At 36.6% G+C, this 144,179-nt stretch overlaps 7 protein-coding genes across 12 annotated transcripts; 4 read left to right on the top strand and 3 right to left on the bottom strand.

Moving 5' to 3' along the window:
- Window positions 1-1,324: 1,324 nt before the first annotated feature.
- Window positions 1,325-4,288, top strand: LOC105223211 (uncharacterized). Of its 3 annotated transcripts, XM_049446931.1 has the most exons (3): window positions 1,326-1,604; window positions 1,703-2,537; window positions 2,647-4,288. In XM_049446931.1, exon 3 carries the CDS (start codon window positions 3,146-3,148, stop codon window positions 4,148-4,150), a length of 1,005 nt encoding a protein of 334 aa, XP_049302888.1. In that variant the 5' UTR covers window positions 1,326-1,604; window positions 1,703-2,537; window positions 2,647-3,145; the 3' UTR covers window positions 4,151-4,288. The 3 variants fall into 3 exon arrangements, with proteins under 3 accessions (XP_049302889.1, XP_049302888.1, XP_049302887.1); XM_049446932.1 differs by lacking the exon at window positions 1,703-2,537 and having other exon boundaries at window positions 1,325-1,604; window positions 3,082-4,288; XM_049446930.1 differs by having other exon boundaries at window positions 1,687-4,288.
- Window positions 4,289-4,328: 40 nt separating this feature from the next.
- On the bottom strand, window positions 4,329-13,839 carry LOC105223209 (uncharacterized). The gene is made up of 14 exons (XM_011200856.4): window positions 13,445-13,839; window positions 13,200-13,372; window positions 12,715-13,143; window positions 11,770-12,659; window positions 10,903-11,718; window positions 10,290-10,837; window positions 10,061-10,235; window positions 8,580-9,293; window positions 8,353-8,493; window positions 5,916-8,291; window positions 5,633-5,780; window positions 5,369-5,571; window positions 5,081-5,309; window positions 4,329-5,022 (listed from the first exon to the last, which is right to left on the bottom strand). Exons 2-14 carry the CDS (start codon window positions 13,360-13,362, stop codon window positions 4,853-4,855), a joined length of 7,002 nt encoding a protein of 2,333 aa, XP_011199158.2. The 5' UTR covers window positions 13,363-13,372; window positions 13,445-13,839; the 3' UTR covers window positions 4,329-4,852.
- Window positions 13,840-16,630: 2,791 nt separating this feature from the next.
- Window positions 16,631-17,828, top strand: LOC105223208 (dynein light chain Tctex-type protein 2B). Its single transcript, XM_011200855.3, has 2 exons — window positions 16,631-16,993; window positions 17,063-17,828. Exons 1-2 carry the CDS (start codon window positions 16,789-16,791, stop codon window positions 17,320-17,322), a joined length of 465 nt encoding a protein of 154 aa, XP_011199157.1. The 5' UTR covers window positions 16,631-16,788; the 3' UTR covers window positions 17,323-17,828.
- Window positions 17,829-18,014: 186 nt separating this feature from the next.
- LOC105223207 (uncharacterized) lies at window positions 18,015-19,212 on the top strand. The gene is made up of 3 exons (XM_011200854.4): window positions 18,015-18,146; window positions 18,211-18,549; window positions 18,615-19,212. The coding sequence occupies exons 1-3, from the start codon at window positions 18,101-18,103 to the stop codon at window positions 19,193-19,195; spliced, it is 966 nt and encodes a 321-aa protein (XP_011199156.2). The 5' UTR covers window positions 18,015-18,100; the 3' UTR covers window positions 19,196-19,212.
- Window positions 18,956-27,696, bottom strand: LOC105223229 (uncharacterized). Of its 3 annotated transcripts, none has more exons than XR_007421605.1 (5): window positions 26,638-27,696; window positions 21,159-22,412; window positions 19,908-20,043; window positions 19,469-19,702; window positions 18,956-19,046 (listed from the first exon to the last, which is right to left on the bottom strand). XR_007421605.1 is itself a non-coding variant. In XM_049447832.1 (4 exons), the coding sequence occupies exons 1-4, from the start codon at window positions 27,109-27,111 to the stop codon at window positions 19,566-19,568; spliced, it is 2,001 nt and encodes a 666-aa protein (XP_049303789.1). In that variant the 5' UTR covers window positions 27,112-27,696; the 3' UTR covers window positions 19,397-19,565. The 3 variants fall into 3 exon arrangements, 1 of the variants encoding a protein (XP_049303789.1); XR_007421604.1 differs by lacking the exon at window positions 18,956-19,046 and adding an exon at window positions 19,233-19,348; XM_049447832.1 differs by lacking the exon at window positions 18,956-19,046 and having other exon boundaries at window positions 19,397-19,702.
- A 7,916-nt stretch (window positions 27,697-35,612) lies between these two features.
- LOC105223206 (zinc finger protein 704) lies at window positions 35,613-124,495 on the bottom strand. 2 transcript variants are annotated; one of them, XM_049448612.1, is made up of 6 exons: window positions 124,294-124,495; window positions 123,912-124,129; window positions 60,645-60,698; window positions 50,822-50,919; window positions 45,013-45,222; window positions 35,613-44,740 (listed from the first exon to the last, which is right to left on the bottom strand). In XM_049448612.1, the coding sequence occupies exons 1-6, from the start codon at window positions 124,478-124,480 to the stop codon at window positions 43,801-43,803; spliced, it is 1,707 nt and encodes a 568-aa protein (XP_049304569.1). In that variant the 5' UTR covers window positions 124,481-124,495; the 3' UTR covers window positions 35,613-43,800. The 2 variants fall into 2 exon arrangements, with proteins under 2 accessions (XP_049304569.1, XP_049304570.1); XM_049448613.1 differs by lacking the exon at window positions 60,645-60,698 and having other exon boundaries at window positions 124,294-124,443.
- On the top strand, window positions 45,466-49,802 carry LOC105223205 (histone-arginine methyltransferase CARMER). The gene is made up of 6 exons (XM_049448615.1): window positions 45,466-46,478; window positions 46,565-46,696; window positions 46,767-46,969; window positions 47,032-47,590; window positions 47,655-48,068; window positions 48,136-49,802. The coding sequence occupies exons 1-6, from the start codon at window positions 46,169-46,171 to the stop codon at window positions 48,222-48,224; spliced, it is 1,707 nt and encodes a 568-aa protein (XP_049304572.1). The 5' UTR covers window positions 45,466-46,168; the 3' UTR covers window positions 48,225-49,802.
- Window positions 124,496-144,179: the final 19,684 nt, after the last annotated feature.

Below are 144,179 nucleotides of genomic sequence, written 5' to 3'. Positions count from 1 at the left end.
TACCACTGAATTCCTTTCATATAAATGTTGAACGAAATTATTAAAAAATTAGTTCAAGTTATATTTTTTTTGCAAGCGTGCATGTTGTTAGGCATAAAATAAACTAATTGTCATAATATTTATTTAGCTATTTTTTAGAGTTTTTATACAACATATAAACATTTTTCCAAGTTGGTAGGAAAAACTGGATTATGGCAACGTTGTATGGAATGCTCGTTCAAGAAAAACAGGGTGATGCTTATTATTCTAAACTAGTCTTAAAACTGTTTTTGTATAATCCTGTGTTAATATTAATTCAAATACAAATTCATTGCCACATTATTGTATCAGGATATTTTTGCGGAAGTTGAATTTAAACCAAAGTTAGGAATATGCATGTTTAAATTTACCGTTCAAAAGCTTATAATTTTCAGTTTAATGGAAGTCATTTAATAATATATGTACATATGTTCTTGTCGCCTATTCTATTTCCTTCAGGATAATTAAAACTGACAACTGAAGCGTTGTCTATAATAAAAGCGATAATAAATCGAATTTTCAAACCAGAAGTTGAAAATACAGGGTTTGTCCGAAAAGTAATAAACTGAATCGGTTTAAAAAATGTATTGAAACAATCATTACAAATCTTTAAAAACTCTCAAAATAGGCTCCTTCTGCTTCGATGTAGCGCAATTAGCAAGCATTGAAGGCGTTACGGAAGGCATTCTCCGGAATAGCTTTGAGAGCCGAGGTGCTTGCTGCTTGGATTCCCTCTGTCGTCTCAAAATGCTTGCCTTTAATCGGCCTTTTCAGGCAAGGAAACGGAAGCGTTGGGATGTAGGCCTTGGTTATGTAGCTGTTCTCCTGAGGACTTCCACGTAATACTTAGCGTTACGGTTTGTCCAGGAGGTCCAAATACATGATGGATCCACCACTTTGATGTCAAAAAAGACAATGAGCACCGTTTTCTCTTTGGATTTGCTCATTCATCAGCGACCTATTCCCGGTCCTCCAAAAAAGCCGGGTGCCACCGAAACACACCACTTCTTGCAAAAGCAACATCTGGGCAAGCCTGCTTGATCATTTGGAGCGTCTCTGTAGCAGATTTACCGAGTTTCACACAGAATTTAGTCCTGTTCCTTTGCTCTACCGAACGCTGCATTTTCGGCTTGTACCACTCACAGAAACACTTCGCTCACTTTCATTTCGAAAATGCCAAAAAAAGGATATAAAATGAGCAGCAAACAGCTTTTAAACCAATATTTAATTGATATGGTTGGCACCACTAATTGGAAACAGTTGCTTCGATCAGCTGTTTGGTATGACACCCATAATTGAACAACAGAAAAACTAACATAAGGGAACAAACATCAATACTCAAACATATAAATTGGATGATAAATTTGGAACTCATGAAGATATTTTATTTATTATCTATAATTTCCTATATAAATTCAAGAGCTAGTCAAAAATATGTTCTTTTAGTATATGGAGGGTAAAAAATTATGGGTCGAATTAATCCATGTTTTACAAAGAACCCTACGTACATATGTACATCAGTTAAGCGAAACATTGCCACATTATTGTATCAGGATATTTGACCGGAAGTTGGACTTTAAGCCAAAGTAAGATGCATGTTTAAATTTACCGTTCCAAATCTTACAATACGAGATGTGTTCAAAAAGTATCGCGAATCGGAACTGACAGTTTTCTTCGATTGCAGGGGCGTGGTGCATCATGAGTTCTTGCCACAGGGAAGAACGGTCAATAAAGAATATTACCTGCAAGTTATGCGCAATTTGCGCGAAGCAATCCGCCAGAAACGCCCGGATTTGTGAAAGAACAAAAATTGGCTTTTGCACCACGATAACGATAACCTGCTCACACATCGCTGCTTGTGAGCGACTTTTTGGCCAAAAACAACACACTAATAATGCTGCAGCCACCGTATTCCCCAGATCTGGCCCCCTGTGACTTTTTCTTGTTCCCTAAACTGAAGAGGCCCATGAAAGGACGACGTTACGCTTCTCTTGACGAGATAAAGACGGCATCGAAGGAGGAGCTGAAGAAGATAAAAAAAAATGATTTTTTGAAGTGCTTCAAAGATTGGAAAAACCGTTGGCACAAGTGTGTAATATCTCATGGGGATTACTTTGAAGGGGACAAAATAGATATTCATGAATAACTAAATAATTTTTGAAAAAACACAAAATTCGCGATACTTTTTGAACACACCTCGTATTTAGTTTGAGGGCAGGCTGAGCCCTATTTTGGAAAATTTTCACGTTTTCTATAGAATTTTATTAGGGTTCGTATATATTAAATATTTTACAATGTTTGTGTAGAGTATCAATCTAACCACTTAATATGAGTCTTTAGTTTGAAGAATACCGTTACATGAAATGTAACCGTTATATGGGATACAGCCGTTCCCCAGGTCAGGTCTATGTGCATCAACCCGTATTTTTAATCCGTCTAAAGACTGTTAATTCGGTAGCGTTATCCCAAATTATGTGAAGAATTCTGCCACTGCAACAAAACCAACAACCGACAGTTTGGTAATTACCTAATTTTAGAACAGAATTTATAGAAATAAGGTGTTATTACTTTGTACATCTTTTCCGATAAATTAAATATCTTATCTCATTCGGTCATTATATTTTCCAGGAATTATGTATATAAAGTGACACATGCTAGATATCCTGGTTGTAAAATATAATTATAGAAAATGCAAATACTTTTCGTGTGAGTTTTAAAATTATTTATCCAACTCTCGTTGGGTAGCGAAGCAAAGGCATTGTATAAGCATCGATATTCCAAATGTTTGGAACTGACATTTTATTACTCACTTTGTTGATATTCCAATTTGCTTAAAAATTTAAAAATATTTAGAATATACATATACATAGGTACGAGCGAGTGAATAATGTGTTGTTTCCTGCGCATGAGCGCTAAAAAATGTATTCCTTGATATGTTGATATGTATGTATATATGTATATGATTTTGTATATTTGTATGTAAATACAAAAAATTATGTAGTCATACTCGTACACTTACATTTACACATTTAAAGTAAAAATTGTGGCACTTGCTTTTCATAGACGCTGTTGTATATATTAAAAGCATATTAGAAACATATCTTCATCGCAAAACGCCAATTTTGCAATGCATAATTATGGAAATACTTTTGTGCGTGGACCTTCGCCTTCATACACTGATGATGCACCGTCGGAGAATGGTATGTCAACCACTCTTCCTTTGGAAGCGGATCTACACATACAGCCCGATGTTGATAGCTGCATAGAAAAGAAGTTTCATTGCTCCTATAATGTTGATAATAGTGGTACTATCAAAAAAGGCCGTAAAACTTTTGCCTTTTGGACAATCTTCTTTATACTGCTGGTACTTACTATAGGCAATCTCATACTCATGCTCACAATATTCGGTGTGATGCATCTAGGTCGAGGTATTCATGGTCTGGAGATAATACCCGAACACGATTTGATTAAGTTTTACGGATACACCGATTTGGATCGTGTATACAGTAAACAAAACGGTCGCATTGAAGGGTTTATTGATGATCCTCTTACAATTACCAGTGATGATGGTGTCTATGTGCGACTCCATAAGAATGGTCAGGCTTATAATCGCTTGACTTTGGATAAATCAGGCATACAGTTTCAAGCGGTTAACAATTTCGAAGTGAGGGATTCAACCAGCGGCGATACTATCTTCACATCCCATCGTCCACACTACAATATTCCAGCTGGTGCCGAAAGCTTATTAGCAAAAACGGTAAGCGCTAGTCGCATAGCAAGTCCCATCGGTAGTTCATTAAATATGGATGCAGATGTTGGCGTTTCGTTTAAAGGATCTGAGGGGATCTCATTAGATGCTGCCAATGTGCTTATACAGTCACTCTCCTACGATATGACCGTTAATTCAACCGAAGGATTAATCATTTTGGAGGCTGGTGACGGGATCTATTTGGATATGGATAAAATACCAATCGTCAGCTCTGAATTCGGACTGCGTACTGGGAGTATTCAATATAAGATATGTGTTTGCATGCCAAAGGGTAACCTTTTTCGAATACCAGTTCCCAGAATACGTAGTGGACCTAAAGTAACATGTGCCCATTTTAATGTAAAACATGATCCGTGTGTTTAAATTTAGTCGTTGCACAAAATTCCGAGTATAATGCATGTTAGGAAATAGTTAAAGTCTTGCATATCGTAATTACTCATATAAACAAGGTAAAAATATCAAACGTTAATATTATCCACAATAAAATCGAGATGAAAAATGGTTGAATTCATTTTTATAGCTAATCAAACAAACAACAAAGTTATATTTTTAGCTTCTGCATTTATTTTTATTTTACAAGCAGGCTTTTCTATAATACAATATAAATGAATATTAGAATTAGAGCAAATGTAAGAACATATTATATAAAAATATATGTTCCCCACTGTACACCGACCTGTGAAATGCCTAACTTTCGACTTTTTGTTACTAAATAGATAGTAAACTATTCCATTAAATATAATCCTCACGCGAACTACAATCTGAGAAAGTAAACATACTACAACCCTGTACGGAAAACTAAAGACCTAAGGTCAAATTTCTCCTACTTTCTTCGCATCGAATTTGTATTACTTTTGCCTAGCAAAATAGTTGTTTCCGATTTTTGTGTGCTTAATAATGAGAAATTTTGAGAAATAGTACAAATTTCTTAACTTCACAAAACTCACCAGTCCGGTAAGATTGTTGTATAAACTAGTGCAAATAGTTTAAAAATTCATAACAAACAATTACAAGCGAATTCGCATTAATTACGACAGAAAATGTACATTTTTATGCGGCGTAAATTTAAACACCTGGTGGCGGAGGCTCCTCATAATGCGATGATTTTGTGTCGGTGCCAGATGAATGAGACTTTTTTGTCGGTGGAGTATCTATCATGCCATCAGGAACCATACTCAAAAGTTCCGCTTCGCTTAACTGAGCTAAACGACTTGAAGGTTTTTCAGTTAACTTGGCTGAAAATATATATTCTGTTTAATAGGTTTACATAGATAAGTAAAATTTAGGCCTTACCGCTTGTGTCAAATGTAACTAACTCAGGATTGTATTCGTCCTCATCAAGCATACTACTATGGCTCTTTCTTACACTTTGAATTAACGTTGAATGCGACGTTGTTGAGAAATGTGTTTGATTGTTATCTGGTTTGCTCTTTATGCTGGCAAGTATTTGAGAGAGATTTGAAGGTATCGATATATTTGCTAAAACTGCCGAAGTCTTAGTAGCCGAAGTGGAAGCAAAACACTAAAAATAAAAACACATTAGACATGTACAGACACTTTTTATAACTAAACTCTATTTACCGATGAATCCACATTGAGTAAACCCGCGATTTCCTTTTCTTGTGCTGCGATTTGCCGATTCAGTTCGTCCATTTTACGTTTCAAGTCGTCCTCATCGGATCTTGGAGGCATTTTAGATGCTATGAGTGCATCATCATCGGAACTTCCACCAGGTGAGTACGGCTCATCATCATCATCTGTGATATTGGATGGCGGTAGAGAAGCTGTGTAAAAAAAATACATTTTTGTTATAAAAAAATATTTTTTAATATTAAATTTTTATACTTTTATGTGATTTGGTAATGATTGGTGCTTTTATTATAGCATCCACGTCGATTTCATCAACTTTCGGCGTTGACGCATGCATTCGACGTTTTCTCTTCGGACTGCCAGGCGGGGTAAACGTGTCCGGGTCGACTCCACGGCGATGTGACTATAAGTAATGAAACATTTTCGTTAACATATGTATATTTTTTTGCAAGCGCGATATAATATCAATTCTATTGAGCGGTTTCACTGAATAGATTGCTTAAAATGTAATGAAAATTATTGAAGTTATAATAATTACTTTTGATGTTGATGACGATGCAGCGATATTTGGTAGTGCCGAGTGCCGTTTTCCAATAATTCTCACTACTACACCCACTAGGATATCGGGCCTGTGAGGATCTTCATAAAAATCCACTTTTTCTGCTGGCAATAATACTGGAGGCATTGGCTTTCCTGCTCCTAATGGATATATATAAAAATCTTTTATTTGAGGCGACACGCTATTTATCACGCCCAAACGATTTCTATTTTCAAGATATTGAAATAGCACAATATAAGCTGCTGTTTCCATCTCAGAACCCGGAATTAGTCGAATAATGACGATTTCCTTGTTGGGGCTTCTTTTAATTTTTGAAATATATTCCCATACAGTCTCAGGTCCTATACGCCCAACGACATCTAATTCATCGGGTAGCAAAGTGCCTAAATTTAGAGAGTTTCCTATAACTGGCTGCAGCACAATCTGGAAAGAGGCGACGTCGACCATATTAATGTTGCCGCTCCAAAGTGCGGTGGAGGATACATTTCCACTTAATGTTGGAGAATCGCCATCAGTATAACGAGTGTAGGGATCTTGTGGTGGTGTTGCTATAGTCACGGTGCTACTTGGCTCTTGATCGTCGTTTGTGTGCGCGTTTGACGTTGACGGTTTGTGTTCAGTTGCAAACTTAATTGCCGATGACGTAGGCAAGGGAGGCGTGGCGGTTTGTCTGATTGCCTCTCTTTTGGGTTTCTCCTTCTCTCTTTCTTTCTCCTTAAATTTTTCTTTTTCGCTTATAAGGTTTGCAGCCTCTTCCACAGTTTTTGTTGATTCTAGTATTTGATCAATTAAACTATAGACTTCTACCGACTTCGGAGTGTTTGCCTTCTTGGAGCTACTCTTGTCTTTACTGCTACTTATAGTATTGCTTTTATTCGAGTTCACCGTTAAAGGTGAATTATTATCGCACTCATCTCTTTGTTGGCGAACATCACGATCTCGTTCCCGCTCTTTTTCTTTTTCTTTGTTTTTGTCTTTTTCTCGTTCACGATCTTCCCTCTCTCGTTTTTCATCTTTGTGATAACTTTTGTGTCGCTTCTCTCTGCTGTGGCTGCGACTGCGAGAATGACTTCGACTACGTTTCCGCGATCTGGACTTATCCCTGTGACGATCTTTATTTTTTCGTAGCTTTTCTCGACTGTGGTCACTATCATGTGACCGCGCACGAGCGTGAGTGTGCTCACGATCACGACCATGATCTCGATTTCGATCCCTTTCACCTTCGCGCTCTCGCTCTCTATCCTTTTCTTTGGAGTGACTTTTTTGCTTTTCTTCATCGAAGTGGCTACCACTTTTGGTTCCTTGGGTCTCATTGCTCTGTTGATGCTCAATAAACGAGTTTGGGTCCAGATCTGCCTTAACAAAATCTGATGGACTGCTACTGCTCACAATTGAGCTGTTTAATACAGACACTACATCTTCAACAGGTATGCTAGCGTCTAAATTAACACAATCCTCCAGTTTTCCCTCAATTACTTCCTCCCCCTTATGGGTTTTCAAAACGTAATTTTTAGCGCAAGAAAGCAAGTCAAGTTCTGATTTCTTTATCATTTCTAACTGATGCTTTGCTTCGTTCTCGCGCCATTGCGCCAATTCCTGGCTAGCTAATTCTTCAGGTGACATTCGGACTAATTGCTTGGGCTGAATTTTATTGGCACAAATCTTAGCGAAAAGTGTTCGATTCTTTCTATCCTTAATGTTGAACATTAATGATCGATATTTTGCTCTGTAACGTGAACCGGTGTCTCGACTGAAGTAATCGTACATTTCAGCCTCAGTTTCATGGACAAATTTCTCTATCTCCTCTATACTTAATTTTGGCAACGTGCCGCTACAGTTCTCATTTTCGGCTCCCGTTTCATTCATTCGGAGCAGCAACTGTTCTTTTAGAGTACGACGCACATTTAAACGAATAGGCTCAGAATTAGTGCTCCCAGATGGAGCATTATCGGACTGCCTCTTAGTGACGGTTTCAGTTAACGGCCGCTGTTTTGGTTTTTCCTTTCGATCTTTTGCTTCTTCTTTTGCATCGCCACGTGTCGCTTTATCGGGTTTAAGAGAAACCTGTTGAGGATATTTTTGTAATTGTTTGGGCGTACCAGGTCTGGGACTATTTGGTGCGGCTTTTACGACTTGCTCAATCAATTGCTTTACCGGCTTTTGCACATGTACATTTAACTCTGCGTCTCTTTGCGGCGCAGATGATTTAACCACGACTGTATTGGTACCATGTGGCGACTGACTTATTTGAATATTATGTGTATGTGTACTTGCAGGTGGATATGTGATATGTTTGCCTACGTTGGTAATAACTATTGGAGATAGTGATTGCGTTTGACGATGCCTCTGTTTTTTCTGAAATTAAAGACGAATCGGTTTTTAGAATCTTTCGCACGTAAGCAGTTGTTAAACTTACTTCAATTTCTTGTGCTTGAATGCTTCCCGGCTGCACTACCTCAAATGTTTGGTTGTCTTGAAGCCATTTCTTCAGATTATGAGTTGTAGGCGCATTGCTTCCAGTTAGGACACGACCACTTTTTCGTTCAATCACATGCACCTGTAATTTTTATTAAAAAAAAAAAAATAATAATGAATATAAATAGCATTAAGTACGCTAAGTGTATAAAAATGTCTATGAATTACCCTTTCGATTTTCGGCTTCCTGTCTGCCATGGAGAGGATATCCTCAAATAGACCTTTCGCCTTCTTCTTTTTCAGAGCAGCATCTTCATTTATGTTGGAAGATACAGTCGGCTCGGGGGATTTGGCTGATGAAACAGCTGCAAACATATTAAGGGCATTCTGAGCATGTTTTCGGATGCAATCATCACTACAGTATATGGAATTCGATCGTGCAACTTTCTTGCAGACAATGCAAAAGGTTTGTGGCTCAGTTGAAATTGCTTCTGCTTGTATAGGCTTTTGAAGATCTTTGAATGCTTGTTGGGCGCTAGTTGAAGACTGTGCTACTGAGGATGATTTCGTGGATTCCGCTTGATGTTTCATCGCCTGCTGTGAAACTGGAAGTCGGCGTTTTGTTTGTGAAGCAGTTGTATTGACCTCCTTTGGTTTTACGTTCAAAGTCGTTGGCTTTTTTTTCATCGCGCTTACATTTGGTTTTGTTACCTTTTTTGATGTTGTTTTTGTTAGCGTTACATCCCCAAGCTGCGATTTCGTGCTGATATAAGTCGTTTGTGTTGTATCCAAAAAGCTTTCTAAAGATGCACCTGTAACGGTCGAATCTAAATTACTGATAGATGCTGCTTTGGTTCCGATTTGCTCATGTTCGGGTTTTTGAATTGTGGCCTCCGAAATAATCTTTCTTGGAATAAGCATATCCGTAATTTTTCTTTGTTTCTGCAAATAGAAAACAATTTGTTCATTATTATTTTATATTTTAATTAAGAAATTGAGTCTATTAAGGAATTTTAAAAAGTTATTTTATATTTCCTGAGAGGTTAAACAGGTATGGCGCAAATGCGATCATAACTTTCTACCATATAATAAATTAAACCCGTAAATTTAGGATTATCGGGTAGGGAATCTTTATATTTTTAATTGTGTGCGGATTCCGGTTTAAAAAATAAAAGGTTTGTCCATATAAACTTGATTTTGATCCGTCACTTCGTATGGTACCTATGGTGATTCGTACTGAAGAAATAATTCGTAGATCGTGCCTTTGCCTTCTGCAATAAATCGCGCGGAATTTCATTAAGATATCCTATTAAATAATAGTTTTCCATACAAAAACTTGATTGTTCAGTTTGTATGAGGGCTATAGTGGTCCGATCTGAACTTTTGGTGTAAAGAATAATTCGTGACAAATTCCGTGAAGATATTTTGTCAAAGAAAAAAAGTTGTCTATACAAAAATTTGAACTTGAATTGCTGCAGTGGTTCGACGGTTCCGGCAAATGTGCAGCTTTTTGGGAAGATCATTTATATACTTTGCATATATATATATTAGAGGGTCTGTTTAGGAAACTTATACGCATAAAATTTTCGTCCCTTTGCTTGTTGTAACGATATAAAAAATTTCCAAAAAAAATTGTGGGAGTATGTTGATTCTTTTCTCTAGCGTTAATTGTATTCCATATATTATATGTATAAAATGGTAATATTAACCTTTTCCTCTTGAAGCTTCACACATTTCGGACAAGTCCAATCAATGCCTTTCTGTTCCATTTCTATTCCCATCGCTTTTGTGATACTGACACACGTACCATGGAACCAGTCTTCGCAGACATCACAGCAAATCATAAACCTGTTATTATGTGGTTGTCGACATATACACCAAAGCCTGCAATATATTCGAAATGAATAAAGTTAATAATTTATATTTCAGAGTATAAACCTGTTGGGATCGTCATCATCCTCTTGAGAAGCCGATGCATCTTCCTCTGCTCCAGATTTATTGGCAACATTTTTAGCCGCAGTACTTTTCTTCGTTGCAACTACAGTTTTTTTGGCTTTGCTGGCATTTGTTCCGCCAGTTGCAGACTCTTTGGAAACTCGTCTTTTGCTTGCAGTCTCGGTTTTCTTTTCAACTGTACCCGAAGGTATCTGTTCAACTGTAGTAAACGACGAATTCGATTGCAATGAACTATCCAGCGAAGATTCATTAAATATTGTACTTGAATTTGCTGAAGTTGCGGGTTGGTTTTGGGCTCTTCGCTTGGCACGGGTTGTCGGTGCTTCAATTGGAGGTAACGTGATAACTCGCCCATTTCCACGTACAATTTTAATTGGTTCCTTACGAATCGTTGGTGTCGGCATTGGCTTGGCGGTTGCAACATTGGTTACGAAAACAGGCATGTCACCGTCCGTACCACTTGTTCCAATCGAAGATGATGGTACGTTTGATATGGCCATTTCAATAATGCTTCTCGCTTGATTCGGTTCCTTTGGTATAAATCCAAATACTTTTTATTGATCAACTAATCAAAAAAAAAACAAGATATAATTACCTGCAAACTTGCTGATACTTGTGTAGCCGTTAGCTGGTGTGGTCCCGTAGTTGTGGGAACGATATTATCTGTTTCAGCAGAGTCAGCACATGCAAGTTCATCGTTATGTTCTTCGCTAAATACTTGCTTTTCAACTGCTTCTTGCAGAGTTTCATCATCTTCAATGAGATCTACAACTTGCTGAAGTAAATCATCTGGTATTTCAACGCCATCAGACGATTCTAAAAGTGGCGCGTTAGAGATGTCAATATCGCCTACATTACCCTCTGAAGTTGTACCGAAATTACGTAGATTGTTGTCTATTTGGAGGTTTGTGGCAGTTGATTCCAATGATTGCTCGGCATTCTCTAACATTTTTACAAGTTTTGGTATATTTTCATTTGATTTCGAGGTCACTTCCATCAAGGAATCCTTTTGCATTTCGTCTTTTACAATAGAATCGATGAGATCAAAATGCTCAGACGCTAATTCAGAAGAACTTGTTTCATTTTCGGTACATTGCGTTGAAGATTCATTGGTTGGCGTATGATTCTGTTGAACAAGTGGCAGTGATTCCATGATAATTCTACTTTTTGCCAGTTCTGAAGAGCTTTGATGAGTTTGAATTGAAATTTGTATGGGCAGTTTATTCTTGGCAGCAGTTTCAATTCCCAACGGCATAAAACCTTTTGAAGACGACGGTATATTCTTTGGCCTTATTCCAGGACTCTTATTGCTGTTAGTTGGAGTAACAGGTGTCGTTCTAGAAGATTTGGTCTCTGTTTGAGATAACAATTCACCTAATTCTGTAAATCCACCTTTTGGACTGGCCATAACCTAAACAAAATGTTGTAGTATTCTTTGTTTGATAAATATCGTTTATGTTACCTTATTTATGACGATTTCCTTTACAGACTGTGGAGATCCTTGCAAATGTGTACGAGTCATTGGAGTTTTTTGTATACCATGTTGTATCTCTATTGTAGGGCCTCTGCGTATAGTACTCTGTATGGTTTGCGGGCGACTCGACACATTTACAACTTTTTCCTTTTCATCTATTTGTACTGCAGCAGATCTCTTTGGAATAGGTGGTAAAGCAGCAACAGCATCTGAAAGAAGTTTCTGCACTGCTATTGGGGCACAACCACCTGGTTTGGTAATTAACCCAGTTTTATTTGGGCGGTTAAAAACATTATTTGTAATCGGTCGTGGATTTTTATTACGCTGATCATCTTCGTCGTCTTGCGGTGCAATAATACGCTTAACACATACTTTTCCAGCAGACAGTCTTTTTGCTTTCGTGACAAGATCTTTCTTCTTGCGGCCTTTTCTGTTGTTAACGTTAAAGTCCAAATCACTATCACGATCATTATCGGTATCTCCAGATTCCTCACTAAGTACATCAAAGTCAGATTCCGCTGTGGAACTATGCATGTCGACTTCGCCCTCAACAAATTCATCTCTTTCAGTTTGTTTATTTGACTTCGCAGGCTTAGTAAATATTTTCATTTGTTGATCTTTATTGGAGTGTGTGGATTGATCCAAATGATCGTGCAACCCTTCCATGACTTTCTTTTTCAATTGTATTTGCTTCATGGTCACAGCGGTGTGTGGAATGATTCTACGTCCTGCAAGCTTTTCTGCTTTGTACTTTTCAGCAAGTTTGGCTTTCATTTGTGCAGGCGAAGTAAATGGAGTGTAACAGTGATCGTTCTTAATGACAAACATTTGGAATTCATAATCAGCCGTTTTCTTAAACGTTGACACCCCTGCTAGTTCTAAAAAGATTAATTTATAAAAATGTTTTTAAATAAATAAATCGTTATTCCTTACTTAAAGCTTCTTTCACTACTTCTTTGGCAGATACCGCCGGATAAAACTCTTCCACTGTCAGACCAATAATATCAGGACGTTCCTTTTGTTTTTTGTTTTTAATATTTTGTATTTTTGTAGTGTTGCGTTTTTTCCTCCTCATTTTCTGTTTCTTTTTGCGGTTTTCCAATTTACCATTATCTGCAGAATTTTCACCATCGGTATCACTTTTTTCATCTTCGGCGGTAGGAACTTCATCACTTTCAGAATATTCTGCACCCTCAACACATGACCCATTATTGCTACTTCTACTTGATTCATCGTCGGATAATCCTTCAGCATGTCTACGTAAAAGTTCATCTGCTTTCTCGGCCTCTTCTTCTTCATCTAACATACTGGGTGTGGGAGAACTTAATCTGATAACACTTATTGATGATAAAGTCTTCTCCTCTAAAATAAATTAAAATTATTTGAAATGTCATAAACTTTTGCAGGTTAATACCCACCAATCAGATTTTCTATGCCACGTTTGTCAAAGTTGACTCCATTTTTTCCATATACCACTACCAAATTCGAATCAGGAGAACCTGATATCGCAACTTCATTTTCTGATCCTATACCGCCCTTGAAGGCTTTGGTACAACTTTCAATAAATACTGAACTAGACATCGGAATGGATCTTCATCGCGCCGAAAAAGAGGGAAAATTAATTAAATAAAATAGAGAATTTAATTTGTTTAACATTACAAACCGTTGATTTGTATCCAAAGTTTTTTAGGTGTTGGTATTCATGTTTTTGCTATAATCGCCGGTTCTAATGTAGAAAAGCACAAGTGTTAAATGAAATAAACAAAAAACGCGAAAGCTCGGAACAAGATGAACATAGAGGATGTCGAACTAAAGCAAATGGCAAAATAAGAGAAGTGAAAAATCGCTTCAAGATAATTTTAAATGTTTATATTTTATTTATTTCACGCAAACTTTTCATAAATTCGATGTTTAAATGAAAACCAAGTTTATTGTTTATATTTATGAAACAATTTTTAAGCAAGAAAATGCTGTATTTTATTATATTTGTAAATTTTTCTTTTGTAACACCCAATCGTACAACCCACAAACGCGCAATTTTCAACGGAAGTGTCAGAAAAGCAGTTACTTAAAGAAAACCGTGGATAAGAGAAATTGAAAATCACGACTGGTGCTACCAGCTCGCTTGTTTGATATACATAAATATTCAAATAAGTACTTAACGGGGCATCTCAACATTCAAAAATTTATTTCATACCAACTGTATTGCTGTACGTGTTTATTAGCGCGAGTATTAAGACGGTCGGATTAAATTATAAAAATTAAGTACGAAATAATAAGTTAATATATTTTCAAAATAATTAAATATATTTTACCAATAATATAATATTTAGTTTAATATTGTTAATTGCAGAAAAATTATACAAAATGGCGTTTATTATCTTTAAGGTCATATTAAATTTATTAATTTAATTGGTATACAAAAATTATGCTACAATTATTATATTGTTATCAAAAATATAAGTCAAATTATGGTTTTGTTATCAAATTTGCTTATTATTTACTAAAATAGATTGCAAATAAAATGTATTTAAAAAAAAAAAAAAAAAAAAATTATTATATGTACTCTGAAAATACAATTTTTTTTTTTTAATAAATACGTTTGTAGAAAAAAATTATTTCGACTATTTTATTTTCAACATAAATTTTTTCATCCATAGAACGGCAATGGCAATAGTTCGTTAAACATAAACTTTAGTCTGTCAAGATGCGGAGTAATAATTTTCAATATCAAATAATTTATATCTTATATATGTATGTATATGTTTCTAATACTTTTTGGTATATCTACATATCTGTTGGTCGGTTTGGTTTTAAAGAAAAATAATAGTAAATCTCTTGCGATAAACACTAACCATAATAAAAAAGACAAATTTTGCTACGGAGTCAACAAATTGTATTAGGTCTACAACTATGCTTCCGCCATTTTTTTTTTTGTAAATTTAAGGCTTTATTGTATAAAAACGGTCCAAAAGTGTTTTCCATTATTTCCTCAAAAAGCAATGCTTAGTTAACACACGAAATGCTTTATGATCCATTTTTTTGTAAACTAACACAAGTTCCTTTATAAAAATTCTATATTTTTTTAATACCTAATAGAAATTAATCAAACTACAATCTATAGTAGTAGAGTAATAGTATTATCTATATATGTATGCGTCAGCCTCAGTAAAGCGTGGACGGGTCCTCAGCCGCACTTTTCTTGGAATTAAAAAAGAAAATCAAAATTTTCCGCAAATGTCGAGGATTCAGCTCAAAAAGTGATATTTTCATTTTCAGTTTGCGATGCAACAGATCTCTACAAATATTTTGTTGGGTTAAGGTTGACACAAATGAGACATCTATTGGAAAACGCTGGAAGCAAAATTGTAGACCAACAAGTATTCAAAACGAAGCGAAAAGTCTGATAACTGAAAAAAACATTAAATAAAACAAACACCTATCGATTGTTTAATTTTGACGAGTTTCTAAATTTTCTAAAATTAATTCGAGATAGTTGTTTAATTAGAATAAGCTGGGATCACGTTATTTGCCTCAAATTACGTTGTGTAGAACTTTTGTTAATAGACCCCATACACGACACACAAGTGTGTCCGATCTGTTTGAATTCGTTTCGCCCATACACGACACAAATCCATTTTGCGTTCGTTCTTCACACAGTTAACATGTGCGACAGGCAAGAGGAACATTTCTTTGAATTTATTTCTAATGTAGCACTTTTATCTATTTATTTGTATTTCGTTAATAAGTTATTCCAACTTTTGTTTTTCTCAATTTTATTTTTATATTTGTCACTTTTGCCAAATTGCCCATTTATTTTTTATAAGATCAATAAATTCTGATACGAAATCTTTATTTAGAAGCTTTAAACAATCGATTTTTTTTGCTTAAATCTCTTTAAAAATTATCTAACAACAAACAAAGTTATAGATTGGAATTCAAAATATTGTCGAAGCTAGAAGGGAAATAGTGACCGAGCGTCTAACAGATACATACATATATGAGCGCTTGGGCAAAAAGCGAAAACTTTTCTCGGTTTTTCATTTTTACGATTATTCTTAATTGGCGGGCAAAGTTGGAATTGGGGCAAAGTTTATTATCTTTGGCATAAAATTATCTTCTATTTAAACTAAAAAAACTAAGAAAAGTCAAGTTTGAACATATTCTTAAACAAAATAAAGTAAAATTTTTTGGCCAAAAAAAACTTTTTTCAATTTTTAAAAAATTTGTAAAATTTTACATATTTTGTTAGATTTTCTTAGTTTAACTAGAAGATAAATTATTAAAAAACATGAATCTCCTTGAATTTTCTGTTTCTGAAAGAAATTACGACCTGCATCCTGCCCGCCGTCCGAAAAATGCACATGCGAAATGCATCTGGCAATTGCTTTAGAAAGGCAGAATATCAAAGATTTCGTAATCAAAAAACATGTGAACGATGTTTAAATATATATGTAACTATAAAGACTAGAAATTTCGCTTGAATCAATTATTTCTTTCCCTCCCAATAAATCCTCAAAAAAAAATCGATTTTTTGAAGCCTCTTAAGCAGGCTTCCCCTTAACACTTGCAATTGTCCGCGATCTTCACTGTTCGGCGACACGAGAGAAATGAGATTTTGTGCGCTCACAACGCCATACACGACACACATGTTCGTGCACCGATCGTAAAAAATCAAACATTTTCGCGAATATGGATCGATACGCCCACAAGCCCATACACGAGTAAACCGCATGCGTACACATACCGATCGAACGCACTTGTGTGTCGTGTATGGGCTCTATAAGCCCACAAGTTATTATGAAAAATGTAATGTACATATGGCAACCTGCAAAAAAAAAAAAAAAATATTGTTTTCATTGCATTTATTTCCGATTTACTTGTACATCGTTTAGTTTTGTTATTAATAATCGACTGCTAGGCAACTGACTTCAATATACAATTTGGGACTAAAAAATATATTTTAAAGCCAGTTGGTTTAAAAATAAGTAATAAAAAATATACAAAATGGATACCGAAGGCGATTACGATGATAGGCGTATTACAGATGTGGGCGATGCAGCTGACTTGCTAATAGTTGAGGATGCAACTGAAGAAGTAGGCCCAAATTTGCCTGTAACGTCATATCGGATGAAACCCTCTTTAAGAGAGCTTTTTCCAGCATCACATATCAAAAGTATTATTCAGTCCACAATATATGATAAACTTCAAGGTAGCATATGCCATATTTATTTCCATTTTTCTTACACCTTTATAAGAAAAAATATATCTTACTGTTTAGGGAAAGTATATAATCCAGATGACGCTCGTAAGTGGACCCGGGAGATTTCTGATGAAGTCAGTGCAGCAGTAAAAGATATTGTTCAAATGCCCCGTTTTAAGCATGTTGTACAAGTAACATTGGGTCAGCAGCTGGGTGCTGGTTGCCGGTATATAGCGAAGTGCTGTTGGGATGCCGAAGCTGACTCCCATACATCCGATGTATTTACGAATGCCAGCTTATTTTGTGTTTGTACCGTATTTGGTGTATATTTATATTAATTACACATATATAGTATACATAAAACAAGTGTTATATTCAAAACACAAGTCAGCTTATTATCAGACAATGTATAAACAGTATGACTCTTGTAAAAATTTGTGATGTTTTCAAAAAACTGCGCGAATGATGCGTGGTTAACGAAATATTAAATTTCCATACATAGAACATTTTCGGTTTATACAAACTAGGACGCCATACCTTTGCTAAATGAGTCCTCGTCACTTCTTCTTAGTAAAAGGATTTAGGAAATGTTTGAGAGCAAAATTTTGAAAATAAATTGCATAATTTATTGAAAGATGGTGTATCTGCACACGTGTTGCGCTTTTCTCCCAAGTGAGATATACACAATAATTAAGGTTGTTTTAAAAATTGTGTCTTACATGTGTATGTGGGTGGTAATAGTAGCACCTCAAAGTTGTGTACTTTGGATAATGTATTATTGCAAATGTTTTTATATATTTATTACAACATTCAAACGATAAATAAATACAATCAAGAAAATGTTTTTGATGCATACTTTAATTACACATGAATAACGATTGCAGATGTATAATACATGGAATAATTTATGATATTATGTTGCATCAACATTGTATTAGCAACATTTTAACTTTCGTTTCAGTATTTAGTAGGATAGTACTTTGAAACTCTGGCAGCACTCTCAATTTATTGTATCTGTGGGGAACATAATAAAGAACTTAAAATTTTGAAAAGGTTACATCAAAATACCGGTACGCATTTAAAAATTAATTACTGGCGTTAATACTACACATTTATATGAAAGATCCGAACGGTACTGTAAATAGAATTATGGATTTATGTGGTAAATAGAAACTATAATTGTTTGCAAGTGGAAACAAATTGTTAAACATATATTCTGATTGTAGTAATAGCTTCTAACATCAAAGTGAAAGAAAAAAGGGAACGGCAACCAAATTGGACCGAAGCTGAAAAACAAATGCTACTATCTCTTACGCGTATTCACCAAGTTATTTTAGAAAATAAAAGAAGTGATACAATGACAATCAAGAAGAAATCGGAGGCATGGGATGATATAGCAACTAATATGCGGGCTGCAGGATACCAGCGATCTAAAGATAGGTTGAAACAGCAATTAGGTCGTATGCGTGCAGCTGAGGCTAAAAAAGTGAAAGACGCATTAGCAAAGAGTTATGTACAGGAGAGTAAACATCTGGCATTACCTGGATGTTCATCGGAACCAATGGGTAATGCTGGAAGTGTTATTCGATTTAATAAATTAGTAGAAAGAAATATTTTATTTCATTTACAGCTCAAGACGCGACAATAAATGTGCAAAATTTTCACGTTATGCCACCGCCAATTCAAGAGGTCGCAATAAAAATTGAAAAGGCAATTTCATTAGACGATTTTGAAACATCGCCTTCCAATAAGCAAATAAATAAAAATGATAATGAATATTTTGGTTTAGCTGATCCGACTTCGGCATCAATGCCAATTAATCACGGAGTGATTAAACGAATGTATGAAGATCCACAATTTATTAATGTAACTTCGTCCCCTATGGTTGAAACTGGGACTGGTGAATCGAAAAATCAAATGCAAAATATGTCAACAAGCCATAATGGTAAATGTAAATGCAATTGTAAATCAAAAAGGTTGCGGCATATACGTCTTCGTATTAACGGTCATTCACCACGGACTCGTTCTCAGCGGATTCGGCAATTACATTTGTATCGAGTTGCTGTGGAAAGAGAAAGATTGAAAATGTTGCGTATGCAACAAAAGCGCGATCACATATTTTACAGAAAAGATAAACAAATTCAAAACTTGAAACTACAAATATTACATAACTTAGCCCTAAACAGGATTAATCACATTAATTTTTCCTAATCCTAAAAATAATATGCACTTAAATTGATTTTGATTATTCGAATTTAGTATATTTCCATATTTAATTTTTCACTATCCTAACCCACGATTTAGTTTTGAATTAGCTTTCATATCCTGCTTCTATTTATAGTTAACCACCTACTGTGTTCATACCTAAAAAGAAATTTTTCGAAAATAAATTTAGTGATTTAGTTGAACTAATTTTAAATACTGTTAAATATATTAAATTTATTCGGAGCTAGATAGAAAATTAAGTTACAACAATTAAAGTACTTATTATTCAATTTCACCACCATGGTTGCATAATCTCCAAAATTGACTACATTTGATAGAAGTACGGCGTACTGTTGTTACTGTCGTCTGTTTGACACTACTGTATTCGTACATTCAAAGGATTTAAAATACGACCGGCCATTACAGCAATATCTAGGTCTCGGTCAATTACAAAAAATAGAAAGGGATGGTTTACAGATATCTGAATAGGTGACGTTTGCGGTCCGTAATTACCTAGAGTACAAAAAAAAGACAATTAATAACATGAAATTATAAATTTTTAACTGAAGAACAGTAACAAAAACAATTTTTGTATCTCCTATTGAAATATAAATATGTATGTCCAATTTTAAAGCGTTTAATATCATGCATTCAATTGATCATTTTGTCATTGTCATCATATTTTTAAGAAATGGTGAAAAATGTGAAATATACTTACGCTTTAACTGGTTTATTGGATGCGTACGTATATTAACGTTAATCGATTGTTCAATGTGTTTTACATAAATACCCTTTTCCTCTGTCATGGGACGAAAATCTGCACGATTTGGTTCAAATATATCACACACACCCATCTGAAATGGCAAAAAAAACCTGTTGTGTACCAGAATTTAAATCCGACCCAATGAGTAGTAAAATTATCGGATCTACCGAGCTTATGGAACATTCCATACAACAGGGATGTTGCTTAAGGGGTTAGTGGTAGTTAGAATTTTCAAAAAAAAAATATTTTTTTTTTTGCATTTTTGTTAAGTGTAATATCATAAAAATATTCCCTGAAAATTTCACGTTGATCCGATAATTACTTTTTGAGCTATTCGCGAAATAAGAAAGAGAGTTCGGGCACTTCAAAGCGCTAGTGTGAAACTTTAAACGCGTTTTTCTCAAAACTATATTTTTTGAATCGGTGACAACTGTAACTCGAAAACCGTTCAGTAGAGCTTTTAAATTACATAATAAACTCGGGCCTGATCGAAGGATTTTTATTTTTTCGAAAATTTCGATTTTTTAAAATTTTGATTTTTTCGCAAAAATTTAGAAAACTCATTTTTTCGTGCCTCTGACTACCCCTAACTCCTTAAGTTACACAAATTATATTTGTCAAATGAAAAGAAATTATAAAAATATAAAATGCCGTACTATAGATCCTAAATCTTTAAACAAGCAAGGTTGAAATTGGTCGAGTAGTTCCTGAGATATCGGAGTTATGAGCGATGTAGTAGTTTCCAACAAACGTTATATTGGAAGAGGGAGTGGTTATTTTTCAATTTCACCAATTTTCTCATTATTTAAGGCGGTACATACTAACGTAATTCGTTCTTAGCAAGGCTGGTGGTTATAGCTTAAGAGGTTTGTGAGATACATACAATCTATACATTAACCCTCTACTTCGATCCCCTTTATAAAATCACGGTTTTGTATTTTAAATTGCAGCTTAATTATAGCATTTTATAGATTTTCGATCAATGGCGCAGCCCGATTCCGTCCTACCTTCTCATGGTGCCAAGGAACAAGTTATCGCTTAAATATACCCTAATATTTAGCTCGGTTAATAACATAATGGTTACATTTTTAAACGCTTTCAGATACCTTTTACTTAACTGGACAAATTTAATACTAAGTACAATGCTGCCACTATGTTTTTATTTATGTGTTTGTTTTTATACAGCTATCGACTTAAGCAACTTACGTTTTGGAGGTCATTGGTTAGGAATATTATTCCGTGTAGTTTAAAGTCCGGAATTATCGCTTGAACCCATCTTGGTTTTAGTTGTTTTCTTATCAGTCGTAAAGATGGGCCCAAACCAAGCGAAGCCGTAGTTGATATTAAATCTACTGGAGAATCTGGGAGCAAAATTATCAAGTTATAATCCGGTGTGTCCAATTCTAGTTCAAGAGCGCTCATTTTTAAATCTTCAAAATACTTAAAATACAGCACTGCATTGTAGACCTTGAACGTAGTGTGAACTAGCTGTTGGTTCCCCAAGTAGAATACGTGGCTAATAACATCGGTATTGTAGCCATAATTACTTCTGGCATTGGCCACTTTCAAAAGTCGTGCATCTAAAGTTTCGACATCAAATTCACTAGTGTATTGTCCCAGCGAGGCAGACCCTGTTACTGGCTGAGTTATTGTATACAAATCATGGTGCAGCTGGTGCTGAGGGTTAAAGAGCGTCACGAAAAGATTTGTGTCAATCTCTTTAAAACCAGTTGAATGACGCTTATGTCGACCACTTCGAGAACGCGCGTACTGTGGCAAATAATTATGTTTCGGTGTTGAAATTGGCGATAGAGGCGCCTGCAGTTTTGAGCTTGGTGTATGTATTGGTTGCATCTTTTGTAACCGTTGAAATGGATTTGAGTTAAATTCAATGGGTGTTGGAGATACGAACTCTGCCGCATCATCGCTGTTTTCTGTTATTGGTGCGGTAGTTGCTGTTGTTGTGTCATCATTTGTTTCGGCGGTGAACTCTTCAGTTGTTGTCGTTCTTGTTGGTGGTGTCACTGTGGTAACTTCTTCTGTGGTTAACATTTCAGTTGTTGTGGTAATTTTTTCTGTTGTTGGTTTATCTTCAGTTGTTGTTTTAGCAACAGTTTCAGTTTCTGTGGTTGTAAGAGAAGATGTTGTTTCCGGTTTTGTCGTGGTGACATTATTGTTTTCTTCCGTCGATATTTTTTCAGTATTGTTTTCCATTGTGGAGCTTGGAACAATTGTTGTAGAAGTTTTTGGGGCGCTTGCAGTTGTTGCCATTGTAATTTCATCGGTTGCATTCGAGAAGGGTGTTGTAGAAGACGTCGAAGAGACGGTAGAGGATACCATATCCATTCCCAAATCATATCCATAAAATGTTAAAACCGTTTCATACCCATGAGTAATGGTTACATTATCTTTGTTGAGGCTTAGACCTTTGAGCGGGTTCTCGGAACCAAAAAAGTATGTCTAAAAGTATATTTGAAATATATGTACTAAGGTATATAAAATATTAATTAAGTTTTGTGAATTTTGATATACATATATTAATTTTCAAAAAAGTTTTCGAATGAAAATTTCACTTATGATTAACTAAAAATTTCCAGGTTTTGTATTATTTGTGGTAACAATACTACACAATGTAAGAAATCTCACTTTGGAAATAGTATTTTTAGAAGCAAAAAATTGGGAGCGGTAGTAGAGCAGAGCTAATTAAAATTTTCATGTGCTACAGCTCTCGCATGTATAGCATGTGTAGCGGTAGCTATAGCATAGCAATAATGCTGCTACGGAGTAGTAAATGAAAACCCTGATCATAATGAATGAATAAATATATATACACTTTGTTTCATTGCTATAAAAACACTCATACTGATCAGTGCCATTCTTCTTCCTTACTTTTCCGCCTAGGCTTTTCAACGGAGTGGAACTTTTAGAGCTGGAGTGTTTTCATCCATACGGACCACATGACCTAGCCAGCGTAGCCGCTGTCTCTTAATTCGCTGAACTATGTCAATGTCGCGGTATAACTAGTACAGCTCATCGTTCCATCGAATGCGATATTCGCCGTGGTTAACGCGCAAAGGACCGCAGGACCTGCAGAACCTTTCTCTCGAAAACTCGCAACGTCGACTCATCAGATGTTGTCATCGTCCATGCCTCTGCACCATATAGCAGCACGGGAATAATGAGTGACGTATAGAGTTTTGTTTTTGTTCGTCGAGAGAGGCTTTACTTCTCAGTTGCCTATTCAGTCCAAAGTAGCACCTGTTGGCAAGAGATATACTGCGTTGGATTTCGAGGCTGACATTGTTGGTGGTGTTTATACTGATTCCAAGATAGACGAAATTATCTACAACTTCAAAGTTATGACTGTCAACAGTGACGTGAGAGCCAAGCTGCGAGTGCGACGACTGTTTGTTTGATGACAAGAGATATTTCGTCTTGCCCTCGTTCACTACCGGACCCATTTGCTTTGCTTCCTTAGACAGTCTGGAGAATGGAGAACTAACGGCGCGGGAATTGAGCTGTACACTCTTATAAAAGATTGTGATGGAGGGCTGTCTTTACAGCAATGAAACGCCGTTTTCAGTGCATTTCGCTTACTATCTGAAATAGTCCGAAGTACCGTTAGAAAAAAATTGGTTTTATAGAAATGTTTGAGTTGCTATACAACTTTATAATAACATGATTAGTTTTTTGAAAGGAAACACATTTTTTCAGTATTTCACAGAAATATTATGTCTTTGCAGCAATGAAACAAAGTGCATGAAATAAAACATTAAGTTCGTGACAAACCGATTTCTCGTCCAACCGAACAGCTTCACTAAGGAGACTTGTCAGTTTCTATCCAAAACTGTGGGAAAGTTCCTAATCACCTTGCGTTTGTTTTGTTTCGGCTTCGAAAGGCGGTCACTGAAAAAATAAACTTTGATGTTTGCTGGAACCGCGAACGGAATCCAGAACAATTAGACTGTTGGTACCCCCTATAAGTACTAACCCATAACGACCTCTATAACTACATTAATAATCATATTACTAGACAGTAGAATCAGTCTAAAATTATGCAACCTTTGAATAAACGGACAGGCGAAAATATTAATAATAATATGCAAGAGACAGTTTCTGCACTAAGTTTGAAAATAAATACACAAATTTTTGAACATGTTTATATTTTTATTTGCATACGCATTTACATACTTTTGTATATTTTCTAATGTCTTCACTAACAGTTACCAATATTTTGTTTCGAATGTATCTGTGAATGTGAGCATATTGGGTTTTAAGCTCCAATTTCGAGTGTTGATGCTTTTATTAGTTCATTGAACTGTTAATCTAAAATCATATTAGGGTGCTCCAATGCTGCGATATTCGAAATAAATCTACTTTACTTTGTTAATTGTTTTTATTTTTACTTTATATGGGTTGTTGGTTTTACAAAGATAAAATTTCTTTGTCATTAAAAGAACTTAGATCGTTATGTTCGTTCGCAAGCGAATTCTTATCGCTACATTATTTTCAAGTTGAAAACTTAAACGTATATGTATTTTATTTGTGAAAGAGGAGTTTTAGATTTAGGCTTCGAATTTATTCATTCCTTGTATTTCGGGTATTCTAGAAAATATAATAATTTGAAAACACAATATGTACAATTTCTTTAATACAATCTTTTTACGATTAAGACTGAATATTTAACTTTCAATTCAGACTTCTTCATACCAAAAATAAAATACAACATATAACGAGTGAAATTTACAAACTGCCGATACCAAAAATAATCCTAGTTTGTTGCTTGAGTCGTTTGTTTTCACCTTCTTGAGAATAGTGCGATAGGTTTATAGGCGGTCGAAGTGGTTTTGTTATCCTAGAAAGAAGATCGGTTTTGGGTACATTTGTGCTCACAATTCATCACACTATCAATGATTTTTTAGATTTACTCTCGTAATTTTTTAAATCTTTAATTTCATTTTACATTGCCAAAATCAGGAAAAATTAAACAAAAAAACATATAGTATATAATATCAGTTTATTGAAAAATTATCTTGCGTCGCAGAAACAGAGAGACAAATGTCAAAAACATAAGTATGTTAGATCCCTATGAAACGTATTTTATGAGTTCTTTCTCTATAATTTTCTAGCTAACAATATCTTTTTAAGGATCTGTAATCTGCCAAATAATTACAAATATCATCTAATTCGATACTGATCTTTAAACTAAGTAAGGTTAAAGTTTTTTTTTTAATTGGGTGCTTTGTGATTACCTAGGAAAATATCGACCATTAACACTTTCCGGAATAAAGCGAATTACTTTTGAAAAGAACGCGAGATTTTACTTGATTAAAACTGGCATTTTGTAGACCGTAATTCTATACGTTTGATTTTTAGTGGAACCTTAAAACGTCCCACCTAATTTTTTATATATGCATTTTCGGTAAGGAGCCTGAGAATAAAGACCACATGACGTTTGCATGCGTGAAGAAGTTTACATATAGAGCATCGTCCACGAAACGAGAAAAACGGAATAAATTAAACAGGTAATACAAATGTTTTAAACTCTAAAACTCATAAAAAATGACTTTTTTGCTGAATAAAAAAAAAAATTTTGACAAATTGAGTCTTAAGTAAAATATTTTTCTGTGTTAGCCTCCAAAATCAAAAGATCTTGGCCTATTTCAAACATAATTTTTATACTGTTGCTATAGAGTCTAATAGTTTTGTTTACGTAAAGATTATTTGTATCACCTAAAACTAAGTGAGATAGATATAGAGAAAAGATGAATTCTGAGTGACTGTGTGTCCGTCTATCTGTCTGTGTAAGAGATAACTTAAGTAAAAATTTAGGTGTCGTAATGAAACTTGTTACACGGGTTCCTCGATCAAAAAGGAAGGCGGAGTTCGTAGAGAGCGTAATCGGGCCACTGCCACGCTCACAAAACGTCATTAAACGAAAATTTATAAAGTACCTTAACTAAACACTAAATTAAGATGTAATCTGGCACAGAGGGTCGCAGTAGGAAGGGAACAACTGAACTAAAATTAAAAAAAAGTTTAATGCACATATTTTCTAAACCACTTAAGATACAATAGAAAAAAATGATCGATGAGCGTGTTGCCTCTCTCTTTTCGGTGAAAAGCCATATCTCAGGACCTATCTCGACCGATATCGACCAACAACAAATTTCAATTGGGAACTTTTTATCGAAAACATTGGTCAATCTGTGGGAAGGGAATCCTTTTCTAATAATAGTATGTACATATGTAAAAAATGGATTGAATCGGTTCAAAAATATCTTTAGCCTAAACATATCTAAAGAAAGAGTTTTGAAAATATATAAAGTTATCTTTCATTGAAACTGCCAAACATACAAGTAATACTGAAAATTTTTTGTGCACTTATCTCATTTAAATGTTTTATCTCTAGAAATATTCTTTATACATAGAAGATATTATTAAAGTTATAAGGCTATATTTGAATATCTTCTCACTTTTTTCTTGTTTCCTTCTATTCTTCCTTCATGCTGAGATTTTTTGTATTTTGCACTAATATATCGCACAGATCTTTGGTTAGAGATGTTGCCTACAGGTTCTAGTATGTAAGTAGTGTTTACACTAGCAGCTAATCTACTTTTACTAAGTATAGTATAAGATAAATAACGATTCCTTTGCCGAGTCAATAATCAAAAGCTGTACTCACCCTTAATCTGCGATGAATGTCACGATAGCCTACACGAATGACATCCCGACCGTTTGGAAGCATCAACACCTTGTGCAATTCCAGAGCACTCCGGCCTGCCGAACCCTCATAAAGGGCGATTAACACACTCATCAGTGCAGTGGGCGAAAATGCAAAGTTGTTTCTGTTGAGTATCGAGTGGTAATGAAGGATGCGGTAAGTGAGATCGTTGCTCAAATCGGCCATAAGTTCGGCTGGCGACAGCTGTCTGCCGTCGAAATGTCGTGACAGCTGCTCTGCTTGAGTCAACGATGGGGGCGCTGGTGCTGGTGGATCAATGGGTGGACGAGGGAAATAATTATTACGAAAAGCATTATGATCGATCTGTATGAAATGTGCACGGCCCAAGAGTATCAACTGCAGAAGTGACAAAGCCAGGACCCCATTGCTCAACCAGCTGCAGTTCGCCTGTGGCCGACGGCCAAAGACAAACATGCTTCAGCCGTATTGTTAACTATTCCAATTTGTTTTTACACACACTGGACTGTCAAAGTGGGACAAAGCAAACAAAATAAACGGTGTTTTTATGAGATAAACACTGATTGAAACCGTTTCACTGAAGCATGAATTCATGCTATTCGTTTCGATGAGCACTAACAAATTGCTGCCGAATGTTTCGCTTGCTTTTGAAGCCTATTTAACCTTACATTAAATTTATAATTGTTTATTATTTGGTCGTGTTGCTCAGGCAAATCATTTTAATATTCTTTTGAAATGTGCTCCATAATTTCGTTAAAGTTTTTACCCAAATGAAAATTATGCACCAATTTAACTTAGAATTCAGCTGTTCGAAATAATTCACCACTCAAGGCGACTTTTTACCGATTTAGTTATCAAAGTGTTAATTGCATTAATCACAAATGTATTACTCTTTTTGCATGTATGTGAGTTTGTAAAACATTTAACCTTTATTTTTACTGTACTGTGTTATCTAGATAAGCAGTATTTTGTAGCGCTTTCGAATTCGCCCGAACTGTCTCTTGTGCGTTGCACGATCGAACTGATCTAAGCGGTATCGAAAATGTTGCTAAAACGACAGTGGGTGCTGGTCACTGACGCTGTTACATTGTGTAACAAAATTGAATCATTTTGAAAAAACGGAAACATTGAGGGCTTTTTTCATACTTGAGTCTTGGTCTGCTACAAGTCGAATACAGCGGCACACCTATTCTTAACGATTCCGTTACATAACGAATGCTGTGAGCAACGACCCTTGAATATACTTCAGATAACATAGAGATTTGTTACAGTAGTGTTGTTGTTGTTGGTTGTTTCGGTCTGTACTACAATTTATAAACAATTAAACAGACGTTTGGCGTTAGATTGATGTGCTATTGGCCAATTCGGTGCGATCGCCAAGTTCCATCTCATTTGTTTTAGGGTGGCCCAAAAGTGATCGCAAGCATTTGGTATAAAGAGTGTTTGGTGGTCCAAGTTTAGCTCTTTCTTAAAGAAATATTTTTGCAAAGACATTAACCTCAAGACTTGAACAGTAGTCTTCTTCTTCTTCTCTACTGGCGTAGGAACCGCTTACGCGGTTGTAGCCGAGTTAAAAACAGCGCACCAGTCGTTTCTTGTTTTCGCAAGGTGGCACCAATTGGAGATTCAAAGCGAAGCCAGGCCCCTCTCTACCTGGTCCTTCTAACGGAGTTAAACTAAAAAAACTAAACTTTTAAACTGTATTTATTTTTATTGTGAGAAACATCAAATTAGTTAATATATTAACTAGGAAATGTTGTATTGTTAAAGTAAATTGATAATTAGGCGATATTCAATCTTTACTCTCAACCTTTCAGTCACTAATTGTTAAATTATTTGCGACCAAGTTCGATTGACCACTTTTTGAATTCTTACTTCTTAATCGAATAATTTAGAAAACTAAGGCTTCACTATTACATGGTTTTTTAGCTGCGAACTTCGAGTAGTCAAGTATTCCAATTCGTTTACTACCCAATGATCTACAACGACTAAGTGCTACATACGCTTTTCCATTCATTAAAACACTTTTGTCACATCACTTTTGCTCCAATGAATATTTTCAATAAATTAGGAAGACCTCCTGTTTTATTGACATTATTAAGTGTTACAGTATTTATGTCCTGATTTGAGCTGGTCTTTTGCTTTAATCGTATAAATAACCGTCCCTTCATCTTGAAAACTTTGGAGAACCTTTTTACTTTGGTTAAATCTCTCACAATCGAGAATTCTTCAGTGGTTTCCGTTGACACTTTTCCAAGTCAACTTTAAGATGCTTCGACGTCAACTTTCCATTAAGCACATCTATAAATGTCGTGTCTTCTTGTAGAGGCTGGCTTTGTTGGAGTTCAACCAAACGTCACAGATATGTAGAGAGTTTCATATGTTCTGGCTGTCCTCGTGCAGGTGGTAACTGCATTAGATCACCAAAATGTATAGCACCAAAACAAGCATCCGGTCTCAATAGTTGGCACAAAAGAGAGTCGATCATGCAAACATCTCATAAGGTATCATAGAAATTTCGTCTATAAACAGAAACTCTGCGCTTTGCCATAACTGGCGCATCCCTCTCAAATAATGTCCTTCAAACGATTTTCTCGATGTAAAAAGGGTTTCTTGCATTATTCAGTTTCCATGCCACTTCTTACGGGTAATGGCTTTCAGGCTATGCTTTTTTAACCGTTGCATACTTTTAAGCGCATCTCTTTGGTGAGCCGCTAAGGTTATAATCGCCTTCTTACAGTGTCGCTCGAATATTCTAAGTTTCAGTACCACTGAAGCTAATAAAAGAACAAGCATTCTGATCAAGCTTTCTGCACTAGGTTTACATCAGACGAAAGGAGTTTAGACTCAGCTATATCCGATTTTCTTTTTAGTTATAGTTATAGCTGAACATATGACATTAAAATGAGATATGTACCTCCGTTCTGCATTGATATCTATTTTGGATGTAGATCCCTGTTGTACACTATGTTGATAATATCCGAAAAATAACCAAATTTTAAATGGATTTCGTGCGACGAATGGAAATTATGAAAAGCTTTATCGTGACCGATATATGCTCGTAGGTTTGCCATTGACTGGCAATAAGGGACTTCTATTAAATTAAATTATTTTAGCGGAAATAGAATAGAACCAAAGTTGTTCACATTTTAGTTGTGCAATTATTGTACTAAAACAAAATTGCATATGGCTATTGATGCAGTAGCAGTAATCTACAAATTCCATTACATTGCCTACTTCTCATAAACATTGTAACACAATTGTAAATTCTATTTGATTCTTTAACTTTTCAGTAACCAAATCGAGAAGAAATTAATATAACGAGATACAACTCTGTCTATGTCTCTACTAATACTGTCTTTAAAAGTGTGTCGGCTTATGAATATAAATGATCCAAATAGGACCAAAACTGTTCAAGCCCCCAAGTACCAAATATATACGAGTAAGAACCCCAGATCCTATTGCGAAGTTCTTAAGAAAAATATCGGTCAACTTCCGGCTGACCTTTTACCGCAAATATCGGCCAATTTGTGAGTTATATTAATGAAAATGAGTTTTTCTAAATGGGGGGTAAAAGCTTCCCTAGTCCCAACATAACTAACATGAGGATTTAAAAATATACGGTTGACTTAATCCCGCATACCATATATTGTTGATGGTACGCGTGGTATAAATACTATATACTGAATATGTTGATCAGTTTATAAATTATATTTATATCTTCTTCTTAATTGGCGTAGACACCGCTTACGCGATTATAGCCGAGTTAACAACCACACGCCAGTCGTTTCTTCTTTTCGCAACGTGGCGCCAATTGGATATTCCAAGCGAAGCCAGGTCCTTCTCCACTTGGTCCTTCCAACGGAGTGGAGGTCTTCCTCTTCCTCTGCTTCCCGCGGCGGGTACTGCGTCGAATACTTTCAGAGCTGGAGTGTTTTCGTCTATCCGGACAACATGACCTAGCCAGCGTAGCCGCTGTCTTTTAATTCGCTGAACTATGTCAATGTCGTCGTATATCTCGTACAGCTCATCGTTCCATCGAATGCGATATTCGCCGTGGCCAACGCGCAAAGGACCATAAATCTTTCGCAGAGCTTTTCTCTCGAAAACTCGCAACGTCGACTCATCCGTTGTTGACATCGTCCAAGCCTCTGCACCATATAGCAGGACGGGAATTATGAGTGACTTATAGAGTTTGGTTTTTGTTTGTCGAGAGAGGACTTTTGCTTCTCAATTGCCTACTTAGTCCGAAGTAACACCTGTTGGCAAGAGTTATCCTGCGTTGGATTTCTAGGCTGACATTGTTGATGGTGTTTACGCTGGTTCCAAGATAGACGAAATTATCTACAACTTCAAAGTTATGACTGTCAACAGTGACGTGAGAGCCAAGTCGCGAGTGCGACGACTGTTTGTTTGATGACAGGAGATATTTCGTCTTGAGGTGGTGTGTGTCGATTCTCCTTTCACGGGTCTTTTCCTAGATTTGGCGCATGGTGAATATCTGGTCGGTTGTTGATTTGCCAGGCCTAAAGCCACACTGATAAGGTCCAATCAGTTTGTTGACGGTGGGCTTTAATCTTTCACACAATACGCTCGACAGAACCTTATATGCGATGTTGAGGAGGCTAATCCCACGGTAGTTGGCGCAGATTGTGGGGTCTCCTTTTTTATGGATTGAGCAGAGCACACTTAGATTCCAATCGTTGGGCATGCGTTCGTCCGACCATATTTTACAAAGAAGCTGATGCATGCTCCTTATCAGTTCTTCGCCGCCGTGTTTGTATAGCTCGGCCGGCAATCCGTCGGCCCCTGCCGCTTTGTTGTTCTTCAGGCGGGCAATTGCTATTCGAACTTCTTCATGGCCGGATAATGGAACGTCTGCTCCATCGTCATCGATTGGGGAATCGGGTTCGCCTTCTCCTGGTGTTATGCGTTCACTGCCATTCAGCAGGCTGGAGAAGTGTTCCCTCCATAATCTAAGTATACTCTGGGCATCGGAGGCTAGATCACCTTTGGGGGTTTTACAGGAGTATGCTCCGGTCTTGAAACCTTCTGTAAGCCGCCGCATCTTTTCGTAGAATTTTCGAGCATTACCCCTGTCGGCCAGCTTAACAAGCTGTTTGTACTCACGCATTTCGGCCTCTTTCTTCTTCTGTCTGCAAATGCGTCTCGCTTCCCTCTTCAACTCTCGGTATCTATCCCATCCCGCACGTGTTGTGGTCGATCGTAACGTTGCGAGGTAGGCAGCCTGTTTTCTCTCCGCTGCGACACGGCACTCCTCGTCGTACCAGCTGTTCCTTTGCACTTTGCGAAAACCAATGGTTTCGGTTGCAGCTATACGTAAGGAGTTTGAAACGCCGTCCCACAGTTCCCTTATACCGAGTTGTTGACGAGTGCTCTCAGAGAGCAGGAGTGCAAGCCGAGTAGAGAATCGTTCGGCTGTCTGTTGTGATTGCAGCTTCTCGACGTCGCACCTTCCTTGTGTTTGTTGGCGAGCGTTTCTTGCTGCACAGAGGCGGGTGCGAATCTTAGCTGCAACAAGATAGTGGTCCGAGTCGATGTTAGGACCTCGGAGTGCACGCACATCAAAAACAAAGGAGACGCGTCTTCCGTCTATCACAACATGATCGATCTGGTTGGTAGTTTTTCGATCCGGAGACAGCCAGGTAGCTTGATGAATCTTCTTATGCTGGAATCTAGTACTACAGATAACCATATTTCGGGCCCCGGCGAAGTCGATCAGCCTCAACCCATTTGGGGATGTTTCCTCGTGGAGGCTGAATTTACCGACCGTAGTGCCAAAGATACCTTCTTTGCCCACCCTGGCGTTGAAGTCGCCAAGCACGATTTTTACATCGTGGCGGGGGCATCTCACATAAGTGCGCTCCAAGCACTCATAAAAGGCATCTTTGGTCACATCGTCCTTCTCTTCCGTCGGGGCGTGGGCGCAAATCAGCGATATGTTGAAGAACCTCGCTTTGATGCGGATTGTGGCTAGACGTTCATTCACCGCAGTGAATGATAGTACTCGGCGACGGAGTCTCTCTCCCACCACGAATCCCACACCAAACCTGCGCTCCTTTATATGGCCACTGTAGTAAATGTCACAAGGACCTACTCGTCTCTGTCCTTGTCCCGTCCATCGCATTTCTTGGACGGCGGTGATGTCAGCCTTTGTTTTCACGAGGACATCAACCAGCTGGGCAGTGGCACCTTCCCAGTTAAGGGACCGGACATTCCAGGTGCACGTAGTCCCTCAATTCGTAGTCCTTATTTCGTTTGCCATGGTCGTCATCAAAAGGGGGTCTCTCAACCGAGGATGGTTATAACTATTCACTGTGTTTTTTTACGTGGCGGGTCCCAAACCCAGCACACAACCCTATGCAGGGGATGTTTCGCCTTCTCACTTTAGCTCGCCTTCAAACGGATGTTCTTAGGCTACCCAGAGGATACTTGGTCAAAGACCGGAAGTCGTGAGCTGCTTGAGTCACATGTAAAAGAAGTGAATGGCAATCAGAGAACTTTCCTCACTTGCGTGAACTTCTACACATGACTCCATCCTCCATTATATTATATACAATATTATAAAATTGCTTGAAAATATCTTCTTGAAATAATGAATCAAAGCAATTTTAAAAATTAGTGAAATCAGCGCAAATCTTTACTGATCGCATTATATTGGGTTGTCAAAAAAGCCTTGCGGTATTTTCGCTAGTTGGCGCTGAAAGCGCGTAGTTCTAGTTTTATTCGTCGCATCGGGTCATGCTACACCTTTTTGGAAAGCTCAACACGTGTTTGATTGATTGTCGTTTCTTTTAAGTCGTTCGTGAGTTATAGCGTCGCAAACATGGAGCAAAATAAAGAGAAAATACGGCCGCCAATAAAATTTATGCAGTTTATGGACCCTATACAGTTTCCATTTCCACCGCACAACGATGGTTTCAACGTTTTCGTTCTGGTGTAGAGGTGGTCGAAGATGCGCCACGCTCCGGAAGGCCTGTCGTCGAAAATTGCGATAAAATCGCTGAATTGGTCGAAAGAGACCGGCATAGTAGCAGCCGTAGCATCGGTCAAGAGCTGCGCATGAGTCATCAAAAATTCATTTCAATTTCAATAAAAAAAAAAAAATTCAATAAAAATACCGCAAGACTTTTTTGACAACTATATCTTATATAATGACTTCCGATTTCCTACCTGTTTTTAAACCGTTTAGGTTTGTCACAATGTGTGATATTTCAATAAATTTAAGTGGAAAAGGTTTCTTAAAATTTATGTGGTTTAGCGCTGTGAATGGAATTTGTTTATACCTTGAGCCTTAATACAATTAGGGGTTTCACATAGTCTCATAAGGTGACATTTGAATTTAAACTGCGCGCGTCGAAGGATTTGGAGAATTATTTTTTTTTTAGGTTGGTAGTACTGTCAGTCACATGTATGCCAAATTTTATGTCAAAATATTCATTAGTGTTTCAGATACGTGTCGTTTTGTGAGCTGCTAAAAGTGAGTTTTTCGTATTTTGCGATGTCGAAATTTGTTGAGCAAAGAATTTGCATTAAATTTTGTTTACGGAATCAATTTTCTGCTGCGGATACGTTGAGGATGGTGCAGAAAGCCTTTGGGGTGATGAGGCTATGTCTAAAAAAATTGTGTACGAGTGGTATAGTGAGTTCCAAGCCGGCCGTGAACGCGCCGAAGACGAAGAGCGTCCAGGGCGACCATCTACCTCAACCGACGAAGCTCACGTTCAACAAATCAAAGATTTGGTGTTGAAAAACCGATGATTAATAATTAGAGACCTTCGTGAAGTTGACATATCGAAAGGCTCAGCCAATACCATTTTGAAGGATGTTTTGTGCCTCAAGCGCGTCAAACCTCGATTGGTACCGAAAACATTGAATTTTTTGGAAAAAAGGAGTCGCGTTGAAGTGTGTGAAACGATGCTTTCCGACTAACAGGGTGTCATGAAATGCATTATAACTGGCGATGAGACTTGGATCTATGCTTACGACCCCGAAACAACCGATAAATCGAGAGAATATCGTGCCAAAAGAGAGCCGAGACCAAAAAAATCGCGCCAAAGTCTCTCAAAAATCAAGGTCATGTTGACTGTTTTCTTCGAATATCGTGGTGTTGTGCATTATGAATTCCTTCCAACCGGTCAAACAGTCAACAAGGAATATCATTTGAACGTTATGCGTCGTTTGCGTAACGCTATCCGCCTAAAAAGGCCGGAATTGTGGAAAGACAATTCTTGGTTTTTACACCACGATAATGCACCATCCCATACTGCCCTCGTAATTCGTGATCATTTCTCCAAAAACTCAACCCATATCGTTCCGCAACCACCGTATTCACCTGATCTGGCGCCGTGCGACTTCTGGCTGTTCACCAAGCTCGAAGACGGAACTGTAGGCCATCCCGGAAAGTGACTACAAGCAGTGTTTCGAAGATTGGAAAACCCGTTGACATAAGTGCATTGCATCGGGAGGGGATTACTTTGAAGGGGATGAAATTGATTTGGAAGAATAAATAAAGAATTTTCAAAATAAATACAATGTCACCTTATTTTTTGGGCACAGTAGTAAGTTACATATAACGATTCGAAAACATGGCGTTCAGAGTTATATTTGCGTAAACGTATTTTAGAATGCAATCCAACAACACATTTTTTAAGCTAGTATAAAAATTTATGATTTTATGATTTTATGATGCTTAATGACATGTTGTGAGTACCCCAAACATGATAAATTTCGATCCTGGTTGACGTTTTGCACCTCACTTAAAAATGTTTAGCCCTTTCGGTTAAGTTAATGTCAGATATTTTTATTTGAAGATGATTTTAATATAATGCAAGTGGCAAGAGTATGAAGTGTTTGGTAACACGCGAACTTAGCCCTTCCTTACCTGTTTGTAACCTTATTTTCTATCAAACCCCTTAACAATGAACAAACTCAGCTTCAAACAACCATCAGTAATTCATATGTACTTTATTTACGCATTATGTCATATTTTTAAAGGTTTTTCTTTTATAATATGTACTTTTACAATATGTATGTATGTATGCGTATTAAATGTATTTATTTAAGAACCTTACTTTTGCGCCTTAAAACAAATGACAATATTTTATATTTTACAATTTGTAGGATATCGAATAGTTTAACTGTACTTTTAGGAAATTCTGGCATACACACACACGAACACTCGTAAACATGCACGTGTGTATATACATATTCGGTTGTGCATACATGTATCTGTTAATGTTTTTTCTTGCTGTTTCAATAATTTGTAACCTGCCACAGTTATTCATACATATGTTCTTATGCTTACACAACTATTTCTGTTTGTTATATGCCACTTTGCAGTTTACAACTTATTTTCAATTATGTGCAATGGTTATTCGGTTATTTGTGGCAAGTTGCTTGCGTCTAAAAGGAGTAACGGCGTTGGAGCAAACCAAAATGTTCGTCAGGCGGATTTTTAAAATGGGTGTATCTAAAGACTCGATTTGCTGCAATGAAATGCGCGTACAACCACTAGAATTGCCAATTTTATTCCTATAATAATAACTTAAGTTTAATAACGCGTTGCCGGGTCAGATACACAACTTAATTAATAATAATGTTTACGTAACACAATCAAGTTCAGTAAGTCATTAAAATTTATTAAATCAAACACAAAAAGTGTGATCTTTTGTATTAAATGTAATTTGTAAAAACGTTTGAATATATAGTGCCGAATACGCCAAAAAAATATTTGTTTTCAATTTTAATTTTATTTATCAATAATTTCGCATTTCAGTCCAATATTTAAAATACTTAATTTAATTGGTTACTTATAGAGATATTTCCATCAATTGATTTGTATTCGTCAGTCGAATTTGTTATAACGTTTAAAAGTCACTAATTTGATAACTAGTGTATATAAATTACACACATACATATACATATATTCTATATCGTTTATTTGCTTCAGTTGCGGGATTAACGTAAAAAGTCACTAATGCTGACAAATTTCTTTAGTTTTACGCAAAGTATGTAAGTACTAACTTAAATATGTATGCATATAGGACGTTCTAAAGCATCGACTTTTGTTATTTTTGATCAGAATTGATAAATGTGTACTTGGTTGTTTATATCATTTGAGAGAACTGTACAACCACGTGCCATATGAACTTCGATGAAGCTGACTTAAGAACCTGTCTTCGAGGAAAACATTTAATAAATAGAAAACAGGATAAAGGATGACAGTAAAATTTAGTAAATCGAGGTAGCTTGCATTCTAAAGATATCAAGAGAATACGATAGATATATCAGAACTCCTCAGAACTCCAAAAATGCTTGCTGGAAGAAAATTGAGGAACAATATAGAGGTAAGTACCGAGAATGAGTCCTATTTCGAAGCTGACAAATCTTGTATTAAAAAAGTGAGTCGAATAGTTGGAAGATCGAGTGGCTACTATAATGAATAATAAAGTCAAATTATGGTAAGAGAGTTATTTTTCTCTAAAAAACTTCAACTTTTCAATCCTCCCAATCTTAGTAGTTTCGATAATTCTAGAACGTCCTGTATATATTACAAATACCTTCAGGGTATTAATAGCAATATTTTTTTTAGAAATATTTTTAAACCTTTGTAAAAAGTAGCAATCGCATACAAATGCGTGTCCATATACAAATGAATTAATTAGTATACGCTTGTGTATCCAACTGCCAATATTTCTAGCATAAAGTCTTGGATGCGTCTTCACATTGCAAAGTAGGTTATGTGTAATCGCAATTGTTGCCGAACCAACTTAGTACATATTAAATTATAATTCGATTTATCGAGCTTCTACTTTACGTTTAAGTATATGTGCTAACTTCTTAACAATATATCCGAATGTGTGCTGGTTTACATATAATCTTTAGTGCTAACTTCAGTACATTTTTAAAAATTGTTTGAACAATTATTATAATTTTTTGTTATTGGTTAAGGAGAGGGGTTAAGGGAATGACGTAATTATTATGCAATATAGTATAATTTTAAGTCTACATATATATATATGTATACATTAATTGGACTTTCAATTCGCACATTGATGGGTGTTTGCATGTAAGTATTTGTGTATATAGTCACTTTTTATGTACGAGCACGTTTGTACGAAAATTTTTAATAAATCGATCTCAACAACATCTTATAAATAATTCTAAATTCCTTGAAAATCAATATCAAGTAGAAAATATTTAATACTAATTTTTGATTTTTAAGATATTAATTTGTTTACTTTTCAGTAATGAGTTGTTCGGTTCAGTTGGGATGTTTACATTAATTACGGTAAAAAATTTCGATTTCTCAACTAAAAATTAAAAAATGTTTTTCTTTCATAATTTACTCAAAACAAAGAATTTTCCATTTACTTCTTTAGTTTTTTTGTTTATTAATTCAATAAATCAGTCGTTTAATTTTCCTTTCGAAATGAGTACATACTCAAGTACATACTATAAAAAGTGAATAACATTAGTTTTAGGGTTAGGGTTGATTTTATGTTCTATGCGTGTATGTTTTGGTCGATGTAAACGATTGATGGCGCCCGGGTAGCGGTCTTAATGCATGATTGTTCAGTTTTTAGTTGCCGATTGGTAGTCTACATGTATTGCTTTAGAATAAATATTTTTTGTTTTTGTTTTAAGTATGATTTCTTAAAATTAAATGGTTAATATAATCTTAAATTAAAAAATAATAATATTAATTAAAATAAAGAAAAGCAAGGTGAAAATGCCCCGTCAAACACCGTTTGAAACTGGGCATCCGAAAAAAGATTGTCGAAATATTTAGCAAAATATAGTAATGAACTTTTTCAATAAGGCGATTGAGATTTTCGAAAATTTTCTCAAGTATTTTATATTCACTGTCGGGCTATTTCGAATACGCAGAACAAGAATCTTCTACCGAAGTGATTACCCTTATAGATATTGCTAAAATTTAGAGAAGAGTGTACAGTTATTAATAATTTTTCGAAAAGTTTGTAATTATTTATTATTTACTTTAAAAATTAAATTTTCAAGTTATGAACATGAATTTTCATATGAAGCATATGAATAACATGGAAGGGCTGAAAAATACAGAAAAAATTGTTGATTTCCAGTTTAATATTTAAATTCAAAAACTATTTTTTTCGAAAATAGGAGTAAAAAATAGGAAATGTATATTTCAGCGAACAAAAAAGTAGTTGTCCTCTAGTAGCTTCCAGAATGTTGAAATGTACATATACATACATATTAATATGGTATATGTAACGATAGTTATTCTCAATACAAGATGTTTCCACTCCAAATTTTGACGGGCCATAATAAACTAAAAATATATACAATCCAGCTCCTGGCGAATACTTGAAAAACTGTTACTTTAAAAGTGAGTTTATAAAATTATAAATTTGTATAAGTGCATGTGTGAATTTGACAAAAGACTGATGATTTTGTATGTGTAAGTAAGCGAGCAATAAATAACACTTAGTTTAGAAGCGAATGAATTTTAGAAATCGCGTTAATGATTGGCAGTGTTAAAGTTTTTTATGCTTTTTCTCGATATTTAAATCATTATGTTATTTTTAAGGTTGTAAATAATTTCGATTCCGCCGATTCGTAAATTGAAATTACACAGTTATTAAATATTGAAAGCTATATACGAGTTTGTAATTATTTACCGCTAAATATAAACATACTTAACTGTTTTACATTTGTTTATTGCAATTTAATGAATACAGTACTTACGTATTTAACGTGTATGTGCATACATACTTAAGTAAATACTAGATTGGTTGTTAACTTATATCGTAAGTCTATCGCCGATTATACTTGAGAGTAAATCTAAAAACGAAAGGTACTACTAACTTTACTTAGCAATTGTAAATTTTATGTGTACGTACTTTTATGTCATTTTGTATGTACTTATGCATGAATGTCGAATTGTTGTTGGTTGTGAAATATGCACATTATTTATAATTTGGTGTTGTGTTTTACTTATTTTCGCGTCATTTAAATAGCTTTCACAAAGTTTTCAGCTGACCTTATAACCTTTTTTAATTTGTATTACAAAAAATCAAAAAAAGAATCATTAACAAAAATTTATAAACAATATATGATAAACAATGCAAAATTGTGAAATACATAGTCAACAAATAAGTATTTTAGATATTCACTAAAGAAAATATCTGAGTTGGCAGCACTACTTTACATACTTTTAGATTCGATAGTTGCATACTTTTAGGAGCATCCATAAAGTGCGCCCTTTACCTCAATATCAACAAAACTGTCTATATGTATGCCTTCGTGAATATAGGAGAATATCATTTGTACTTGTTTTTGTTCTATTTTTATTACCTGAACCCATGAAATATGCTTGTTCGCACCTTAGAATGCTCCCACACCCGCCTTACGCTGACTCAACAGTATTAATTTTAAAAATATGGTCATAAAATCCACACTTTGGGAGAAAAGTTTTAAACCATCATCATGGAAACTAATTTTGATAATATAGCTATTCTCTTACATCTATTATGAGGTTTCTGAGAATCAATTTTCCAAATAATAAACATTTCAAAATTTTACTAAACAAGAAAACAGTTTCAAAATAAAATAAACAAGGTTTAGTTTTTGGGCTTTTATCTTTAATTATAAATAACAATTGTTTATTAAAGTTTAAAATGTATGTTTTGTATTTATAGTTTCAATAAACTTCATGCACATACTTATGTATGTATGCATGTACCCACGTATGTACATACAAGGGGGAAGTTGGGCGTGATTTCATGCAAGTGAGTGAGTGAGTGGCTTACGCTTCTCTATTATTATTTTTTCCATAAATTTACTTTCGCAATCAACTTAATCTTCTTCTTGCTGAATTTAGTGTTCTGGTTGTTGTTGCTGCTACTGCTGGCTAAACGTATTTTTATTCATAACTGCTTATACTAATACATACTAGTTCAGCGAAAACTTGTAAAAATATCACTTAAAAATTATTATTTATTGTAATTGCCAAAAAAAAAATAATAATAAATCATTAACATATAGAAATGTGTACAAGTGTTTGAAAGTCATTGATTAGCAGGGGAAGATGTGAAAGTAGATAAATTAATTTACAGCACAATCTTGGCATACATTAGCCAGTGTACATACACATGTTTAGAAAAGTGCTAATACAAATCATTGTTTTAGAATGTCAGTATATTTTTCAAGATTGATACTTGTCCGTACTTAGTTTTAATGTTTCTCTTATGAAATATAATCGAAAGAAATGTTAGTTTCTCTAATAAAAAACAAAATTTATATATGTATGTATATACAATGGCCACTATCACGAATTTCATTCAAATCACGTTTACGGAGATATAGATGGGGAAACACTTTGAGATAGTGCGTTGGCATTCCCAAGGTAAGTCTAGTGTGTTTCTCTAAATAAGATCATTGCAAATCACATATGCATGTACAAAGCAGTAAATATGCTATGCATTTGTATACTTCAATTAGTAGAAAATCGTAAAGACCGAATTTTAACAAAAATTTTAAAAGATTTGAGAAAAACTACAAACATGATTATATACATGTAAGTATATGTACATATAGGACAAGTAATTTGAAGTGAATGCAGCTTCATAACATAACAACCCTTAGTAACAATTTTATTGCAGCAAGGCAGCCCTCGAATTTTTACAGTTATTTTAATTGTGTAATTTAGTCGTCAATGAAATTCATAATAGTAGTTTTATACAGGTGCTACATTCTACCGTGTACATAAATTTAGGTACAAAAATATTAATAATCCGATGAACGAAATGTGTATAATTCAAATAAAATATATAATAATTATAAATTTCTTTAAATTTAGATATCTATAGATTACATTAATTTGAACACTTCTTTTAATTTCATGATCTTGCGAGAGTTCTACTTTATCATAATTGGTTTGCGTTATTTATTGAACTGTCTTTTTGAAGAGCTTTACGAAAAACGTTTGCAAAAACAAAATTTTACTTTGATTATATTATTGAAATCCAAATATTTTTCGTTTCTTATTTGGATAAAATTAATGGGATTTTGGTATCACTACCTACAGTCATATGCATACGTACAACTATACATACATATTTACCATAAATGTCATATCTGCATATAACTACTGTTCATCACTCTCTAAAATAATTTGTGTTCTGCCGAAAGGATGTCAAACAAGTTGTTACATAGTTTAATGGGTGAATTTGTATATAATCTCTACGCTCCATAAGATTCCAGTGCAAAAATTAAGAAATATTACATAACATTACAATTGGTATTTAAATATAGTTACGAATTTAGTATAATCGAAAATAGTCTTGTATTACGAATAACTAAATTGCTTTATTTCGCTTGAGTCCATGGTATAATATGTATGTATGCTATTTATGCAAATGTTCAACATTTGAAACAAATGTACATATTGTTTTTATAATTGGCCGTGATGAGTGAAAGCTGTGTCAGTATGATTTTGAAATTTAAATGTGAAAATCTTTTAGAGTTTACGGTAGTAATCGAAGTAAGTTGGTTTGGGTACTACTTGCCTACGTTTACTTCATTTTCATAAACTTGTGTGTATGTGGGCATAAATATTTTACAGCTAACTTAAAGATAAGTTTTGAGTTGGTTGGTTTCGTTTCTCAATATTTATTTTGTCTTATTTTAACATTTTGCTATTTAAATGAAGTTAAACATTACCATTGTTATGATTACGTTTAATGTAATACTTAATTATCTATCTATGTACTTATGCAACATACACACACATATGATAGCTGTTTCGTTTGTCTATTAACATTGTCTGTATATATCTTTATGTATATATGTATATGCATGTATATGTATAACATAATTAACATATACACGTGTTTTGTTTGTAAATTTAAAAGCAATTACTTTCACATCTATTTAAATTGTTTATTCAACTTCATTGTAACTTTACATATGTACGAGTACGATGTAGATAATATTTCATTTCCAACTGTGTATGCATCTACTAGGTCTCTAGTTGATGTGTGGATAATGGTAGAGTCGCGCAAGGTTGAAATTCTTAATACTATATGTACCGTTATATATATATGTATCTATATATGTATATATATCTATACGTATGCATGCATGTTATACATGTTTACATGTATACACATACCTACATACATAATTAAAAGTAAAGAAAAATTTTTCTAATTTTATATAATTAATTTAAAGTGTAAAATTGCCGTTGGAGGCTGATCTAAATAATCATCAATCAAATACATAAGTAAAGACAACAAAATATAAACAATAACAAAAAAGCAAAAAAATATTGTAAGTCATTTCTTAAATACATAATAAAAAAAAATAAAAATAATGTACGATAAAAATTGCAGCAAATGTCAAAAACATAGCCGAAAAATTATTTAGTGTTATGATTATTACGGCTTTCATAACGTCTTCATACTTGTCTTCGCGGCCAGCCATAGATAATGCCGTCCTAAAGTGGGGCTCAGCCCTACTCTTGCTAACTCCTGTAGTGTATGTGGTGTGTGGCGTTGGTGCTTAAGGAAAGTATTGTGATGGCAGCGACGTTCGCATACAAATGTCGAGTTCAGTATTTGAGGCAGCAGTGGTCAGCAAGTGATTGTTATTAGTGCTGTTGCTGTTATTGGCAGTTGTAACAACTTGGATTTGTTGCTGTTGTAGATGTGCATCAGCGTCCGTGTTTGTACCATAGTTATTATGTTTGCTAGTCATCGACGTTTGGTCTATGTTGCTGCCATTGGCAGTGTTCTGGTGGTTATTATTGCTAGCAGTGATTTTTCTTAAGTTATTTGGTGGCTTCACAATGACGGAGGTAGCCACGGCAGTTGCTGGTGCGGAAGCTGCCAAATATTTGTGTTTGTTGCTGTTATGGCCAATATTATTGTTATTGTAATTGTTGCTTGTTCGCTTGTACTTCGCATAAGTTGGCGTTACCGTGACTGTATTGCCAGTGTCAATTGTATGCATTTGTGATTTCGATTTCGCCCCTGCTGCCAGTTCTGTCGTTGTGGTCCTTGTCGAAATCATTTTCGCTGTTGTTACAGCGGTCGCCGTCGTCGTCGTTTCCGCCGCCGCCGCCGACGTTTTGACCCTTTTTCAGTCACCGAATCGGGTACATGCTTTCTTCCACCTGCATTGAGTGCACCATAGTTCACGACGTTCCATACCGTATACTTTGCGACATTTCTTATTCTCGCCTCGTGTGCGTCTATTTGGTGAGTTCGGTGTGTGTTTGGTTGTCGTGGCAACGGTTGTATGTTGTGAATGATGTTGTTGATGATGATGATGAGATGTCTGCTGTAGTTGTGATTGTTGGTGAACTTGTGCTGTGGAGATTGTCACGATAGTTCCAGCTGCGCTGGATTGCGTCGACTGTTGGTGACCATGCATGTGTTGTATTTGCTGCTGCTGCTGGTGTTGCGGTTGTTGATTTGTATAATTTGGCGTAATAGTTACAGCCGGTAGTTGTTGCTGTGGTTGCGGCTGATTGTGATGAGCACCAGTGTGATGTGCCGTCACCGTAATATTTTGGTGGGACAACTGTTGTAGCATATTGCTGGCACCACTATTATTGGGTGTGATGGAACTGCTTTGGCTATTGCATGAATTACTGATGACATTGCCATGGCTGTTACTACTGATGCAAGTATTCGGACTGCTGCTATAATTGTGATGGTACGTTGGAGATGGATATGGCGCTGTCGACTGGGACGGACGTGGCGATGATCGAGCGTGTTTAACAAATTGAGACTGCTGCTGCGGCTGCGGTTGTTGATTCTGATGAACTTGCTGACTTGAGTTAGATGTAACCGATGTGATGGCGGTTTGTGCTGATTGTACTACCGGTACTGATGACGACTGCCAATAGTTGTGATGATTTTGAGGTGAAGTCGACACGCACTTGCTCTGCATTTGCTGATTGGTGTGGCTGTTGTTGGTAGCAAAATAAGTGCCACCATGGAATACCGTCTTACTGTTATTTATATGTTGACCCTGATTTTGTTGCAACTGTTGTTGTTGATTGACACGTCCTTGCCTATGATTAGGAAAGAAATAAACGTCATTGTTTGTTTGCATTGAACGTGTGCTGAAGTGTGGTTATGTCGAACGATTAATGTTATGAACTAAATAAAAAAAATACATACTAATCGTTAACTTCTAAAGTCAGACAACTCCAAAACAAAACTATTATGACATTATGTACATATGTAAACTTAACTTAGCAATCATGAAACGTGTGTTAATTATACTTCATATTTCTAATTCTGTATTAGTGAAAATTATTAAAAAAATATAGAGGAAACCTACTTGAAATTGCCCACTATTTTTCTTTGGTATTCTGGGTCTTCGTGTGGTGGGCGAGCCATATCACGGTGGCTTAGAGTGGGTGGCGATGTAGGGCTCGGTGTTTTACAATCCTCCTCTTCATCTTCGATTTCTGTATAATAAAACTCTTCCTCATGGTCATTTTCGCTACATGACTCATCATAATCAGCAGAACGACGTGCTTTTTTGTTACTGCAAGTAAAGTATTTAAAACAAAAATTAACATATAATCATAATAAAACTTGCTTAGTGAAGTTATGTTAACTTTAGAAAATTTTATTGCATAGGTGTAAAAGCAACCCTACAATCTATTACAAATTCTTCTATGCAACTCTGACGAGCACTAGCCATGAGAAAAAGAGATAGCAATATATGCATAGAAAGCAATTTAATTGTACAAAGCAGCTCCGCAGGTATATGCGATATATAAAAGGTGAGGAATGAAATGACGCGATTGCTGCCTGCTGACATTCGTGTAGTTGATCTGTCGCCTAATGGTGTGTAGTGCTGTTGTTAAATTAAAACGCTAACTATTTAAGAATAAATTAAGAGAGAAGTAAACCCGTATTGCAAATTTAGGTATTGAAGCGTATATTTCAATTCTCGAATAATTTGCAAGGATAAACTTGTGATTTATGTAGAAATATTTGCTTACAATTCTGTTATCAAGTTACCCAAAACGTGTTCGCAACAAAGAAACTTCGGAAGAAGAAGCAGATGGCAAAGCATTAATCGACAGACGGTCGTCAAAGCGGTGAAAATAACAGACAAAGCAAATCAATACAACGTTTACGAAATAGTCAGGCATCGAAATTTACAAAGTGGCGTTTGTTTTACAAAATTATCAAGCTTTTTATTAAGAAGAAAACTTCAGTTCCCTTTTTATTTAAAGACACTGCGCTACATATAAGTAAAAAGTAATTATTTCGACTAGAACCAAGTACGAGTACATGTTCATGCTTCATTGAGCACTCATCTACCTATCCTTATATCTGCAGCAGAAAGTTGATGTTTAATATTATTGAAAATTATACAGAAGTAATCGCTGTGAGCAAAAAAGTCAATTACTATTTGTTAAGAGTACACGGTTTAGATAATTTGAAAGGAAACGAGATTTATTGGCATTTACAGAGAAAAAATGTCCACCAATATTAATAACGTTGTTACTGAACGAGTTGAACGCAATAATTCTTCCTCATCCCTATGTGCATTGAGTAGTGGCGGACATAGCAAAAACAACAGTGGAGTATTTACAATTGCAAATAATGGAGGTACGATCGGAGGCGGCAATGGAGGTCTTAATGCCAATGGCACCAGTAGTTTTAATGGTGTCGTTATTAGTGAAGTTGTCGACGAAACAAATCTCAAGTTTAGTTGCAAATATAAGACAAGTTGTACTTTGCTGTGCATTTACGACCCACAAGGTGTTCTTTTAAAAATTACACCAGGTAAGCATAATTGACAAATGATCTAAACTGCAGTTTAGGCTGAGAATTTGTTGAATGTTAATAAATTAAACTTTTGGAATTTTTAGATAATGACACTTCGAGTGTGCTTAAGGAGTACTTGCTTGCATATGATACCGAATCATCACAAATAGGGCGACAAACATATGCTCTTTCTCTAGATAATGATAATTTGCTTCTGAGATTTTCATCCGCATATGGTAACAAATATATTATATAAAAAATGCAATCACATATGCATATTTACATTATGTTCTTCTGGCCTTTTAGAACAGCAACGGTTTCGAAAGTTAGTTGATAGTGTAAAACATCTCCGACCAAAATCAGTATTTTCACAACGAACTGAAGAGTCTTCCGCTTCACAGTATTTCCAATTTTATGGATATTTGTCGCAGCAACAGAATATGATGCAAGATTATGTTCGTACCAGCACATATCAACGTGCCATTCTAGGAAATTCTATTGATTTTCACGTAAGTTATATTTATTATATATTTTATTTAATATTTAAATAACTATCGATTTAACATTATAGAATAAAATCATTTTGGATGTGGGTGCTGGCTCAGGGATTTTATCGTTTTTTGCTGTTCAGGCAGGCGCCGCTAAAGTATATGCCATTGAAGCCTCAAATATGGCACAGTATGCACAGCAATTAGTTAATTCTAATAACGTGCAGGATAAAATATTTGTGATGCCTGGTAAAATTGAAGAAATTGAAATACCTGAAATGGTAGACGTAATTATATCAGAACCTATGGGATACATGCTCTACAATGAGCGTATGCTGGAAACATATTTGCATGCTAGAAAATGGTTGAAACCGAACGGAAAAATGTTTCCGACACATGGAGATTTGCACATTGCACCATTTTCAGATGAATCTCTTTACTCAGAGCAGTATAATAAAGCAAACTTTTGGTATCAGTCCGCTTTCCATGGCGTCGATTTGACTACGCTGCATAAAGAAGGTATGAAGGAGTATTTCCGGCAACCGATTGTCGATACGTTCGACATACGTATTTGTATGGCAAAATCGGTGCGGCATGTTTGTGATTTTCTGCGAGATAATGAGAACGATTTACATAACATAGGTATGTATTTATTTTTTGCTGCGTCTTTAAAAGGTTATTTTCATTATTATTATGATTTTTCCAGATATACCTCTCCAGTTCCATATATTACAAACTGGCATTTGTCATGGACTTGCTTTTTGGTTTGATGTTGAGTTCTGCGGTTCTAGCCAGCAAGTCTGGCTTTCCACATCGCCTACAGCACCGCTAACTCATTGGTACCAAGTGCGCTGTCTTTTACCAATGCCGATATTCATTAAGCAAGGTCAACTTTTGACTGGTCGTGTGCTTCTTGAAGCCAATCGTCGTCAGTCCTATGATGTCACGATTGATTTGCATATTGACGGAACGCTAATATCCTCCAGCAACACATTGGACTTGAAAAATCCTTACTTTAGATACACAGGTGCACCTGTGCAGGCACCACCTGGCACAAGCACACAGAGCCCTTCAGAACAATACTGGTCACAACTTGATGCACCGCAGGGTACACGTACTGGTAGGTATTTCTTACACTCTCGGTTCTCAAATTATTATTAATTTTTATTTCTTAAATTATATTTCAGTAAGTAATTTAGCAAATGGCATAACTGTTAATGGTCTTGCGGAAACTTCTATGGACATCTCTCATACGCTTATGAACCCTCATAATTAAATTAAGCAACATTGAATCGCATAAAAAACCTACGCAATTCTACAATCGATTCGATGCTGGCAAAGTAACCAGCTAGATATAATTTTACTTCAAGGTGAACTTATTTAAAACCAATATTTATTTTACTGATATTTTTTTTCAAACATATACGCGCGTTTGGATTCGGTTACACACAAATACAAACAATTTTTTAGAATTTAGACGAAATTTTTTTTTTTAATAATTGTTATTTTGTGATGTATTTAACAGGACGTTTATGTAAGAAGGGAATTTATTTAAGCTCGAAATGTGTTTTTCTTTTTTTTTTTGTTAATTTGTTTAAATGATTATAAAGAAACATATATACACACATATACAAGCTCATATACACATATATTTTAAGTGCAAACTGCTAATACACGGAAATAAAGTATATATGTATGTCTAGTTATAGGCAGACAATTTGGAGTGAATGGCAATGTAAGCTAAACTTTAAGGAACAATCATGGCAGACTTACAATGTATAGATATTGTGTTTCTTTAGTAGTAGACGTACAGTAAATAAAGCGTATTGAATAATAATTTAAATTATAAACGAGGCAGTTTAAGTGCGACAAACCGTTTAGCGCGAATATATTCTTGTAGCTATGCAATTTTTAGTGTTTAATGTTTCTCCAAATAGTAGATCTAGTTATTGAAAACCTTTGACTTGAGTGCGATGTAAGAAATTTCCATAATTTTCAATCCAAAATTTGAAACGCGTCGTGAATAAATAAAAAAAACAAAATCCCTTAAAAATACGTTTCAATTACTACCGGTTGAAATGTATTCCCTTCGTATAGTTCAACTTATTTAAATGCCTGAATTTTGCATTAGCCCTAAATGAAAGCCATTTTGTGCTTGTTTTTGCATTTATCTGTAAACCTCATTGGATATTACCCGTACTCCCTTTTAATGTAGGCGGTAGTACATAGTTCCTAGTTGTAAGCAATGTAAGCATCTATATCTAATAAATACTACTATTAAGACTCTAGTGCGTTGTTCACCTTTTAGCATTCTATTCTAAGAGTTAGGCATCGCTAAAGTTCCACATTGATATTTGCCAATTTACAATGCAATTTAATATAAACTGCACACGCATTCAATTTCGCAAAAATGTATAAGCGATTTCATATCATTTAAACGAAGAAAAATAGGTTAGTTATTTTGCACCCTTCACTCCTTTTTGCCTTTAGTAGGAGTATCTATTTATTTGCGCTATTATTTCTTTTGCCCAACGTTAGTTTTGTATGTGTTCTTTATTCTTTACTTTCATTTTAATTTTAATTTAGGAGATTATTTTGTTAAACTTGCAAGAGCAAAAATGTTGAAGAAACGCATTTCTTATTTTAACAACCTTTGCTTTATGCTAAGAAAATAAATTTTAAAATTTAGTTAGTTTAATTTGTATGTGAGAACTTTAGTTATATGTATTATTGTATAACCAATTAGTATATAAGGTTACTATAAAAGAAGATAATGAAACAAAAGTTCGCTCTGTATTAGTGTGTAGAGTTAAAAATATACATATATACAATTACAAACGCGATACAAGAACAACTATGTGGTGTTTCTTATTTTTGGGAAATATTTTCAGCGGACTTCCCTGAGCGATAATCTATAAAAATCATTTCTAAAATATGCACACCCAACCTTTATACGCCGCGATTCATATGCACCCCACTACAGCGCAGTCTTCCTGAAGCAGTGCAGTGGTACGAAACCTTGGCCTCAAAATGCCACGCTCGTGTGTATGCTTGCGAACAGCATTTGTCACGAATGCTTAGAAATACGAGTGCGTTCGCCCGCCCAACGACCGGGCTTGGGCTGCTTGGTTATTTTTCCTACTAGACACACTTCCATACAAACATACCTGTGCATTTATATAAATTTATGCATTTAAGTGTATATGGCCCAGATTTTTTACATTAGCGCCAATGCAACAGAAAGCGGAATCGCACGTTAGAGGACTGCAGTGGGTATTGCAGCGTTGTTGTTAGTGCTGGGGTGCTACAGCTGTGGTTGGTATTGTGAGTTGCATTGGTTGCGGCGCTTTTACCACTTGTGCCATTTAACTTGTACTTTGCTTGGCTCACTGTGTCAAGGTGACAGCGTGAACATTCCCTTGGTTGAAGTTACCAATACAAAGAAAAATGCAAATACTTTAACATGTACAAATTTCAAGGATTTATCATGAAAAAATATTTATTTTCCCTCGCTGTTATTATTTAGAAACGAAATGCGAACTTTAAAAATCACATTTTGGGACAAAATTGACGCTGCATTCGAATTACACAACTCTGCGAGGGGTTATGAAGATTTTTGAAGAGAAACTGAATAAAATTAATATAATTTTTTATTGCTAACATTTGTTTAAGCACCACAACGATTATATTAAATGTAATTTTGGAGAAAGGGTTGGTTCTAGAGTAAACGAGTGCTGTTGGATGTTGGGGAATGGCGAGTATACCAGACACATGGCAATGTATGGAGTTCAGCAAGAACCAGTTTTTGAGGAGTGAATGTGTGGTTTTGTGAATAAAAATGTCCTTATAGGTACAGTTAGAAGTCGTACTTACCCTAAATGAACATTACGTATGTGTCGCTCTATCTTTTTCGGTGTGTGTTCTATGTGTTTGCAGCCTTTCCAGGTACATCTGAATTTGGATTTGTTTGTCTGCAAAAAAAGTAATAGTTGTGATTAATAACAAATTTAAATGTATGTATAACATATATAAATTCTCATTTATTTATTAACAAATAAAAAGGATTAGAGTTTAAGAGTTGCCTACTTTTTGGCTGGACCGCCTTGTCGATCTATTGTAGTGATCCCGCATACTTTTATTATCGATCCTCAACTGTTCGGTGCTACAAGGCAAATCACTTGCAACATTCACACTAACAGCTGCAATTTATTGTCACTCGATAAGAGCGTTGCCCGCGCAAAGCTGATATACAATTAGCCAGCAATAAAGGATAACCAAGGCAAGCCTACAACCGGCGACGTGCCGGCTTCAACTGTGAATGTATTAGTGCTGAATGGGAAAACACCGCTAGCCGGAATGATAACACGAGCGCATTGCAAAATCGCGACTTCAAAACGAGTTCATCATATATAAAGCTTGTACATACGCATAGATGTACGTACATATGTATGTGTGATTGTTGGTAAATGCAAGTGCGATAAATGTGGGTGAAGTTGACGAGGCCACCGATTACTATAGGCCGTTAGACGATGGCAGCGTAAGTTCGGTTGGTAGTGCATTAATATTCTGATGCATCCTTGTATTGAAGTGCATTAACAAAAAAGTGTGGAGGGCAAATTGAGAATGAGAACGAGGCCATTTGTGCCAAGGAGACGCTGCTACTGTGAGATGGCGAGAACCAGCAGATGCTTGCACTACTAACTGTATATACCATACATATGAATGTGTATTTTGGCATATAAATAAGCACAAATGTATGCAAGTAAATGGCATGACGTTTACTAGGTCAATTGTGTTAAGTGTTATGTCCATGTATATATTGTGTTTATATGTATACATATGTATGTACATACTAGAGCGGGTTGATTTACAGGGAGCCGAAAAACAGAACAATTTTGTAGAAAAAAATCTACTCGCTCTGATACTAATAAAGTATGTATGTACATATACAAATTTATGAATATGAAAGGTTATACTCAAATCATTGCTGATTACAACTGTAATCAGTTATGGTGCTTATCATCTACATACATACAGTAAGATTCTTGAACTTTTAAATTTCCCCGCGTCCTTGATTTAAATGTGCATATTTACAACAACAAAAAATCACTTTAAAAAATGTTGAGTTTTGAAAATTTTAGACCCCGACATAAACTTGCACTTAAAAAAAACAGCAACAACTCGGAAGTTATCAGAAAATAGTTCTAGAAAATATAAAAATAATTCACAAAAATCCCCAATTTTTAGGAAATCGTTTTCACTGAAAATTTTTAAAGCCAGCATTTATTGGATACTACAACATTTATTTTGTTGTTTTTGTTTTCCACTAATGACCTGATTTCAGATGGAGGTTGCTTTTATGTACAAGCTGTTATATATTAGTGTATATAAATGCGTTTGGACATACATACGTATGCATTTATGTATGTATGTATATACATATGTATGTATATCTTTTTATTTATTTTGAAGAATTGTTTTTCATTTTGCCTCTTGCAGGCATCCTTGAAAACTCGTTTGGGCTGAGCTTGTACGGCAATACACCGCTAATTGAAGGTCTTAACACATTTCAACAGCTGAAATAAGTGGGTATTTCTTCAGCTATGGGACTTTAGAATTAGAGAAATTGAATTTAATGCATTTTCATTGCAAAAAACATAAATTTAGAGCTGAAACTTAAATTTTTGGGCATTCAATATTAGCCTGGAGTGAAACAAAATTTTTTCATTCATAGAAAACATAACTAACTTGAAAATATGTAGGTAAAAAGTAATACAGTTAATTATCTCTGTTGAAATATTTTGCAAATAGTAAATCAGATTTTTTTGAAGTAGCTTTTCTCGGTAAAAAGAATTAAACATGGACATTAACATGTATTTACGGCAAAATCTTTCATTTAGAGTTTGACTACAAAAATTTTTAAATTCATACAGGATTGCCATGCTTACATATCCTTAAAAAATGCGTTTCAAGCGTTATTTTTGCTTATTTTCACATATACTTACATATTTAAGAGTGTATGTTTGTGTTGCTTTTTCGTTAAAGAATCCAATGCACAAAAATGTAAAAAATTCGCTTCCGCTAAAGTGAATTCATAAAGCGTAAAAAACGCACACACACTCATACACATGTATTTCTATGTTCCATCTCATCTGTATTCTTATATTTCGTGCTCGTTAAACTTATTCCCCAATTTATTTTGATTGCCGCATGGCTTTCAGTAGGCGGCATTACACGTCCACTAGCCCACGCAGTGCGAGGGTCATAACGCCGCCTTGCCACGCTCGAAGGCATTGCATTCTAGGTTAGTGAAAGAATTCTTTTCTTGCGCTTTTCCACTCTCCACTTCGCTTTTGCTTTTGTTTTCACTGCTTTCTAACTTTCTGTTATTTATGCTCACGACAAAAGCAAATAGAATTGAAAGCATAAATTTGTATGTATGTGAGCCGCTAAATGTTGACTCTTTCCAAGCGCTCGAACAGTACCCAACCACCCCTTTCCGGCGGAGCACTGGTAAGGGATGATAGTCTGTGCATTGCCGAAAATATTTAGGTCAAAATATAAACAAGTAAATACTGACAGTCACACGAAAATATGGAGTTTCAGAAATGCTCTCCGCGCAAGCCTGTTCGCTGAAGGCTACAAATTTGCGTGACTAAGAGAATATTATTTGTTTTCTTGTGTATTCAACTAATTTCCCTTTCGATAAGCAACATACCTTAAGAGTATATCCATATTGTAGAGCATTCCAGTTAAGAGTGCAATACTGTTAGCTTGAGCTCAAATTAAAATCCTTGTGAGAGGAGAGCGCATGCTGACACATTTCTTATGTTTTGGGGGATGCGGAGAGAAATTAGGTCACCGGGTAAAAGTGAAGTTATGAGTGTGTAGATATTTTTTTGAGTTATTCAATCTTGTATGCATGTTTAAGACTTCATGTAAAGTGAAAACTTCGACATTTTCAACGTCAACTTTAGTGAAGACATTAATTCTCTAAATATATTAATATTGGCGATTTTGTTTTCTGAAAAACTCACAGTATGCAAAACCTTCATTCTGACCACTTTTAAATATGGACTTTTAGTTTTTTTAGAGTTAGTTTTAGTTTGCCTTTGATGCCCTGCTTCAAGTAGTTGCAAATTGGGGTGCGCTCGTGCGTATGAGCAACTTTCCATTTTCACATTCAGCGATGTTATTGAAATATGTGTGTATATGCAATAAATTATGCTCTCAGAAGTTTGAGAGTCTTTTAAATAGAGACTCTCTTTAGGAGTTTCGGAGTGAACTTCCCTGCTTGAAAATGCAAAGCAAAATCCTATTTGCTTAATGTGAAACTCGTGAACCTTACTTAGTAAATGGCAGTTAATTGATTTAGCACAAACGTTTATACGGCCCTTAGGTTTTATGCACTGCCAAGTAAGCAGGAAAATCGTTGGCATGGCAAAGTTTTAGTAAAATTAATTACGCATTTCGAAACTGTTTCAAAATATGTTATGGAATTTTGGAAAATGTACATGTATTTGTCATAAGCTTACAAATAGCATATGCACATATGTATGTATTTACATGTATATGAATATTCATGCAATTATCAATATATATGTACATAGGTATGTAATTTTTGTTGACCATTGTTCAGATGGAAATTATTTCTCAACTTCCACAAATTTTGGCTTCGCCAGATCTACATTTAACGCATATATATGATTATAAGTATTTATGTATACATATATACATACATGCATGTTTATAAATATGTGTGTACCAACGAGTATACAGTCAACGAAGCACCTTTCATGGCGACAAAGCCCGCATAAAAGAGAAAGTGAGCATTTCGGCAAACGCTGATATATAAGCTAAGCTTTCTATATTTATGTATGTGTGTGTGTATAATATTTTAGAAGGGGAAAATGACAAGCAGGTGTTGAGTTGTTAAGGACTTTCCACACAGTTCATTTCATTCATGTCAAAATGTCTATTAACTTGATTCCATCATTTGGCGATAATCGATTTTTTGTGCTTTTTGTTTGGTTGCAGCATTTGCTTTAATGTAGTCAAGTGGTAAGTTTGCGGCAGTGAAAGTTTGAGGGTTGCAAGAACTCTCCTCCATACATACTTATGTCTTTTATATGCTCAGAAGTGCTAAATTATTTTTTTCACGTAAATGAGATTTTAATGGAAATCAAAATTACAGTTATTGTACACTCAATTTAAAAAGCGTAAGCGTAAAAAATGATTTTCTTTTTTAAATCGAATTAAAGTCTTTAGCTGAATACTGTTATAGAAAAAATGATTTTTGTGTACTAACGGAACATCCTTTTTAAATTATATTTATTTTTATATGTTGTCTATCTAAATAACGGCTCACTGATTTCTTTAACATAAATGTTTTTTTTTTAAATACATTTTATAGTTAAAAAAAATTAACAATTAAAATTGAAAAATTTTGGACCTTTCAAAAAAACCAATCTCTATATATGCACTATTCAGTATTCACTGTTCACTCGAAAATCTTATCTCTTTTAGCTTATTTTATAAAATCACAATTTTCAGAAAATTCGTTTTTTGTAAAACACATATCTCAAATTGCATATTTTTACAAAAAATTCTGGTGCATCTAAACACATAAATTAAAAAATAATATTACACAAGTAATAAACACAACTTTAACTTTGTTTAGGAATTAAATTAAAAATGTGTATCCCAAGTGTTTCTTGGGTTGTATCTTGCATGAAAACACCACAAGGGCTTAGTTTAATTTTTTGCCCGGTCTGGCTTGCCCATCCCAGAAGTTTTTAGTCATTATGATTTTTTGTTTGATTCTGAGATATGTATCTCTTTTAGTGAACCACATTTCGTCACATATGTTCGAACAAATATATTTAAAAAATAGTTTTGGAAAAGTGAAGGAACCAAGATTTATTTTTATCAGAAAACAAGTAAAAAAATTAATTAAAATTAATTAATTAAATATATTGTGACTTATAATTTTTCTTAAACATTTTTTTAAAATCCATTATAGTAATAAAAACTTCATGCACATATGCGCACAGTAGATTTCTGAATTCATAAGTGATTTATTAAAGAGCTCGACCTAAAGAAATTGTCTAAGAAATCGCGACATTTCAGTATATTTTATGCGGCCTGTATGGCGCCACAATGAGAATTTTCAATAGAAAATGCCAAAGAAGCATAAAGAAAGACACATGAGTTGAGAAAGTGAAATTATTAAGCTGCTCCGCATTTCAAATGTCAGCGAAGTTCGTTAGGAGGAAGAAAGGAAACTCTAAAACTGGAACAAACATGAAAGTGCAATCAAAGCAGCTGACCTACATAGGCGCACACTAAAGATGCATTCGGTCAGCGGGATGTTGAGAAAATAGAAAAGAGGACCTACAAAACCCTAACTAAAGAAAAAGGATTCCTACATAACAGAAAATTCAATGCAAATATGTGATTTTATTGCTAAGGCGCAGTTACCTAAAACTTCTGGAGGGGAAGTAGGACTGAAGAGGTTTCTTATTTTACACCTTCTTGCAAAAAATATATATTTGTTGCCCAATGAGTTATACTTAGATGTTGTAAATACAGTTATGCCTCTCTAATTGATATAATATTGTTTTAAATTTTGGTGGTGAACAATAAAGGGTATTGGAAGCTTAAGAACTCCATTGAAAAAAGGATGCTTTGTCAAATTATAAATGGAAAGATTTAAATTTATGCACGTAAGCGCTTGTTAAATGTGGATTTGTTTGAGTATTTTCGAAGGACGATTATGCGTTGGCATTGAAATGAAATTTTCGCCATTAGTGTGTGGCTGGCGTGACCCAGTTTCGCAGCTTTTGTGGCAGGTGGTTTGAGAAAAAATGCAATAATTGCAACAACAAGCATTATGTGATCTTCAGTATATGCTGGCACTCCACAAGGCTTCGCATAAATTTCCTTGAAATGCTGCAGAAAGCATTCACACATACACATATGCATATATACATATTTGTATATGCTATGCTATTATATATATGCTTATATACCTGCATTTTAAATAGTATGTATGCTTGCTGCATGCCACACACACTGACTTTATGCTCAAGGTGAACTATGGCATACGAAAGTGGGTCAGGTCGTGCAAAAGTCCAGCGCGCAGAGGGAAGCGGCGCGTTGTGCGCGGTTTGTGGAAAAAGTCAAAAGTGTATAGCTAAACTTTCACGGTAAAAACTACTTGTAGGAACTAGCCTTAGCGGTGCTTCCACTTGCCTAACGCATGTCAGATGCAAAATGTGTACGCTGTGTGTATGTGTGTGTGCGCGCCCAGATTTGGGGGCAGTGGGTGCTATGCAATTACTCACAAATTCGTTTGGCGAATTCGGTCAAGGTAAAGCACACAAAAGCAAAGTGACGCACACCAATGCACGCCTTGAAAGTGATAAATATTATACATGTGCCGTTATGTGTTGCATGCAAGGATGCTGCGTTTATACAATTTTTTGTGCGGTAATATTATTGCATTCAACATTTTGCACAATATATTTTTCAGCATAGGGGAACTACTTTGCAAATAATGTATGTTTTATGTTATTCTGCTAGATACACACTTTTTAATGCAACATATTTGTGTATATGCCACTATATATCTTGCACGTAAGCATTTAACCCAATTGCTGCGTTTTGCTACACACACACCTACACATACAAACGTACAATGTGGCATTTAGCAAGGCCGTGTCGCCACTGTGCGTTTGTTGCATGCAACATCGTCGTGACACAGTCCATTTCGTGTCGGGGCGGCGTGAAAAGTAAACCAGGTCAGGCATATTTACAATGCAATTTATTCATTATGTACATGTGAGCAGCATACACGGCTATAGCGGCTTACAGTACATTGCAGTGTGATGGGCGAGCATATTTATTCGAGTATGTAACGTTGCACTTGTACATAGTTAAGCTTACCATATATTGCGATACATATACATTTCAATTGTCCCGCAAAGCTTCTACATATGTACTCGTATATTTGCTATCATTCAATGCCTCAACCCAGACCTCGAAAAGTGTTTTAAAGTGCATTCAGTAGTTATGATTTATGTATCTGCGTTTTATATAATATTCATATGCTATTTTTTATACTCACATTGCTTTTGTAATAGTTTCTGTTTCAAATGTTTACTTGCTAAGTATTATTTTCAAGAATAATATCTATTCTAATATTGGGAAATTCATTTCTATTTTCACTTTATTACAACAAAATATTTCGTTTTTTATTATTATACTCTTATATAGTCCGTTTAACAAGTATAAGTGCTTAAAAAGTACGATTTTCAATGAGAGATTGTCAGCCTAGTTGTATGCTACTTAAAAAACAACTAACAGTTTTTAAAAACCCTGATATGGGTGTCAACAGAGATGATTGTTTTGGACAATTGGTAGATCGTATAATATTTTTACGACTAAAAATGTTTTAAGCGACTATAGATTGCCTTGCTGGTGTAGTTATATTCTTTATGTTCCAGCAGAAATACAAGAGTTAATAATATATATGCACATATACGTATATAAATACTACATTAATGCTATTGAAGCGACTTTGCACTAATTGCGTATGTTTAATAATAATTTGCACATCTTTCCGATATCCACCTACGATGCTGAGCTCTTCTTTAGAAAAATGCTTTCCATAGAAAACTTAAATACGAAAAAGAATTATAAATTCCATTCCCTCATGCCTTTCTGCACGCAATCTTTAACTTTTTAGGTTTACCTTAATTTGGGCAACATGCATCCGCCTTTCTCAACTGTAGCGACAACGAATGGTTATCTGCTCGCATCTTGCTTAACTTTCCCTCAGAATTAGTTATATGTTGTTTTTGTTTAGCATGTTTAGCATTTGCTGGTTATTACATGAATTCCCTGTGGATATTTTAGGGTTGTGTCAAAGTTTGCGCGCTTATCTTATGTCACATTGTTTTATTTTATTTATATTGGGTTAGTTACCACAAATTTAAGCAAAATACCTATTGCAATGCTATATAAATGTTTTTGAAAATATATTTTGGATAAAAGAGGCTGAAAGAAGTTAGTTTAAAAAAATTTGTTTAACCTTAAAACGAACAAGGGCTGTAAAAATAAATTGTTACCTTATTCAAATAAGATTTACAGGTTTTGTTTTCAAAACATATGTTCATTTAGGATCTCGGCCTTATGGCTAAGATTAAAGAGAGATTTAAAGATTTATATTTTGTTATGATTTTTGCTGGAGACAAATGATCGAAATCAATAGTGCAATAACCGCCCCCGTTCATCCTATCAAGACCACGTTCGCGGAAAAACAGTGCGTATGAGTAACTTTTGCTGCAAAATCATTGTATCTGTTAATGACAGTACAAAGAGTAAATAAATTCACTTATAACGGTGGCAAGTTTAAGTTGGTATGAATATTCTTAGTAAACCTTTTGTAGCTTTTAAAAAATATTAAAAGATCCAATAACATTATTATACACATACATATGTATACGTACATACATATATATAATTAGCTCTTGTACTACTGCTGGAGCATCGAGTATATAACCATTGCTAGTCTATGTAAATATGTAAGTACATACATATTTAGAACATATAAGAATTACAATCAAAATATTTATACGGAAAAAGTTTCATATGAATTCAGTGTTGCCCTCTAGGGTTCATTTATGGCTTAATGCATTTTACTTGGCGAAGATTTACGAATTGACCCACGCCGTACCAAGTAAATCACGAACAAGTATTGTACACAATTCTGTAGTAAAAATGTCTAGTACTTTTGCATATCAAGCATTTGCAATTGGACCGTGTGCATAAGAAACCACGAAGACATGACCCGATTAATTCCGTTTTCGAAAAATAAATTGGAAAAAAGCGCAAAGACTGCAGTGAAGTGTAAGAAGTGCGCGTAAGAAACCATTTGTGGGGTGGTGGCAGCTATGTTCGAATAATTTTAGACTGGAGTGTGCCCAATTACATTTGCGTCGTTTATTCGTGCGAAATCGCGTTTACTCCACAAAATTTCACCAGCCGTACAGTTCTCTGGAGCTGGAATCACTGGCTGTCGGTGATTTGCCGGTGAATGCCGCCTACTTATATTATTGTGTAAGTGTGTGTGCGCTGTGCCCACACCGCCGCCCAACAAACTGGAATGGGTGCAATGGAGAAACATTAATTTAATGTAATTTCCCATTGTAATCGACATTTGCGCGCACGAATTACATTTTAAGTGAAGAGAAAGAGGCGAATTGAACTGAAACGAAGCGCACAGAGTATTGAATTGAACTGCAGAGCAATGAAATGCAATAAAATCGGGCCGCAATGGTTAAAACAAACGGAGTTGCAGTTAATGGAGCTGTTGTGTTGGCCAACTTGCTTTGCATTTGCCACCGCGGCCGTAATGTGCCACTAAAATTATTTGCTCCGTCTTTCGGTGTCTTTGCTTTCTTCCATAAGATAGCTTAAAACACGCCGTCGCCAATTTTCGAAATTAACAGAAATGGAAAGTCATAATTTAACTGTAAACCGAATTTGTGGTGCAAAATTGTGTTTCCTTATTTCGGCGCAAAATATTTACTGTCGTGGCAACTCGTGAAGCCAAAAATTGTCTTGCTTGCGCAGGTTTAAGTCAAGTTGTTTAATTTCATGCTGAATTTCGATTACGAATGCTTTGACTTACGTTAAATTGAGATCCTATTTGCTGAACTTCTGTACTGACTTCTAAGGGACTTACCTGAAAATGAAGGAAATAAGAAAATATGTGAATTGGGACATAACTTGGTTATTGTAAGTATGATACATTGTGTGTAATTATGTGGTAAAAAGTTTAGATATAAAAGCTATACAGTACAAAAAATTACTTCATTTTTGCGTTGTTATTAACGAAGAGGTAGCACTGCGGTACAGCAGTAAAAATAAAAGCTCATTTTGATACTTAATTATTTATTTGTAATATAATTTGTACTCAATTTGATTATATTTTGATAATATAAACCTTTAAAACTCGTCCTCAGTAATTCAATGTCAGCGGTTGTATTGTGTTTTTTGTTCTGGTGATCTAGAATAATTTTCGCTACCATCAATGAGTATATTGAATGAAGGGAAAACAATTGAGATTCTAAGAATAATTGAAAAACAAAAAAAAAAAATTCTCGATTTGCTCGGCAATTCATATTTTAAAAGCAAAGTGGAGAAAGCAAAGGATATGTCAGAATGAAAGCCCAGCAAAATTTGTGTGTGAATCAGCCATAACTTCAACAATTCAAAATTTGTCGAATGCATTTCTGAGATTTAAATGTTTATAATAAAATACCCACAGACATTGTGAGTGATTTTGGAAACTTTTTGTACCCAAAAAAGAAACTACAATTATATTCAATTCCCCACTTATCATGCATTTATCATTCTTCTTTTCAGACGTGAGACTGTGAATTGAGGCTGAACTCGAGTTTGCGAAGTTTTGAAGCGAGTAATACATTGTTTTGCATTTAAACAACTAAAACTAGAAACATAATTTTATCTCTTTTTATTTACATTGATCTTCCAGCAGTTACTGATTTCTTAAAATAATAATAATTATTGTTAGTATATTAATTTATTAATTAACTAATGATTGTACGTTTTCATGTGGGTAAAAAAACGAAATTATAATAATTCCAAAAATGTTGTAATCGGATAAATTTTAATGAAATCGCAGCAATAATTGTGTGTCGTTGCTTTTGTTCTCAATTAAAATCACGCGAATGCTAATTAACTAAATGGCAAATGCAATTTAATATGAGTCAAAGCGTAAACAACCGAAATCTGTCGGGACAAGGGCAACAGAGGGGAAGGTGGGAAAGCAATTTTAAGTTAATGAAATGCCGTTGCGTGTACGTGCAATTAATCAAGAAATGCTAGAACTGTAAAAGGTATTAAATTAAAGGAGAAGGGGTTAATGACATGCGGCCGCTCGTCGGAAACAGACTGATATTGGAAAAAATGAAGACATTTTATTAAATTATAAAAAACATATGTTTTTTCCAAAATAATAATAGTCTTTTTTAATATATGAGGCAATGCGTGAATTACATTTTGTATACGTGGGTGATTTATTTTGTGGTTTCTTGAATATAATCAATGTAAACTGTGGCAGGAGTCTTACTGACGTCACTAACACGAACACGCAAAATAGCGACGGTGTAAAATTGAAATTACTGCGTAGGCATTTCTTCGTAGGCGTCAAGTTTCACAACAGAGGTGCACTTATATTTAAACTGAGCAAGCAAGTGGTAATTTAAGTACGAAGACTTACTATGGAAAGCTCGGCTAAGGAGAACTTAAGGAACCAAGAAGCTAAATAGAAATAATTTTAAATCTCATCAAGAAATCAAAAAAGTGAAGAATTTGATACAAAACGTTGCTATTTGTTTGAGAAATTTGTTTCGTGCGCCTTAAAGTAGGCTTCATAATTAGATTTCCTTAAGCATACTTCCGCGCCAGTGTATCAAGCTCATTACTCATGAACCCAATCAATCGTATGAAGGAAGCATAAGCCTTCTGTTAATCATTTATCAGCGGCATTGACATTGACATCGCTACACGTAATGCCGTTGCCACAATAACACAACAGCCCACGCATGCCGGAACCCCCACTAAGTTAGTTGAACAAATATGTGTTGCTCGCGTCACCTACGCTTTTTCACAAAGCGAGTACATGCTAAATGCAACGAAAGTTCGCAACCTAGTAGATACGAGTTTTGCGGGCAGAGGCGTAACTCTTACGTAGGCAGTCTGTCATAAGTATTTATGCAACGAGCAGTGGGTGCGTTCCGTACACTTGGTGGTCATAAAAGACAAACGCACACAAGCCATAATAGAAACACCTTAATGTATACTAAGTAGTAATGGTAGCGCCTTAATGTAGGCTACGTACAGTTTAGAAGCGCACAGTCAACGTCCGAAGGAAACGAGGCGCTTAACCTTTTCCTCCGCAGACACGCAGCAACGACGCGTCACAGACAGAAGCAAGCAAATATTTAAATTTAGCATGTAGAGTACGCAGAATGTGGCAGACGTTGAGACGTATCATTTGTATTGCTGTAGCCGTACTCGTTAATAAAGTTTGGCCTACACATTTTTACACAAGCACACTCGTCGGCATCTAGAAGAGCTTAGTCATCCTTAAAGCTTCTGCTGCAGACAAACGAGCTTTAAGGTACGGGCCAATAGTCGCAGAAAGCTTCGTACGTAGGCAATTGCGTGCGAACGTTCGAATTCAAGGACAAGCGTCGAAGGATCAATGCGCGTGTGAGTACAGGTGGCAGGCACAGACGAAGTCAATGGAGAATTTTTAGGAATTGTGGCACTTTGAATGGTATACGGCTGTGGTGTCATGCACCTCCAGTGCCGAGTACGGAGTATCGAGTTCGGAGTCCCGACAGCTGTGGCCGAAATGAAAGCGACAAGCGACGTTTCGAGTTGCTGAGTTGCGTAAAATACAAGGTCGTTTTTTGGCCTCGAAAATGTGTCTGGCGCAAAATACTGCTGCTTAAGTCACGGGCATTTGCAACTGACGCCGGAATGCGTTTGCCTTTGCCACATACAAGCTAAATTATGCTTATGAATAAGTAGTTGCTCCGCGCTGGGCGAAGAGGGTTTAGGCAATGGAATTGATTCAATGAGCCAATTCATAGCTGACGTTGGCTGTGTGTCTGCCTTGGAGACGTCATGACCGCATTCATGCGCTTTGACATTTGATATGACCTCAAAGGCGACGGCTGTGCCATTTCTGATTGCTAGGCTAAATGAGACTGTGTGAATAGGCCGGGAGTACGCTAGAATTTTTGGTATGGAATATAATATTTGAGTAATATTTTGAATATTAAGAAGACAGATAGTTTTAAAGAAACGTTGGAATTCAAGGCGTAACAAAAATGCAATTTATGTACGCTCGAGTATGATTACTCTGCAGACTTTGCACTGTCAACGTTAATTTTCCAATTGATTTTGCGTAACAACTTGCAAATTTTCCGGTCTCAAAAGTTTATATATTTGTTTTAGTAATTTAATGGGTAAATGTCCTGCCGGCCGGTGCCTTGACCTTGACGTTTGCGCAAAGAACGACGTAACGTTTGAAAGTTGAATAATCTTTATGACCGACATCGTTGGCTGGTGCCTATGTGCTTTGATGAGCACACATACAAACATATACAACACACATACACTCTTGTGAGCTTATAAAAATTGCCTAACATAGGGTAATACAGTGCGTATACGCAATCTGTGTGCGACAATTCGCACAATTCCAAAAAAAAGAAATTATGCAGCGTATAACGGTGAACGTCTAGACAGTTATTGAAGGTTATCGTGACGAGGCAAATGAACCGAAGGAACATACGAGTGCTGATATCGTGCGGGGCAACGAACGGCGGCAAGGAATTGCGTTCACGCACACACAGAGACGATTTTTTCGACAATAATTTTTGCTTAGGAATTACACGGGGCTCGTAGGCGCATTTGTTTGACGAGCACAAGAGCGTATAAAATATGAAAAAATAACGTGAGCTAAGTTGGAACCAAATTTAGACTGTCAAAGGGCGCTGTAGCGGTTGGGTTGAAAAGCAGCACACAACATATTATGTATATGTGTGCAAGAGTGCGGTAATGAGTCTGCAGCAGTGACTGCGCTGCGACTGTCGGCGGTTTTGCACTTAGAATCTAATTATGGTTTTTGCGGTTTGTTGAATTTTAACAAATTGATGGTTGACCCAGCGCACACGGTGTGGAGGCGTCAGTAGCATCAAATTGTTTTAATTAAAAAAGCGTTTTTTTTTCAAAGTTGTTATTGTTATTTTTGGAGTTATACCAGTCGAAGTAAGTTGGCGCCATATCTCGGTGTTGGAAACAGCGCGTGTCTTCAAAGCAACTACGAAGTTGTTTTTCCTCTCACACACATGCATACAGATGCATATATGTACATGTGCATGTGCTTGAGAGTGCAATTCAATATTACAAAACGCCGACAGAGCTGCGGATATGCCTTTGGCATTCTCGTACGTGACTAATGTCAGTTCAGAAGTATTAAAATGAAATTAAAAATTGCAAAAGGAAAAAGCATAGAGTTTTGTATTCGAAGCCACAAACAGCGAAAATGCATTAACCTGATTTTTCGGTTTCAATTTCGCCGCATTGTTAATATAAGCGTGCTTTTAGCCTCTGCCAGGCAAAATCAGGTTGGCTAAGGGTGACTAAACTGTGGGGCTACCGCATTGCAATGGCCGAACGGTCGGTGGCACCAGCGTCGAAAGTGCGTCGTGGGTTCAATGAACGACAACAGGGAATTTATTTTACGCAGCAAGCGCAATCGACGGGCCGGAGATTTACGACATTTCGTTTGCAAAACTTCTTCAGCACATATTTATGGCTTTCGAGTTAAAAAACAAATTGAAAAAAAATCGTTCGCATAAATTCGTTTTAAAATAAATAGTATGATAATATTAATAAAAACGGCTTGGCTATTTTTCCTGCGCAGGGAATATGCAATCATGCAAGTAAGCTTACATAAGCACCTAAAATCAATGTATAATGTAGGAAGGTTCCAAATCTGTAGTTTAATTGCATCAACTGCAAGGTGACAACTTCGAATTTCTTATTTCCACATTATCTGTATGATACAATTGGCGCGCAAGCAAAAAGTCATATGTACATACATATTCACATGTTGCTTCACCGCTTCATTTCTTATCTGCTTGTTTCGTATTGCCGAGGCATAGGCTTAGAGCTGCAAGTTAAGTGCGCAGAAAGTGTGCTTTCTAGATATTACAACAATTGCAACACTATCAAGAGGTGTGTTTTTATTCGAATCTGTTTTTTTTATTGCAGTTGAAATTCTTAAGCAATTGACGTTGTAACGGGTTGTCCAGAAAAGCCAAAGAGTGTATGTTCTATCCCGACAGTTTGGCGGAGGTTATTTTTTACCAGTTTGGTCTTAGCTAAGTCTAGAGCTGAAGTCGTAAACCTCATCTATAAGCAAACAGCTATATGACAACGAATATGGCTAGTATTTTGATCCGGTCATGAATCGAACTACTAAAACTAAGTATTGGGTGAAGCAATAAAATTAATTGCGTACAGATTTTGCAAATTCGGCCTTATATGCATAGATGGTTAGAGCAAACCCCCAATTGTATTTCTAATTCAATAAGAACTTGTGTAAAACCGCCTTCAACAACTTAAGGCTTACACGATACTTTCTTTATAAAATACCTCTGCACTGTTGTTGTTATTATTGTAATTCTAAAAAATTAGTAAATATGCACATTAGCTCAATTAAAATGTATATTTACTTTGGAGTGGGTATTGTAATGGCGATAGCGTGTGCAATGTGTCATAAGATAGGCAACAATAACAACAACAATATCAAATCATTAATCTCTATCTAGCTGTGAACGGAACACATCGCAATGTGTGAATATGTACAATTAATATGGTAATACACTTGTTGTTGTTGACTTTTATTGCAAACTACAGCCGGGCAGTTCGTTAGCCGACGCCGCCAAGTTGAAGGTCATCAATTTCACTAAATTCGCGCGGAAATTGCCTGCTTGGGCATTCACCGCAAAACTGCTTAGAACACATGCTTCAATACATACAAACATACAAACACACTTAGGCAGCGATGTTTACATGCTTATATAACTGCATAGATATGCATATGTAAATATGTAGATTTTATGGCCGCTTAAGTAATGCTCGCGAAAACAAACAACAAATGCATTACGTGTTTATACTCGCATACATACCAACACACACTCACTGACTTACAAACATTCCGACAGCGAAAAGTGCAAGTCGGAGCATTTGGCCGCTAAAATTTGTGCATACTAAATATGCATGCGCCGCTTAGGAAGTGAACTAACATTTGCGCGAGTGTGTGTGTGTACGTACCAGCTGAACTGGTGAATAGGCGGTGCGAGCGCAGCAATAAAAATTTCGCATTTTCTGACAGCCAGTTCAAATAGTAAAGCGCAGCAACATACATATGTACATGCGCGAGTAGAAAAGCGGCAGCGGCGGAACAACGTTGAAATAACGCCAACGCCAATCGAATAACAGCACTAATGCACTTGACAATGGCAATGACAATGACAGTGAGAACGCTGTTACCCGGCGAAACGACCTTGGTGACAATGACCCCAAAAGTGCTCTAAGCAACCACACACACACACTTGCAAACGCATAGATAAACACAAGCGCACACTAATAGTAGACATTAGACAAATAACTACTGCAAGCCTCACGCTCAGTGCTACAAAAACAACGTTCGTCAATGCGCGGGCGAGAGGGAGGGTGCGCTTTGTTGGCGTGTTTATTTACAACCACCTCAGGTGCTGATAATTTGCTTTGCAGTCGCAACCAATAAACAATTTTGTAGTTTTTATTGCATTTGAAATCTATTCTAATATCCGCCACGCAACCAGAAAAAAAATTAGAACAAATGTGACTGTTTCCTGATAAGATAGCAGTCGATGGGAAAAGTGTGTGTGCATTAAGCGCCTTTGATATAATATGGCATTTAGTTCATGAGTAGAGTTGAAACCACCGGGACTAAAATTATATCAGTCTATTATATCCTCGCTTTTGATCTGCTGTGTGCCCATCCTGTACTCTTAGAGTTTTATACGTGCGATTTCCCAGATATCGGCAAGAAATCCTTGACCGAGAGCTGCGAATCTTTTCCTATACAAAGCCTTGTATTCGCATAGCAGATGTTCTACAGAATCTTCTTCTTCTATGTCTCGGCAGCTTCTGTAATAATTCTGGCATGTCTGCCAATATGATAGAAACGAGTCAGACTCCTACTAGAGCTCATATATCATCACTTTTTAATTTTAATAGTGGACATGTGTGGCCCATATTCCATTCATTCCACGTTTGCCTGCTGGTTGAGAAAATCGGGGATAGTCTCCATCATCTATAACATGATTGTTGATTAAATATCAAAAAGTACGCTGAGGGATATACTTATATTACCCTCTAATTGTAGAGTGGCGTCAGCTTTGGCTAGTTCACCTGTTTCAAAATTACCAGAAATATCACTGCGTTCTGGAACTCATTGCAGGTTTATCGTGAAATAGGATGTTCACTTTCTTCGATGCAATAAACTAACTTAGATTTTAGTGATTTTAAAGTCGCTCAGATAACTGTGTATATATGTAAATATGCTTCTTTCGGTAAGCACGCTCTTTCTCAAAATAATAAGTTTTCTTTAACTGCTGCAATCTTCGCGGTGTTTTGTTAGACGGTGGGCGATTCTGGTATCTGATTTTGCTGACCACCACCTCGGTTTTAAATTCTCAATGGAGAAGTATGCAAGTTGCAAATATAGTATACAAACGATCAAGTAGAAAGATCTCGAACGATTTTGCTTAGCTGGTAATTCTGCTTTAAAATTTTCAAAATTTTGATTTTTGTTTTTTTTTTCAAGTATATTATACAATATTTTCAGTTTCCCCTTCTGCTATAGTTGACAATTCTGCTTCCCAACTACTAAAATTACCAACTACATATATCATTCGGAATTACGATTTTCTGGCTGCTAATTGCTCAAAATATAACTTAATCCGTTCGCCACTCTGTATGCAGCTTAAGAGTTTCTTGATGAGAAAGTGGTAGTATAAATACAGAAATTAAAATATCAAGTTTTGGCAGTAAATGTAAATAATTTTAACGTTCGCTCCTATTTACTCTGACGTCACAGCTCAGCAGTAAAAGCAACCTTTTCAACAACAACAGTAACCGCTATTTTAGTCAACAGTAAATTATATGTGAGCTCATATCATTAGTGCTACAATACTGCTTAGATGTGAAGAAACAAACAATTAAAGCAACATGAGCAAGTGCGGGGCGGGGAGCTTTAGAGATGTGCTTCTTAACTACATTTTAAGTTTTAAATGTAATAAGTTGTAAAATTGTTACTTTGTTCAGAAACTAAACGCTGGATCACACGCGGACACAAATAAGCTCACGAACTACATTGTAGTATATAGTCACGCTTCCACTATATGCCTGTAAATATTTACATACCACTACATGTACATATGTAGGTGTGTATGTGTGGACGTCTATGGAGTAGTGCTTGTCGTCCGTCTGTGCTTTTAGTCGAGTTCAATGAAGAAGGAAATATACAAAATAAAAAAGCGACTACGCAATTCAAAACAAACATCGGGGTTGTTGCCTGATAAGCAAAAAAGTGAAATGGCAATGAACGGATTTTGAACAAATAGCAAGAACAACAACAATAACATCTACGAAATAATAACTAAAATACACGCCAAAGTGTTGACACTACAAAGGCGACAATAACAATTTGACAACAACAAAATAAAATTAAAATATGAACACACACACGAACAGACTTATCGGGCGTGTGTCGTGCCATAGTGGGTTCAATGAAATTATGCCGTTAGTGTAGCTCTCGCTCTAATTCTAAATTGAAACTAAGACTGTGTGTGCACGACCAGACGATAGTAAACTGAGAGCCGAATGAATTGCAGAAACTTTTTAAAATATACAAATATCTGGTGATTTGACTTTATAATCTGATGACAATTAAACGTTTCAGTAATTAATTTATGCGTAAGTCAATTTGAGGCGCAACAACAAATAGCCGAACGACAGCGTTGCCATATCGATAAGAGTATTTGATCTAAGTGCAGTCCGCAATTTTCTGATTTTTAGATAAGTCTTGTTCTAATACGACGAAATATAAATTAGAAATTATTTATTTAAGAGGTTAAGACATTCGAGGTTTCGCGAAAAATCGAATTTGTTTTGGCTTAAAGGGGTCGTAACGTCATTCTTCAATCGGGCGACAATGATACTCGGAAACTATCCTACGTATCCACTTTCAATTTAAATGGTAACTTCAAAGCAACAATATACTGTTCGGCTTAAAATCTAACCTTAGTTTACGAACTTTACACGGACGTACTTTACCAGCATATGTTATATATATCATGATCCCGTTTTTATATTTTTCAGGTATCAAGGTCCCCTGAATAAAGGTAATTCTCAAGAATTACAATGTCAATATAAAATGTTTCAAATGTATGTTTCATAAAGCTTGGAAGAGAGAATTTCTATTCTTCTTTCTTAACGCTCAAAATAAGTCATCAATGTTAGAGCTTTTTATGGCTTTAGATTGGTTTCACCTGGTGTTAAGATTAAATAATACTTGTAAAAATGAGAACTTTAAAATGCTATTGATTATTTCGATGACCTATTTTTGATTTAGCTTGTTTTTGTTAAATATCTTAGAGCTCACAGCTATTTTTTCGACCTATTCCGTAACTGTAATTCTCATTTCAATTCAAAGACATGGCATCAATACCCAAGTTTACTTCCTTCTGACAGCCAACAATTTGCGCAGCTGCTAGCATACATTGTTGCCACTCTTTTATAAAATTAATTCATACATACATATACATATATACATACATACATATATGTTGCTCTGTTAGCAAACACTGCGTCCCGGCTGTCAACTGCCGCGGCAAATTGCGTGCGATTCGTGTGAACCTAGGGATTTCCGGTATTACAGTCCGATAGATAAATAGTTACGTTATGTGTATGTATATACTCCTATCCACTCCACCGCTTTACTTTGGCACTTCTTTCGCGCTCGGCACCAGCTTCAATATCTTTCCATCAAGCAGTACAATACATGTGTGTGTGTTACTATTGTTATTGTACACCATAGGTAAATCTCGTTTTTTGCTACGTCAGGAAAATTGTACCGCTTCGCCAGAGCGATCGGGTGATTTTCCTGCATTGCAATTCTTCAGGTTATTGACATTTTGTTGTATTCAACCTTTTATGTGCTCGTTGCGGCCATTGTTGTTGTTGTAAATATTGTTGTTACTTCGTGCATATACATACATACGTATGTTTAGCCGTACATACAAAGACACATGTTTCCCCTTCATAATTTTGAGGTGTTCAAAACGGCCGGTGTTGTTGCTAGATTCGGTAGGATCCAGCGGCTCAGGTTCAGGGCGCACGCTTCATATTTTGTATCTGTATGTGTGCAACTGTGTAGGCCTGCAAGAGGGTGCATGTATCCGCTTCTTCACGAGGGTTCAACACCCGGATTAACTTAATGTTGGTGACCCTTTCTTGCTTGCATTTCCTTCGCCCCTTCTCCGCTCTACCTTCCGCACAGCAATGCTTGTCTTTTTATAACCCTCATTTTTCGTTAAGTATACCAAGTATTTGACATGAATTCAACACGTCTCTATTTCTCTTTTGATGTTGCTACTTATCATACGCATACATATACTTGTATGTGCATGTATTTTTTCTAAATGGTACTACCCCCTGTAATGAAGCCGGGTTTAAACATAACAAGTGCAATTCTTGTAAGTCCGCATATACATACATATGTATGTACATAGTTTCCTCACCTATAAATTAACGTATGTTGGTGTTGTGGTAAATTTTCTTCATGGGGAAATATGTTTCAGTAGAAATATATTACATTTATCGCAACGACAAATATATCGTCCACGTCCCCTGAATCTTGCCAAAGATTTTTACCAAGCTGCAGAGTGGACGTTTAAAGCCGAATTTAGTCACTATAAGCACATTTATCCTAAGCTCGGCTTTCAGCTTCCAAACTGCAGGCACCCAAAACTGCGAGAGGGTAATACTTCTTATATTTTGGGGAGAACCTACATATGTCGTGATTGCCTAGAACTGTTAGGTGATCACGATGATCTCTCCCTCTCCACATACCAACTAAATTATAGCGGTAAAGTCATTGGCACATCAATATAGAAATCTTAATGTGTGCACAACAAAAGTGACCACTAAGTGTTTATTATTTTTCCGGATGCAATGAAAAGAAAGGCCGATTTGGGAATTTATGTTTATGCTCACAGAAACCAATACACGAGGGTTGTCGGAATAATTTGTAGAAAGACAGAACCGTTATAGTTAATTTGTTGTTGGAAGCAATTGTCTCGGACTGCTTTATTATGATACCTCGCTTAGTACACGGTAGTAGTTCAGAGTGAGCGAAAATGCTCAAACTAAGTTACGGAGTGCGCAAATAATTAAACCGTAAGCCAATATATGTAGTAGCAGTAAGTTTCAATTTCATTTCCGTAAATGCAAACCGAAAATGTCCCATATCGGCAGAGTCATTGTCCTCGCATGTTGCTTACTTCTAATGTTACAAGAAAGCATAGCAATGTAGAATTGACACCGTCGTCCCGTTGGCTCCGCTGACGAGCGTTTCTGTTAAGTTCGTTGTACAGAGTAGTTTTGTTGGCGATAAATCGCAAAAAATGCGGTAAACTTCAAAATAAAAGCACCCCTCGTGAAGCACAGCTAACTTCGCTGCCGCGCCGCGGAGACATAAAAAGTAATCCAACGCTCTTCAAATGCGTTGTGAAAGTATTTGCTGAGGTGCGCTGTCAGCAGTGGCAGGGCCAACTAAACAGCCGCTGCGGCTTTGAAGGCAATTGTGGTTGCTGATTTTAAGTGTTCCAGGGTTGGTCGGCGCTAACTGAAACTTAGACGAGCTGCGCACGAGTGGCTCAGCGCGGCTGATACGGCATTTAAAGGCTTTTCGGTTTTGCCACCGGCGGGGGCATGCCATTGTCCGTGATAGCAAATGACAAAAGCGCGTTGTTCGACCCTTCGAATGCTGCAAGTGAGTATTTATCGCTTTGAGTGCGCTTTGTTGTGGGGAAACACCAGCAATTGTAGGCGTGTTGGCATTTGCTATTCCCCTAACATGGCATATGGCTTTATGGGCTATTCGGCATAAACGACTGGATTAACTGCATGAGAGCATTTGGAAACCATAAATGTGTCAAGTTAATGTTGACGCAATTGTAGTCGATTGTACATAATTTGATTTTTCTTTTCACATTACCGTTAAACTTATATATTTGTGGGAAAGTCGGCTTGGAGTCGAAAATTAACTGTTATTATATTTCTTGGAAAATTGTATAAGGAAGACTTCGAAATCAATGAAATCCTTGTGAGAAGGTTAGTTCAAATCAGCAGATTTTCTACAATCTCTATTGAGCCTATTAAAATTTTTGAAAAGATATTATAGATAAAGTATTTTTATTAACCAGGACGGACGGACTATCTCGGCTATAATCGCGTAAGCGGTATCTACGCCAATTAAGAAGAAGAAGGACGGATGGACAGACAGACAGTCAACCGGATTTTAATTTTTCTCGTAATCCTGATCATTTATATATATACATATTTAACCCTATATCTATCTCGTTTTGTTTTAGGTGACACGTACAGCCGTTAGGTGAAAAAAACTATAATGCTCTGTAGCAACTGGTTTCAGCAGTATAAAATGTTCCGTTGCACCCGAACTTAGCCCTTTCTTACTTGTTTGTATTGCTTTTATTAATAATTTATATAATTTAGTTTAAATTTTAGTTTTTATAAATAATGATTAACTTTTAATTTTCATTTAATTTAAATAAAAATTGAATTTAATTGAAATTAAAATCTTTAATTTTAGTTAAAATTTAAACTTTTATTACCTTTTTAAATTTTAAGTTTGAAATATTTTAAGTTTGAATAATTGTTTTTATTAAAATAAAACTTATAAAAATTGTATGGACTAATATAAAATTTTTTTATTCGAAATGTTACATGGCAGCAGAGTGAGAAAGAGAGTGAGTATGAACTAAAAGATTGTATTTTGAGATTATATATGAACTAAAATAATGAAAATAGCGTATATTGGGAATTAGCAAAAACATCATAAGTGAGGATTTGAGCAAAGGAAATTCTATACTATTCCTGAACCCTTTTAATGAGAAGATTTTTTTGGGAAATGAGATAGAAAAGAGCAAAAAAGAGAAGCACTCGCGTCAGGGGAACTGGAGTTGCTTATACATATGTTTTTATTATTAGCATATCCTTTTTAAATGCTCCGTTCTATTTTGGTTCGGATGATATCTACATATACATATGTATGTATGTGTACAGATGTATGTGAGCGCCGTCGTTTCAGCATGCAAGACCTTGTGTGAGCGCTGGCTTTCGGCAGCTTTCTACTAATATGCATATGCTATAAGCAGTTGGTTGTATGTATGAACTTATGTCAATGAACTCAGATTGCAACGCCCCTTGTAAACAGAATTTGTGCGGGTTAAAAAGTAATTCCAAATGACAGTAGCACGAAGGCAATACGAGTGGGGCAACAACGGCAACAAATTTTGGAAACATTCACGAAAATGCAACAGTTTTTGGGTCAAATTTTACAACAAAGAAAAAGCTATAAAATATGCTGCTCACACGCACACATGTACAGAAAGTTGCAAATGCCACATGCATGTATGTACGTATGTATGTACAAGTGGGATTTTTGCTGTTGTATAATTACAAAATATTTGATGTTTACAATGCGCCATGTGGAATTTCTAGGCGGCATGCTTCGCTTGTCGAATACTTTGTGCCACATTTGTAGCTGCAACTAGCAATTGTTGCAACAATTATAGCGCAATAACTCATGCATGCACATGAGCAGTCATACGAGTGTACATGTGTATGTGTTTGAGAGTGCACCGCTTAACTTCGCGCATAGTAATAACAGCAAAAACAAAAGGAAAAACAATACAGTGCAACAAATGTTGCAAAGTGTGCATTGGCAATAGCGGCCTCCTACAATTCAGCGCCTTCACCTGCCCGTACCGGGCCAAGTGGCAGCACCAACTCTGCCACAACCAAATGTGCTTGTTTGTGCAACGTTGACAGTGCAACATGCTCGTGTTCATGTGCAGTAGCAATAACAATGATGCTTTCTGTTGATACACATTTGTGGCAAGACAAGCCAGTGCACGCTGCAGCCGTGGATGCAACAAACAACAAATAACAAGCAACAACGCGAAACGGGGCGCTGGTGGCACGATGCGCACAAATGTAAACAAAGCGTAGTAAATAGCCAAGTGGCGTGGAGTTAAGAGTTGAAAGTTGTGCCGGTTGCCACATTTACTCGTATTGTTGTTGTTGCTGCTACTGCTGCTGTAGTTTTGTTGCCAGTTAATGGCTGAAGCAACAGAAACTGCGCTCGTTGTGCACCGGCAAATCCTGGTCCCGGTGTGTGCGATCGTACGCGGCCCGGCCGGTCGTTGCTTTGTTTATTAGCAGCTTGTTGTCGTTTGTTTGTTGTGAAGACAGTTACATGTATGCAGGTAAGTAGTGTTGTTGTTGCCACACGGCAGTTGATTGCATGACAATGTTTGGTTTTGCGCATTTTTTTCATTATATATATAAGTGTGTGTATGTGTGTTTGGAATACTATAAAATATTATTTTGCTTTTCTTTGGCTTTTGCCCATTACTGCCGATTTGCTATCACGATTACGTGGCCGCTGTTCGTCACTTTGTTGCTTTTGTTACTTTTAACTCTTCTATTTGCTATGTTCAAGTTTTTGTTGTTTTCGCTGTCTTAATATTAGAGCCCAGCGCGACAAAGACAATGACTTTGACGTGACAATGATTTTGCCCTGACATTTCGTTGTTGTTGTACACTTTTTTCTATTGTGCATTAGTGGCAAGGAAGTAAATTGTAGCAGCGAGTGGAAAATCGTTTGCTTTCGTCTAGAGTCTTCTTCCAATAAAAAATAAACATCCATACACAAATACGAGTATGTAAGCAATATTATTGTTGTACATACATACACACAAAATTACCACCATCAAATATTATACATAACTTGCAAAGCCCACTAAATGATTCAGCTGTTGCTGGCGCTGCTTTGAAGTAAGTCGACAGCATGCCTGCCCGGCGTGGTTCTTTAATGGCCAAGCCGACACAATGGCCCTACGCGCCGATCCAAGTTCACAGCGCCCCACCGGCACTTACTCATATCCGTAATCCGCAATCATCGCATTAAAAGAATATTAGCTGCTATGCGGTAATGATCGCGGAAAAATGAGGACGATGACGCATACGCGCGTAAATGCAATTTAAAGTGAAGCCCACAACAAAAACAATAAATGCACATACTACGAAAATTAATTTGCGCTTTACTAAGAATCGGGGCATTGCCATTTCGCCGCTTGCTGGACAAGCACGGCGCACAGTCGTACACATACACACATGCAGCGTCGGCGAAGTGTGTATATTTAGTGCGTCGCGAAGCGTCGCTGTTGGCTTGTGCCCGCTGACTGCCGGTCAATTTATCGTTCAATCTCGACTGTTAGCTCGTCGCATTATTTACGGTGATCTTTGTAACGACATACCTATGTATAGGTGTATACATGGACGCAACGGTCGTGTGGACACTTGTGAGTGAAAAAATTGGAATCGGAAAGATACATATATTGGAGATTAAAAGAAGAGCAGTTGAAAAGGTACTGAGTTAAGCTCATAGACAAAGGCTGGCTGCTGGCGAATGTCTTCGCAGCGCAAAAGTGTTTCGGAGCCCTGAAAGCAAGCTGCTCAAAACATAAATTAAAATGAAACTAAAAGAAAGCGAAGTAATAAAAACCAGTGGAAGACATGGAAGCCCCAGACCAGCATATTGCAATAGGCGAAGGAGTCGCGAGCTATATTAGAGGAACACATTCGACGCTGTCCGTCCGCCTACATACATACATAAGTATACAGGCTGCAGTTTCGTAGCTGCGGCGATGAGTTGGAAAGACAGCGTCTTTTGCCTGTTGAAAAATTCATCCACGATACTTCAGAATTCGCCCTTTACGATTACAATCACGCACACACATGAGTTCTCAGCGCTGCATGCATGTGAGTGCGGGGTTTTGCTTTCTGTGCTGCACATGTCAGTGGCGACATCGTGTTGGCGCGCGATTTACGATCAAATGCAAGCCATTGTACTACATGTCAACAAGGCAGGCAAGCGGCAGCGGAGGTGGCTGGCTCACAGCAGTGCAGAAGTACCGGGTAGAGATGAACATAGCATTGGTTTCGGCATGACTCTTCTCTTGTCCGTTCGTCTGCTCTTGATCGGTCATCATTTGATTCTTCTTAAAAAAAAGTGCACATTTTTATTTAATTTGTTACATTTTCTTATGACTTTTGTTTTTGCACACTCGGCGCGCTCCGACTTCGGCACACACAATGTAGTCGAGTCGCAGACATGCAAACATGCGCTCGGTCGGTTCCCTGATCGCGTAGCCAAAATGAATGCGTAATTTGTTGTTTTAAATTTTTGTTTCGGTTTTTTTGTTTTGCTTTTTAATTCTCTGTTTGTTTCACTCTTTTAGTTTTGGAAATTTGTATCGCAGCACTGACCACGCCAACAGAGAAGAAGTCGTGAAAGGGATCCTCAAAGAAAGGAGAATGACCTGTATAATAGTTTTGTTTGTGTTGACAATACCGAGCTGTTTGCTCAAGTGTTTTTAGATATAAAAATATATGTATGTATGTATACATATAAACATATAAGCACATATGGTTGTCTATCTTGAAATGTACATACTATATGTTTCCAATTCCAGAAGGCATGACACAATTACTATATGCACATACGTACATAATGTATATTTAAGATATGTGATTTTTCAACTCACAAAACCTGCAATACGCTACCACTTACTAAAGGAGTAACACTTTACTCAAACAGACTGGCGTTCAGAAACACGTACCACCAAAATGGTACAACAATTCTCATAATAAGATAGTATTTTGCATTTTTTCAGATGTCATTTTTTATTTCCAGTCTAATTCTTCTTTTTCGAATCTAACTTTGGCTAAATCTTTCAACATTGTCAGAAATTTCCCTCCGAACATTTATAGATGTAAGTATGTTCAAAGTATTTTTATGGTTTCATTTGCGCCTTCAGTATTTTCGTTGTTAATTTTGAGCCTTCAGTGATTTTAACAAACTCACAGTTTGAACTCTGCGCGATGGAATTAATGACCGGCCTCAACCTCAATATATAGCACCACTACATATGCGAACCTACTCTGCTCTCTACTTCCAGAGCAAACAACCGATCGTGAAACGTGGAGAGCCGAATGCTTGTAGATTATAATTTGGCAGAGTGCACATGAACAAAAGAGCAGAGGATGACCGGTCGGACAAATCGCTGGATGGAAAAAATGCGTATGAAATGTATACGAGAAGACGCTGTCGAAGGCGCTGGAGATCGGAGTACTAAGGAATATGTTTATTTTAGTTGATTTTTGTATTGCATTAGCGTTGTTTTTATGAGTATATGAGCACAATTATACTACAAAATGACAATGCTGGGGCATACTCTTCGAACACATAAAGATACATTGTACATATGTACATATACACGGCATCACAGTGTATTCATCTCAAGCATCTGTTGGTGTATCTCGTGCGTTTGACTTTGGTCGCGGTTTATGTCTCCTCGTGTTTTTGTGAATAATTTTCATTTTAATAGCCGTTATTGCCGTATGTCTGTGGCTGTTGCAGCACCGTCATTGGTGTTTACGTTTAAATATGCGGGCGGGTAATTAAAAATGCGTAAAGTTGTTTATGATGAAGCGCCATCGCCACGGCGAACGCCTGCATGCGCTGCGGTGAACTCTCGCGGCAGCGGCTTAGGCGACGAGGCGTGACGCACGCATACATCATACTTCGGTTCGTGCTGGCGGCAAGACGCAGCACATTTATTGGGGAATACTCAGGCGTTTCATTGCAATGGCTTTATGAGCATTACTCTTAGATCTGAGCTGCCTTCTAATCTCGTGTATAATTAATGATTATGGTAAGCGTGTCTTTATAACTACATACATATGTATGTACGTACATACATATTTAGAGTGTGTTGATTTCATTTGATTTCATGTGGCTACTATGCTTTTAGGATACGGGTACTCTGTCCACAAAATATAATAAATACATACATACATACAAATTTGTCTCACGTGTTGAGTTGGAGTATAGTTTATAGGGGGTCCCTTTCTTTACGGTTATTCCAGTGAAGCAAACATGTGTCATATTTTTTGTATAATCTTGAACCGAAATCAATATGGTTTGGTTTAACTTACCTATAAAAGAGAGAAAAATAAAATCAGAATATAGTTACACATACATACATGCATACATACATGCATATGTATATATTTAGATATATGTACATAAGATTCATTTGCTGTAATTTGAGAAGTAAACATAAATACTTCAGCTTTTTTAGTTTAAGTGGCTGCTTTGAAAGTTTGATGACCATAATTTTGTATTTGCTTTCTTTTTAGGCGGAATTTTTCATTTTATTTACTTAATCTACACTTCGAATTCGAATTTCAAATTGTCAACCGTAAAGATTTTGGTTTTTGATTGGAAAATTGTTAGCTAGTGTTCTTAAAAATTTTGATGTTATAAATGGAGTAAATTACTTATACTATATATGTATCTGTACATATACTTTAAAATAGGTTTCCGCTAAAGAGGACCATTTGGCAATAATGTTACGTGAGGAAACGAATTAAATAATTTGTGTCTTGTGGAAGCATGACATTAGGCGTGCATCTAAAGGAGAACAAACGGATATTTGCTTTCTACGCAGTCGCTTCAGTTGTATCGACCAATATTAAGGTTCTCACGTGTTGTTTTTTGTAGCGGGAGAAAACATTCCTGAAATAATTTGGAGAAATGCTGTCGGGTTGACAGTCCTTGCCTGGATAAAAATCCGGGTTCGTTCCGACTGTTGTGGGAATGCCCTCACGTCTGGCGTTGCATTTTCTCACTACAGCTTCTACGCATTAAAACCGTTTCTATGCATTATTCCGATTTAAACGCATGCAACAGTCGCAAAGCCACGCTGAGTCATCCGAAAACACAGCGCAACAGAAGCGCAGCAACGGCCACTGCATAAATTTGCGACAATTGCGCGTCATTACACCAACAATCGGTGACTCTTCCCCTAACCAGCGCGAAATCGCATCCGCCGCGTCGCTGCTATCCACTGTCCATGAGTTCGCTGGTCTATTAAAAATTCACGCATATTAAGTATGTATGCATATGTGTAGATGTATGTTTGTTGTATTTTATTGTGCGTGCGAGCGATTCATTACATATTCACAGCTATTGCTCGGCAAACGACATACGATGCGTTTCATTTGATATGAAATTCTGGCGACATCGATACACAGCAACAGCAACAACAACACCAATATCGTGCATTTAAATATGAAGAGCTTTAGAAAACAATGCAAGACTAGGGTGGCTACGAGTGCGCTGCGTCAATGGAAATAGCCTGTCGCAGCACAGAACTGACCGAGCCCCTTTTTCCTTTTGCTTCTAGTACTATATAACCGGCTATCCGGTTCTACATGTGCCGACAGCGGCAGTAGCCGGTTAATGCACCGCTTTCGGTGGTACCGTGGTTTTGCGCATTTTATTTGTGCATGTGCTTACTATTGCGTTCCCAAAGCGCGTTTTATCTGCGCCTTAGTCCATCGGAAACCTCACTGCTCTACAGTGTGTCCACATATGTGCATGTGTGTTGCCAGCAGAGTTCGTTCCACTCATGGACTCATGGTTGTGTTCCTATTCACGCTGTTCCGCTACATGTTGTTCGTGCTGTTGCTTGTGTTGTTGGTGTCAACAACTGGAACAGCGCATTTGTTTTGAATCGTGTTTTGTTTTGGTAACCGCATTTCTTCGGGATTCTCTATTTTGTTACACTCATTCTCGCTGTGCCACTTAAACATCCATATACGTAAGTGGTACCCCTCGGTTCACTTGCAATCAACGTAGCACCGCTGCACAAAGATTTTCCGGCTTTTCTGGTTGGCCATCCCATAAACTCGCGCTCATTCCTCGTGATTGTTTTGCTTGTAGAACGTTTTGTATGCGGTAAGCGACAAGTGTTGTGGTGGCTCTGCGTCCAGCACCAACCTTACCGTCTCCATCCACATAGCCGGGTAACTACGTTGTTGTTTTTGTTATTTATACCCGTAGTTCCCTTTATCCGCGTCTTGAGTTTCCAGTTTTCAGCATTTTGTTTACGAATTCACTGCGGCACTGTGTTTTGTGTCCTCACCGGTTCTGCTGCACTCTCCACTCCGCTCTCGGTCCTCCATCTGCCTGCTTACACCACGCTATCGCCATCCACTTGTGCCATTGCCCCGCGTTCGCTACGTTTTCTGTCTTGTTTACAACTCTGCTTCTGCTTTGTTGACTTTTGTTGCAAGCCGGTTGCCCGGCCGGCATTCGCGGTGGTTGTTTTTACCTATCGCACTGTTGCTGCAGTTCTCCTGTTTATGTTTTCAGTTCGCTCACCTCCAGCGGCAATATTGCATTGGCATTGCAGTCGTCTTTGTTTGGGAATGTTTTCCACAGCCGTTGTCGCTGACATCGCTGTCGCAGTCGCCGCTGACGCTGTCGCTGTCGCTGTTTTTTTTAGTTTACTTAAACACACCGTTGTTGTGGCGCATGACTTACAACTGCCAGCGCGCCGTACACAGCCGTGACGTCACAACCGAAGGGCATTCACTTTGTGCCTTTGTTTTGTCATTTTCTGCAGCGCGCTGTTATTGTTGTTGCCATCATTACAGCTGCTGGTAGCTGTTAGTTTGGTTGATCGCATTTCGTTGGCTTGGCGAAGCGCTGCTGCGTGTTTCGAAGGAATTGCACCGTTCACTGCCGCGTTCAGCGAGGAAGGTAGACATTTTTTCGTTTAGTTTTTTATCGTAAGAATATATGGGTATTCTTTATGTTTCAAGGATGTTGGTATCCCGTGCTGTTATGTTATTCTTTGACGCTGCTGCGCACGTTCAGGTTTTCCTATATTCTTTCACATTTTGCTTAAGACATATTCCACAAAAAATGAATAAAATGAGGAAAAATTGAGTTTAATCGTGGCTGCATCAGTTATACCTGCCTCATCAAGTGCAGTCAACTTCTTTGTTTTCGCATACACGCATACATGTTTACATTTACATACATACATATTATATACTAAGTGGTCATAAGTGCGCTGCAATGTGTCGAACCTCCACTGTCCGCATATCCTCTATCACAGTTCTGATTATTGCACGCTCGGCTGTCTTCGGCTTCCTTCAAGTCATGACGTTGTTTTTGCATGTAAACCTTTGGAAATTTTCCATAGAGGCAGACACTTATATGCCGCAAATTGTTACTTTAATTAACAGTTTTTTATGTGCAAATGACTGTTTTGTGTCCCATTAGGAGTCATAAAAATAGAAGTACACTTTTGGTTTTCCACGAAATTTCCGCAAAATTTCGTATCGTATTTCAATGTACTTAAGATTACAGAACTTCGGCTTTAGAGCAAAGTTCTGCAGGTTCAACATAACAGGAGTGGCTAGTGTCTGAAATGCGGGGTCAAGGAATATCACCGGCGATTCAAATTTGAACAAAATAACGTCTTGTACTAAATTCATTTGAAAAATGTTTTTCAAAAATTTGATATTTTGATCCATTCTAGTAGCAAACCATTCCATAATTTGAGAAACAAAACTGTGTGTCATTGAAGAGAGCGGCTATACTACTGTACTCATATAACACCGTGTCCCTTGAATTCAACTTGCTACCTTTTCATTTATTTTTTTAACCAGAAAGCGCCGAAAGAGCGAGCAGAGAAATGACATGTCAATGGACGTGTACATATATAGCATCATTATCGGCGCCATTAGCCTATTTAAGAATTATTAATTGGCATTTCTGCGATCTCTACACAATTTTGCCAACTCGAAAATGTATAGTTACATTAAGAAGCTGGCAATTCGCTAAACTTTGGCAGCAAAATCAAGGCATTGATTCAAGGAATATTAAACCCAAGGCACTCTATAGATATATAGTAAAAGTATATCTATATCTATCTGCAAAGTAGATATGTGAGTAGAAATCGAGATCATTGTTTTTTATTGCCGCCGTTGACAGTCGAGTTGGGTTGTTAGTGATTACTTGGAAAGTTCAAGCATCGAAATGGTCCCATTTATGGTCTTGTTGCACTCGTCACGATAAATCAATTACCCTTTGTGAACCCAATGATTTCCGTTGGTTACACAGTGTTGATCGAGGCGAGTTAAAGAAAGTGTCGCCAGCTAACCAGCATCGCTGACCAGCCGTTTGCTCAATCGGCTTGACTGTCGCTTTGGAACATTCTGTCGCCTTTTTACTTCGTTTGGTGGTTCTCGCTGCACAGTAGCGCACCACAGCTGACACTTACGTATGTTAATGTCATTGGCAAAGACTCAGATGCCAATTGGCGATTGTAAGCGTTGCAAGCATAGCCGCGGCGGCGCGGAGGCAGGCGGCAACGCATATGTTGCACTTAGCTGAATTTGTAATTGAATTGCATCCGGCGTTGCAAGCGCGACGGTGCAAAATGCAGCTGCCAATGCAAAGTTCAAAGCGTTGATGCGCAAACAATGACAGTGGATGCCTACAACAACAATGAAAATGAATAAAAAAACTATTGCTATCGCCAATGGGCGCATAGATTTTATTTAAATTGTCATTGCAATAAATTCTGATACGTTGTCGTGTCGCGCACATTTGCACCGACGTCGTCGCTGTGTGCCTTCGTCTTTATTGCCGTTCTTATAAGAACAGCTACCTCTGTTGTTGCCAGATTTGTTTTTGTGGCTCTTGAATTGTCGCTGAGGATCGAAAGATCGTAGAAAAGCGACACAGCGGCTGCCACTCAACGTGTTGCACGATCAACAGCTCCGCTAGTTGTTGCTGTTGTTGGGTAAATGCTGTTACATATTGCCAAGGCATTTATTACTGCCATTTATTTGGCTTTCCTTGCCGCACCGTTGAATAGATAAATGACAATATTGACAAAACATTTTCTGCTGCCGCTTCTGACTCGTGGGCTCCCTGACGTGGCTTAGGCTTCCTAGCAGCGATGTTAGAAGTTGAGGGCACTTTGATTATGTGCGGTGACTTGAAAATGTAGCGGTTGCGCAGAATGCAGTGGTAGAAAGAGAGGCACATAAGAATAACAGGCGACAATTGCAGCAGCAGCGGTGCCACGGTTGGGATGAAATAAAAAGGAGCACAGTCTACTTGATAAAAAAATAGTAAAAATATTTCATTTTTCAATGTTTTTCGCGCTATTTTTATTTTTAATAATTTAATATTTATGTTAAAAATAACAGTAAATACTCATATGTGTACATATGTATTTATATCTCCGATTACAAGCGTGCAATTAAAGTCATAAATGTATCGCACAGAAGCACGCGAAGGCAGCGATGTGGCCAGAACAAGGAAACATTGCAATAACAACTTGTTGTTGCCGGTGTTGCATGCAGAAAGCGAAATTGACGCAGCTTTGCGTGGCATGCTGCATATTTAAATTTTCCAACAAAAAGGAGCAACTTTATTGCGGGGCAGAGTTGCCACCATACTTGTAACTGTTTGTCTTTGTTTGAATTTTGTTAAAAAAGCAAAAACAACACGCATGTACCCGCTAACGTGTTGCAATTAGCGTGTAGCAAACGCCTGGCCTTTCACAGTAATTACCAATTAAATGTAATGTCGGTAACAGTGTTGCCAGGCTGTTGTTGTCGTCTATTAAAGTATTCGAAATTAAAAAGAAATGCGACGGGTGCGGTACCCTGGAGCATGCACAGATATATGCAACTGCCACATAACCTCAAAACACGAGCGCCGTCAGCTTTCGGCTTTCAAACTCCCCACCATTGGTCAGATGCCACACGTGAAATTCTAGAATTATATGACCCGTCATAAAAGCATAAATCTCAACATTGTTCTCTTTGTTGCTTTCTAAAATTAGCGAAAGGCTAAGACAGACAGGAGCGGTTCTGCTTAAGTACATTGCTGTGTACATATACATGCATGCATTTGTAAATTGCTTTTCTCTATTGGCCTAGTAGCAGAGTGAACTTTTCAGACTGTCAAACGTTGCCCTGGTTGTTTGGGAACTAGTAAAGGAAAAGCAGTTGCAGGGACCAATTGATAGTTGTAGCCAAAAGGTTCACCGCTGGGCTACTGCATATGAAAGCATTTCTGCTAGTGTGATGGCATCTATGCGTGTTGATATGCATCCCTTGCACGCATTCCACACCATGTTGAGCTATCGTCGCGTATCCTAAACAACGAATCGCCATCAGTTTCCATGTATTAAGTATATAACAAGCAGAAGCAGACTCTTGGCGCCAAATCAATGTGTCTGCTGTTCGTTTATCTGCCTTTCTTTGCGCTGAATAGTTTGGAATTGACTTCAACTCGGCTTTTGTGACAATACTGTAGGTAGGGGCGATTGATATAAGGAAAATATCGAGAGGGTAAAAAATAAATAAATAATCTACAAAAACCGAAAGGAAATTTAGGAAAACTTCAAATCAGGTAGCTTCTGAACTCAAATAATTTTAAATAACTGATTAGGATTAGGATGGAATTGCTAATCAATATGGTTCCACCATTTAAAGACTCAACTGAATGGTTCATGACTGAACGAATTAAGATTTCTTTCTTCACCAACCAATCCTGATTGGTTACTCCTATAATCCCTATCTTTATAGTACTGTTAATCGCTTTCTTTTCATACTATACATGTTTGTTGCTTGTTTGTTTCACCAGTCGCTAAATCTTTGTGAATCCCAAAAATAGCTAATTCCTATGTAGACTTTGTTTGGAAGCGAGTCACACTGACATTTATAATGTGTCGAACAATGTATGCCTGTAATAAGCTAGAAACAGTTAGAAGTTTTGCAAGTCGCATACAAATTTCGAATTCAACTGCTTTTACTTTGTATATCAATACATACCTACATACTTGCATATAAAGTTACAGCGTACGGCATACAAAGGTTAGGGTAAACAATCGTTTCATTAGTTACCATTAGACAGACGGACGTCTTTATTGCCACCATAATGCCATAAAGCAGACTGTTTATTATATGAGACACTGTCGACATCAATCTCGGCAACCATCCTTTTTTTTATTACTTTTCAAGTATGCTACCTATTGCTGTTTTTTGGAGTGCGCAAGCGCAACGGCCGGAATTGCATGCTACGTCTGGTAAATGCGCTAAAAGGAACGCAGAAGAGACTGGTGTACTCATACACATTCAGTTGGAACCCGTGAGTCGTTGCACCACAGCCGGTAGCCAACTGAAGTGTAATGACATCAATCAATTGCTGTCCGCTGATGCTGATTAGGATGTGGCGCATGCGCAGTGGCAGAGCTGCTGATGTCACTGTTTCTTTAGGTTGCACACTTACATACACCATGTATCTACAGATGAAGTTTGGCGAAGTCTTCGTTTTCAACTAAAAATTGAGTAAAAAGGGTTCTTGGCTTTTGTTGCAAGTTGCTTATATGTGTTAGAATTTTAATGATGGAACGTTAAACGCGTTTCTTTGCACCAACATGCATAAAACATTTTTAAATAAAATGCATACCCTTCAATCTGACTGCAAAACACTTTACCTACGCGTTCTTTCACTATTAAAAGACTCGCTGTTCCGCGCACACTTTCGAGTTCAGTGCGCTGTAAAATCTCGCATATAATCTCAGCCAGTGATTAATTTGCGAGGGTCGCTCTAAAGGGGCTTGGATAAATGGGGCAAAGTGCAAGCGCTCGTTTTGATTCGGCCATTTTATGCCCCCACTTGTGGCCAAACCTAGAGCAATTAAAGTGGATGAGTTAAAAATGCACTCGAGGGAAAAATTTGTGCATAATGCTAAGCGGTCCTTCAGGTACTTGGGTGTGGTTGCAGAAATGAAATATCGAAAGAAAAGCAAAACAGAGTTCTTACGTGTGCTATTTTTACCTTAACCTAACTTAAAGCGGGGCATAAGCAGCTGCATATGTATGTTTGTTTCTCAAAATTAGGGCTGCAAGCGCAATGCAGGTGGAAAGTATTCAAGCGAAAACTGCGCATTAAGTCACGGGGTTAGAAGAGGCTTTAACCTATGTATTTCCGACCGCACCTAGATCCACTGCATTGATTTCATTTAAACTTTTTTTTGCTTATAATAAAAAAACTCGATGCTTAAAATTTTTTGAGATTGTGACATTGAGCCGTTTAGTCACGGATTCAGAAAGATGCAAAATCTCATACAATTATTGATTTTACGACATATCTCGTTCATTTTCGACTTGGCGATTTTTCAAATTGGTTAAGCAGTTGGGAGAATTTTTGCTTGAACCTAAACCTTTAGGCACAATTTTACTCATCTTAAATCTCCCATGAAAGCGAAGCAGCTGTTCGGGAGTGCTTCTAACTGCAAAACTTGTGAAAAAGTGTTTACGTCCGTAAGACCCTTAAATATAAATATGTATGTGTAACTGAAGTCTGTCTTTTTGTATTTAAGCACATTGCATTGTATAGATTGGCTTTATTGTTGCTTATTTAATTTACGACTCTGCTTTTTTGCATTTTTCTGCTTTGCTTTACCGTTTTAAATTATCACTGATTTTCCCAAAATTCGATAAGTGCAAACACCTTGAAGTGAGTAAATGAACTCCAGGGTTGGAGTTCGAGTGCCTTCACACACACATATACAAGCGCAAGTGAAATTTGCATTCTTCATTGTGTGCGTACAACCACCTGCTCTTCCTAACTGCGATTTATTGATTTTGTTCTTGTTGTTTGATCGTTATATTTGCACTTATTTCTTAAATGTGTATGTGCCTTTGAATATAACTGTTTTTAATTTTAAACAATATAATAAATGAAAACCTTAAATGGAGTAAAAAGTCATACCTATGCACCTACACATGCATTTATATGGCATCATCTCGTAATAATCTCATAATTAATAAAAAATTTAAGTGATATGAACGAGAGAGGGTTCGCTGGGAGTGAAATTATCAGGAATTACACCCAATTTTGAAATTGATAAAACAGTTCAATCAATTTGTTTCAGGTTAAAGCCTCTGATGTGAACTCTTTTAGATACGTATGTATATATTAACATAAATATGCATATATTTCTTAAATAATGATAGCGTCATACATATATATACATATTTGAGTAAATATCACTAAATGGCAGTTTCCCAACAGCTTTTATATTTTTCTTAGATTTTTTGCTTAGTAATAACAATAAAATATTTTTAAGTATAAACCCTTGTATTAAACGCTTAAAATGTAAGGCTACCAGCGAGATCTAGTAACCGCTGGGTAAACGTATATCGAAATATAGATTTTGCAGAGTATTGGCTAACAATCACAGGCAACTGAGAAGCCAATTGCCATTTTTGTTAATTTTGGCAAATACTTTGTACTATATATTTTTTGTTGCAAAATGTTTTCTTAAAAACATAAAATTTTTATTGGTGCATTTATGTAAGCAACCTCACACCGTTGTTCAGTTGCCGATAGCTTTAACTGCTCATAAGTATTGTTTCTAAGTAGCGTTTAGAAAAAAAGTTACATTTAATTGAAAGCCCCAATTTAACTTTACTTCATTTTTACATGAAATCAATTTCGTAACTCGCTGCTGATTTTTTCTTAGAATTAATGTTTTTTGGAATCTCACGGCTGGTTGATCTCAGCTGTGCACCGCCGCACGTACGTGGTTTTCAGTCAATAATTGCATTGAGTTGAAAGCGAAATAACCCCAGCGAACCCGCCGGCTTAGAACACAGGGTTGCAATATGCCAATCGGAGACTTTTACTCAGCTCATTTCCAATTAACTCAAATTAACAACAAGAGTGTATACACGGGTAATAAAAGCAATTATAGCAATAATAATCACTAGTTGCTATTGTAGTAGCATGAAACATGCCGAATGACACTGCAAAAAAGCGAAATGCCGTTTCCGCATTCAATGCCAGAGGACAATTTTCCGGTTAAGCGCATATTCACACGAAAACTTAGTTCCAGCTGCATACATACACATACAACAATATCTATGTATGTAAAGCTAAACAAAGGTGCCTAAGTGGCTCCTGGGAGTAGCGAATGTGGCTCCTAGTGGAGGGCGGTGTGGACGTTTGCGTGACGCGGTGACAGCTGACAGCTGACGGCGAATAGCGGCTAATAAAACTGCCGTGTGTGAGTGTGTGTATGTATGTGCTACATAGGTGACTAACTAACTGGTTGACATGATACATGAGCCCATAGATGCACATACTTATTTGCATGTGAATTTATGTGTGTACGGAGGTGCGTGTGTGTGAACTGTAATTGTCAGCGCGAGTGCCGCGTGCCGTGCGTCGCTACGCCAACGTATAAATGTCAAACTGCGATATTTTATTTATTGCTTGTGGATTTATGATGGCATTGCACCGCACGGCCGATAATTGCAAGCGATTTGCATTTAAGTAAGCGTGTTTATGTGAGTGTGTGTGTCGGCACAGGTGTACTTAGCAGCGAAGCGTTGCGTCGCGTTGCGGGTGGCTGCCGCTTCGTATGGGTCACAAGCGGAACATATTTACAATTCAGTCTCATTGACGATTATTGTAATTTACTTTGCAATTTTTTTATTGCATTTTTACGCGGAAAAGCTATGACTTTATTGGCCGGGTTGTGCGCGCGGTAGATGAACGGAATTGCAATACAAAGTAAAGTCAACAGTGTTAAATTGTTTCAAGTTATTTCAACAAAAGTGTGTTGGAAGGATTTTTTCCTCATAAAAAACAAAAAAAAAATTTCTTTCTTCGAATTTTCCATTCGCTTGTGCAATAAAGCAGCGAGTTTTCCAATTCGTCACGAGCACGTTGCACGGCACGTTGCATACAACTATGTGCTAATGGAAAAAGAAAGCACTTTCCTGCTACATACTTGTATACATATACATATAAAGCTTTCCATGTGCTCAAGTTGGCAAAAAATTACCGTCGCAAACGGTTATATTTCAAAACAAAGCGAACCGAATGGGAAATGCAAGCTTTTTATATACGTTTGCAAAGAAAACAATTCCACATTAAATTGTTATTTATAAGCGCATGTACAAACATACCAACAAACATGCATACATATGTATATATAATGAATGACAACAGCGTTTTATCCATTTGAAACAATGAATCATTTTGCCTCAATCGCGACCGCAAGATGGTGCACTATTTGCAAGCGCATGTTCACATACATACAAGTAAAGACATACATATATATGCGCTCAAAATTAAGCAACAACAACAGCAGCAGCTACTTTAATAACGCAGTAATAAGCGAAATTGCACTGCGGCTCCATTAAATAGACTTTGCTGCCCGGTAAATATGTGTCTGTATGTAGGTACATGGCTACATGAACCCGTATGTACTACATATATGCCTGTACATATGTATGTATGTACGCTCTTTGTTAAGTACAAGCAAATAGCAATAAAAACAACAATTATGCAGTAAAAAATATCAGTTTAAGTGGAAGTATTATTTTTGCAACAGCTTATTATTTGTTGCTTTAAATTGGTACAACAATAAAAAAGTTATACCCTTTGCTTTATGAATATTGTTTGTCTCTTAAATATATGTTTTTCTTATTGTTATTAATTATTTCTTATTTACTCTCAATTTGGTCGATATTTTGGAGCTTTTATTGCGAACTTTATTAGAAACGAAAAACTCCGGATCTGAATTATTTGTAAGTTTAAGGTTAGACGAAAATGCAACAGCTACATGTTACCTTTCATGAGAAGACCACTATAATCGTACGTTTTGCGCTCAGTCTTTACCTTCACCGGTATACACTTCACAGCCGTCGAATTATTGGTTCGTAAGATCTGTCGTTTTTAATGCCTTACAAGTTAGTCTTAAAAACAAATGGATGAAAATAAATATTAAGTACAGCTTATAGCTTTCGAGGTTTCGGCCTGCCGTAGGAACCACTGACCAGGAATAATTTACTCAGACAAAAATACTAGCGAAAGATATGAGTTTCAATCAGTGTATCGCCCTCAATTGTAACTATAATTATTATTTCTTTTAATTGTTTTTTTTTGTAACTTCCATAAAAATAATTTGAAAATTTCAAAAGCCGTTCAAGAACTCTTTCGTTGTCACATTTTCCTGAGTTTATTATTTATACTAATTATTATTTTTTTATTCGTATGTAAGTCGTCCCTATAGGGTATGTATACACAAATTTGAATGCATTAGCGTTGTGCAATAAACGGTTGCACACATGGCGTGCCGCACACCTGTACATATTCCGGTGCTGAGTTGGCTTGCGGGCTGGCTGGCAGACAGCTTGACGCCGATACGTTGCAATTTTCTTCTCACCGCCACCCAGCTATTAGCCTTTGCGCCCGTTTTTCAAGCTCTTTCTGTTATTGTTGCTATTGTTGTTATTGCCGATATTGCTGTCGTGCGAACAATGCCACGCTAACAGTGCATTAGTGCAAAAACATGCATATTGCTGGTCAAGTATCGATTTGTATTGGCGAAGCGCTCAATCACACGCTGTGCATTAACTAACACAAATGCACGTGTTTGAATGTGTGTGTGTGGCAGCAATCAGTAGCGTAAGTTGTGGAAAATCCCCGAGATTTTAATGGGTCGCCTCTACATTCCACCACTATGCCATTTGCTAGCCCCGTTTGTGTGCGCGGCGAAGGCAAAAATAGTGGCAAAACCAACACGTCACGTAAGTGCAGCCACACTACTCACATACTATATATACACACATGCACGCACACGTGCAAATGTAGGCATTTCAATAGTAATTAAAATAAGCAATAAACTGAAGTTTGCTCCAAAATGAACGCGCACAATCGAAGGTAAGACATGTTAACATAGGTGATCTTATATATATTACGGTCGGGTATACATACAAACTATATTGTTGCACCACTGTATAACACCCGTATACTGTATGCATGTTTGTCCTCCACTAGTTGCAATTACAAGTTATTAGCGGAACCTCAAGTAGCTAAGGCAGATCGCAGAAGTAAGGCAATGCGACCACACCAGATGCTTATGCCGAGTTCTAGGCTAATGTGGGCCGGCACTGAAGCGGAAAATCGCTAATAGCCGTTGGAGTCGCCGGGTGAATGGGCGTGCAAGCTGCAGAATTTGCGGTGACCATATTTTGCTTGTGAAAGGCTTACGAGCGAGTGAGTCGGTGATTGTCAGCTGGTGGTGATGAAAAATTGAAAAAAAAGGTGAAAGTAAGGTTATGGAAAGGACGCTGACCTAATTAGTTCGTCTCCTTCATTAGTGTTTATGGTATAACTGTATATAAAATATACAGTTGTATTTACATAGAAATTTCATTTCTTAAGGAGAAAGGTGGCAAAAGTATAGCGAAGTCTGCTGCAAATTACTTTCATATTTGAAGATGTTTATATTTCTTTATAAATAAATCCTGCAAGGGACAGAGTGGTGTGTATAAAAGAATTATTTCAAAATGCATTCATCGATATATCTACAGCCATTTGTGTGTAATGCAAATGCTTCCCCTAGTTGGTATATAGAAGATATTATATGTAATTGTTGCACTGTCATCTAAATCTCAATACCATGCGAAGCCATTATAAGCTTTTTCACCGCAACAATGACAACTGCATAAATATTTACACATGACTTTTTAGGTGACGTGCTTTTTTGTGTGCTAAAATTGCCAGTGTATGAAGTCAGTGCGCCACACTAACAAAATTAGGGTAACTAATTAAGTAATCAAACGTAAAATGATCTTATAATTAAATTTTCGCAAGCGTGAAATTGGGTTTTAACGCTCCTGCAGGTGCAGGCACACAAAACAAATAATACTCAAAATAATAATATTATGGAAACATGAAAAAGCATTCCTCAATAAAAAATTGAGTGAGGTGTGCCAGTGCAAGGCAGTCATAACGAGTTGAGAAGGGTGGAGGGGGCAGCAGCAATTGACAGTGCCAAGCTGCTTAAGTGAATGCCATTTCGTAACGTATTTGTACTGGACTGCACTGTTTTTGCACAGATCGTTCAATTGTCAAATATATGTTTGATCGCCGGACAGCAGAACAAAATGAACAACATTTGAGACACTTAAAATCGTGTCAGAGTATAAAGTACATATGTAAACGTTTATAAATATGCTAAATCCTTTGTAGGTAGATAATTTTATAAGAAAATATACACATACATATATAATTAGAAAGCAATAGTTAACATACAACTCAATTTATTAATGTGAACAGTAGCATTGATAATATTTGCGGCAATATTTTAAAACAGCTTAAGCCGACTTAAGTTAATGGTGACTATTATAGCCCACTTCTGCAAGACTGCCCGTTGTTTTAAATTTTGAATTGTTTTGGTGTTTTTTTACTAAAATGAATATTTAATCCGGTTTGGGGTATTATTATTATTATTATTTTATTTTTTAATCCCGTATTTGGGATTCCATTTCAATTATTTTGTTAGTGCATTTTTGGTAACCTTGCTTAAAAGTGATGTAAATTACCAGTAATATTATATGAAAAGAAACAATAGAACCTACTCAGCTTTTACCAGAAGTTAAAATCATACTTTAATTTAAGGCGAGTTATGCTGCTATGCTAAGGCGTAACTTCGTTAAACGAAGGGAACAGCGTTATTATGTGATGACTTAATGCAGCTTGGCTCACTGGAGTTATTTCGAGGACCTGCAACAGAATTTCAACGAAGCATTGTTACAGCTAACAACTGTGGTCAGTCAATGTTTTAAAAATTTCCATTCCGATTCTCCACTTCACTCAATTTCTGCTAAGCTGCTGGTTATGTCATTAATTTTTAACTGCAACACAGTATCGCTGGTGTTGTTGTTGTTCACGGACCGTGCTGATGGAATTATGAGGCGATGATTTGACGTTTCCATGTCAAAATAAACTTGTCTAAATTAATTGAAGCTTTTAGCTAGTGTATTTATGGCATTGAATGGAAGAATAAATTAGCGAAACAGTGCACACACAAACTCACTTATATATACATATTGTATGTATTTATATATGTATATATATGTATATACATATGTACTTAAAAAAGAACCCACCCACAGGGAGTGCGGCAACTTGATCAGTAATAAATCTTTCGCACTGTGAGCTTGCAGTGCAGTGGATTGCAGTCACAATTGGCTATAAGCCAAAACCAAAAAGCAACAATAAAGAAGTAAAAATCTTAAAATTGTTTAGAATGTCAAAATGTTATTTGTTATGGCTTTTATCGCTGTTTGTTAATTATTAATAACCATCTTAAACCGTAAAATAAAAAGCGGATGTTGTTGCACACACAATTATTTTTTAATAAAATTCGCAGCTTTTCGACGGTTTGGCGGTGAATATTTATTAAGTTTTTTGTATATTTATGTGTGTGTGTGTGTGTTACGGTTTAATTGTTTCGTGCGAATGTTAGCCGAATGGCATTGGGTTGGTTAGCTGCAAGTTTAATTGCAGTGGTCGAAGTGTCGGAAGTGTTTGCGGTGCGGCAGCAGGGCGGCCGCTGGAGCATTGACTGGAGTGCGCGTGCGTCGCAGTTCGAATTGAAATCGCTTTGCGCAGCAAAAACCCAAAAGCATATGAAATATTTCATTTGAAATTAGAGAATGTTAATTGGCAAGTTAACTATTGAGAAATTGCGCTTAATTATTTTTTGTTCATATGTAATTGTTCAGGTGTAATTGTGTGTTGTGGGCGAATTAATTAAATATGTTTTCCTTTGAAAAGAAAAACATATTTTTACTTATAATTTTATTCTCTGTTTATAAATTAGGTTTTTTTTAATACTTTTTTGTTTTGATAAAATTAATTAATTTATATAGAGTTCTTTTTATTTATATATTTTTTTTAATTTTTAATACTTTTTGCTTTCATAAAATTTATTTATTTGTATATTTTTCCCTGGCGTCAGCTATATTTTTTCTTAAAATTTTTTTATTTTTGAATTTTATATATTCAATTTATGTCTATAAATGTTATACATATTTTTTATCATTAAAATTTTTTGTAGACTTTGTTATGTTTTCATTTTATTTTGAATATTACTTTACTAAAAACAATTCAATTTATTTTTATTTATTTTATTGCCTTCATACTTTTTTTAAACTTTTTTCCATGAAATTATAAATTTTTTTCATTAAATAATTTAATATACAAATGGATATTTTTATAAACAATTGTATATGTGTTTTTAATCATTAAATTTCAAAATGTATTTTAATAATTTTTTGTGTTATTTTATTTTTATTTATTTATATATAAAACACATTTTCTTTAATATTCATATATTATTTTTTATACATGTCATTATGTATATTTAATTATTATAAATATTTCGAAATCTTAATATTTCAAAATATTTTTTGGTTATAAAATTTTCTTCTTTATTTATGTTTGCCTTGCAATCACTTTTAATTTTTTATTTATTCTTTTATTTTTATACATAGGCTGTGTTTATATTTGTATATACATACATATGTACATACATATACTTTGAATTATGAATTTTTATATTTTTTGTATAATTATTTCTTCATTTTTGTTTCAATTCTTTATCTTAACTGTGCATTATAATTTATTTAATTTTTTCAGTTATCTCAATTTCTTCTGCCAGCCAATTTGCTGATGATTTGCTGATTTGTTGTTTAATTTATTTCCAGCATACAAAAATATTTTCTAACTTTATTATTTGCCTTAATGCATGTCGCTTGTTTTTGTTTATGTCCACAAATTAGCTATTGTTTAAAGTTAGTCATTGCCTTTGAGTTGCGTTGCTCCGCCACTTTCCTTTCATAATTTGTGAAATTAAAAAGCAACAAAATGTTTATCGTCTTCTTCTGCGCATTTTCGCGTTTTACTTGAATTTCGTGAGTCTCCGCTGTTTATTTGTTTGTTATTTTGGTTTTGTCGTTTTGTTTGTTGCGCGACTTTGGCGTGCCATTGTTGTTGCCGGGCGTAAATTAACCGCTTCCAAATGGCATTGTGCGAGGAATTTTTTCACGAAATGTTCAAGGCCGTTTAAGCAATGTTTATTGTTGTTGATATTATGTTTAGTTATTCTACAGCTTCTGTGTTGTTGTTGAGGGCTTGTTACCCTTTGATGAATTGCATTTAAAATTAATTGTTGTTTTTATTTATTAGTGTATTAAATATTTTTATTGTTTTTATATTTTTTAAATGTTACTTAAACAAATTTTAAATTATTTAAAAGCATATTTTATAGCTTGCTATTTCATTATGATGCAAAGTTTAGAAATTGAAATTTTATTTCATAATACTTTTCAATTCCTTCCAATATTATAATATTAAAAATAAATTTTGAATTACTTTTTGATTCCATCTTCAAAATTAAATTTCATACTATTACTTTTTAATCAAATATTTATTAAGAAAAGTGTTTAATATTTTTTCCGCTATTTTCTATTTATTTATAATTGAATGTCTGCACATGACAAACTGTCATTTACTTCATGTTTCAAATTAAAAAAAATGAAAATAAAAATAAAAATTTGCTGTTTACTTTCCATTTTGCTGGTTAATCGTCTGTTGTGTGCATTATCATGCCAATGTCTATGCAAAAAATATTTTCCACTCCACCCGAAGGCAAGACAGTAGCTGCATATCGAATTGATGATCGATGGGTGTTAATTGCAAAAGGTTGGGTGGAATAATAAAAATTACTAAAAACAATTTTATACGAAAATCAATTCAAGTGCGACTAATCAATTATGCAGGAAAGTGTAGAAAGTGTGCGAATGGCTTAAAATGCATAAAATTAATATAAATATATATTTTATAATAAAATGGCTTAACTGAATTTTAGTTAGTGGTGACAATGTAATTTATTTTCACCAAATTATTTGTGATACGATATTATTGTTTACATGAAACAATAGCATGGAACCGGAAGCAACGAATTGCGACAAAAAAGAGAAGAAGTACGTGCTTCAATTTTTGCCAGAAATGAAAATACATACGATGCTTAGGTTAAGTTGACTTATGTTATTTTAAAAATATTTTTTAATAATTTTTTTCTTGTGGAGGAAAAATATTATAATAAATGAATAGAAATGATTTGGTGTGCATTTATTATTTGAGATGTGCTTACATAACTTTGGTGTTACTGAAATGTCGGTTTAAATTCATACATGCCTGCTTATTAAAACGATTACTTTTTCGTTTAGAAATCTTATAAAAACGTTTTCATATCTCAGTTAATTTCTAAGTGGTTCTCTCGCGAAGAGGAAACTTGTATTAATTGCTTGCGGCGATTCGGAGAGCTCTTGACAGCTTATGAAATGCAGTCGTGGCCATTTTGGTTGCTAAAAAAATATTATGTTTGTATTTAGAAAAATACATTTCATCAAAAGACATCTGATAATTGATTACTTCGCTGTTGTTCGCTTGCATTGCCGATTGGACGCGATTGCTGAGGCGAATAGAGAGTGCGCAGGTGAGCATAGAAAAAATGCGCTACGTCATATCCGCAGATAAACCCGTTGTTGTTGCTGATAGCCCCTTGGTAGCGCGTCGAAAGCCGTGCGCATTTTGTTTTCTTCTGCAGAGTGCTGGTACTTGTGGCCGCGCATAATTTGGCCGATTGCAAAACGTTCAAGGCCAGCGGATTTGCCAAATTCATTGCCAAATTATTCATTCGAAAAATATATTTAAGTGATTGAGCATGTACATATGTATGTGCATGAGTATCAGAGAAGGTGCTTAAGCTCCAGCCCACTCATGCTGCCTGACGACCGCAAGCAAATGCAAGCAAAATAAACGCTTAGTAATAATATGCTTTGGAAATGGATAAATACCGAAGAGTCAACAGCAACAACAACACAAATGCTTTCAAGTAGGTAGCCAAGCAAGCAAGAGGAGGACCAAATAAAAATAATGCAAGTTAATAAAAAAATCTAAAAAAATAATAAGAAGACAAAATAAAAAATATTCATTGCCGCGCGTTAATGATAAATTATGCATTGGAAATCGGAGAAAAAGATAAATAAAACTCAAAGAAATCGTAAAATACAAAAGAAACCCATAAAAAAGTAAATAGCGCCAGTAGAATGCTGCAAGCGCACACAAAACAGTAGCAACAACAAAGTGCATACATACAAAAGCGCACACATACACAACGCCGTTGGCAGATTAGCGCATTTAATTATTTGCCAAATTAGCAAAGTTTTTAACAATAATGACGAATTTCGGCAGCGCGCCGCTTGATACTGCGGTTTATTTACTTTTTAAGCTTAGCGTTTTGAATTAATATGATGTCATCGAAGCAAAGAAGAATTAAAAGAGATTAAAAGCGTTTTTACAATGAATTAGAGTTGCAATCAAGAACGCAGTTTTAGGAATGAGACGCAAAGTCAGAAATGAAGCCGAAATTGTGGAAGCGCTTTAGCTATTCTTCTATGGTTTGGTTTTGAAATGAGAATGAGGTTAGAAATTCTAAGCGATCCTTAAATGTTTATAAAATATAAATTTAAACTTTCTTCGAGCCTAGAATTCCAGAACTTTGATTATTTTATGATATTACCTTATGCTAACATCGCCGTTAGCGTTAGTCGTGTTCAATTCGCCACCTCGTTGCCTGCCATGCTAAAGTTCGGGCTCTTGCCACAATTTCTTCAGACTTTGGTTTCAATTCTAGAGAGTATGCGAACGCGCCATTAATGTATGTGTGTGTAAAGGATTCTAATTAATTCTAATATCCGCTGTTAAAGACAGTATTTATTTATATTTATTTTATTATTTATTTATTTATATTTTACTTAGCCAATATTTTAGGAAAATTAAAATCTTTATAATCAGAAAACCAAAACTAAAATGTCTAATATTTTTTTTGGAAAATCAATTTTTTAAATAATATTTGTAAAATTTTGTTTTTTATTTAAAGTGAGCTTGTTATAAATAAATTAACATCAGACATCCATGACATATAAAGGCGCATTAATAAGTTTACTGCGGCGACCTTAAGATACAAATACAACTCATGTCGGTACTTTATTAATCTCAGCAGATAAAAAGCTTCTTTAAACTGGAAAATTTGCATTGCAAAATGTAACGCCGGTGCCTTAACAGATGCACTGACCTTAAGCGCTCAGAAAGGCAACGACATAAATGAGAGCAACAACGACAAAACACTGCATTGACCGCATTCGCGAATCATTCGATGAATAATGCCGAACCACTGGCTCACCTGTAATAATTTCATAATCACACGAGCCGCATGAGTATTGACTGTTTCTTTGTGTGGGTGTGTAAGCATGACCCAACGAGGAACAATAAAATACGATAATGAGAACAATTACACGCCTGATATGCATTTCAATGGCGCAGGAAATAAATTTTCTTAAAAAGGCAATGAATTCAGTTTAAATATCACACATACATCTATAAGCTTTTACATGTGTATTTCTCAAAGTGAATATGCACAAAATAAAAGGTGAGTGCGTTTTCGGAACTGGAATTTCGAAAACTAAATTGGTTGAGCTTGCAGTCATGTGTGTAAGAGAGTTTATTTTTGAATCGTGTAACAATAATAATCATAAGAATTTCTGTATGGGTTTGCGTATGTAGTGGCTGTTGTGCGGATATACATATATGTACGTATGTATTTATATATAAAATAAAAATGTACATGTGTAAAGATATTATTTAGTGCACATCTTTTCATGGACTCTGTCGTTAAAACCCCAAGGCGTAAGTATATCATCGGTCGATTACACCGGCCGGTGGCATTCAACCAACAACAACAGCAGCACGATAGTGACGATGGAACCTAAAAAAATGCTTTAGACATATTTCTGTGTAAAATTCCTTTATATTAATCGAAAGTATTTTTAAATACCATCCCAGACATACATACATACATACAGATATTTCATTTATTATTTAACTTGCTCAAATTAAAATTTATTTCACAAAATATACATACATACATACGTGTGTATGTGTATTACATATTGTTAATTATTTATTTTCAATTTGCATTATTTTCGAAGGCTTTCGTGAAAAACAAACAACTGACAAAAACAAACAACAAAGGCAGCATTATTTTTACTCAAACACAATGCGTGAAAAGAACGTGATGAGGCCAATGAGATTTACGAAAGCGATTTGTTGACAAAACGGCGACAACGACGTCAAGAAAGTGATAAGCAGCAACAACACAACAACAACAGTGAAGTCAAGCGGTCATAAAATCAGAGAAACGAAAAAAGTCACTACGCTTATACCGTTATATGCAGATTTTCGAGCAGTTATTTTTGGAAGACCTCGCAAAGCAAAGAGCGCCAAGTGAGAATAAGGAGCGCTTATGTGTATGTATGCGTGTGCGAAGCAGTACAAACACGAAACGGGAATAAATTACGAAAAAAGATGTATGGCAGATAAGTGGGGAATATCTGTATATTTCTATGTACATATATACATACATAAATAGGCCAGTTTGTCCGACTTTTTGGAAGGTGTGGCTTGGGTTATAGGCGCATTACACCAGCTGTTCCCCGAAGCTAAATTTAAATGAGCTGGAGTGTTTGTTTCCCTATATTCGCCGGTACAAAAGTATGTGTATATGTATGTACAGTGGTGGAGATCTGTGTACCGTTCGTAAGTGCTGCGATTGTTAATTCTTGTGTCAAGAGCACTTGGAGCGCCGATACCATTGATCGACACGCCACACGTTTACTTGTTGAAGCTGTCGTTTAGGTGTTAAGAACGAAAAAATATTTGCATGTAACGGTATATATGTACATATGTATGTCTGTATGGGGACTTATTGGCATAATTTGGTATTTTTATGCGCTCTTTACAACAAGATGCGTAAAAAGTCAGATACATTTGGATTTATGCAGATAGAATGACTCATCAAAGTCTGTTGGGTACTTGGAAAGATTTGATTTTAAACACTTATATACTTAATTTTATATGTATATAATGTGGGAATAAATAATTGTACAAGTATATCCTTATATACTCGTATATGTCCATAGTATGTGTTTGCCAAATTTATTGTTACGACTTCATTTTATCGTCGGTTTCTTAGACAAACGAAAGTCTGCAGAGAAAAATGGTTACAAAATGCTAAATTAACAACAGCTCACCAAGCGTTAGAGAGTAGCGAATCGAACTAACTATGCCAGCTGTTCAAACAGTAGCGGTGGACTGAAAAAGAGTGTTGAATTATATTTTAAATCTGGTCATTGTGAAAGACAATTTGTTTAGTAAAAAATTCTGTTTGTTTTTGTTTTACATTTGGCTTTAAAGCCTGTCAATGGCGAGATTAACATTTGTAAATTCAGTAAAATACAAACTTCAAGCATTGAAAAAAAAACGATTATGTCATTCGATAACTTTGTTGTTGTTTTATAAGTGAATTTGTTGACAAGAGAGCAGCGCCTAGAAAAGCGTGCAGAGTAATGGCGAATCGATGATGGCTTATATCTTTTAGTAAAGTACTAATTTAAACAGTCTTCAAAATTAACCCCGAAACTAAAAAAAACTTGTGACCTATTTTCATTTCCAACATAAAATGCATTGAACGCCATAAATAACTAATTTAAAATCACTAGCAGAAATTATTAGCTACGCTGCTTTTAGCTTACGCTCATTTATTGCTCAGAGCACGCAGTGCTACACAATACAAATAAAAACAAGCAAAATAAGTGTGTAAAAATCAGAATTTTTAAGTTTCAATTTGGGAAGCCCAGCATTAATTTTCTACAAATCCACAGGCAATATTAGCGAATAGCTAAAAATATGCAAGACGCCGACCGAATGCACGCGCATGATTAGTTGTTATTTTGGCATATCAGTTTTGCTCAAGCAGCAGCGGTTCGCCCAAAAGAGGTTCGAAGCATCAAAACGACCATTATGCAGAGAATCACATATTTGTATGCATTATCTGTATGTATGTATGTGTACGAATGGCTAGAATACGCTTATTAGAATCGCTTATGTGAAAGGCATCCACATGAACCGCACTAATTTTAATATGTAGTAGTGAGCGCTTGGCTTTGCTGGGTATCTACTTGCGCTATTGTTGCGGTGTTGTTGTTTACCTTAATTTTCAAATTTTTAAGTGTGTAGTTGCTTTTAAATATTTTTGAAACCAAATGTGCATACTTCTGTATATATTATAATCCTGGCGTAGGTTCGCGCACATAGTTAATTCTTATATAATCACTCATTAGCATGTGCGCGTGTGTGTCCGTGTGTTTTTATGAAAGTTTTACGATCGCTGCGCCCACCACAGCCGCGTCTCACATTGCACATCGAACATAAAGTTGCGCAAAACTACTCACATGTATGCTACATATATATGAATATATATATATGTATATACATAAGTGTGTGTGTGGGGAAAGGGGTGCGCGCGCGCACTCCTCCGCCACTTTAGCCGCGCGCGACAAAACGTCTACGTCAACGCGCATACAGCGAATGTGCCGGTGTTGGCGGCGTGTGGGCGGGCGCGGGGCTCAGCGGATCGCAGCGCGCTGATGCCATTGACCGCTAGAATGCAATCAACCTAGTACAAGGTCAAGTTTTTTGCTCGTCAACGGAATTCAAATAAAATAGGTGACTGAATGAGTGAGCGAATACGATTTGGACGCTGGTGTTGATGACGCTAACCGCGTAGCTGAAAATATCTACAACGCGCAATATATATGAATAATACCGCATACATTTACACATACACTATAGTATTTTTTTTGCAAACAAACAATGAATTTTTAGCGCAGCGATTTTGTTAGAAATTATATACATACAAACATGTAGTTAGCCGCATATACTATTTGAATAGATGAAACGAAAAAAGAAAGTCAAATTATACAACACTTTGTGACTATAGGACCGCACCGAATGACGGCATATGTGTGTGTGCATGTGTAGAATTTGGGCAAGCGATATGAATTCGGCGTGTATATGTGTTAATGATTTTGGCATTGGCATTGGCAATGGCAATGACATTAGCTTGAGGTGCAACAGGGCATAGATAGCTACGTACAATATGTATATGAAAGCGCACAAGCTTCGTTGTGTTTAGGGTGGGCGCATAGCGCAACATGATGAGTTGCTTTGGGAAGGCTTCCGTTTAAGTCTAAAACTGTTTTCCGTTCGCTTACAGCGTGTTTTTCTAAGCGATAATAGAAACATAACTTAAAGCAAATGGGGAAAAATTAAAGAAAATTAAAAACAATCCGAAAAAAGTTGAAAAAAAAAATAAATTAAAAAAATAATAACAAAATGTAAAAAATATTTTATTTTTTTAATTTCTTCTAGACATATTTATTCTTGTTCATTATTTTATTAAATTTGCTCAGTTTGTTTGATGACGGTTTTTGGGTGATGACGCGCGGTTTATTTTCTGCCTGGCCAATGGCTCATTTGATACTCGTATACCTCTCTTGTTATGCTTGTATGTGTGTGGGTATGTTTCACCGGATTCTTTGATTTCTTTTATTTTATTTTAATTGTTTATATTTATTGTATTTGTGTGTGAAATTGAAAGTCGCCATCGTCGACACAGAAAGCACATGATTTATTTAATTATACCAATTTGTTTTACTTTCATTTGAGATTAATTTAGATTTCTGGGCAGCGGTGTGTCTGACTTTTGCACTTGTTTGAGGTGCTTTCGTTTATCGCAATTTATTATACATACATACTAACGTACAGACATACATACATATATGCGAGTTGGTCAGCACTTGTATAGCTTTTGTCTACTTAGATAATTTGAAGTGCTCGTACGATTAGATAATAATGCCGCAATCGGTATTGCAGAGTATTTTTGGGGCAATTGAATATACTATATGTAAATGGGGCTATGCATATATTGTTTATATTTCCGTTGTTTATTTTATTGAGACATTTTTATTACTTACTTGAGGCTCAAGCCAATTATTCTTATGTAGAGGATATATATTTACTCACCTGAAAATAAAGAGAAAAATATTGATATGAATAAATAAATTTACGCTGCAATAAGTTTTAAGTTTTATATGAGAAAAAAATTTAAAATAATATCAGAAAAACCAAGAATAATTATTAAGGAATACTTTTATGATAATAAAAAAATATTTATTATTTTATTTATTTTTGTTTTTAATTATTTTTTGGTATATTGAAAAGACGATTCTACAAATAGGCTGATAGTAACTGTAAAAAAATTAATTTACCGCTATTTTACAAATTTCGTCAAATAATTTTGGTAGTAATAGAGCGCAATAATATTTTTTATGAAAAGTATTTTACTAATTATGTCTTATTCCCAACTACTTAAAACTAAATATTTTCCTTATGAACTCCAACTTTTAGTCTGCATGCTCACACATACATACATATGTATGCAAGGGAATGAAGTAAGTGCTTTGGGGAGTTCCGTAAACTCTTTTCAATTCTCTTGGAAGCCATTGTTATATGTTGTAAGCAAATTTTTTAATTACTACCTTTTCTAAATGAAGTGTATACCAATATAAAAAGTAAAGTTTTAATTTTAAGGTAAGCTTTCTTTGTAAAACAGAGCAATTAAAGTTTCGCATTAAAATTATGGCAAATTACAGAGCGTGACCTCCATTATATTTGTTCACATAGCTAACATATTTAGGTGCAACATAGCATTTAATATATTTCAGCGGTGATTTCACATTTTCTGCGCCCTTTGCGGACCTGCGCAGTAAGCGGTAGATACCGGCAAAAGCTCTGTTTACCAATAATCAGAATCTCAGAGTAGTCGGCGGCCGAGCGAGAAACTGTTTGTATGCATTACGACGAGCAATAGCAATAAGGCTAAATGCAGTTGGCAACGTTTCAAATTTTCCCACAATGCAAAGAGGCCCAGCAGTTGCCGGCACTTTATTTATACACAAATATGGTAGCGCGGGAAACCCAGCGTTGCGGCGAATTCAGCGCACTGCGGTTGACAGCAGCTTTTCCGCAACAATAGAATAAAGCAGTCTGAATTGAAAGCACTGGCGACCCAGTGAACTACTCAGGCTTGGCACCCAATACTGTGTTGCTGGTGCCGCCACGGCGGCTACAAAAGCAATGCGGCGTGTGTGAGTAACATTTCGCTGCATGGAATTCGCCGCAAGAAATGCTGCTGCATATTGATTTTTGCGCTTTGGCGCGGTTACACTGCAACAATTGAGCGCTCGTGTATGTGTTGGATTCTCAGAAAGGGGACGTGGGGTAGCGAGGGCTCAGGCGACACTTTCGCTGCGTTGACCTTGAAAGTTGTTGCAACGCACCGTTACTGTACGTGAGCTTTTCTTTGTGTATATGCACGTGTATGCTAGTTTTCCGTGAAATTTCGCTAAGGTAGCTAACTACCTAGAATATTTCGACTTGACAACTGCAATTAAAGTCACCTTTTTCGCTTTCCGTTACATGCTTTTTTTCTTCAAATTAATTAAACCAACTTTTATTTCGCTTTACTACAAATGAACTACTTATGTGTGGGAGTGTGTTGCGTTTGCACTAAACACGATTTTCTTCGTATTTTACGAGCGTTCACGCAATACTTTGCACTTAATCTGTTTTATGGGCGTTGCACGCTGTGGTCATTACTATTTCTCTTGGTGTGCCATCACATTACCTAAGCGACGCGCTAACCCACTGACTTCATTTTATACTACACCGTTCGCTTAGTCAATCCATTTGTAATGCTCCAGGTGGCACTACCTTGAATTCGAAATCGAAAACTTCTATTCTTATTATTATTTTCCTCTTCATTTATTGCGGCAACAAAATGTGGCTAATCACAGCTCAAATCAAACGCTAAGCAGCGCGTTTCGTTCCCCTGCCTCCTTTGTTGCCTGTCACATTTGCATTTTCGTGATGTTAATAATTCCGCGAAAGGTGTGCGGGTGGGATGGGCGCAGAAACAAAGGCGAATTCATTCGTTTGGATAATTAACGACGCGAGTTGGCTAATTAATTCCACAATGACAGCGATGTGGTGAATTAGGTGGCGTTGCTTCATTTGAATATCACAGTTCTTTTCCATAAGCAGCCACAAACTACATATGTTTTTGCTCATTTTGTTTGTTGTTGTTGTTTTCGCTAATTGCATATATCATAAAAATATTATTTAAATTTGCTCGCAAGCGGCTGGCAATCAGTCAGTCGGCCAAATGTGATGAGCAGCGCCTGTCAGTCTCGCTGTGTATTTCTTATTGAGGCTAAGGTGTCATACATACATATATATTATATATGTATATGTGCATATTCTTATTTCGAAATATAAAAACATACAAGTATATACATATGTATGGGACTATATAAGTATTCTTATGAAATGTTTATAACTAGAATTGAGACTTTTCATGAAACATTGGTGGTACATTAAAATAAAATAAAGCTTTCTTTTGTAAACATATTAAGTTTAATTAAGTTAAAAATAAATGAACAAAGAAATTTAATCTACAGAGAGTTCTTATAGAAAGAAATTAGTTGGACAACTAACAATATACATTTCGAAAAAACATTTTGATTTCTTAGGAAAGTCTTCAGCTTAGAGGCCGGTAAAAGTTATTAATATACTGATATGTTTTGCCGAATTTGAGGTTAATAAAGATAAAAAATAATGAGTTTTGTACTTTGTACATAATATATTAAGCTTGCTAACGAAGTTTATAACAATAGTGTTATGATTCTTTCGAAGCGAAGAAATTCTTTTTTTCGCGTAAAAAATCCTTTATTTTTGTCTATAAATTGGTGTGATTGATTTTAAGGCTTATATATATTTCAAAAATGCAAGAAAAAACAAAAAAAAATTTAATTGTAATTTAAACCATTCACAATAGTAAAACTGATATGAAATATACAAAATAAAAATTTGTAGCATTGAAGAAAGCGACTAAATTACATGCATGAGGGACCGCATACTTTTTACGAATTCAACTCGATAGCTTTGCTATTGCTTTTACAATAACTATATGTATATATGGTATGATCAGCGAGACGGTCTGTTTGTTTTGAAATTATTTGCCACAAAGTTGACCTTATTTAATGTTTTATAAACTTTAAGCAACAAAAACGCCTGTTTCAATTCTTTTGTGAAAGAAGAATGTGTTTAACCTATAAAAATAACAAAAAAACACCATTAAATTTTCTAAAATTACGTAGAGTGAGAGAACGAGTTTCTGCCAGAATCATTTTGTGTCCACAGTCATAATGCCATTATTGATATTTCGAACAAATTCGGTTGTGCCAGAAATCAGCTGGTGTTACAAGCGATGGCCAACAAATCTATAAAACTTTGTGTTTACTAAGTACCTAATTCTCGTAAAATTTGTGAGTTATAACATTTTCCATGCAACGAGTGGTGATTTGTAAATTCAGTGGAATTGGCGTGCAACCGTTCGCCACAAAAACAACATATTTAATATGACTACATAACATTCCAACCAATTTTACAGATTTCCTTATTTATTATAATTTTTTTTATTTGTTTTCATGTAAAAATAATTGCAACGATTTCCATGTGCACACACACACCCTCGTGTATATGCGCCATTGCCATTGAATTACGCAACACAGTACGGAAAACCACTAGCGCGGCCGTTCATTCGCACGATCGGCAGATAAGTGCTAGATATGGCAATTGAAAACAACGCCAGCAAATTGTGCACGATTGTATGTATAGGTGTATGCGTTGTAATGTAATGGCGAGCGCTGAGCACCGGCGCCGGCCTTTTTGTTTACCCAGCACTGAGGTGGCTTACATCATGCGAAAAGAACGCTGCGGCCGGCGCGCTGGTTCGTTAGTGGCGGCCGATCGATTCTTTTGTTTACCAACAAATTTCAAGTGCAATCAAACTTGGCAGCGAATAAATAAATAACTAAATAACGATAAATGAAGGAAAATTATTTTAGTGCAAAATGCTGGGTTTTAGCGCGGCGCAGCGCTCGCCTGTGAGCGCGCTTAGAAATTGCGAAACACTTTACAGCATGTTGTAATATTTTAAGGTAAATTGTGTTGGCTCGCGCACTGGTCGCGGCAAAATAAAACAGCGAAAGAAAAAATGGAAAATTTCGCTTTTGAAAATTATTGTTGGCACTAGGCTGACGGAAGTATTTGGGTGGCGAATTTCGGGCTCTGCACGGTGTTATTTTTACTGCACAAGTATCTAAATATAATATAGATGTAAGTATGCACGCTTTGCACTAGCACCATACTTATATATCAACGCCTATAACAAATTTGCTGCTCAATGCCTCTGCCACTGAATGCAAATGCAACCTTGCGTTGCCTTCTTCAACGAATTACACGCATCGCTGGGTGCCAGCAATGGGCGTCCGCACATCATAAATATGCTTGGCATTCACAGTAGATATCGATGAAGACGAGTAGTTGGCGAACACACTCCGCTGCGCACAACTGCCATGAAGACGGCGCGGCCGTGGCAGTGAAGGCAATGGTGCTGCCAATGGTTGGCGTTGCCGCGGCCACAGTCCAAGCACAAAAAAAATATTTGAAAAGCTGTGGAATGTCAATACGGAAAGAGTGTTGGGACACCACAAGCGTTCAGTGTATTTATACTCGTAAACAAAGGCGATACAATATTTGATTTAAATATATTTATAAATAAAAATGTATTTAAAAAAATTTGCTTACACTTAAATAATAAAATACTATAATAGCTGCACATGTAATACATTTTTCATTTTAATGTGAATTTTGCTGTTAACGCTTTGCTTTTAGCTAACGCGCTCGGATCAAGCGGCGTCGCGGTATCGCTCAGTATGGGCTGTGCTTTGCGGCGCCCTCCACCAGCTCTTCCACCGCAACTTATACGCGGCACTTATGATTGATTTGGCCTTCAACGCGCTCATGAATTTTTCATCGGCTACTTGTAAGCCTGCGTTTTATAACTTTCTTTGCGCGGTAACGAAAGCAATGTACACCGTGTTGCTACACCATGTTGCCCTAAATACTGTTTTTACTAGTGGAAATGCGGATATTTGTAGATTCATTTACCATATGTCGCACACGCGCACACATACTTCTGCATTTCGAACTCACACACTCAAACTTGCGTTCGCCACAAATGTTACTCATACGCCGCGCGTGCCGGACTCAGCGCTGGCATCAACGCTTACATGCTTTGCAATTTTATGCGTTCGGTGGTTGCTGTACTTCCTGCTGAAACTAGTTTTACTTAAAACGAATAAATGCACATACAAATTAAGGGTTTTGTGTAACTCTGCAATGTATACAAACGCCCTTTAGTTATTGCAAAGTAAACACATATAAAAATACATATCAGCATTATGCATGTAGACATAAGGCTGTGCGAATAAAATGCAGCACAAAAAATAATGAAATCACACAAATGTATGAAGCGCGCTGACACGAAAGCCATCAAAGGGTGCACACACATATGCACATGCATAGTTGCACGCGCTGGCAAAACAACCAGCGAAAATATTGTCGTACACGTGCCATCGATCCCCTTGCCCTTTCGCCCGCAGCGCAGCGTCCATCGGGAATGTAAAGTTTGCAAAAGCACACCACTCATACATGCGCTCAATAGCGCGCGCGCTCTCGCGAATCGGTGCGCTCAGCTAGCTTGCAGAGCGCGGTCGAGAATAGTTGGCGCCCAGAGATCTGGGCGAAAATGTGCAGTTGTAAGCATATGCAATCGGCGCTACTACAGCCAGCGAAGCACCCGATTTGGTCGAAGCTTTGCGAGACAAATTTTCGCCGGCCGGCCGGCTCTGCCAAGCGCGTGCATACATGTATACGTGAAATATGTGTCTAAATGCCGGTTCTAAGGGTTGCTGTTGGTGTTTTTGCGGTTGACTTTGATCCGCATAAAAACAAAAACGAGAATAAATGCAAAAAATTCCGATATACATATTAAGCGCAAAGCAAATATAAGCGAAAAACAGAAAAACTGGCAGTGCTGTGGCATAACGGGCATTGTAGTTGCATTTCTCACTACAAACAAACACAAATACGTGTTGGAGTATATAAGTAGTATATGTATATGCGCTATAGGCACTGCGACCCTTGGACGCTGGTTACACCTCATCCCACACCACCTCACTCAGAAGCGGTGCCATCGCCATTATTCTCAAGCGAAACACATACACACACAGATGGATGTTGGTGTTCGGTAGTTTTGTGCTAACATATGTGCGCGAATTGCACGCGTGCAACAAATTTCTTTTTTTGTCCAACTGCAACGAACAGCGCGCAATTCAATAGAGCTTCGCAATAAAGCTTAAAATGTTTTGATGAGTTTTATCGCTAATGCTTTTGTTTTTGTGTTGTTTAGTGCTTTCGGAAAGCAGTTGGAATGAATTTCTGTGAATTTTTCAAAAACTCAGGCAATTGTGGCACTTCGAGTGATGAAAGTTAGCTTTGATTTGCCGCTATGTGTGTGTGTGTAAGATGCAGTCATTGTATTGTATAAATAAATATATATGTAAATATCTATAAAATATATACATATGTATATATCTATAAAATATACTCAATTTCGTTGCAAAAAAATAGTTGCCTTTAAAGCCTCTCTAGTATTTTACTATAATTCTGCTGTTTAATATTTTTAATAATATATTTGTATAAATAATATTTGAGCGCATGTGAATCACATATCACCCGAGTTATATATGTATGTATTAAAATGATATATATTGCGATAATTATATATGTATTGCACAACCATTGCTCTATAATTGTCAATCAATTGCTGTTTGTTTCAAGCTTAGTGGGCGTGATTACTTATTACCTATTTTTTTAATTAATGATTTGAACTATATTTTCAACTTTTTTTTGAAAGCGCGTAGGCGAGAGTGTCGTAAATGAGTTTTGTGGTGGTTGCCATGTTATTGCAAATAATACACTTAATAATTACACTTTGAAAAATAAATTTATTTTATACTCATATTTGGGACTTAAACAGCGCCGCCTTTGTTGAAAGTTTTTTAATTATAGAGCTGGACTTTCAGTATGAAAAGCTTTTGCAGTCAGTTGTGCCGGTGCAGCGTTGTTTTCTCACTTCATTTGTTTTATTTTATTAATTTTAGATGTAACCGGTTTTTACAGAGCTAACGAAGCTTTTACGAAGAAATAAAAGCGTGAATTAACAAAGAGTTATTGCATATATTAGTGCAATTCAACAGCTGATTATAATCCAAGTAACCCCACTTTAGAAGAATAACTAGTGTTACATGGGCATAGAAGATCAAAGAAATAATACAATACTGTTTATATTGGCAAATCTCCGCTTGGCCCAGCATGACAACTAGAGGATCACGACTCGAAAAAAGTTTCGCATACTAGTGCATTTATACTGACATGATCGAATTGGGATAATCTAAAAACATCTTAAACTATATCGCAGATACGAGATCTACAGGAACCGCACATGTATTGAGTTTAAATGTATAACTTTGTTTCAGTGCTCAAATAAATACTGTTTGAGTTCTCAAATTAAAAGGGTCACTTTTCAGGACCTTCTGAAATATAGACCTATCTATCTACTTTAAGAGCTTCTTTAAAACAAATATTAGTGTAAACAATTTGCTAATTGACTAAATTAAGGAATTGTCTGAAGCAAGCACTAGGTTGTGTAATCGTGCGGATTGCTTCAATAAGTAAGCAGTTTGCAAATTGGCTAACTTAGCAGTATCTTTAAAATTATATTAGCTGCCTTCGATTCCCCATTTCTCTGCTCAATTCTGCTCTCTAAAATATTATGTGTAAAAGCAACAACGAAATTATCGAGTTGATTTTGCAAAAGAGAGTAAGTGGATACCTCATTAAACATATTAAGCCGCTATTTTCAAAACAAAGTTTTGGTTGAATCAATTTTACTATTGTGAATGGTTCCCACGACAAGTTTCTTTTTTATGCATTTTTAAAACTTAAGACTTATATAATTAGTTATAGTAATTTATAGAACATAAAACTAAAGAGTTCTCTGTTAAGAAAGAGTCATTATTGTGAAAGTGTCAGTGGACATGTTATCACGGGGTGGTACCACAAGTGTTGTCAGTTTGTGCATCTGGTGTAGTTTGTTCGATTGTCTACTCTCCAACGCTTGGCAAATCGCAGTCAGCTATTTGAAATCACTGTAGAATTATTAAACTATTTCAATTTGTCATATATTTTTGAAAATTTGATGGCATATATTGTTCAGATATGTTTTGCTTAAATGTTTATATCGAAATTTCCAGTAAGTTTCCTGATGTGTATGGTCTTTCGCCTGAAAAAATAATTCTTTGTATTCTAACTATTATGAACAGAAATTAAAATTAATTGTGCCAATAATTGTACCAGGCGGATGAGAATATTATTAATGCTCCAAGTTCTTGAGCTTTGTTTCTGCATAAATTATTCGCATCAAGTTTTTCTTCATTTACCACATATGTATGTAGCAATTACATAAGAATGTCGATAATAAGTCCACATTTGCAGCTAATGCACAGACAAATGTCATAAGATCGATATATATGGAGAAATATTGCGTATTTTGCATTTTATAGATATCCACCAATTATTGAGTCATTTGGTGTGATTGACAAAGCAAGCCTGACTGCATTGACAATTATCGATTTACTTTGTAAAAACACGTTTATCTATCTATATATGTATATTTATGGTATATATATTACACTATAAGTCACTTGTGTATTTTATCGGGCAGTTGATACGCCTTCATACATAAATACGCTATTATGAAAGCGTTGCATTTCCTTTTGCCATGTTTACCAATGGGCACATTTAACTGCGACTTATTCAGGCTAAGCTTTTATATACAAATACATATATATGTACATATAATGCAATATAAACTGGCATGTTTTGTGTCTCTAGCCAATTTATTCATTAAACAATTTTATATTTTGAAATTTTCTACCGTAAATAAATCGAAATAAAATGAACAAATTGAAGGCAATTAACTGACTGAAACAACAAAATGATAATGATCTAATATTCGGTAATGTCATTAGGCAAGTAGAATACCAAATATAAGAAACTGTCTGCTGTAGTTAGAGATTTTATTCCCTGGACCACCAAGGGGCTCACTGAACCAAACTGGACCGTTTTAGTGCTATTTTACATCAGTTTAGAGGGAGTTCCAAATCACAGCAATAGTGGAATTGTTCAATGTTAAACTCACACACACATATACATATGTACACAATACGAAAATGAGGGAAAAATATATTGAAAAAAGTATAGTTCATAGCAAATCGTGAGAACAAAGTGTATAAGTCGACTAGAATAACAAAAATAAACGGCGGAAAGTGAACAGATCAGTGAGCGCATCCGTGTCACACATACTCATATCTACACACGTGCGCGCGTTCAAAGCGAACACTTTCAGAGAACGTTGCCAAGTTATGTGCAACTCACAAGAACAATTGCCAACTAATGGCAAAAACAAAACGCAGCAACAATGACAACAGCACAACGACGACACCAACGCGCAGCTGCCGCCTTATGGACGGCGAGGTGAGGCGCGTTCGCGGTTATATTAGATTTGCGCTGGCGGCGATGCTGATGCATTGAGCAGTGTGTGGCGCGGCAGCGGTGCGCTACACGCGCGCCTCAAGCAAACGACTGTGTGGGTCCGCGTGGGGTTTGCTGGTCGGGGGGGCGGTTCGACAATGATGCGCCTGCGATGCATTTATTGCAATTAATTTTTATTTAAACCAAACAACTGACAGGCGGCGCGTCACCGCACGCCACCGCAGCGACGAATATACCCGCATACGTGGCGAGCCGCGCGCTTACATATAACCGATGTATTCTGTTGTGTGAATATGTGCGCGCGCAAGTGTGCATACTTCATTGCATAGTTGCCTCGCTGTTTGTTTGTGCTGATTTTTGTCACCTTGAACATGAAAATTGTGCACTTGGCATAGATACGTTGAATATTTTATTTTCCGACTTTTCGAATGCGAACGCGAATGCGATTCAATAACAACATAAAAATGGGCACAACAACACGCGCGTATGTATGTATGTCCGTCTAATTGCACTTATATTTACATAATATTGAATATACGCCAGCCACATATACAGTAAGTGTGATGTGTGTGTTTGCGTTGGCATGCGGGCGTTCGAAACTACACATTTACATACATACACACGTGTGCCGTACAACAGCGAATAATTGCAGAAGAATTTGAAGCCATTTGAGCGGCATTTGACGGCTTGGGTTTGGAGGCAGGGGCGACGACTACGCCGACGGCGGCCTTCACAGCTGTGACCGTCACTTCAATGAAGCTTCGCTTAGTGCGCCTTGCAGGGCGATTAAGCACCTCAAAGCCAATGCATAATGCCTGCTATGTATGGCGCTGCTGCCGCAGAAGCTATGGCGGGCATGCGCGGCGTTTGATTGAAGCAAATGCCAATTCTAGATTACCAGTGGAGGTGCTCAGCGCGAAGCGTTTCTCTATTCGTTTTTGTTTGTCGATTTACATTGTTGTTGTAAGTGTGTGACTGCGCTTCGAGAAATCCATCAGGCTGAATTAATGCAATGGAGCTGCACTTTTATCATTGTCAGCGTGAAATTTACATTTCAATATTTGTTTGTGTTTTTGTTTTTTTCGTATTTGTTTATCCGCTGCGGCACGTAGCCGCTCAGCTACACGTGCTAATGCGTTGCATTACGTGCGCATGTCGTCGCCTCATGATCATTTCATTGTCATATATCTAACAAACAAACTCACAAGCATACAAAAGCATATACGCATTCAGATGCTCGTTTTGCTTTGAGCTTTGCATTAAATTTCCATTTATGCGCGTCGGTTTTGATTAATTTCCCTCGCAAGTAACAAATTGCGCCGTTTCTCTGAGAATTCTAATGTAATTGTTGCGAGCTGCCTCCGGCTCCGCCACTACGATTGAATATACAACTATGAAAATAAATAGAAATTATTTCAAAGAAGACAATTCCCAATGTAAATTGTATACCATTCGGTGCTAAAATCTTACGGTGGTACTTTATCTATTGAAAATTTCAAAAAAAGAAAAAATTAAAAATTATATCAAAGTTGAAGTTATATTTAATGCCCTACTTTGGCTGGAAGGGATTACTAATTGTAGTAATGGCGACATTTCACATAAATCATCCAATTTTCACATACATTTTGAGGTTATGTGAAAAAAAGTAAACACAAGAACACCGCTTCTCGCTTTTCCCGACCTCAGATTACTCGTGAATTATTATTTCTTTCATCGTTGATATTATATCTGCGCACTTACTTAATTATGATCAGTAGCCGGTTGCCACGCATAATTTGTGCTATACGGTTGCCTAGGGGCTACTATACTCATGCTAATCGCCAGTAATAATAGGAGTACACATTTTTTCGATACTACTACCGGGTACATACATATGACATATGTGAATGTGGAGGCATGACTTGGGGTCCTGAACTTGAAAGTATGTACTTGTAAGCCATTTGTGATTTGTTGCACGACAACGATTAATTACTTTGCATTCTCTTTACCATTTTCCTGCTGCGGAATTTCGGTTTCAGCGCAGTGGAATACAGATTCGGCTTAAGTCAATTACAATAATCAAAATTTTCGGCAATTAAGAAAAAATTTAAAGCACATAATTAAATACTTTTGGCGTTCAATGCTCTTTTTGTGGCATTATTGAAGAATTTGGCAGCAATAAAAATTTTTCCGCTCCATAAATCAGTTTTTAGTGGCACGAAAATGGCTAAGCTGCCTAAAGGCTCACGGCTGCTGATTTCAAAATGTTTGTCATTTAGTGATACATAAATTAAATTTCACTTTTAATTGTGTCACCGCACACACATACAGACAGGCGGATCTAAATATGTTTTAGGCTGTGTATACATAGATGTATATACATATGTATGTGTGAGTGCATAAATTGATGAAGCAATGCATTTAAAGTTTGGCAAATTTTTCCACTACACCGAAATTAAGTTTAAATTTAGTTGCGCTCGTGTGGTTTCTGCCAACAAACACTTCTGCACACTTTTCCGGCAACAACAACAACTTGATTTGCTTTGAAATTGCTGCGGCAAAATATGGTCATATGTACTTAAGTATGAGTACTTGCCTTTGTCAATCTCTAATATTCTGCTAGGCTTCTACTCTATATGAGTGCATATATGTATACTTATATGCAAAAGTATATATTTCTATATCTGTGTGTATGTGTAGTGGCCGCTGAGTTGGCGGCGATTGCTGACATTTAGAAATAATGCTCAGCTGTGTGGTGTTTGGCCGCGTGTAACCTTGAAATCGACACACATACATGAAAGTACGTACACGGTGCACACACACAAGCACACATGTATGAGTGCATTTGCCAGTTTGCATGCTTGTGTCGAATGTAATTAAATTTTAGCATATTTAAAAATAAATAGTAATAGAAATACTGACGGCAAATAAGCTGTCAGCACAGCGAAAATTTACAAGAACAAAAAGGAACTAAAATAAACACAACTCAAACAAACAAAAAAAATTGAAAATAGACATTGAAATCATAAGGAAAAATGACCCCCCAACCAGCGACTAATTGCACGAAAAAGGTGAAGGCGCTGGTGGGCGTCTGCAATACACAGTTCTAACTATTAGTATGAGCGTGTGCGCTGCTGCTGGCCGTAGACTCTGTGTCGCAAGCAAGTTAGTCGGTTAGTCAGTCAGTCGGGCAATCATGTGATCCCAGTTGACACAAGAACTTGTCGAGAATTAGAAAATTATTAATTTTGAAAAGTGTTTGCCGATATTGCTGTCATTTAGGTCTGTTTATAGACGGCAAGTAATTCGGTAACAAAGAGCTTTGTACTTAAAATCACCATTTTGCGTTTTTTCTTCATTTTCAAGTTTGTCATACAAATGTATAACAACATAAAAAAAACTTTTTATACTGAAAAATTTAATTATAAAAATTAGAAAAATATAAATAAGGAAAAAGGATATTTATGTAAAAAGCAAGTGTGTTGTTAATATTAATTTTTAAATTAAAAAATATACATTACTTAGATTTTTTTTAGTAGTTATTTTAAAGTTTTTAGCAAAAATGTTAAAGAAAAAATTATTATACTGAAAAATCAAATTAAAAATTCTTAAAGTTAACTATTTTAATAAAAAATGTATTTTTATTTAAAAAGCAAATATTCAGTTTATTTTATTTAGAAAAAAATTCAATGCTTATAAATATTTTATGTTCTAGTTATTTTCAAGTTAATTAAAATCTAAAAAGAAATTAAAAAAACTTATTATACTGAAAAACTGAATTATAAAAATTCATTATTTTTATTATAAAAAAACATATTTTAAGATGTAATTATTACCCAGAATACTATTTTTGTGTTGATTAGTATTTATGAATGCGCCTGAGTTACGTACGAACATTTTCTTGATACATTAAAAAATATTTAAATATTATTTTGCTTATTTATGAACATCAGTTTATTGTTATAAAAATATATTTTTTAAAAATATAATATCTATATCTGTATAAGTGATTTAAATATATTTTAAATAAAAGCGATAGAAGTATACTATTTATAATAGCTTTTTTCAGTGCAACTTTCCAGCAGTTACAGCGCCAACGTGGCTAGCTATGCCGCGCTAGGTCTAACAATTGAACTTTGTGGCCGCACACACGGGTATAAGAGCATACTACGTCTATGTGTATATGTATAGTGATTAAGGTATATATACTTAGGTTTTGTCAGCTAACCGTATAGAATTGTGTGCCCTAAGTATAGGCTAGTCAGCAAACAGTAATGTTACACAATAAAACTGGCTTTGCGTTTTGCTGTGAAAAGTCTACCTATTTAAACTCGAATCATACAATTATTTAAGAAATTCGCAGCGTTAATTACGAGCTTTTAGACATCGCAGCGAAATTGCATGCCATGTATGATATTCTCAGCTGAAGGAATATTTATTCCTCCGATATTTCTTAGGCCTACTTTAATAATCCAAAATCTCTAATACAATAAGTTCTATAAATGTGTAATTGACGATGTGTGTACATTGGAACTAAAGTTTGATGAAGAAAGCTTGCATCGTGAAAACTTATTTCATATACGTCTATTCGAAAAACGACAAAAAAATAATTGCTTCTTTGTGATAGAAAATTGTTACAATAAAACATATACTTATAACTTTCCATAAAATCACTTATTAAACTCTGAGAAGTCCTTCATTTGTCGTTACAGTGTTAGTTACCAATTGATGGGCTTACTGTGACGTGATGATTAAGAAGAAAAAGGCCTAGGCCCGCAATTAAACTTATATTTTTTGTATTACTATTTAGCATGTAGCTTTGCGCGTCGTTGCGGAATCGTTAAAAAAAAGAGCGAGCGAGCGATTACTATTTGAAATGCAATAAAGCAACAACAACAATAAAATTGCACAGCGGCACCTTTGATGTTTCATTGCGATCTGATTATGCAATTAACTTGAAAAGTGCAACAACAAAAAGAGCAAATCGAACATGATGAATGCCATGTATGAAAAATCCACTTTGAAAGCTTTAGAGCCGTTGCGCTGCTGCGCTGTTGACCGCACGAAAGCGTTGTGGTGGCAATTTGTCAACTATGACTTCAACGCGTTCGTGGAATCGCTTTCCATACACACATTAACAAAAAATTAGCGTGAATAAGTTAAGAGTAGTAATTTTCAAAAAAAATTAAGTGGCGATCCATTGCAGGTGCATGACTCTTGCATGTCTCCGTTGCTTGCTGCATTAATGAATTTCTTTAAGTTGGCTAGTGTTCCTTCCAGAACAATTAGTGGCAGGCATATTGCGATTTTCCTGCTGATCATTGCAAGCCAATGTGGTGAATCAATGCCTGAACACATTCACGCATATATAAAAATGTATTGAAGGTAAGAAGTTGCTCATACGCCACGTGCGCCCTCAAGGGCTACCGATCTACTACATGTGCGCCCTTACCTCTACTCAGCGAAAAATTGAAGTGTTGCGCAATAAATGCAGCTGGAGTGTAGGAAGTGCTTGTTTGTTTCATGCGGTTAGTGCTGCATCCACCGCGCGCGCCATTGCCGGCCCGCCAGCCCAGCCAGCGAAACGTGTTGTTATGACATTTTAATACAATTCAGCTGTGGAAAAGTATTTTTTCTTAACTGCGATGTTGCCTGGCTACTCATGTGCTTGCACAAGGCTTTGGCTTTGTTGTCACTACTGATGGGATGGTACGATTTCTGTTTAGCTTTCAGGCGTTTCGAGTGACTTGCAATTTGAATTTGCACGGGTGTCACGGGCTCATTGCATTTTTCACTTCTCAGCTGCTGGGGTGCGGGGGCGCTGTCAATCTGAGTCTTTCAACTTTGCATATCACACATACATATTACATTATAGTAGTACGTATGGAATGCAGCTAAGCACTTCTAGCTCGCAGCCCGCCTGCTGTTGCGAGCGCCTATGCCACACCAACTGAAATCTAACCAGAAGAGCTTCTTTGTGATTTTGTATCTTTCTGTTCTCTCTGTGCCATATTTTGCAACTGGCCGACTAACGCGCCGCTGCAAATATGCTTGTTTGTATGGCTATGTGCTCTGCTGCTGAGTGCCTGGATTGATTACTTTATTGCGCACTGCAAAAGTGCAACCGCGAAAACTTTAATGGCCACTATTTGTGCCATTTGCTGTTCGGCTACTTTATTTTCTATTATGAGGCCACTTGCGTTTTGCAATTATAGTAAACGAAATTGTGCCACAAAATTGCAACAACCACAACAACATAGCAGCATATTTGTAAAAACTTATAATTACACGAAAACAAAACGAAACTGTGTCAAGCATTTGCTGTTTTTGCTGTTGCAATGCATACTTCGCAGTTATGACCGGGCGCGAATGGTATCCGACATTAACACATGTGGTTTTATGACGTTGCCACTTTGTAGGTTTTCGCTTTGACCAATGGTAAATGGTTGTATGTAAAGCATTTGGTGGCAAGCGTGCAAAATTTGAAATATGCAGTCGCTGACAGCTGCTCAAACGGACACAGCACAGAATTTGCTGCTAAAATATATTTTGTTGAGATGAACGAAATATACATACATATGTATATGTATAAGAAGACACACACAGTTTACTTAGTGGACATATCAAAAATAATTAAGATTTTTAAAAAGTCTTTGAATATTAAAATATTTGAAAAATATTTATTAAAATTATTACTTTCATTGAAAACACATCTATTAAATTACGTGCTCGTGAAATTTATTTTTTTTGCAGAATAAAATTTTTTTTTCAGCAATAATTGTAATAATAAATTTTTAAATATAACAATTTTTTTATTTAAGCGTTCGACTGTGAATTGAGAAGTTTTAAATTATTTGCTGTTATTAAAAATCAATAATAATTTTTATCAAAATTTGTTCTATATATTTATGCATGTTTATATATAAAGAACTGCTGATTACATATGTACATAGGTTAATTGATACATTTGTTTTTGTTAAATTTAACTAATTTTAAAATAAAAAATATTATTGTGTGCATAGTTTTAATATTCTTTCTTTACATTTTTGAAAATCTTTATTTAAAACAAAAATATTTTATTTTTTATTACATTTTCGATATGAATTTAAAACATTTAATTATTTTTTAATTTAAGTTTTCTTTTTAATTTTAAATTTGATTGCAAATTATTTTAAATTTTTAAAATAAAATAATTTTATATTGTAAATTTTTTCAAAAACTTTTAAATATAAATTTATTTAAATTTAATTTTCTTAAAATTGAAAATCCTATTTTTTTATTTTTTATATATTTTACATTTGGGCGAAATTTTTTCAATTTTCGCTGTCAGTATTATATTACTCTTGACTAATTAACAAAAATTACTAATATTGTTTTTAGATGCACCTAAATTGTTTGTATTAAATAATATACAATGTTGAAAAAGTATTTTTTTAATGTTTAAGAAGTACATACATTTAAAACAATAAATTATCGAATCATAACATATTTTTCCACTTTAGTTAAATAAATAAAGTTATAATTTTTATGTATTTTTATTAATTATTATCCAGTTAATTTTATTATTGTTTTTTTTTTTTTAATTTTTGTGGCAAAATATATTACTTCATGTGAAAAGGCAAAGCATATTTACTAAATATTTAATTACTTATTTATATAAAATCCAACTTCATTTGACAATCAATGATAAAACTGATTGTGAGAGGGAAAGGAGAAGTATGTTTTCATTTATTGGCAGTTGATCGAATTTTCGCGGCAATTACCTTCGAAATTGTAGTAAAGAGCTTAGTAATTTACAAAAATTCCCAATTTGTAGTGTAATACTACCTAAAATTTTCATTTTTTAAATTCCTAAAACTAATTTAAGAGTCACGTGATGCCAAATCTATGTATAGTAAGTTGAAAAAAATACGAAATGATTAACTCGTCAAGACATAAAACCTTTCAAATATTTACCTTTACATATTTAAGGTTTATATATATACATATATGCACGTACAGACATCCATCTATACAAAGAGTAAAGACACAAAGAAACTTGTTGGCAAAGCATTTAAAGCTCGAAGAAAAAAGTCTCGTGGAATCGCTTCTTCGCCAACTACCAGTTGATAGAAGCGTGTTTCAACGCAAAATAAATAAGCAAACGCAGCTGGAAAGTGCCAAAAGGCAAACGAAAGAGAAACAAACCATATGAGCATAAACAAATAGCTCGGCTTATCAAATACACACACACACAAGAACACAGAAGCAGTTGTAGTAACTGTAATGGACGTGACTTACAGTGTGGAATTGATAAATTTGAGGGAAAAAAACAAAAACTCACAAAATCTATTAAAAATAGAGTAATAAAAATTACAAAGAAAAAAGCTACAAAAAAGACTTTTCAAGGCTGCTCAGTCGTTAGCGGCAATGAAATTGTTGTTGCTAGTTTGGCGTTCGTTAAGTTTTAAGTAAATACACGTGCCAAGAAAAAATAAAAAAAAACAAAAGCAAACAATGCTAGCAACAGCCAAATACCGTATGTATGTATTTAGATAATTTAATAATGTAAGTATGTATGTGTAGACACTTGTAAAGGAAAGTACTATATACATATGTAGATAGATACTTATATACACACATAGGTATTTGTATATTAAGTTTGCCACGAAGTTTGTAGCACCAAAAGAAAACGTCGGAACACCCTATACAACACATAGGTGTGTATGCATAAACGATCAGCATAACGAGCTTAGTTAATTTAGTCCGGTTGTCTATCTGTATACATGCGAACCAGTACCTCCGTTTATGAGATATCCATCTGAAATTCGCACACGTCCTTGTTTTCTCAAGCAGCTGCTTGGAGGAGCTACCCATATTGGAACACTATAGCATCCAAAATGAACGATAGGAATCAAGTGCTTGTATAGAAAACTTTCCCATATGACGAGATATCTTCACAATATTTGGCTTGGATTATTGTCTAAGGAAAAGATGCAGTCTCCAAAGAAATTGTTCCGTTCGGATTGCTATAGCATATAGCTGTCATACAAACTGAGAGATCAATCTTGTAAGGAAACTTAGATATTTGTGAATGGTGTAATAGTGTCGGTGCGCCCGAAGTTTTTCAATTTTTGCATTTTATCCAATTTTTAATTATTAAATTTTCGGCATTATTTGTTAAACTTTTGATATAAGTTATGCACAACTATTTAAGCATACATTATTTTTTCTTTGTTTTTGTGTTTTTTGGGGCATATATACGCATACATATAAACTTATTATGTAGCTTTTGTACATATATGTATATATAAGTATGTAAGCAAACTGATTTATGCTTTGTTGGGCTGGGCCTCAAACCGGATAAAGTAAATATGCACAAGGGCGTACGAATTCATATAGCCATACATAAACACTTAAACATGCATAAATACATACATAAGTATACATGTACATTAATAGGTCTGTAATTTTGAAGTCCAACCAGTTCTTTTGACCACTTTGTTTCTCTTTACGCTATCGCATTTGCCACCTTCGACACAAGCCCGTAGCTTCCGTAGCATAGAAAGGGCACTTCAAAGCTACTAATTTGACCACTAAAATTATATCTTCCAACTCTAGGTAAGTGCGGTCCAAACAATGAACGTTAAATATAGTAATTTTCTGGCCTTGTAAAGCTTCCAAGTATTTATGCGAGAGTATTCGCCTCTCATATGTAACTTTCACCTTCAAATTTTCCGAAAACCGTTAGACTGCTTTCGGTTGCACCAGTGAATTCGGTCACTCTAATCTGTGCTGTGTTGCGTATAGCGGATGTTACGCACTCGCGGCGTATAAAACCTGCCACTTTGAAGGGCGGCAACGCCACGCAGCTGGCAATGAACAGAGCGACCAACCTCACAATCACAACAACAGCAGTGCACCGAATTATGAACAATTAGTTGCAGTAGTGCTCTTGGTGTGCCACATTGGCAGCGTGTCACGCTTGGCTGGCGCTGACACTGGCGCTATGGGCGTATACGCAACGTAAGTGCGCCTGACGCCAGCCAACGGCATTGTTGTTGCTCATACGCATTGGCGGTTGCAAAAGTTGCGACTTTAAATGCACGCTTTAATTAGTTGATGATTGAGCAAAGCGATAATCGCGGAGTATTTATGTGTGTCTGCCTGTGTGCTTTGGAGGGCGGCTGGTTGCAGCGATTGCCCTCATGCTCACGCACCAAAGACGATTTATTATCGCGTGGGCCATCAAAGATGATGAATTTACGTTGCCTAATCGCTGTGTAAAAGCGAAAGCAGCAACAAAAATAACGACACAAGGAAAATGTGGCAATTAATGTGCGCCGCATTTGAAAAAGGCATATACTCGTACCTATGTCTGTTAGCCATTAAATGCTCCAATTGCACCACAAAAAATTTGCCGACAGCATAAATGACTAAGTTTGTACGAGTGTGTGTGTGTGGGCAGTGGTGCATGCAAAAATTTGGCACTTTGACACACAAGCGCTTCGTATGAATACGGTCTAGTCAATCAAATGGCAAGCAATTTGGGTCAACAGACGGCAGTCGACAATGAAATTTTCGACACATGCGTCTAACTGCGTGCCACAAACGCTATTGCAGGCGTCCGAGCCCGAAAGCGTATTTCTAATGTTATTTTGGCCAAGTTGTACTCACCCTCTTTTTGCGTGGCGCCTCCTCCTTGAAGTCTACGACGATGCCCTCGTCCGAGGTGGATACTGATGTTGTGCGTATGCGTGTGCTCGGATCGTTGAGCATGGCGCTCGTGTTGAGGCCGGCATGGCCATCGTCGCTGAGCGGCGGAGATGAGCTGCCCGAACTCCACGAGCTGCCCGATGACGACGAACTGCCCGGACTGGAGCCGTACCATTTCTCTAAAGTGTTGAAGTATGCCAAATGTAAAGAAACAACAAGAAAAACAAATAGCTCGTAAGTAAAGTGCGTGCATGAGTGTGTTTAACAGAAAAGGAATAAGTAGGGATGTGGAAATGTTTGTTTAGTTGTACGATTTGGTGATTGCAATAACGCTTCTGCTGACCTGCATTTTTGGGCGAATGGGAGAGTTTCATTAAAATCATCGCTGCTTGACACTCCTCCATTTCCTCTTTGTCGCCGCACTGTCCGCTGAAGCAGTCGTGTGTGTATGGCTGTGGACGTTTTCGTGAGCTGCAAGTAAAAAAGGAAAGCGATGCAAGGCTTAGAATGATGTCACAAGGCAAATACATACATGCTTATAGGTAAAACAAATTAAATAAAAATTGAAATGTATAAAGAGCGGCTACTTATGGAAATATATAGCCAATTATATATACTACCTAAGTCATAGTAATTCTAATAATTTAGCTAATAAAATTCTTCTGAGTACATATTTGTGTGCATATCCATATTTTTTCCACTCTTTCACATTGAATATTACGTAATATGTGTAGTCACGTGATGTCACGCGATATGCTTTTATAAGTAACAACAACTAATATCTTGAATTCGCACAGAAATGTTGATATACATACACACATACATATGTATATGTTAATTACATATAAATACGTGTGAATATCTAATGTAAATCGATACATGTGTATATGTATACACATATTCGCGAAAAATATGTTGGCAGGTGTTTAGAAAATTAATATATATATATATATATATATATATGTATTTAGCGTTGATTTTTGGTAAACCTAATCAATATTGTTTATGAAAAGTCACAGCTACATAGATATATACATATGCATGCACGAACATATGTATATGTACATATACATAAAATACATATGTACATGTACATATGTACGTACAATAATATGAGTTGAATCGCAGCAGCACTTTCTCATGTTCGCCATCGCCGCCGCTGTCAATAAGTGCCATTCATCATAAGTGCGAGTGCGTAATTAACGGTATGTTGCGACACTTGACGCGCCACTGCCAAATACGCGTTTTACCGTTTACACTTTTTTTCAATTGTTTGTGCTTTTTAATTGTCATAAATTTTTATGCTCTTGCAACCAGTTGCTACTGAGTATTATAGTTTTGTTTTTTAGAATTGCCGTGCAAACGCGAAGGTGGGGCAAATGCATTTATTAAATTAATGTGGTATTTAAATATATAACCCTCTTTTTGACCTTCGCCTTTCATTGATTTTTTTTTTAACAAATTTAAATTTCTAAAATTTTCTGGAAATTAAAAATTTAATTTTTTACACACAACAGAAATGATCGTTAACATTACAAGCCACCTCTGTATACATACATTTGTATGTGTGCGTCGAGCAACGCAGAAATTTCAATGTCGTGCCAACAATAACAAAGCAAATGAGTAATAAAATATATTAATTAATATCTGAGATGAATAACCGTGAATCACAAAGCGTGCGTTTATGCTGCGCCTACGCAACGCTTGGCGGCAGAAAAGCAGAATTGCGAATGAGTATGTGTCTGTGTGTATGCTGAGTAAATGCTGTATATGTATACTTCCATTTACCTACATACATAAATACCTTGAATATAAGAAAAGAAAAAACAAAATGAATAGCTCTTCAACAAATTGGCGATAAAATCGCTCAAAAGATTGCCATTACAAAAGGCAATGCCTGGAATTTTTGTTGTTTAGCAGTTTTATTTTTATTATTTATGGTGGTTGAGTTAATTTTTAAACTAGAAAAAAACGTTAGCTTCGATTGCACCGAAGCCATATTACCCTTCATAGGTGCACTCTTATAGCACAAAGTCAGTCACAAAGTAGCATCCGTCAGTTCTATTACAGCTATATTTTTGTTGTGATGCCTCTGACAAAAATCAATGGTAAATTTCGTAAAATTAACTTTTTAAATGAAGTATTTAATCTTTTTCTTTTTAAATTTGTTCAATTGCGAATTTCACTCCGGTTAAAGCCAGCCGAAACGCACAACTACAGATACAAGCACGCGCACACACAGCCGAAGACATGCCTGCATAATACAAGGCAAATGTTTGGTTAAAATATTTCACTTTGTTTCTTTCGCAAGACGTAGACTGGTATGTGCACCCCCGCTACTTTTCAAGGCGCTCACTGACCTTGCGCAATAATATTGTTTTGAGTCATTTTGGGCACTAAAAATAATTATCGCCGCGGCATACAAACCTCAAAGCGGCTGAGCGGAAAGTCATTTGCGTTGAAGGAGTGCGTAGGTGAATGTTTGGAGTGTGTGTATGTGAGTACGCGTGCATGATTGTATGCCAGTGTTTGCGGTGCGCCGCCGTTGGGTGGGGTTAGTGGGTTGCGCAAGGCATGACGGGCTGTTGGTCATGCCAGTGACACAATATGTTTGTTTGAGCAGATGATTGCGCGCAACGCGTCGTGGTTGTTTGTGCTGTTTGTGGTTGAGTGTGGTGCAGGTGGATGTGGCGGCGCGCCATGTATGGGCATGTGAGGTGCGCAGTGGTACGTCAGCGCACGTGATGGGAGGTGACAGCGCATGTTGTTGTTGTGATATTTCGGAGCAGACGGTTTATTTTTAAATGCATTTCAATGAGTCAGAGAAAAAAATTAGTTGTGAGTTAGAAAAGGTTGCGTAATATTACTTGCCATTAAGCTTTTGCAAGCTTTTCTTGCCTTTCTTCGAAGTAATGTTATTTGTAGTGGCTGATTGCATTATTTATTAAAACGAGGTTGGAGTTTGACTCAGTTTCAATGAATGACTACTGGGTTGGGGTGAATTACAATGAAACAATATTTAAAATGTTCACAAAAAAAGTATGTAATTTCCTTTAAGCTTATAACGGAATGAAAGGCCTAGAGTAGAATGAAGTGTGAATGGTTTTCGACTGTGATTTTTTTATTTTATTTTATGGGCTGGTACTAAGTGAGTGGCATGTCAAGAAATCGCCTTATTTATCACTACATTAATTGTTGTTTTGTTAGAGCTTAAAAGCTTCACTAAATTATCTCGCTAAAAGCAGTGAGCAGCACACGTCGTAGATTTCAAAAATAACAGCATACAGACAAAACCACTCCACTGCTTATGCGGCTCTTATAATCTATAGATTTTTTCTCTTTTAACCACTTGGGCCGTGCAACCCAGCATTGACCAGTAGAATGTCAAACTAAGAGGCGGGTTGCTAGTTAAACACTTCTTCGGCGTTAAACTCCATATAAACAAATACATGTGTGTGTGTGTGTGTCGCTATTTCGTACTTCAAGCTGACTTTATCAACTCCGTTCACCGGCTGAGCCGGGTTCATACTCTAGCTGATGGTAATAAAATTTTATGTTTCGCTACCAAGTTTTACTGTTGACTCTTTTAGCACTCGAACACTCTTCCCCGTCACTAATTTACGGGCATTTCGTGCATGCCGCAGCGTATTTGCTGCAGCGCTCTTCATTGTCGATGGCTTCGTCATTATTTGCGTCGTGAGATGTTGCTGAACATATTACAAAAACGAAAGATGCTGTTGTTGTTGCAGCATGGAAGTTGTCCTGCTGTATAAGTTTGCTTGGAGCTAGCCGCCACCAAACCCATCGCGCTTAGCATCTTGACGATTTTACCATAAACGTTTCGTGGCCTGCAGCGTTTGTCTTCGCACAGGGACATTGGCTGCATTATTGCGGTCACTAAGGTACCGTTAGAGCTGACAATAGTTATGGCTTAATGTCGACAATATTTTCATTTGTGCTTGTTTTTTTAGTAGCATATTGGCGGCATTCTCGCACCTACAACTGCGCTTTGAGTGTATTTGTGGTACTGTCAGTCAATGTGTGAGTGTGTGTGTATAGTGCCTGTTTATCTAACCACATTTTCATAACTTCTTCGCATCTTCTGCGAGTGTTCAGCAGGATCTGAAATTCTCCATTTCAAGTGAGAATTTATGCCGATTTTATAGCTTTACTTATTTATTATAGAGATAAACATATGTATATATATATAAGTATATATGTATGTATGTATATTAAGAAAAGTAGACAGACTTTTTGTCTGCCTGTGTCTGTTGCTCGAATTTATTCCGGGCGAAAATTAGATACCTTGGATTTCACTATATAGCAAATATTAGCAGCATGATTAGCGGAAATTTCACATTTACTTAAGTCCATCGATTCAATTAACTACATTGAGCCGCAAACTCGGATTTGTGAGAAACCGGACGCATTTAAAGAACAGTTCTCATATTATCACTAAACACCAAACAACAAATAAACACTTGTTTTAATATTTGAGTTGAGGAGCCGCAGCTATGTGGTGCTTAAGGTGCTTCTAATTTTATTTTTATGATAATATCCGTACTTGCAAGTATAGCTTATTACCAAACCCTAAGAATGACCAATAAACACGAGTTTAAGGGCTTTAATTAATTATCACAAAAGTGTTTTTATGCAACCTTACTCATATTTGTGCCACATTTGTTGCTACAAATGCATATGAGCATTTCATATCATTATGTGAGCAGCTCATAACGGCATGATGCCTACAAAAGTGTTTGCTATAATGCCACCAAAAACAGTTTTGAGGTCCACTTGACGTATCGCAACTGCAACTTGCTGCTGTTGGCCATTGAGCCCCTTGTTGCTGTCGCTCATGCAGTAAATGCCGTTATTTTGGGAATGTAAGGCGCAATTACGGCATAGCGCCCGCCTGCCGCAGACACACATACATATTTTTACAAAAGTCATTCGGCAGACAGAAGTCGCAGAGTGAATTCAAGTTGCGCTGTAGTGACTGTATTCATTTGTTGCAAGCATTGCTTTGGCCATTGTTTTAAGTTGTTGCCGGTGATGGTGGCACCGCTTGCTGCAACACATGCGCTGCCATTTTATATTTTTTTGATTTTTATTTTTGCTTTTGCTTTGTTGTTGCAGTGGCATAGCTGCAATTCGTGGCACAGTGACTGGGGTGCCACGGTGCACGGCTTCTGTGAGTGTGGCTGTTTGTAAGTTGCCGGCTGGCTGATGATTGACGGGCGCGGGCGGCGGCTGCCAACGGAGTGGCCCAATGCTGGCGGCCGGCAGCTGTCGGCTGGCGTTGGGCTTGAAATGTGATATGTGCGCGGCACCGTTCGCTTTGCTTTTTCGTTTTGAGTACGAGTTGTATACGTCTAATTTTCAGCTAAGTCTTGCACATATCTTATGCCGTTATTGATGTTATGCCTATTGCAGAAGTAAACTTTGATTTCCGCAAACACGTTGCTCACCGCTGGTGAGTCGGCCGGCGATTCGGCGACCACATGCCACTGCGATCATTTGATTGCTTTAGTTGTGTGCGCTCGCCGTTGTTGTTGCCATCATTGGCGTGGTGTGCCACAATTACGTTCGTTGGTTGTTGCAGCATTTGAAAATTGCCAGCTGAACTCGCTACATTTGCACCGCATGTTGCACATTGACGCGCTGTTTATTACAGCAATTATTGGCGAAACGCGGGAAGCGCTGCGGCATACGCGTACACTGGCAACTGCATGAAAATGTGTGCGTGTGTGGATGCAATTGCCGAATGCGGACATGGTGCCGTAAAATAAATGCGCAAGAAAGTGTGGCAGCAAATGCAGTCAATTTTGTATTGTTTTCACGCGACTCCTTCATTTCGGTATTATTTCCGCGCTGGCGTGTTGACATTTCGGCGGCGACCAACTGCGCTGGGTGAGTGGCATGTTTGTGTTGCCTCGAATAGCCGGCAGTGCGCTCTTGCGGCAGGACGTCATGCTGAGCGGGCGTGTGCGCGCGTCCACTCAGCCATTTCCGCGCTTGATCCATGCATGCGTGCGCTGAACGTGCAACAAGCGGCGCATGGCCAGTCGTGTTGATCGTGGCAATAATTGTTGCCAACTTATGGCCAATTGTTGCGCCGTGATTGATTTGCGCTGATTTTCCTGTTTTTATTTTGCCACACAAATATTATCTGATATTCATGTCTTGCGGTGCTTGCTGCCACCGCTGAAAGGTGTTGGCAACACAAATTGCGCGCTGCCGTGTACGTGTGCGGCTACAAGTGTGTGTGCATTGTAATTTTATAGGCAATAATTTGATAATATCAATTGCATTTGGCATTTTAATTGAATTCGGGTGCAGCGAATGGTTGCATGTGTGGCATAATAATTTGTTGCAATTGTGCTTGTGGAAGTGGCTTGTTGCACGCTATTGGCGGCCATATGAGCGCATGATTGTGGTAGCGTTCCCTTATGAAGTTTAACTGCCCCTATAGCTTGCCACATGTGGGGCATGCAACGCGTTCGCTGCGCTTTCATCCAAATGTATTATCAAAAGGGCGCCAAATTTGAGTTTTCGCAATGCAACTCAGTGAACTTAAGCGACAATTATCAATTGACTCACTCCAATTGCTGCGGCAATAATAGCCAAACTACCAAACCATGAGTTGCAACGCGCGCTTTGTTGGCAGACACCGCAATTATGGGCATTTTGGTGCCAAATGACAAAGCAAGATTTTTCATGTTTCTAATGTTGCACGTGGCCCGTGGTGCACTCGTGGCAAGCTTTCGGCATTGCTGTTGCATTTATGTCTCGAGTTGGCCAAGCAGCCTGTGGCAACGTAATTGCGCTACAAAAGTTTATTTAACATAAACCAAAAAACAACAACACAAAACCAACGGCGGTTAAGGTATCTTTCCATTGCAGGGCTGCCAGTTGTTGTAGCAACGAATTCACTTGACAGACGTACCATCGGGCAGCCGCAGCCGGGGCGCCACCAGCGAAATGCGCATTAAAAAGTGGTCGCGTAAATTTCTAACAAACGGCAACAAATACAATAAAATAAAGCTAGATTCAGCGAAAAGCTAGTGAAACCCAAAAGAAATCAATAGGTGTATGGGGCTTTTGTGCATAATAAATGAAAGCAACAACAATAATGAAACCGAAAAATAATTTAAATTTAAATGCGCGTCCAAAAAAGAAACAGACTTTCACTTTTAAATTGACTTCTCCCCGGCAGACGCGGCGACGTGCTAATTTAGTCGAAACACTTTCGGTTTCAGTTTCAGTTTCGGTTTCTGTTTCGGTTTCACTTTTTACGTGTCTACTTGCGTAGCATGAAAATGCGGCAGTAACTTCTCTATGGTGAGCGATCTTGTGTTGTATTATAGATGAGTATTACTACCTTGTGCAACTAACGGTTACTACCATCTATTAATTATTTACAGTGTGGGCAATTTTGTATTTGTGAAGGCTATTCCAGCTTCGGTGCAACCGAAGTTAACGTATTTTTGTTTTCGGCATATTTTTGTGGAGGAATCCCTTGTTTCGCTCTCGTATGCATCCAAATTCAATGAATGGGGTCTGCTTGTGAAGTTTAGATTAAAAGTCTAAAGCTTTCGGACTTTAAATCTAAAATATTGTTTTTTGTGACTATTGTGAATTCGAAGTGCGATTTGTGCAAAGAAACTACTGGGAATGTTGGCTTGGAACTCCGCTACAACAGATGTCAATGCAAAAGCACGCAAATAAAGATAGGCAATCAAGTTTATTTGTTTGGATCTTATTTTGTACGGATTTACTCTAGCTTTTGCTTCCGGATAATATGACACGATCACGTCTGTTAAAGCGTGCTTTTCGTAAATTATCTTAGGCACTGTTACGCGTATTTCCGCATGCTTTAGCCTTCGGTCTCAATCAAAATCTGTTTTGTAAGTGGATAATTAAGAGATTGTGTTGCCGTATCAAAAATTTAGTTTTGCAATTAATCACTTAGATACTTTCGGGCTCTTACATGATTAATTGGGGCGTAATTATGTGTGTGCTATTGAAGATATGGGTGGCTTTTCAGCTTAGTTGCTGAGTTTAAAGCAAGAAATGTTGTTTTTTTTTAGATAAAAACATACTTTAATCAATAAATGAAGTGATTGCAATCAATTGTGATATAATATGTTTACATGATTATTATTATTTTTTATTTATTTTTTTTTAGAAAGAGTTCTCATTCATGATAACAATTTTTATCGCTCATAATATAACAAAGGAAACTCGTTTCACAATAACAGTACATTCAAATATTTGTATATATGCATATACTTGTATGTATATGACTGTAAAAAATATCTTAAATATCTTTCAGTGTCTTTGACGGCGACCACGCAAGAAAAGCGGAAATGTTGCCGCAACGAAATGGCAAATATTGATTATCTCAGATGTCAACGTGTAACAGAAACACACATTGGCATGCCTACATCCGCAAGTACTGTTATATCGCCTCTGCGGAAGTCGCGCACTTGCTTGTCACGCCGGCGGAAATGTCTGTGCCACAGGAATGGAAGGCAGGAGTTGGCGGCTGCAATCAAGTTGAACTCCACTTGTCACCGGTTGTTGTTGCTGTTGTGCTTCGTAGTCTTGCGCTCTAGTTTAGGCTGGTGCATGCGCGTGTTAAAATTCTCGCGAGCCAAATATTGATTTAACCCACTTTGCAAATTTACTTATCAGTCGCCAGCGAGCGATTGGTCGCTGTCACACATACATTCACACATTCGCACATCCACACAAATATGATTATATACATATGTATGTATGTACATATATGTTTGATAACTATGTATATGGATATGTACGAGAGTGCGCACGCCAAATATTTGCTTGTTGTCGCTTGTCATGTGTGGCTGTTGTGTGCGATCGCCAGTGTTGCGTGTGGCAAGCTAGTGAGTCTGACTCTGCAAAAGGGAACTATTTGTTACACTTGTTGTTGATCGTAGTTGACGTTAAACACGCCGGTGTAAATATATATTTTCATGAAAATAATGCTAGGCCATTGGTTATATGTAAATGAATGTATTATTATGTATGTATGTATGTATTATATGTGCATCATATTGTCTCTGTCGGTGTGGGTTGTTGAAAGCGTTAATTTGGAACTTTAGTTGGGGTTGTCACTTGTGTTTTTATTTCACTTAGCATTTTACTCACTTCTATATGTATATTTACTCATTGGTTACTAAGCGCGCTTTAGTGTTGTTGTATTTGACACTTGTATTGAGGTTAGTTTTACTTGTTCATTTTGTGTTATTGTTGTAGCAGTTTTATTCTTGTCACTTGCTTCGGTTTTTTGACAGTTGCGTGCTGTGTGCTTATTTATACGTACATATATACATATGTATCGTCGTTCTTACATATTGTATATACCCTCTATGTGTATGTACTTGCTTAGTTATGAGCGATACTCGACGCCTTTGAAGTGGGTGCGATTTCCTGTCGCACTATCGAGTTGTCTGCTTACAAAAAATTATATACACACACACGTACATATTATACAACTATATTATCTTTTGGTATTCTGTTCCACCAAATTCAGTCTGAGGGATATACTAAGCGCTGTGCAGTAATCTGCAGACAACGAAAAGCTTTTAACCAGTTTTAGGAAAAGAAAGTGCTCACACATACTATTTACACTTAAGTATATTATATTTTGAACATGTCCACAGTTGGAAATTCTCCAGAAAATATCAATCGGTTCGTAGTATGGAGTTCCAAGCTCTTATTTTTATTAAAATAACGCAAAGCTCTTAAATTCGCACTTAAGTACATATATATATAATCTGAATAATATGTTCGGAGACTGTAGCGTTGCCTTGAAAAATATTCACTAAATTTCGTGAAGACTATTTAATAAAAAAGTTTTTCATGCAAGAACTTGCTTTTGATCGATCAATTCGTATGACAGCTATATGCTTTAGTAGTCCGATGTTGGCGATTAATACAAATTATCAATTTCTGGGGCAGAGAAGTACGTGTGCAAAATTTCAGATCGATTTCTCGTAAACTAGGCGACTCGTCTGTGTGTATACAGACAGGCGGGCATGACTAAATCGATCATTTATACTAACTATATATATATACTTACATATGTATATACTTTATAGGGTCTCCGATGTTTCTTTCTGGGTGCTACAAGCACCGTTGCAAACTTAATGTACCCTATTCATAGTATAAAAACGCATAACTGTTTAATAATATGGGAATCGTCAGCGTGGCGCGTAGAAATCAAGCGTTTGCAGCCAAGCAGTGAGACCGGCGTCAACAGTGACAACCGAAAATGCGTCGAGCGCTGAGAAGACCTGTTTTGTTATTGTAGTTTGAGGTGCTGGCCGCGTGACACAATTTCTTAGCGACACAATAATTTCATAGGTACACACAGCTCCACGAGTTAGTAATAAAAATTACCAAAAAGAAACTACAAAACAAATAAATGCCATTCATGCCAAAGGTGGAGCAGAAAAGCAACGAAAAAGCGAAAATGTAGCTTGTTATTATTTTTGGCCGAATTCGCATATTTCTAGTTTTGAATGAAAGCTTTTATGAGCCAATTCACAACAAATTGGCAATGAAAAAATAAAAACACAGTAAAAATTCATACTCACACATACATATGTACTTATGTAGAATAAGCCTACCTGTAGTATTATATGTACAACGGTAAGTGTAAGTAAGTATGGGTATTCACTTCGCATCTCTTTTGTGCCGCGCAAACGTAAACAAACAATGAGCTATAAAAATGTGTTATTTAGTTTACTATTGCTCTTGTTGTTGCCTTTGCTCTTGATGAGTTGTCTCACACTAAATATGGCGCGTAGTTACGCACAAGTGAAGCGGAAGTGTGAAATCGGCAGCGCCGCCTGATATGCCATAGTAGGAGCAGCGCGTCAGCGGTACTGGCCCTGAGCGGGCGCTACGCACTAGCGTTGAGCAGGTGAACGCGAAAGTGGTCTGAACTGCGCGTCAGCGGGTGTGTGTGCTAGGCAGATAAGCTTTTCGAGTACAGTTGGGCGGCCTCGCACATTTTTTGCTTTGCATATTTTGGCAACGCACTTCGGTGCTCGGCATTCGAGGTGTTTTTTCGCTTTCGTCGCAACTTAACTGTAAAGTGTGTCGCGGGGTGATCGGCGGCGCGTGTGCGAGCGAGATACGTTTTTCGTGGCCGGCGAGGGAGCAATCAAGACGCTATGCCCAGTGCGTGGCATGCCGGTTCGTTTACGTACACCCATACATGCACACCTTAGACAAGTATATTTAAATTTAAGTGCGTAACTTTTGAGTTTTGGGTTTTTTCGTCAATTTTAAGCTTTTGGTCGTCTTTGGACTCATTGCCAATTGAGAAAGCGGTTGCCTTGTAGCTGTCGCTGGCATTTTGTTTGCTGGTTTACATTCAGCTGCGTTCGTTTTTTCAACTGAATTGTGATTTTGTTTTTCAAGCGCTGTTGATCGCGCGTCTGCGTCTATCTGGCTGCGACTGCGTGCCAAGTTGGCTTATTAATTCATGCCAGCTATCAGCGGGTTTCTATTTTCGTTTTCTTCATTTTTGCTTTGTTTTTTTTCTTGTTTTGAGTAGCCACTTTTTTGATACAATGTTTTCTGCCTCCATTTTTACTACGCACTTTTTGTATGCTTTTGGCCTTGTATGTATGTTTGTGTCTTATGTTCAAAGCACGCCCGCTTTTTGCGTGCGTATTTGGTTTTCGTCCGCGTGTCGAGTCTTTTGGACTAAGCAATGTTCGCTGTTATTGTCCATGTTGAATTGGCTTTCCTTTATGGTGTTGTTGTGAATCAATGCGTAATTTACTTGCGTGAGTGTAGCAATTGCTCCACTTTTGTTCAACCTCCCCCTGATGTTGGATTTCAAAATTTTTTATACCCTGTACAAGATAAATTGGGTTTGCTTGTCGGAGACGCTATAAAGTATATACATACTTATATAAATAATCAGCGAGATGAGCTGAGTTGATTTTGCCATGTCCGTCTGTTTGTTTATCCGTATATTTGTTAACTAGTTTCACAGTCTTTGAGAAATTCGAAATTTGAAATTTTGTACTCGTCCTTTACTCCTCGAACAGTTGCGCATTTATACAGACCAGTTGACATAGGGCCACTATGGCATAAAGCTGCCATACAAACTCGTCCATCAAAATCAAGTTAACGATCTTTTTATACCCGTTTTTGCTATAAAAAATTTACCTGTGAAGGGTGTTTTAGCTTTGGTGCAGTTTTGTGGTATATTCTGATTTTTTGTCTGCCATAAACATGTGTGGTAATAGTATTAGATGAGTTAGACCACATCGATGGCAAATCTAACGGAAAGTCTACCCGAAATCTGTTATTTACAAATGTTTATATATTTACATATATGTATGAATGCATTGTATATATGTTATTTACTTTTCCTTATTTTGAAGCTTCAACATGCAATGGAAACCAAGTGTCGCCACCGTGTGCTTTTAACTTGAACTTGAAGAAGCGCTGCAACAGCTTTGTATGAATATAAGCACATACATAGGTAAAGACATATAAGCATTGGTGACCCAAAGAGGCGCAGAAATATTGGCAATAAGCCAAAAGTAATTGCTGTTGACGAAGGGCCGATGTGGCTCTGCATGTAAGTGTGGTGTTGTAGTTGTAATGTTGTTGAGTTGAATCGTGTGGAAGGTGCAGCAGTTGGTAGTTGGCACATTTGACATGTATGGATGCATACGACAATGTTGTTGTTTTTGATTTTTTAACTTTTTTGCCAGAGTTGCCCCAAAATTTCGCTGTTTCCATTGTTTTATTCGTGTTTTATTTTCAACTTGCCTTTCTTGCTTTTCTACAGCGCTCAGTATTGCTGTCCCACCGCAAACTCTGATGTCCGTTAGGCTGGAAAATTAAGCAAACAGTAGAGCTTTAGCAGCAAAGCGAAAAGCTGGGAAGAAAGTTGCGATTGCGGCAAACCACAAGGTGCAGGCGTTGTCCCTCCCAGCCATGTTTAGACGTCAGTGTGCCACATGCAACAAACCTGAAGTGCATGCATAAGTAAGTGGCAGTTGATTGGTGGCATATTGCAGTCGCACCTACATTTTGAAGATTTCGAAGCCACTTGCCAAATGCAAGCGCGCGGCAAAACGCCACACTTCCTTTGGCCGTTGTGGCATGCCTCTACGCTTTGCGGTCAAAGAAATTGTATTTCGCATTTGTGTAAGAATTGGCTAACTCTCCAGGTCAGTATTTGCGCTTTTGTAGTGGCAGCAGCAATAAGGAAATCAGCGCTAAAATGAAATTTGATTGCTGGGCCGTCGCTGGTTTCCTGTATGGGCAGATCAGCCCACTTTTCTTATAAAGAACACTCAAAACGCTGATTCACACAGCGCGGACTACAAAACTAGAAAACAAATGTACGTGCAATACGGTATGTACACCGCCAAGCTAGACGCCCCAGTTAACACCTTGTTTAGCCGCCAGTTGCCGCGCTCATACCCGCAGCTACGCGCTGTGCGCTCTAAAGTGTTTTGTATGCAGCGCGCGCACAGCCGGAAAGTATACCAACCTACATACAAGCCGTATGTACAATGCAGCGTGCAACGCATAGCGGTACTAATGCGGCAACACACACACTCGCGCAACGCAAACGCACACGCAATCAAAATAATAATTAGAATTCAGGTGGAAAGAAGAACTATGAGAATCACGAATCATTTGCGGCAAATTCAGGGCTGCGGCCACCAGTTGTTAGCCGCCACCTGCCTGACTCTCTGCCAGCCTGTCTACTTGGCCTGCCTTATTCGCCTCTCATTGCCAATTACCGGTTGCCCGCTTCGCTCAGTCGCCTATTCTACGCTTACGCATTACACTCGCTAGATTGGCCCACAAGTCGCTTGCCTGTGCCGACTTGAGATATGCGCCGATTTACCGTTAACTGGAGACGTTGACTGAGGCGGTAGCCGACGCGGCTCAAACGCCTTGCTTGGCGGCTGTCAGGTTTTTCCACAGGCAAGCCACACAATGCACGCGCGCTAACACACATACACGTATATATACATATTTATGTATATACATGCTATGTATACGTATTTATATGTACGAGTATATACATAGATACATATTATTGCAAGAAGGAGTGTGTGTTAATGTACTTATATATTTATAAATAAACAATAGCAAGCGCATTAAGGCTATGTGCTCTGTTGTAGCTAGGCCTCATTGAAAGTCATTGCGTCTGCCGCTGGAGAGTTGGTATTCGCACTATGCCCGCGTTTTTATGAAATAAATTGTAGTTTTTATGCCGCTGCAAAATATTCCATGCTCAAGTGCCGTGAGAAAATCGTTGTGTGTGGCCGCCTGCTAGGCTTGCGGCGTGAATGCGGTTATGTGACGGGCGAGTAATGCTTGGAAATTCGCGAGAACTAAAGACTAATTGCGGTAAAAATTTGTAATGCAAAGTACTTAATTAACTTGATTGAGGTTAGAAAATATTTTTATACTAATTTAACATTTTACGCTTAGACCTCGACATATGCATAAGTATGGATATCCTGACTTAAGTCTGAAGGAAATGTCGGAGACCCTATAATATATTTATATAAGTGATTAGCGTAATGAGCTGAATCGGTGTTGTCATGTCCGACTGGCTCTATGTCTGTCTATCTGTATACACATGAAATAGACCTCAGTTTTGCTCATTTGTAGGAAACGGTGATATCTTGCAATAAAAACCTTTTTATTTGACGAGATATCTTATCAAAGTTTTCCATTTATTGTTTAAGACAACGGTATAGTCTCCGCAAGAAATGGTTTAAATCGGACCACTGTAGCATGTTAGTAACTGCCACATAAACTGTCTGATGAAATCAAGTTCTCGAATGGAGTGTTTTGCAGTTATAAAGGATATTTTAGCTTCGGTGGAATAGAAATTAACTATTAATAATTAATTAATTTAAGGTTTTTAATGAAATTTCATCTTGTTAGATTAGGTCACATGCCAAGCGTTTCGCCATATTTCTTTAATATTTTTTTTATATTTTATTTACTGTTAAAATTTTTATAGTACGAGTATTATGTTTCATTGAAATTTATTTTCTAACAAATTAAGCCTTATGTCTCTCTCATGTTCCGTGAATAATAAATGTTTCGCCGTTTATTTACAGATTGCTACCGCTTTGCGTTGCATAAATCATTTGGTTGAAAGTTGAAAACTCAATTTGCTGCGCTGTCGGCGCTGGCGACGCATCACTCGCGCAAGTTGCATTGCCCGTGGCAATTGGCAGATTTGGCAGATGAGATGCAAATCGCATGCGAGTCGCTGCTGCCGAGCGCGCATGCAATTACCCAACGCTTGGCTGCCGCCTGTTGTGTGTGCACCTTCCGGGCGTTCATGAAGGCGCGTTGCGTGTTGCGTCGCGCAGGGCGGCAGAGTGTTGGCTCGTGATAAAAATATTTCCCCGAGGACTTAGTCAAACAGCCGTCGTGTATGCATGTATGCATGCAACAAATTGCTGCGCTGTGCATACATGCAAACATAGATTAGCATTATGCATGCTGCATGCAACAAATGTGTTTTCTATGTCAATTGAGCCGCAATTGTATAGATTTCACCAAATCAATATGGCAAATTCTCGGAATCCGACGATTGAATTATTGCAAATCAGCTTTTCGTCAGCCGTGGCAGCACCGGCGTCACCATTACCACCATCATCATCAACATCATCATCGGCGAGGCTTCTCACTCGGTCAGCCATAATTGAGACATGTGGCACAGTCAGCTGAAAAAATAGTTAGCCGCACCGGCAGCGCAACACTCAATCTTGGCTGCGCAATTTTCGCCAACCTATTTTCATAGCAAGCGCTTGCTGTTTTTCACAAAAGGATCATGTGATTGAGTTGTACGTCCGAACTGTGGCGGCCGACATTTCGCTGTGCACAGAATTCGTAAGTGGAAAATAGGAAACGGAAAATATTGTGGAATTGCAAATTGCGGCAATAATGCTGCAGCAGTGCAACAGTTACTTGTGGGCCGCAGTTGCGCTTTCCTGAGACGAATTATTGTTGTGTGATTTGCGTGGAGCTTTGGAGAGAAATGCAAAGCAAAAGTAGTCATATTGCAGCCACAGGAGACGCTGTTGCATGCATAATCGCATATCAATGGGTTTATGTGCATGTGTGTGTGTGAGTTTGAGCAAATTGAACAGCTGCGGAAACGGGTGAAGATGGAAACTTTATGCTTTTAAATGCAAACCAAACAAAGGCATTCAGTTTTATGTCCACAAAAGGTGACACACACACATATACTCATGTAAATTTATATGTATTAGGCCATTTGAGTCTGCTCATTTTGACTTAACCGATATTTTGCGCAACCCTGCCTCCTAATTAAGATAAATCTCGATTCAAATAATGAAAAAAGGCAAAATAAATACGCATTTAAAGCTCTGCTCGCTGAGTGAGTGACGGCCAACTAACGGTGCATGCGCTCACACACATGCACACGCGCGTCAATGCAGCTGTCGAAGGCACTGACAGCTTAACGCAAATGGCCGTGTCACGTTTGTGAATTTGGGTAATTTCGCGACAACAACAAGCAACAGCCACTTCGACAGTCAGCCGTCAAATCGCCGCGGCATGCTGCAGTAATGTGTTGGTGGCATGCCACAAAGCAGTTCCAAATGCAACCAGCCTGCCTAGCGCCAACACGACTGCAGCGCGCCTTCAATCCCCCACAGCCGTGGCTTAAGCGCGCGTTAAGGCAGTCGGGCTTTTCCTCACCGAGATTTTTAGCGTTATTGGCCTTTTAGTTTGGCTAACTGCCCGTTGGCTTATCTGCGTGGCAGCACAAACGATCTAATGAAGGGCTTTGCAGCGTTCGCTTAAGTGCCTGCACTCTCTGGTCACTATTTTTTATATATTTTGATTTCGAATATAACCTTTTTGCAATTTAATTTTTCTCTTGTTCAAACTTTTATACACACTTAAGCAGCTTGCTGAGGCAACATTAGAATGCACCACGGTAAAGACTTTAATTATGCTTGTTGCTGTTTTCGCAATTTGGTTTTTCATTACCTCACCTTGAAGTTAGTTGGAGGCGAGTAAGCGCTTAATGGAACCAAAATTTGGCTAGCCGAACATGTTCGTGTTCTTCAAGTGTCGATGTGTGTATAAAAATGTTTACATACACATACACATATGCATTCATATATGTGCAATTTCCTAAACACCCATTAAATCTAATGACTGATTGTTTCGAATGTCGTTTGGGCGCATGCGCCCGGGGCGCTCCAACCAATTTCAGCAAACATTTTCGACGCTGCTTGCCGATGATTAGCGCGAACAATTGATTTTGCATTAGTTAGTCGCTCAGAGGCCACAAATTACAGCATAAAAGTGGCAAAGAGTGCCAGCCCATACCAACAAAATAATGCAGCGCTTGATTTGTCATAAGTCACTTGAGTGCATGTGTGCGAGTGTATTGATGTGGCGTACAAGCCTCGTAAGCGCAAGTGGGTCAATTGCAAAAATGTTAATTGAAAAATCGAAAGTAAATACAAGTTATTGTAACGCATTCGCAGTAACGGTACTCAATGCAAACTTGTTTGCAAAATGCAAGCGGACAAATGTTTCATCACACAACCAATAATGAAAATGTTAATTAGATTTTAATATTGCACAAAAAAATATTTGTTTTTAATAGAAAACGAAAACTGTTTTAAACTATATACAAATTGTTTTTTATAAATAATTTTGATTTTTATTTTCAAAAATTTTTATTTTTTTTTGATATGACAATGTAATATATGAAAGATTATTAAATAAAAAATTAAAATTTTTATTTCCTTAATTTTTCAATATTTGGTTTTTAAGTTTTTTTTCGTATTTCCAAGGAACCAAAATTTTTATGTTTTTTCCAAATTCTAAGAATATTGCTTTGTTTTTATAAAAATAAAATGAAGATTAATAAAAATACATACGAGTATGCAAACAAGTACAATTTTTTTAAATTTAATTTTAATTTTTTTTTTTAATTTTCATTGCATTTACAAATATTTTTTATATATTTTGTTTTATTTTTTGTGTATTTGTTGTGTTTCCATAAAAATAAAAAGAAATATAGTAAATAAAAATTTAAAAGTTAATTTAATAATTTTGTTAATAATTTGATTTATATAAATTTAAAATTTTTATTTATAGAAATTGTTTTGCGTGTGAAAATAATATTTTTTCAATATTTGGTTTTTATTATTTTTCGTTTTTTCAATATTTTTATGTTTTTGTTTTTATAAAAATAAAATTGAGATTAAAAAATCATATGCAAACAATTAGAAAGTTTTTTAAGTTAAATTTTAATTTTTGTTTTCAAAAATTTTCTACAGTGGCGTAAATTAGTTCCACAGCTAAGTCTTCGCGCACGAATTATCACAAATACAATAGGCATACACGCACATCTATACACACGAATATACTCTATGTGGCTAAGCACATAAATCTCAAGGTATGCTCAACCATTGCAACTTTTGACTTTGAGATCTATTATGTTTTAATGTTGTTATGTGCAATTATGTTGTATATTGCAACCACAAAACAACAGCAACTACAACTACAACAACAAGCCATGTAACTGCCACAACATAAATTCTGACCTAAATTCAATTAACGATGCATTCGGGTCATAAAAATACTTATGATGCAATTTGTGCATACATATGTATATACATAAAAACAACGGGCGTAGTATGTGTGAGAGACGTGCGACGTAGGAAGTGCCAGCGTAAATGAGTTGTTGCCGTTGAGTGCGCTTTGCAATGTGACGTCAAAAATAGTTTATTACACAGCAAGAACGCTTTTCAAAAGCAAATATAAATGCATACGTTTCTATTGTTGTTGTTTTCTCAGTGACGTTTCGTGATGGCGTGTTGTTTACACACTTAAAACACTGACTGCAACGTAAAAACTTGTACTCGTTCGTTGGCATAAATGTGTGCGGTTGTGTGTGAGCAGCAACCGTTGGAGGTTAGGCGTTAATCTAACTGTGTTAACGATATTTCATGGATGCACAAGTGTCTAGAGATGCTATAAAGATTCGCATTTGACTTTGACGCTGCTGTATGCATAGAATTGCTTCGAATATAACGAAGACTAAAAAAAAAGCCATACAAACCGATCGCTCAAGATCCAGTCCTTTATGGAAAACTTTTTAATTTGACGAGATATCCTGACAAAATTTACAATTTAATATTTTTCAAGACAACGGCGCATGACAACTTATCGCTCAAAATCAAGCAAATATCTTTTGCTATCCTTTTTTCTATAGGAAATGTACTTGTGAAGGGTATTATAGTTTAGGTGCAGAGAAACTTAACGGTTTTTGTTGCTTTTTATTAGTGTGTTAAATTTGTTTAACTTAATTAAATTTAATTTTTTAAACTATTTGAAGTGTAAAATTTATATTTTTTTAAACTGCTTTATTTTGTGTGTAGTTTTGTGATTCGCACAATATTTTATTCCCGTTATTGAAATTTTTTGCTCGATTGCTTTATTTTTAAATGTTTTTTTGTTCTACTGTAAGTAGTTGCTTCCTACAGTGTTCGTAAGACAGATTAATGTTTATTTATCTACCGGCACTTTTACAGACACACGTGTACAGTAAACACCCGCGAATTGGAACGAAAGCCATTAAATCTAAAATTAAATCAGAAAATGCATGTTAGCGGGAATCATACAGGTGTAAACACCATGATGCTTATTACATTCTATTATTATTATTTTTATGTAATTTAAATTTTTGTTGTTGTAATATGTATTATGTGAAACTTGTTGCATTTGTCTTGCCGGTTCTTGTAAGCGATCGCCCGCTGTATTTGCATCTACACGCTTATTGCGCTGTAAATGCAAATGCTTTTGTTTTTGTTTTTGTTTCACAAATAGGTGCAGCACACTGCAAATGCCGACTTTCTTATATAATTGTTTTTGTTTCGACTTAAAGCTCTCGCGCTTTTTGTTCAGCCAGTTTGCGGTTGGCATTGCTGGCCGGTAATTGTTGTCACGGCAGTTGCTATTGCCATCGATCATTTGCGAGGTAATTATTACAATGCTAATATTTATTTGCGCACGTCTGTATGTACATACTTGCATGTATGCGAAGTCGGCAGCGAGTTATTATTCGCACGCCGCTGTCAACCATTATTAGAAAACCAAACTGAAATCAAAAGAAAAATTACAACAAATTATGCG

The sequence above is a fragment of the Bactrocera dorsalis genome, chromosome 2 (genome assembly GCF_023373825.1).
Source record: "Bactrocera dorsalis isolate Fly_Bdor chromosome 2, ASM2337382v1, whole genome shotgun sequence".
In the NCBI taxonomy this organism is placed as follows: domain Eukaryota; kingdom Metazoa; phylum Arthropoda; class Insecta; order Diptera; family Tephritidae; genus Bactrocera; species Bactrocera dorsalis.
This window is presented reverse-complemented; position numbering and strand designations above follow the sequence as displayed.

Excerpts from the sequence above, each read along its gene's own strand:
- LOC105223211 (XM_049446932.1), top strand. The coding sequence starts at position 3,146 with ATGCATAATTATGGAAATACTTTTGTGCGTGGACCTTCGCCTTCATAC.
- LOC105223209 (XM_011200856.4), bottom strand. The coding sequence starts at position 13,362 with ATGTCTAGTTCAGTATTTATTGAAAGTTGTACCAAAGCCTTCAAGGGC. Across the intron at positions 13,144-13,199 it reads TGGCATAGAAAATCTGATTG|AGGAGAAGACTTTATCATCA; the intron begins GTGGGTATTAAC and ends AATTTATTTTAG. Across the intron at positions 8,292-8,352 it reads TTCAAGCACAAGAAATTGAA|AAAAAACAGAGGCATCGTCA; the intron begins GTAAGTTTAACA and ends CTTTAATTTCAG.
- LOC105223208 (XM_011200855.3), top strand. The coding sequence starts at position 16,789 with ATGGATACCGAAGGCGATTACGATGATAGGCGTATTACAGATGTGGGC. Across the intron at positions 16,994-17,062 it reads AATATATGATAAACTTCAAG|GGAAAGTATATAATCCAGAT; the intron begins GTAGCATATGCC and ends CTTACTGTTTAG.
- LOC105223207 (XM_011200854.4), top strand. The coding sequence starts at position 18,101 with ATGAAAGATCCGAACGGTACTGTAAATAGAATTATGGATTTATGTG. Across the intron at positions 18,147-18,210 it reads TAGAATTATGGATTTATGTG|TAATAGCTTCTAACATCAAA; the intron begins GTAAATAGAAAC and ends TTCTGATTGTAG. Across the intron at positions 18,550-18,614 it reads ATGTTCATCGGAACCAATGG|CTCAAGACGCGACAATAAAT; the intron begins GTAATGCTGGAA and ends TTTCATTTACAG.
- LOC105223229 (XM_049447832.1), bottom strand. The coding sequence starts at position 27,111 with ATGTTTGTCTTTGGCCGTCGGCCACAGGCGAACTGCAGCTGGTTGAGC. Across the intron at positions 20,044-21,158 it reads TAACCAATGACCTCCAAAAC|ATGGGTGTGTGTGATATATT; the intron begins GTAAGTTGCTTA and ends TTGCCATTTCAG. Across the intron at positions 19,703-19,907 it reads TCCAATAAACCAGTTAAAGC|GTAATTACGGACCGCAAACG; the intron begins GTAAGTATATTT and ends TTTGTACTCTAG.
- LOC105223205 (XM_049448615.1), top strand. The coding sequence starts at position 46,169 with ATGTCCACCAATATTAATAACGTTGTTACTGAACGAGTTGAACGCAAT. Across the intron at positions 46,970-47,031 it reads GAAATTCTATTGATTTTCAC|AATAAAATCATTTTGGATGT; the intron begins GTAAGTTATATT and ends TTAACATTATAG. Across the intron at positions 48,069-48,135 it reads ACCGCAGGGTACACGTACTG|TAAGTAATTTAGCAAATGGC; the intron begins GTAGGTATTTCT and ends ATTATATTTCAG.
- LOC105223206 (XM_049448612.1), bottom strand. The coding sequence starts at position 124,480 with ATGTATTTGCCTTGTGACATCATTCTAAGCCTTGCATCGCTTTCCTTT. Across the intron at positions 60,699-123,911 it reads AGGCGCCACGCAAAAAGAGG|GTAAGTCCCTTAGAAGTCAG; the intron begins GTGAGTACAACT and ends CTTCATTTTCAG. Across the intron at positions 44,741-45,012 it reads AAAATAGTGGGCAATTTCAA|GCAAGGACGTGTCAATCAAC; the intron begins GTAGGTTTCCTC and ends TCCTAATCATAG.